This window comes from Muntiacus reevesi, chromosome 11 (genome assembly GCF_963930625.1).
Source record: "Muntiacus reevesi chromosome 11, mMunRee1.1, whole genome shotgun sequence".
Lineage (NCBI taxonomy): Eukaryota > Metazoa > Chordata > Mammalia > Artiodactyla > Cervidae > Muntiacus > Muntiacus reevesi.
Genome location: NC_089259.1, coordinates 15,537,765 through 15,681,943, shown reverse-complemented (window position 1 = coordinate 15,681,943; position 144,179 = coordinate 15,537,765). Strand labels below are relative to the sequence as shown.

At 40.1% G+C, this 144,179-nt stretch overlaps 1 protein-coding gene across 2 annotated transcripts; it reads left to right on the top strand.

The window, feature by feature from the left end:
* Positions 1-73,148: 73,148 nt before the first annotated feature.
* HTR2A (5-hydroxytryptamine receptor 2A) lies at positions 73,149-135,887 on the top strand. Of its 2 annotated transcripts, XM_065901884.1 has the most exons (4): positions 73,149-73,325; positions 73,782-74,524; positions 77,590-77,790; positions 132,571-135,887. In XM_065901884.1, the coding sequence occupies exons 2-4, from the start codon at positions 74,113-74,115 to the stop codon at positions 133,368-133,370; spliced, it is 1,413 nt and encodes a 470-aa protein (XP_065757956.1). In that variant the 5' UTR covers positions 73,149-73,325; positions 73,782-74,112; the 3' UTR covers positions 133,371-135,887. The 2 variants fall into 2 exon arrangements, with proteins under 2 accessions (XP_065757956.1, XP_065757955.1); XM_065901883.1 differs by having other exon boundaries at positions 73,149-74,524.
* Positions 135,888-144,179: the final 8,292 nt, after the last annotated feature.

Genomic DNA, 144,179 nt, shown 5'->3' with positions numbered 1-144,179 from the left:
ATAATCTCATAAGAGTCTAGGAAAATCCTGTGATAGTTTGTTATCATTGACATGGCCATTTTACAGATGAGGAAATAGAAAAGTTAAGTGGCTTACCCCAGACATAAGTCAGTATGTGGCTGAGTCGGGATTCACACACTAGTGACCTTACTGAAGAGCTTGGTTTTACCTGATAATTTCTCTGTCCTCTAGAAAAGGGCAGATATAAGAACTAGAATAGATTATCTCAGCCTCACTACCAATTCTAATCTAAAATATCAAAAAATACTTACTTAATACTCTCTAAACAGTAAAGAAGGAAGTATTATTTTGGCTAAAATGTTCATTCAGATTTTTCTGTAACATCTTATGGAAAACCCAAATGAACTTTTTGGCCAACCCAATATATAAAGTATTTTCAAAAAACTTTCTGTCAATACCAGATACAAAGTAAATATTTCCAGACCAAAAGGTAGAACCCTCACTTAACTGGGGGACAAAAGCCACTAATCCAAGATGCTTAATTATTAAGGAAGACTAAGAAATAAAGAAAGAAGACAATTTGGGGGCACAAGATGACTGCCTAACAGCCCCATAAGGGAGGAGTAGACACCTCAAAACACAGTAAAATTCTGTGTAAGGATTTTCTAAACCTAGACATTTAGCAAAGGATAAAGACCATGATTCCCTGAGTTTATCACAATGTAAGAACTAGAGTGAGTAGGAGCAGACAGAGAGGCTAGATGGAAGCCCAGAGAAGTGGAGCAAACCATAATAGAATCTCCTCATAGCAAGTCAAGCTATTCCTAGAATGCAGAACTCAGTCCAGGCACTGGCTGGTACTTTCATGGCAGCTTTCTCTGTCTCAGAGGAGCAATGAGACTGAGGCTGATTATGGAAGTGCCTTAGGACAAGGAGTGGGCTTCCCTCATGCTCAGCAGTAAATAATCCACCTGCCAGTGGAGGAAACTTGGGTTCGATCCCTGGGTCGGGAAGTTCCCCTGGAGAAGGGAATCTTCACTTCAGTATTTTTGCCTGGGAAATCCCATGGACAGAGGAGCCTGGCAGGCTACAGTCCACGAGGTCTGTCAAAGAGTCAGTTGTGACAACAACAATAACCAGGAGGAAGAGGAAGTACATCTGGTTCCCACCAACAACTCTCAGACCAATTAGCACAGCAAAGTGGAGCCGAGGGGCTATACATCTTTGCCTTCATGGCCTTGGTGGCCCTCAAAGTAGGTGATCTCAAGCAGAAAAAAAGTGCAATAATCCAGATCAACATTTAGCCTGGTTGAATACATGTGAAAGCAGCCGCAGCAATGCAGTGAAATCGAAGCTGTCCCTTTAAACCAGGCAGGGGAAAAACCATGATAAGCTGTAAAAATTGTGAGGAAGATGACCTTCTCCTGCCTTATGCCTGGAATTAATTTGAAGACTGTAAGACTATAAATCAATTTTAAATAGGTTATGAATAGTCAGATTGGAGGGGGGGGGAAATGAAATGTTCTTGTATAAAAGTTTACTCTATTTCAGATCAAAGGGCAGACACTAAGAATATGGTGGGATGAGAAACCCTGGAGAAAAAAAAATTCATTTGCCAAAGCCACTGGTTTGGGAAAGAAGAGATGGGGAAGAAGAGATATTGTCTTACTGTCAGGCAATGTTCTCCACTATACTTTGCAATATCTTCTGCCTCTGATGCCTTAATCCCCAGTTGCTGGTAAAGTGAAAGTGTCAGTCGTTCAGTTGTGTCTGGCTCTTTGGAACCCCATGGACTGTAGCCCGCCAGGCTTCTCTGTTCATGAGATTCTCCAGGCAAGAATACTAGAGTGGGTAGCCATTCCCCTCTCCAGGGGCTCTTCCCAACCCAGAGATTGAACCCAGGTCTCAAGCATTGCAGACAGATTCTTTACCATCTGAGCCACCATTCTGGTTAATCTGCTATTAATAAGAGCAACATTTAGTCATCAGTGGAAGAGCTTTAAGTACTCTTTTCCTTTCGATGTCTGTGCTAATCTACATTGAAATCAGCTTTCCATCAGTCTGGATTCCGGAACAAGAAGAGCAGAGAGCACAGCCTGGGATGGATATGAGGCACAAGAGAAGATAGGCCATTACCATCTGAGCTTTCAGAGCTGTTGGTTACAGCAGCATAACCTACCCTGAATGAAAGCAGAAACTGGTACCAGGAATATGGAGACCCACATTGTAGAGGGATAACATTTGACAAAATGATCATCTATGATAGTTTGGAAAGCTAACATATTAATACTTAGTGAACATGTTGAGCTTCCCTAGTGGCTCAGATGGTGAAGAATCTGCCTGCAATGCAGGAGACCTGAGTTTGATCCCTGGGTTGGGTCAATCCCCTGGAGAAAGGAATAGCTACCTACTCCAGCTGGGAAAACAGCTGTGAAAACACTTAGTGACTATAGAAAGCAACATAATAATAAATGCTAAGTATTATCTTATTCTGTTCTTATTCTTGCCTGGAGAATCCCATGGACAGAGGAGCCTGGCGGGCCACAGGCCATGCAGTCACAAAGAGTCGAACTCAAGTGAGCTGCTAACACTGAGAACAGTGAACGTGTATCTCCAGAAGTGGTCAGTTATCAGAACAGTGTAGCTTGTTCTTAGCATCCTTAGCTTCATCTATGGGGCGTATTTGCTATCACAAACTGGGTAGCTTTTACAATAGAAAGGTATGCCTCAGTTCTGGAGTTTAGAAGTTCAGGATCAAGGTGTTGACAGGGCTGGTTCCTCCTGAGCATCTAGAGCGACAATCTGTTTCATGTCTCTGTGCTATTTTCTATTGCCTTGATGACAATTTTTGGCATTCCTTGACTTGTATGTGCATTGCTGTGAGATCGGCCTTCATCTTCTTATCGTCTCAGTGTCTAAATTTTCTGTCTTTATAAGGACGTATGTTGTAGTGTGCATCCAATGACTTCAACTTGATTACCTCTACAAAGATGCAATTGCCAAATAAGGTACATTCGGGGTCAGGGAGGTCCGTGGTGTTAGAACTTCAATGTGTCCTTTGTGGAGAATACAATTCAACTCACTACATAGGTATGACAAGAGTTGAAATCAGGCAAGAATAACCACATTACATTCCTAAAGATGCTTAATGAACACAGTGTTCCTTTCCCAATTAATCTTAGGCATATGTGATAACCAGCGTCACAAGTGTGAGCCCTTTCTAGGGCCCTTTGCTCCCTAGACCCCTTGAGCTGTAGCAAGAGGCGTGCCTACCATGGAATCAATGGACTCAGAGCAGAGCTTCCTAACAGAATGAAGTTCAAGCAAAAAGAGCTTAGAAATGAATCCCCATTTTTCCTAATGCAAACTTGTGCTAATCCTGAGTCTGAATTCTCCTCCTGCTGCGCACATTTCTCATGGGGGATAAATGGTATAACTTGAGGTAATGAGCCTTTGCAGTTAGGAAACTGATGGGAAATCTAACAAATTGCAAGATCTTCAAGTGGTTCTTTTGGGAGAATCCAGCATCATAGTGAAGGCAAACAGAAACAAATTCACATAAAGCAAGAGGAACAATTCATGTGTTTTTCCCTAAGGATGAAAGAATGTATTGTTCTGTGTTTCTTCCAGCAACCATTTTATCCCACAGTTGTACGTGTCTCTGGCTTATAAAATGAGTGAATCAATCAAAGGTGATTAGGCACAAGCACATTCTGTTATCTGGAGTGTGTAAGCAACCCCTATCATTCTTACAAATCTAGGATTCCCGAGCTAGGATAACAGTTCTATGGTCTGAACCTAGGGAAGTTCAAGTAACACATGTTTTACAAAGCTGACCTGAGGAAGCAGTAGGCTGATTCTCATCTAATGGGATTTATTCGACCTCTACTGACCTTTCTCTGCTCTATGATATTTAGATTCTTATTCATTATCACTTAATCATTCTCTAGCAGTTCCATATTTTAGTTTTTCTCTACCAAATTATTCAGTGTAAGCTTTTTGAAAACAGAAAGCATATCTAACAGAGGTTATAGCTGTGAAAACGCTTAGTAACTATAAAAAGCAACATAATAATAAATGCTATTATCATTTGTACCTTATTCTAAAACAGCATGGAAAATACCATCATTCAAGCTCTGTTTAACAAATGATTACATTTCTCTCAAGTCTACCAGAGACTAAAATTAATTTCATACTAATTAACTCCAATCCACAAACTAAATCTCAGTTTTCAGCTTTAATCTTGGCTTTACATTTACGATCACCAAGAAAAAAAGGCCACGGGTTACAGAAATATCATGATTTCACAGTTTCCAAAGGGGAAAATTAAGATATGATATGATGATAAACTCATTGAGAGATTTCGAAAGTTAGCTCTTTGATGTCATTGTTATTTTTTCAGGAGAGAGGAGACTTTCAAGCTTTTTAAGATATGAATGCATATTTAATCTGAAATGATATCACAGTGACAATGAACTCGGTGCCTGAGAACATACTCAGTAAACACTTTCCAGCTGATTAATAGGTGTGAGGTAACAACATGCCATACGCTTCAGCAGGACTTTTCTGACACAGAAGGCACGACCCACAACAGACAGTTCCTATTACTACCCTCGAAGAATTCTCAAGCCTAAGGACCTTCCTGGGGGTAAATGTGCTTGTGCATCAAACCAGCAAATAAAACTGAGAATACAGAAAAGTCCACGGAGGCAGAAGTGAAGCAGAGGCGCTGTGAGGAGGTAGCTATGAGTCAGAATCTGGAAAATGAAAACAAGGCAGACAAGACATAGATCAGGACATTGGAATGTAAGGCAAAAAACCTACAGCAGAAAAGAGAACGGAACATATATCCAAAATAAGGAGTGAATATAAGCAACGGCATCTTGCACAAAGCCTAGTTCACAGTATGCACTTGGTAAGTGTTTGGGGTTTTTTAATGATGATGTCATAGTTCATGGGCTCAGATGCACTACATTTCTGCCAGACTCCACACAGGGTCCTTTTGTCCTTGCCCATCGCTGTAAGACACATTCTGACATACAATGGTGTGATAACCTGACAACAACCAACAACGGATGCTAACAAATTACATCATGGGGAATATTTGGCTGAAGAGAGCAGTTAAATGGCAGAATCTTCTCTCCTAAGGATTCATCTGGGATGCTCTGCAAAAGACTGTTCTGTCACCAGCACTCACCCAGTGTCTCCCACAGACACAGCCGGACACCCAAGTGGAGGGATGCTGCTGACAGCAGCTCATCAAAGCTCAGTTCCCTTCTTCCTCCTGGCCAAATCTGTTATCTCAGACACCGCAACCAGAGGAAAGAGTCTCCTGAGTTTTACAGAACTGACAAAAGATCAGAAGTTCAGTCTGGGGACAGACCCAAGTCTGGCCACCATTGGTACTAAGTCAAAATCAGGGTGTATCCGAGGAAACCAGATCTGAAAGAGACACGTGCACCCCAATGTTCATCACAGCACTGTTTATAATAGCCAGGACATGGAAGCAACCTAGATGCCCATCAGCAGATGAATGGATAAGGAAGCTGTGGTACATATACACCATGGAATATTACTCAGCCATTAAAAAGAATTCATTTGAATCAGTTCTAGTGAGATGGATGAAACTGGAGCCCATCATATAGAGTGAAGTAAGCCAGAAAGATAAAGACCAATACAGTATACTAACACATATATATGGAATTTAGAATGATGGTAGTGATAACCCTATATGCAAAACAGGAAAAGAGACACAGATGTACAGAACAGAATTTTGGACTCTATGGGAGAAGGCGAGGATGGGATGTTTTGAGAGAACAGCATCGAAACATGTATATTATCTAGGGTGAAACAGATCACCAGCCCAGGTTGGATGCATGAGACAAGTGCTTGGGCCTGGTGCACTGGGAAGACCCAGAGGGATCGGGTAGAGAAGGGTGGGAGGGGGGATCGGGATGGGGAATACATGTAAATCCACGGCTGATTCATGTCAATGTATGACAAAAACCACTACAATATTGTAAAGTAATTAGCCTCCAACTAATAAAAATAAATGGAAAAAAAATCAGGGTGTAGTCTGAAAAGGAAGAAATATATTGGAAACTGGCACAGCGATGAAAAGACAAGGAAATCAATCTAGAAGTCAGACAGATTGATTTCCTCATTTTACTGATGAGGAATCCAGGTTTGGGAACTGCTCCCAGGTGCCTCAGCTGGCTGGTAGCAGAGCATGGGACTAAAGACACATTTCCCAGTACCCAGAGGCAACATCTGTCCTGCCACGCTGCGGCTCCTCAGGACAAGGGGTGGTGAACACACCTGGCTAGGAATGCTGAGGGACCAGGCGTGTTCTGGTGATGCGTCTCCTAAAGCTCCCCTTCCCATCTCAAAGCAAATCACCCTTCCTCCATCCCCAAAGTGAGGAAGAAGAGCACTTCTTCTTTTATTTATTTTTTTAATTTCCAATGGCACTATTATTATACCCATTTTAATGCCTTAAATTTTACTTTTTTCTTTTTAAATTAATTTTTATTGGAGTATAGGTGCTTCACAATGCTGTTATAGATGATCTTATTGCAGTCAAGCATGACCAAAGCGACTTAGCATGTATGCCAAGTATACACTGCTATATATACTAGGTTGGCCAAAAAGTTTGTCCAGATTTTTCTGTTACATCTTATAGAAAAACCCAGATGAACTTTTTGGTTAACCCAAGATGTATAATGCTCTATATTGTATTTCCATATATTAGTGTAATATTATATTTTAAAATTCTACATATTTTAAAGAGCAAAATTATTTGCCTTAGAACTGAAATCACTAACAATGTGAACACTAGTATCACAAGTTATTAAATTCATCACATGTTTTCCTAAACCAGGGACACCAAGAAATCTGGTCATACCCAAGATTTCAATCTTCAGGCCCCAAATTGAACATGTTTTCAATTTCGTTCCTTTGATTTCCTTGGTTTTCCTAGAAATCTGGTAACAGAGAGAATAGGAAGAGTGACAAAGATGATAGATCTTTGATACTGTGTTCTCACTCTATTTAACTGTGGTAAAAACACAACCTGAAATCTACCCTCTTAAATTTGCAACTGTGCAGGGTAGTCTTGTTACTTACATGCACATTACTGTACTAAAGATCTCTAGAACTTTCTCTTCTTGTGTGGCTGAAACCTACGTCCACTGAACTCCACCGCCCCTCAGACTCAACATCATCTCCAGTTGCTGACATCCACCATTCTACTTTATGTTTCTAGTTTGACCACTTTAGATACTTCATTAAAGTTGAATCACGTAGTATTTGTCCTTCTGTAACAGGCTTCTTTCACTTAGTATGGTGTCCTCAAGGCTCATCCACGTTGTATCATGTGATAGGATTTCTTTTGTTTTTAAAGTTGAATAATATTCCATTGTGTATATAGGCCTTTTTTTTTTTTACTCATTCATCTTCTGCTAGACATTTAGGTTGCTTGTACCTCTTGGCTACTGTGAACAACGCTAAAATAAACATGGGTGTAAATATCTATTCAAGATCCTATTTTCAATTATTTTGGATAAATACCCAGAAGGGAATTGGAAGATCATATGGTAGCTCTAATTTTAATTCTTTTTTTAACCTTCATGTTGTTTTCCACAGCACATGCACCACTTTTCACCTCCAGTAACAGTGTACAAGGGTTCCCTTTTCTCTACATCCTCTCCACCTGCTTTTCAAAACTATACTATAGCCATCCTAACACATGTAAAGTGGTGTCTTTTGGTTTCATTTGCGTTCCTCTAATGATTAGTGATACTGAACACCTTTCCACATGCCTATTGGCCATCCACATGTCTTCTTTGAAGAAATATCTGTTCAGTTTCTATTTAAAATATCTGTTCAGTTCAATTTAAAACCCATTTTTATTTTTTTTTCATTTATTTTTATTAGTTGGAGGCTAATTACTTTACAGTATTGTAGTGGGTTTTGTGGTGGGAATGCAAACTAGTAAAACTCATTTTTAAATTGGGTTTTGGGGAGTGTTTTGCTGTTGAGTTATATGAGTTCCCTATTTTGTACATTAATCCCACTTCCCTGATGGCTCAGTGGTAAAGAATTCGCCTGCCAATGCAAGAGATGTGGGTTTGATCCCTGAGTCAGGAAGATCCCTTGGAGAAGGAAATGGCAACTCATTCCAGTATTCTTGCCTGGAAAGTCCCATGGGCAGAGGAGACTGGCAGACTACAATCTATGGGGTTGCAAAGAGTTGGACACGACTTAGCAACTCAACAAACAAACAAAACAGATGATTTGCAAATATTCTTCACTCTTTTGAATGTTTCCTTTGCTGTGCAGAAGTTTTTTTAGTTTGATATACTCCCACTTGTCTATTTTTGCTTATGTTCCCTGTGCTTTTGGTGTTATTTCTAAGAAATCTTTGCAAAGATGATGTTATCAAGATTTTATAGTTTTCTTGTAGGAGTATCATAGTTTCAGGACTTATGTCTAAGTTGTGTAATTTTTATCCTTCCTTCTCTTTATGTGGTATATCATGCTGATTTTTTTTTTTTTTTAACATTGAACCATTCTTATATCCCAGGGATAAATCCCACTGCTCACATTGTACAATCCATTTAATGTACTGTTGAATTTGGCTTGCTAGTATCTTGTTGAGAATTTTTACGTCTATATTCACCAGGGATATCACCTTGTGCGTGTGCACTCAGTCGCTAAGTCATGTCCAACTCTTTGTGACCCCACAAACTGTAGCCCACCAGGCTTCTGTGTTCACAGAATTGTCTCAGAAAGAATACTGGAGTGGGTTGCCATGTCCTCCTCCAAGGAATTGTCCTGTAGTAGTATATTTTTTGTAGTGTCTTTGTCTGACTTTGGTATCAGGGTTATGCCAACCTCAAAAAGTTAGTCTGGAAGTCTTTCTTCCTCTTCAACTTTTTGGAAGACTTTGAAAAGGATTGGCTTTCATTATCCTTTAAATTTTTGGAAGAATTCTCCAAACTTCCTGCTGGCTAAGCCATTAGGTTATAGCCCTTTCTCACTGGAAGATTTTTGTTTACTGATTCAATCTCCTTACTAGTTACAGGTATGTTGAGATTTTTCATTTCTTTACAATTCAGTCTTGGTAGGTTGTTTCCAGGAATTTATCCATTTCTTTTAGGTTATCCCATCTGTCGTGGTATAATTGTTTATAGCAGTCTCACAATCCATTTTATTTCCATGACATCCTTATATCTCCTCTTTCATCTCTGATTTGGAGTCTTTTTTTCTTGGTTAGTCTAGCTAAAAGTTTGTCAATTTGCCTATCTCTTTAATAAACCAACTCAGTACTCTTTTTTTTTTTTTGCTTGTTTTTCTACTCTTTATTTCTGCTCCGATCTTTATCATTTCTATCTTCCTGCTAAATTTGGGCTTAGCTTGTTCTTTTTCTAGTTCCCTGAGGTGTAAACTTAGGATGCGTGCAATTTTTTCAAATGTCCTTCATCTATATATATATATTTTTTTTAATAAGGAACATTTGTAATGTCTTTATTGAACTTGTTACATTATTTCTGCTTTACACTTTGGTTTTCTGGCCACAAGGCATGTGGGACCTTAGCTCTCTGACCAAGGACTGAACATGTACCCTCTGCATTGGAAGGTGAAGTCAACCACTGGACTGCCAGGGAAGTCTTGTCTTTTTAATGTAGGCATTTGTCATTATAAAAGGAATCCAACTTCTACTGTTTTTGCCACTTTCATATGGTTTGCTTCATTGTATTTTTGTTTTCCTTTGTCTGAAGATATTTTCTAATTTGCCTGTCCATTTTTTACTTGACCCACTGGTTGTCCAAGAACATGCTGTTTTATTTTCACTTATCTGTGAATTTCCCCCTTTTTCTTCTGTTATTGATTGGTAGTTACATCTCACTATGGTAGGAAAATATACTTGGTATGATTTCAACCTTCTTAAATTTCTTAAGACTGGTTTGTGACCTAATCTACGATCTATCCTAGAGAATATTCTGTGTGTTCTTAAGAATGTGTCATCTGTTGCCTTTGGGTGAATATTACACAAAGGTCAAAAACCAGTCTTAAGAAATTTAAGATTAAAATCATACCAAGTATATCTGCCTGGTCCATATGGTTTATAACATTGCTCAAGTCCTCTGTTTTCTCATCTTCTGTCTGGATGTTCTATTCTTTCTTGAAAGTGAGATTTTGAATATTTTTTACTATTATGTCACTGTCTCTTTCTCCCTTTAGTCTTGCTAATGTTTGCTTCTTGTATTTGGGTGCTCTAAGGTTGAGTGCTTACATATTTATTATACATGTTATAGTTTCCCTGGTAGATTGACTATTACTATGTAAAGTGCTTATTTGTCTCTTGTGACAGTTTTGACTTAAAGTCTATTTCATCAGATATAATTACAACTACTTCTGCTCACTTTTCGTTTCCATTTGCATGGAATTATTTTCTCATCCTTTTACTTCCTGCTTATGTGTGTCCTTAAATCTAAAGTGATTTAACCATGTACCCCAATATTCCTAGTAGTATGATTTGCAATGTCCAAAACATGGAAACAACCCAAACACCAATCAAAGATTACTGGCTTAAGAAGATGTGGTGTATATGTACACATGGAATATTACAAAGTCATAAAAAAGAATAAAATATTGCCATTTGCAACAACACGAATGGACCTAGAGAATATCCTAGTGAAGAGAGTCAAAGACAAATACTATCACTTATATGTGGAATCTAAAAAATACTACTAATGAATCTATATACAAGACAAAAACAGACAGACACAGAAAATAAATTTATGATTATCAAAGGGGAAGGTAGGGGAAAATTAGGAGTATGGGATTAACAGACATAAATACTACATATAAAATAGATAACCAACAGGGATTTACTATACAGCACAGACAGAGGAGCCTGGCAGGCTATCATCCATGGGGTCCCAAAAGACTTGGACACAACTGTATATGCATGCACTAGCAGGGAATTATATCTTATAAAAACCTATAATGGAATGTAATCTAAAAAAATAACTGAATCATCTTGTTGTACATCTAAAACCAGCATAATATTGTAAATCAATTATACCTCAATTAAAATAATTTAAAAATTAAAAAAACAAAGTGATTTAGCATGTAGGTATTTTTTTAAATTCATTCAGTCACTCTATATTTTGATTAGGGAGTTTAATTCATTTACATTTAAAGTAATTACTGATAGGGAGGTATATTATTGTCATTTTGATAATCGTTTTCTGTCTTGTATTTCTCGTGTTCCTCGTTGTCTCTCTTGCTGTATTTCCTGGTTCTTCATGGCTATTTTGTAGTGTCATGCTTTGATCCATTCTTATTTTCTTTTTTGAATCTTCCATAAATATTTTCTGTGGTTACATTAGGACTTACATAAAACATAGCTATCACAATCTATTTTGTTGATAATAAATTATCAATCACATGCAAAATCATTTTTATTCTTCCCACACACTTTATGATATTGATGTCACAATATCCAATAAGTCTCTACTCATCAGAATTAAGTTTGCCTCCCATTTTAAACTTAATTATGATAAGTAGAGACTTAAATCTGCCTCCCATTTTAAAGGGCTTTCTTGGTGGGTTAGTGGTAAAGATTCCGTCTGCAGTGAGGTAGTGCCAGAGGCACAGGTTCAATCCCTGGGTCAGGAAGATCCCCTGGATAAGAGTCTGGGAACCCACTCCAGTATTCTTGCTGGGACAATCCCATGGACAGAGGAGCCTGGCGGGCTACAGTCCATAAGGTCACAAAGAGTTGGAGACATGACTGAAGCAATTTCAAACTACTGCACAAGTGCACTCATCTCACTCACTAGTAAAGTAATGCTCAAAATTCTCCAAGCCAGGCTTCAGCAATACATGAACTGTGAACTTCCAGATGTCCAAGCTGGTTTTAGAAAAGGCCGAGGAACCAGAGATCAAATTGCCAATATCCGCTGGATCATCAAAAAAGCAAGAGAGTTCCAGAAAAACATCTATTTCTGCTTTATTGACTATGCCAAAGCCTTTCACTGTGTGGATCACAATAAACTGTGGAAAATTCTGAAAGAGATGGGAATACCAGACCACCTGACCTGCCTCTTGAGAAACCTGTATGCAGGTCAGGAAGCAACAGTTAGAACTGGACATGGAACAACAGACTGGTTCCAAATAGGAAAAGGAATATGTCAAGGCTGTATATTGTCACCCTGCTTATTTAACTTATATGCAGAGTATATCATGAGAAACGCTGGGCTAGAAGAAGCACAAGCTGGAATCAAGATTGCCAGGAGAAATATCAATAATATCAGATACGCAGATGACACCACCCTTATGGCAGAGAGTGAAGAAGAACTAAAGAGCCTCTTGATGAAAGTGAAAGAAGAGAGTGGGAAAGTTGGCTTAAAGCTCAACATTCAGAAACCTAAGATCATGGCATCCAGTCCCATCACTTCATGGGAAATATATGGGGAAACAGTGTCAGACTTTATTTTTCTGGGCTCCAAAATCACTGCGGATGGTGACTGCAGCCATGAAATTAAAAGACGCTTGCCCCTTGGAAGGAAAGTTATGACCAACCTAGACAGCATATTAAGAAGCAGAGACATTACTTTGCCAACAAAAGTCCATCTAGTCAAGGCTATTATTTTTCCAGTAGTCATGAATGGATGTGAGAGTTGAACTATAAACAAAACTCAGTGCCAAAGAATTGATGCTTTTGAACTGTGGTGTTGGAGAAGACTCTTGAGAGTCCCTTGGACTACAAGGAGATCCAACCAGTCCATCCTAAAGGAGATCAGTCCTGGGTGTCCATTGGAAGGACTGATGTTGAAGCTGAAACTCCAATACTTTGGCCACCTAATGTGGAGAGCTGACTCATTTGAAAAGACCCTGATGATGGGAAAGATTGAGGGCAGGAGGAGAAGGGGACGACAGAGGATGAGATGGTTGGATGGCATCACTGACACAATGGATATGGGTTTGGGTGGACTCTGGGAGTTGGTGATGGACAGAGAGGCCTGGCATGCTGTGGTTCATGGGGTCGCAAAGAGTCGGACCCAACTGAGCAACTGAACTGAACTGAAGCAATTTAGCATGCACACACGTTCATTTTAAAGGTCATTTTCAACTTTTACAAACAAATTTAAATGTCTATTTTGTACTTCAAAACATTAAGGAAAAATGACTTCTCATAAAATTATTCTCATCTGGAATTTAGTATGATTAGTTAAAACAAAGTAACAACTACAATGCTGATTAGCATGATCAAAGCAACAATGATACACATATTTAAACTGAAAATATACAATCACAGATGCAAATTTATAAATGTATCCACTATCTTTGCTCCAGTTTCTACCATGCTCACCATTCTAGCAGCTTCTCAGACAGGAGAGCATGCATCTCAAGCTTTCTCTACTGGAAGCTTAGCAATAAGAAAATTCAGGCAGCCACATACATTTCCTTCCTCTTTTGTCTCTACTATTATACACACAATTTGACCTCTTTTTAAATGGCTTAAAGTCCTGCAGTAAACAAATGCTTATTGACAAATGCAACCATAATACTCAAAGAACAATTTGCCTATCTTCCAACTGTTCTTAAAATGAGAAGCCACAGAAGAAAGGTATCAGAAAAAAAAAAAAAAAAAAACAGATCAAGCCAATGAGGAGCAAGTTTTCATGCTATCTCCAATTTCTTCCTGTTAAAAGATGTTTCATAACATTTGCACAGTGTAAAGAGTCCTGCATAATAAATACCTACATGATGCATGTGTGCTAAGTTGCTTCAGTCATGTCCAACTCTTTGCAACCCTTCCAGGCTCCTCTGTTCATGGGATTCTCCAGGCAAGAATACTGGTGTGGGTTGCCATGCCCTCCTCCAGGGAATCTTCCCCAACCCAGGGTCAAACCTGCATCTCCTGCATTGGCAGGCAGGTTCCTTACCACTAGCGCCACCTGGGAAGCCCTTACATACCTACAAGTTTTAACACATGTAGAAATATCAACTAACTTGTCTAAGACCTGAATGATAAGGAGGAGTCTGGGGCTGAAGTTTCTGCAGGAAAGGTTTTCAGACAGAAAGAATAAACTGGGCACATGCCTAGAAGTTGGATGAGTTTGATGTACTTTAGGGAAGAAACCAGAGCAAGTGGCTGAAGGGGTTTCACATGTGATGGGAGAACAGCAAAAAAGAGCTTAGAGATGCAGACAAGGGCCAAGACAGGTAGGAGACACAGACCTTGGCAGGAATCTGAATTTTATTCTAAGAGATGTAGAGAGCCATTTGACAATTTTAAGCTGGAGCATAAGAGATCTGGTGGATATGCCAGAAGGCTCACCGGTGACTAGCTGGTATGTGGAAAACAGCTTGAGGGCTCTCTAGATGGCATGGGAATGGAAGCTGGTAGACTATCATAAGCATCAAGACAGGAGGTGGGAACAGTTTAGAATAGAATGGTATAGTGGAAGCTGGGAGAGAGGGCAGATTCAAGATAGATTTTGAAGATGCTGCTGATAAAGACATAATCAGGGGATAAAGGCAAGAGAGCTAACAAGAGTGACTCCTGGGCTTTGGGCTCTGGTGGCAGAATACCTATGCTAATAGAATATGGACAGTCTGAACAGTGGGCTTAAACATGCAAGACAAACTTTCATAAAGATCAACCTAAAATTCTGTCCCTAAATTATTATTTTTTAACCCATTGCAAAAGTTTGAAAAGATTTGGTTTAACACAAGTGTATGTGAAAAAGGTTTTGGAGTTTCCATTGAGTTCATGCTTAATAGAACCCCAGACAGCAAGCAACAGAAAATATGGTTGCTACTGTACCCATATGCATGTTTTAAATACATATGTGCAACACAAAAACAGTGTTATAACTCAACATTGTATTATAGAATTGTTTACTATTGTAAACCTTTCACAATGATCATTTTATAAACTGCATAATATTCTATTGATTAAGTACACCAAAACTTAAATATCCCTCTATGGAATATACAGGTTATTCCCAGTTGCTCTACGATCTATGAGTTCTCACAGTGACTATCATGATGCACGTAGTATTTTCAACATTTGGGCTCATTTCCTCTGAGAAAAATCCTAGAGTTGGAATTTTTGAGTTGGGACCCATTATTTTCCAACTGGTACATATTAGTACCGCCATACTGATTGATGCTCACATTTAGTCATACTGAAATATGTCCCTGTAAGTTAGGCTATAACCACTGCCCAACACCTCCTGAGTTCCCACTGTTCCCATCATTAGCCCCTCCTTTGGAAGCATTTTGACATCTCCATGATCCCAAAAGGAAAGTGCCAACACCTGGCTGCACAAAGTGGCCCCAGCATTGTGACCAGGGTCCTGACGGATCATATGCTATGCATTATTGTTGTTAAATATAGTGATATTTTGGGGTCACAGGTATTTAAGATCATCATCGTTATGGTGTAGTGTTCAGTTGTGTCCGACTCTATGTGACCCCAAGGACTATAGCCTGCCAGGCTCCTCTGTCCTTGGGATTTCCCAGGCAAGAATACTGGAGTGGGTTGCCATTTCCTCCTCCAGGGAATCTTCCCAACCCAGGGATTGAATCCACATCTCCTGTGTCTCCTGAATTGCAGGTGAATTTTTTACCATTGAGCCACCTGGGAAGCATTTAGGTTATAACATTTGTATAAATTAGTCCAGCTTTAACAAGTGAACTGTAACTTTTATTGATAAATTGGTGCTATAACATTCAAGGAGGAATGACTATTTTATCCAATTCATTCTGATTCTTCTAGCCTCTTCTGGGGCTAAGACGACCTCATTAAGTTGCCCTGGGTATTTCCCAGCTCCCACCCCGTTCTCTGTGTACCACATAGGGGCCTTTCTTCCTCCCCAAGACATTACAAAATAGTAGTCTATTTCTTTTTTTGCCATTCCTCTCCTCACCTCCACTTCAGTACATTTTGGCCTCTACAGACAGGTTTTCTTTCCTCTCTCCTGTGTAGGAAGAGGTCTATAAATATTTTTATTTGTTGATGGTGTATGGTCTATATTTTTACATTTTTGATTTGTTGGTGGTATACAGTCTATATTTTTTAGTGTTGTCCTAAAGACATTAGAGCTTTGAAAGATCACAAAAGCAGTATTTTCAGAGTTGGTAAGGGACCAGACAACTCTGAACTCAATAAGTTATTTTTCTCTCTTTGAAACAAGTATTTGAGGATACCTGATCTTGACAAAATAATCATTGTCTTTATTTAGTAAAAAAAAAAAAAAAAAAAATGCATATAAGTGATTTATGCTGAACATGTTTTTCTAAAAATGTTGAGCCAAAGCAATCAATCAGACGTGGATTATTGCATGGTATGATAGTCACTACTCAGGTAGTTATTGCAACATACACTCTAAATTTAGTGTACTCCAAGTAACTTTTGGAAAATTTCCCACAGCTCATCTCCTTTCCTTTTAGCAGTTAGCTTTGAGAGTCACTCCTAAAACAACATGGTAAGTATTGATGTAACATCATTCAATTAGAATAATAATAGAAGAGGTGGACCCAGTTCTGAATGAGTGGTGATTTAATCCAAGGGTGCCCATCCTTTTTGGCACCAGGGAGAAGTTTCATGGAAGACAATTTTTTTTCTACAGACCAGGATAGGAGAATGGTTTGAGGATGATTCAAGTGTATTACATCTATTGTGCACTTTATTTCTATTATTATTACATCAGCTCCACCTCAGATCATTAGCCATTAGGTCCTAGAAGCTGGGGTACCCCTGATTTAATCCACACAGAAAATATATAATGGAAATCTGAGATGCTATGAGGCTATCTTAGGAAGAATCATCATGTTGAAATCTACTAAGAAAAGTGTCCCCAAAAAAGTGAGGGTAGGAAAGATGATGCTCTTAGAAGAAAGATGGCAGCACTGGACCAGCTCACACTCAACCCTATGCTTCCAATTACGCATTAAATTTAGTTGAGACAGAATTATGCTCCAGAAAAGGCTTCCTACTTTGGATTTCTATTTTAATGACTATACTATGGCCTGCCCAGGAAGACTTCTCCTTGACAAGTTGAAATAGAAAGCAAATAAAGGAAAGTAAGCATAATCCCAGTCCCTGAAATGAGGTATATAAACGTACATACTTGAAGCAGAAAAAGAATGGCAATGGCAATCCAAGTTGACTAATAAATTTTAGAAAAAAGTGATAGAAATCCATAAGTAAGTGTAATCACAACAAAAATAGTGATGAAATTGATGCTTAAATAGAGTTCTTGGTGAATGTTCTGAGTTTAATCTCATAAAACATCAGTTTACTATGAAGATACCATGTGGATTAATGCAATTTAAGAACCAGAACAATTTTTAACTATTGGATCAAATATCATTCAATTTACAAGAAAGCAAAATAGATGGAAAAACAATAGGTCCATGTCTTCTGTATAGTAAAAATCCAAGAGTTTGAACAGCAGTGATGCTATATATTTAACAACCAGTTTTACAGAAAAGAAACTGATCTACAGTGCTTGCCTATTTCCATGGTGTAAATATCACTGCCATGGCAGATTTCAGCCTGCTGACCCAAGTCACCGATTAGATTTGGAAACAGATGAGCACAGTTGGCGCCTGCAAACTGGTACAAGCTATCTCTGGCACACCACTGAAATAGAGGGCCATGGACAATACATCATGTGAGTTCCAGTCATAAAAATAGCTTTATTAAGTATTTATAGTCTGTGGAAACAGTACAGCTTAGTGGCAAAAAGCTACACTTTGATGGTTATATATTTGGGTGATAAACCCTCCCCATTTACTATCGCGTGGTCATACGCACACAGTAAAAGTTACAGTGGTCCCCCTGAGCCGCAGCTTCATTTTTCTAACTTTCCCAGTTACCCAGGGTCAACCACAATGGGAAAATATTAAATGGAAAATTTCAGAAATAAGTAATTCATAAGATTTAAATTGTGCACCACTCAGAGTAGCGAGATGAAACCCTGCACTGTCCTGTTCTGTCCCAGCCAGTGTGAATCATCCATTCGTCCTGCTTATCCCACCCATCAGTCACTCAGTAGCCATCTGGTTCTCAGACAGACTCTCTAGGTACTGCAGCTCTCATGTTCAAGTACCAATTATTTTACTTAATGATGGCCCCAAAGTCCAAGAATAATGATGCTGAGACTTCAAACATGCCAAAGAGAAGCTATATAAGTGCTTCCTATCAGTGAAGAGGTGAAAGTTCTAGACTTAAAAAGGAAAGAAAAGAATCCTGTACTGAGATTGCTAAGATCTATGGTAAGAAAGAAGCTTCTGTGAAACTGTGAAAAAGGAAAAAAAAAATTCAAGCTGGTTTTGCTGGCACACCTCAAACTGCAAAGTTACACCTGTGGTGTGTGACAAGTGCCTAGTTAAGATGGAAAATGCTTTAAATTTGTACAAGAAGTTATTTTGACAGAGACAAATACCACATTCATATAACTTTACTATATCATATTGCTGTAATTGTTCTATTTGTAATTACTGTTGTTAATCTCTTACTGTGCCTAATTTAGAAATTAAACTTTATCACAAGTATGTACACATAGGAATAAGCAAGTGTATATACATATATGCCCATGGAATTCTCCAGGCAAGAATTCTGGAGTGGGTTGCCATTCCATTCTCCAGGGCATCTGCTCGACCCAGGGACTGAAACAAGGTCTCCTGCATTGCAGGCGGATTCTTGACCAGCTGAAACATCAGGGAAGCCCTAAAACTACTTAAACTAATTTTTATAATTGTTCTATTTTATAATTAGTGTTGTTAATCTCTCAATGTGCCTAATTCAGAAATTAAACTTTATCACAGGTATGTACATATAGGAAAAAAACAAGTGTATATAAATATATACATGTGTGTGTGTATATATATATACTTATACACACACACACACATGCCATATGTGCTGTCACTTCAGCCAAGTCCAACTCTTTGTGACCCTATGGACTATAGCCCACAAGGCTCCTATGTCCATAGGATTCTCCGGGCAAGAACACTGGAATGGGTTGCCTGCCCTCCTCCATAAATATTCGCTTATCTGTGGTTTCAGGCATCCCCTGGGGGGTTTCTTGGAATGTATCCCCTGTGGATGGAGGGAACTATTGTATTTCAATGTACCTAGATTTACTTTTCTATACATACAATGTGCATAAGAATAGTATTCGCTCTATATAATGTAAGAATATAACAAGGCATGTAATCACTTGGCACAGGGCCTAGTACACGTGTGCTGTGTGTGCTTAGTCACCCAGTCGTGTCTGACTCTTTGTGACCCCATGGACTGTAGCCCCCCAGGTTCCTCTGTCCATGGGATTCGCCAGGCAGGAATACTGGAATGGGCTGCCATGCCCTCCTCCAGGGGATCTTCCCGACCCAGGGATTGAACCCAGGTCTCCCACATTGCAGGCAGATTCTCTGCTGTCTGAGTCAGCAGGGAAGCCCAAGTACATAGTATAAAGGAAGAACTTACATGTTCATCTATGCATAGAATACACCCAAACTCCTTAATATAATCAACATGTTCCTTTCCTAGCTACCTGGAAAACCACAGCCCTCACTTTCTTCTCTCACACCCCCTTATAGCCAATGACCAACTATAGTTCCCTGAACAGGCTCAGCAAGTCCAGTTTGGTTTCCACTTCCCTCCTGAGTAAATACTTATTCTTTCTTTAAGTTCCTGCAAAAATCTTTGGCTCCTCTGCCAATCTTCCCTTGACCACTTAGTTCCTCAATCTTTATTTTATTTTTTTTATTATTGGAGTATAATTGTTTTACAAAATGTGTTCATTTCTGCTGTACAATGAAATAAATCAGCTATGTGTGTACATATCCCCCCCCTCCTGAGCCCCCCTCCCACTCCCCATCCCACCCCTCCAGGTCATCACAGAGCAGAGTTGAGCTATACAGCCACTTCCCACTAGCTGTTTATTTTACACATGGTCATGTATATCTGTTGATACTAGTTTCCCAGTTTGTCCCACCACCCCCTTCCCATCTAGTGTCCACATGTCCATTCCTCCTGTAAAACTGATCACTCCTTCCTCCATGCTTCTTCATTCCTTGTTCACATCTTTAACACTTATCACATTGTATCTTAATCATTTGTTTACCTATCTGTCCACCCAATACCTTGTATATCATAACTATTTTGTAAATGATAGTCTAGTATCTCGACAGTAGGTTAGCATACTCCTCTTTATATCCCAAGTCCCTGATATAGTGCTTGGCCTACTGCCTCACATATTTTTTGATGATTTATTGAATAGAGTCCAAACAATAACTGAAGAGCTGGAACAAGAGAAGGAACCCAAATTGAGTTCCCTTAAGCAAAACTAGTACTTATTAGAGAGTAATAAATTCAGACAGCTTGTCATATTCATTGGGGTCTAATTAGAAGACAAAAAGACATACCAGTAATTTGAACAAGGACAATATTAATACCAAGAATTGTAAGCTGGGTAGTAGGTAAATTACTGAAAGATGTAAAAGAAAATGTTAAGGTATAAAAGGGTAGCAACTTCAGAAAGTTGTTGCCACTGATAAGCTCAAAGTGAACAGGGAGCTTAGAAACTTAAAGGAGGGGTCTTCTCCCTGCAAGAGAGAGATTCTGACATTTGAGAAGGAATTGGTGGCTGCAGAAACACATAGCCACTAACCAAGGTGGAGAAACAGGTTCCAGTTTACTCGCCAGAACCATAGGCAAGAGACCCACTGAGCACTGATCTGCTTGATGTCACAGGAGAAAGAGGCAACAGAAGGAAAAAGGTCCTTCTCATATTGTCTTGCTGTCCTTTCCACAGCACCATCTATTGGCAGAGGTTAACATCAAGCCTGTTGGTAAAAGATAAATGCAGCCGTATAGCCAAAGCTATGGTTTTTCCAGTCTGCATGTATGGATGTAAGAATTGGACCATAAAGAAGGCTGAGTGCCAAAAAAATTGATGCCTTTAAATTGTAGTACTGGAGAAGACTCTTGAGAGTTCCTTGGACCACAAAGTGATCAAACCAGTCCATCCTAAAGGAAATCAACCCTGAATATTCATTGGAAGGACTGACGCTGAAGCTCCAATACTTTGGCCACTTGATGCAAAGAGGCGACTCACTGGAAAAGACCCTGATACTGGGAAAGACTGAAGGCCAAAGGAGAAGAGGGACGCAGAGGATGAGATGGTTAGATAGTATCACCGACTCAATGGACCTGAATCTGAGCAAACTCTAGGAAAGAGTGAAGGACAGGGAAGACTGGTGTGCTGGAGTCCATAGGGTCACAAAGAGTTGGACACGACTTAGTGACTGAACAACAAATGCAGTCAACAAAGCCTATATCCATTACCAAACATTAGGACAAGCAAATAGTAGGTTTAGAGCTGAGAAGTAACTGATAGCCAGCACATTCCTGCAACTGGAATAAGTGCAACAAAGCCTAGGACCGCTGCTCAGATCTCAGGTGCTAGGAGCAGAGACTCAAACCATCAGCATCTTGCTTCTCTAGTCCCATCTTGCTCTTCTTTAGCAAAATCCTCATTCTACCTTTCAACCATGGATGGGCTGTTTCATGAGTCAGAGATCATGAACACTATCACCAGCCAGGACCATCCTTTCCAAATCAAGACCAAAGTGGAGGCTGAGGGTTAGAAAGGATCCTGAAGAATCTCTGCCACATTATAAACAAACTCTGAAGGAATTCTGAATCATGGTCCCGACCCCTGCTGCCTTCTTTAATGAGTTTCTGTGCCCAAGAGAGTGTACAACTCCAGCGTGTCTTAAATGACACGTGCTCAATTCTATAGGGAGGAGATAATGGGCTATTAACTGTAGAAGCACACGGGGAGGATAGACAAAAAGGAAGAGCTCCCCCAAAAGAAGGGGCCAAAGACGAAATAGCAACATCTGCTTCAAATACTTCAACAGTACCATCCTGTGCCTCATTTATCTCTCCTTCAGGCTATTATTTAAGATCCTGCTACAAAGCTCAGTCTTCAGATCTACTACTCAGCAAGTCAATTCTGCCTCTACACAACCTGCTTGTTCACTGTGTTTGATCTCCTCTGCTTCCATTTCAGCAATGACAGAAATAGATGGCCAAGGGCTGGTGGTGGACACCATGATCAATCACCGTGGAGTGAGTCATAACACTGGCCTCGCTTCATTGCTGCAGCTTCTTAATGCGGGGTGAAAAGAATTTGAAAGGCAAGTTAAAGTTTCATAGACAAGAAAAGATATGTTTAAAATTAAAAACCTCCTTTATAGAGAACCAATCATGATTATGACCAAGGGCGTTTTTATTTAAGGAGAGGAATACCCACTTAGATAGTACCTCAATTAATGAGTCCAATTTATTCATCTATGATTTTAAAAACTTTTGAAATTGTTTTACTGAGCACCTGGACATCAGTTAGAATTATGATTAATTAAATTCCCTTAAACTATAATTATAGATTTAATATGGTTTATTCCTTTGAAGGTATTAAAGTATATAAAATAGCAAATAACTGAAGTTCAGTGATTCCAAAATTTATAATACCTTAACATTAAAGCTAGTTATCAAACTGCTGAAAAAAAATACTTAACTTCATTTCTTCTTGCCCCATACTCTGACACATTGCTAGTGCTATTTTCAGATGCTCTTAAGAGTTTTGTTAATCTAACCAGACACAAAAGAAAAAGATCATAGTCACACAAATCAAGGTTGCAGATTCTAGTTGTTGGCTAGGAAACTCTGCCTTGGGACCTTGATCTGACTGTAATGACCACAGTGATTCAAAGAAGTGACACTGAGTATCATAAGCTAAGTCTTTCTATGTAGTAAATGTTTTAAGTTTCATTTATTTTAAGCTGGTGCCTTTTCTGAAAATGATGTGTTCTTCAACTTTTGGATTTCTTGGTCCCTAATCCCTTGGCCTGTCTCTATGATATATGAATCTAGTCTATTTGCATTATTATTAAAAGTATATATTTTTTCTAGAATCTTTAAAATTTTAATTACTAGAGCCATCTAGGGTTCAATCTCTATGAATATCTCACTTCTTGAGCTGTTAGACTCAAGAGATTAGGCTATTAGAGATTAGGCTACTTTAGTAGAAATGAATGTTTGAAATTTCCATCTTCTTGATCAACAAGTCTGTTTAACTTTTATATTAATTTGCTGGTCATTTCATATGACCACAGTGCTGATCACTACTTCCTTTTCTTGGTAGAGCTCCTACTTTAGACTGGATTCCTTTCCTCTTTACACAGAAACAAGTGTGTGTGTGTGTGTATGTGTGTGTGCACATGTGTACATGCATGCACACACACATTTAATTAAAAAATACCACACATAGTAATATTTTCCACTGCAAAAAATAAAAACTTTAAAACTATCCAAATATATCTGTGCTCCTTTTATATGATAACTATTCTTTGCACACTTAACATCCACTGTTTTTACTCAGGGTGTTAGAAATTAGCATCTGTAAAAAGCCATGAATTTACAACTATTACTATTATTTGATGCAAATTTCTATGGGTTACTGTTCCTGAGTCCTCTTAAGTAGATCCCCTCACTCTTTTACTGACCCTTACATCTCCGAAAGCATTTTTGCTTTCTGACAACAGAATATTCCACACATAGATTGATTTCTTTCCTGGCTTGAGGAGGAAATCAAACACCTCCACGAGATCTGGTCCCTTCTACGCAGAGGACAAAATTGGAGATCAAACAAAATCTGGACACTAGGATTACAGTATAGAAATGATGATGGGCAAAAGACAAACACTATTGGACTTTTTGTTTGAAGTGTCTGAGCAGGAACATGTATTTATCTTAAAAGTATGACTTCAAGTTAATTTTTCCAATTTAATGTATTGTATTTTCATTGCCACCTTTCCTTATAATATGCTATTTCATCAACCACTAGGATTTGTTTCTACACTGACTTAAGATCTCAATAGTTTAAAAAAAAAAAAAAAAAAAAAAAACCTCGGAAAGGATAAAAGTTTAAGACTCTGCATTGCTTATACATCCAGAGAATATTTACATATAACAAACTAAAAGCAGAGTCATATGAGTAATTTTTTAAACAAAGTATAACTCAGAAGTAAAGAGAATTAGGAAATAAAGTATGGTTCATGATTTTGTAAAGCAGGATTATAATATAATAGTGGGAAATCCATGTCTGTGGTTCTAGACAAAGAATTATCATTCTTAATCTTTCTTCTTTGAAAAAATGTAGAGCGGATGAGGTTGGAGGAAAAGAGAAAAACATGAAACATGTTCACAAAATAACTCAAGTCAATTTCATGAGTCCATGGACAATGATGGTAGATAAATCATTCCCACTCAAAGGAAAATTTTGTGGACTTCTATCACAAAAATATTTATTTCAAAATCATCTATTTGTTGAAAGTAATGCCATGGATGATGTACTACTTCATTTTGTATTCATGAAGGTAATAAAATTTGATTCAGGGAAGATGGTGGCAATGGCAGATTAGTTTTTCTTAAATTCTTCTTAAGAAGAATAATTCTACCATTTAGAAGACTGAGATCATGTCATATGGTCCCATAACTTCATGGTGGATAGATGAGGAAACAATGGAAACAGTGAGAGACTTTATTTTGGAGGGCTCCAAAATCACTGCAGATGGTGACTGCAGCCATAAACTTAAAAGGTGCTTGATCCTTGGAAGAAAGGCAATCTAGACAATCTAGACAACATATTAAAGAACAGAGACATTGCTTTGCCAACAAGGGTCTGTCAAGTCAAGGCTGTGGTTTTTCCAGTGGTCATGTATGGATGTGAGAGTTGGACTATGGAGAGGGATGAGTGTCAAAGAGTTGATGCTTTAGAACTGTGGCATTGGAGAGGACTCTCAACGGTCCCTTGGACTACAAGGAGATCAAACCTAAAGGAGAGTCAATCCTAAAGGAAATCAGTCCTGAATATTCACTGGAGGGACTGATGTTGAAGCTGAAACTCCAATGCTTTGGCCACCTGATGCAAAGAATTGACTCACTGGAAAAGACTCTGCTGCTGAGGAAGATTGAGGGCAGGAGAAGGGGACGACAGAGGATGAAATGGTTGGATGGCATCACCAACTGGATGGACATGAGTTTGAGTAAGCTCCGGGAGTTGGTGATGGACAGGGAAGTCTAGTGTGCTGCAGTCCACAGGGTTGCAAAGAGTCGGACATGACTGAGCAACTGAACTAACTAAATTCTACTATATAAAGCAGGCAAGTAGCCAGAAAACAAAGAGAGGATCAACATCTCCAACAAACTTAGGTGACAAAATATCTTCATGCACCCCATAGTATGGGCTGGTATAAACAAACTTTTAGTAGCTATGAGATACTTAGAGCATCTGCATCATAGAAAGCATAAGAAAGAACTGGGTATCCTCCACAGTCTAAGACTACAGTCCTAAAATAGCCAGCAGAAACTCACTGGAAATTCCAGGTCAATGTGAGAACAGCAGCCGGCACTGGGTGAATTTTGCATGGTCTAGTGGTGGGTGAGGGTGTGGGCCCTGTGGAAAGTTTTGAAGAGACTGGAGCAATCTGTATCCCTCGAACTCAAAGTCAACTGCCTAAACTCCCTTACAGGACGAAGTCCAACACTGAGCATGAAGTGCTAGAAACAAAGTCCAATTGAAAGACACAAGGTCAGTGGAGAAAAACGAAGGAAGTGCTCACATAGAAGCTGGACATGAGAACAGAACCAGGAGATCAAGGAGACCCACGATACTTTGTGTGGGTGCAGTCAGTCGTGTCCAACTCTTTGTAACCTCAGGGACTCTAGCCCACCAGGCTCCTTTGTCCATGGTGTTCTCCAGGAAAGACTACTGGAGTGGGTTGCTATTACACTCTCCAGAGGATCTTTCTGACCCAGGGATCGAACCCATATCTCTTGCATTGGCAGGTGGATTCTCTACCACTAGTACCACCTGGGACTTTGTAACCCTACATAAAAGAGTGAGATGGGTTAGCTGTGGAGCATAAAGTTAGAGAAGTTATCTTGAACAAATGGCTTTCTAAAAGTTTAACAAAACTGATTGTATATAAAAATAAGCAACAGAAGGAGAGGTCAATCTCATAGCAAGTTAATTAATACACATATTAAGTTAATATAAGAAAAAAAAAGTAAAATGTGCCCCTGTTACAGTAAGAGATCCGGATGTTGGAAAGCAAACAGGATATCTATGGAAAGATAAAGATATCAAACCAACTTTGATTTTACACAGATCTAAAGGGTTTATGGTGTTTTTCTCCAGAGAAGTGGAAAAGTCCACAGGACAGACATCAGAAGCAGAGCAGCCGGTCCAAGCAATGCAGATACAATCAGCCCAAGAATGAACAGTATCCCTCAATCAGCCCAAGAATGAACAGAATCTTTCAAAGCAGCTGCACATGGTGTAATTTTTATTTCTGAAATGAAGATAGCTTTATGCTTGGCACAGAGATCAGATTAACTTTGATTACAAGGAAGCTAACCTCTATAGATGGGCTTCCCAGGTGGCTCAGTGGTAAAGAATCCACCTGTCAATGCAGGAGATGCAAGTTTGATCCTTTGGTCAGAAATCTCCTGGAGAAGGAAATGGCAACCCACTTCAGTATTCTTGCCCGGGAAATCCAACGGACAGAGGAGCCTGGTGGGCTACAGTTCATGGGGTCGCAAATAGTTGGACACAACTGAGCGAGCAAACACACACAATCTCTACAGAGGTTTCCTTAGAGAAATCTCTAACAGATTTCTTTCCAAGGAGACAGTACCTATGAGAGTTGAACTTGAGCACGTTTATAGTTATTTTAAAAGATCTGTGTATCTTACATGTTACCAAGCAAATGCTTATAGGCTCAAAGAAGATGTCATCCACACAAAATGCTCTGACTGTTCAAATATAAGTAGTTGATTTTATATTTAATAAAATTCAAATTATTTCAAAAATTATTGAACTCAGCTTTCTCTAACATTTAAGAGACTTTCATGTATGTTCAAATAAATAAGCAGATCTTCCCCTACTTTTTATTTTGAAAAATTTCAAAGCTACACAGCCGCTGGAAGCATAGCACATGAACAGCCATCTGCCCTTCATGTAGATTCACCCAATTGTAACATTACTGGCAATACAGTCCCATTCTCTCTCTCTCTCTTGGGTGCTCATCTATGAATTTTTCTTTCATTTTCCTGATATATTTGTAAGTGAATTTCAGGCTTCACTTCTTCACCTCTAAATACTTTAATGTCTCTTAAGATTAAAATTAAGTAGGTATCAATTCTACACAACCACAATATGACTCTCATACCTATTGAAGAGAAGGAGGCAGGAAGGGAGGGGAAGAGAGACACTGAATTTAAATTTTACCAATTCCTAAAAACATTTTAAAAGTTTGGGCTTTTCCTCTGACCTGGGATATAAACAAGATTCAGAAAATGAATGATTGTTTTTCTTTCAGTATCCTTTAATACGGAAGTGTACCCTTTTTCTTATGACATTGAGCTTTTGCCAGAGGCCAGGCCAATGGTCTTGTAATAGAATATGTCATGTAATTAACTTGTCTGATTGATGAATCCACTGACTAAAAGATTCAGCTAATATATTATATATTTTTGCAAAAAAATGTTACGGGGTGCTATCGTATACTTATTTCACTAAATCAGGACACATAATAGTCATTGTCTCACAATAAGGAACATTCATTTGATCATTTGGTTAAGTGAATCACAGGCATATGTTCTCCAACGCAAAGAAAGATTCACTTCTGCCTCTGTAAATCATGTTATCTAATTCTCAACAAGGTATTAGCAAACTGAATGCAGCAGAACATTAAAAAGAATCATTCATTATTATCAACCATGATTTATCTCAAGATAGCTCAACATACACAAATCAATACATGTAATACACCACATTAACAGACCAAAGGTAAGAATCATATGATCATCTCAACTGATACAGAAAAAATATTTGGCAAAATTGAACATCCTTTCATGACAAAAAACAATAAGTTGGGTAAGAAGGAAGTCGAGTGTAGAAGGAACATTACTTAGCATAATCAAGGCCATATACAACAATGCCACAGTTAACATTGTGCTCAGTGGTGAAAAGTTAAAATCCTTTCCTCTAAGATCAGGTACAAGGCATAGAATCCCACTTTTTGCCATTTCTATTCAATAGAGTACTGGAAATCCTACCCAGGGTAATTAGACAAGAGAAATAAAAGGCATTCACATCAGAAAGGAAAAAGTAAAATTGCCTGTTTGTAGCTGATATGATTTTATATAGAGAAAACTCTAAAGACTTCATTTAAAAAAAAAAACTGTTAGAATAAATCAATTCAGCAAAGTTGCAGGGTACAAAATCAACATGCAAACATCAGTTGCATTTCTATACAGTAAGAGTGAACTACCCGAATGAGAAATTAAGGAAGCAATCCCAGTTATAACAGCATTAAAAATCAATGAAACACTTGGAAATATGTTTAACCAAGGAGGTGAAACATGTGTACAACAAAAACTGTAAGACATTGATGAAAAGATTGAAGAAGATACAAATAAATGGAAATAGATCCCATGTTCTTGGATTGGAAGAATTGATATTACAAACATGCATACTACCCAAAGTGAACTACATATTTAATGCAATCCTACTCAAAATCCCCACAGCATTCTTTACAGAAATAGAAAAAGATTACTCTAAAATTTGAAATCACAGAAGACCTTGTATTAATATATTCAAAGCAATCCTGAAAAAGTACAAAGCTGAGCCCATCACATTTCTAGATTTTAAGCCTTATTACAAAGTGATCAAAAAAGTATGGTACTGGTATATAAGTAGGCACAGAAGGCAGGGGAGTAGAAGAGAGAACCTAGACATAAACAACACATATGGTGAACTCCCGGCAATCTTGATTCCAGCTTGTGCTTCATCCAGCCCAGCATTTCTCATGATGTACTCTGCATATAAGTTAAATAAGCAGGGTGACAATATACAGCCTTGACGTACTCCTTTCCCAATTTGGAACCAGTCTGTTGTTCCATGTCCAGTTCTAATTGTTGCTTCACACAGACTTCTCAGGAGGCAGGCAGGTGGTCTGGTATTCCCTTCTCTTTAAGAATTTCCCACAGTTTGTTGTGATCCACACAGTCAAACGCTTTGGCATAGTCACTAAGAAGAAGTAGATGTTTTTCTGGAACTCTCTTGCTTTTTCAGTGATCCAATGGATGTTGGCAATTTAATCTCTGGTTCCTCTGCCTTTTCTAAAACCAGCTTGAACATCTGGAAGTTCATAGTTCCTGTAACGCTGAAGCCTGGCTTGGAGAATTTTGAGCATTACTTTGCTAGTGTATGAGATGAGTGCAATTGTGCAATAGTTTGAACATTCTTTCACATTGACCTTCTTTGGGACTGGAATGAAACCTGACTTTTTCCAGTCCTGTGGACACTGCTGAGTTTTCAAAATTTCTGGCATATTGAGTGCAGCACTTTCACAGCATCATCTTTTAGGATTTGAAATAGCTCAACTGGAATTCCATCACCTCTACTAGCTTTGTTAGTAGTGATGTTTCCTAAGGTCCACTTGACTTTGCATTCCAGGATGCAAGGAGATCTAACCAGTCTACCCTAAAGGAAATCAATCCTGAATATTCATTGGAAGGACTGATGCTGAAGCTGAAGCTCGAACATTTTGGCCACCTGATGCAAGAACTGACTCATTTGAAAAGACTCTGATGCTGGGAAAGATTGAAGGCAGGAGGAGAAGGGTACAACAGAGGATGAGATGGTTGGATGGCATCACTGACTCAATGGACATGAGTTTGAGTAAACTCCGGGACCTGGTGATGGACAGGGAGGCCTGGCATGCTGCAGTCCATGGGGTCACAAAGAGTTAGACATGACTGAGTGACTAAATGGAACAGAATAATGTTCTGAATTGGAACTGAATAAGGAACTGAATAACTAATTTTTAACAAGGGTTCCAAGACCACACAATGAAGGAAAAGGACAGTTTCTTCAATAAATAATCCTGGGAAAACAGGATCAGTTCAGTTCAGTTCAGTCGCTCAGTCGTGTCTGACTCTTTGAGACCCCATGAATCGCAGCACGCTAGGCCTCCCTATCCATCACAAACTCCTGGAGTTTACTCAAACTCATGCCCATCGAGTCGGTGATGCCATCCAGTCATCTCATCCTCTGTCGCCCCCTTCTCCTCCTGCCCCCAATCCCTCCCAGCATCAGGGTGTTTTCCAATGAGTCAACTCTTCGCATGAGGTGGCCAAAGTACTGGAGTTTCAGCTTCAGCATCAGTCCTTCCAATGAACACCCAGGACTGATCTCCTTTAGGATGGACTGGTTCAATCTCCTCGCTGTCCAAGGGACTCAAGAGTCTTCTCCAACACCACAGTTCAAAAGCATCAATTTTTCGGTGCTCAGCTTTCTTCACAGTCCAACTGTCACATCCATACATGACCACTGGAAAAACCATAGCCTTGACCAGACGGACCTTTGTTGGCAATGTAATGTCTCTGCTTTTTAATATGCTATCGAGGTTGGTCATAACTTTCCTTCCAAGGAGTAAGTGTCTCTTAATTTCATGGCTGCAGTCACCATCCGCAGTGATTTTGGAGACAAAAAAAATGAAGTCTGACACTTTCCACTGTCTCCCCATCTATTTCCCATGAGGTGATGGGACCAGATGCCATGATCTTAGTTTTCTGAATGTTAAGCTTTTAGCCAACTCTTTCACTCTCCTCTTTCACTTTCATCAAGAGGCTCTTTAGTTCCTATTCACTCTCTGCCATAAGGGTGGTGTCATCCGCATATCTGAGGTTATTAATATTTCTCCCGGCAATCTTGATTCCAGCTTGTGCTTCTTCCAGACCAGCGTTTCTCATGATATACTCTGCATATAAGTTAAATAAGCAGGGTGACAATATACAGCCTTGATGTACTCCTTTCCCTATTTGGAACCAGTCTGTTGTTCCATGTCCAGTTCTAACTGTTGCTTCCTGACCTGCATACAGGTTTCTCAAGAGGCAGGTCAGGTGGTCTGGTATTCCCATCTCTTTCAGAATTTTCCACAGTTTATTGTGATCCACACAGTCGAAAGCTTTGGCGTAGTCAATAAAGCAGAAATAGATGCTTTTCTGGAACTCTCTTGCTTTTTCAATGATCCAGCGGATATTGGCAATTTGATCTCTGGTTCCTCGGCCTTTTCTAAAACCAGCTTGAACATCTGGAAGTTCTCAGTTCATGTATTGCTGAAGCCTGGCTTGCAGAATTTTGAGCATTACTTTACTAGCGTGTGAGATGAGTGCAATTGCGGTAGTTTGAGCATTCTTTGGGATTGCCTTTCTTAGGGATTGGAATGAAAACTGACCTTTTCCAGTTCTTTGGCCACTGCTGAGTTTTCCAAATTTGCTGGCATGTTGAGTGCAGCACATTCACAGCATCATCTTTCAGGATTTGAAATAGCTCAACTGGAATTGTATCACATCCACTAGCTTTGTTCGTAGTGATGCTTTCTAAGGCCCACTTGACTTCACATTCCAGATACAAAAGAATACTACTGGTCCTCTATCTTACACCACTAACAAAAATTCAAAACATACCATCTAAACATAAAACATAAAATTGTATAACTGCTGGAAAACACAGGGAAAAAGATTGTTGACACTGGCTTTAGCAAGGATTTCTTGGATAAGACACCAAAATCACAAGCAACAAAGACTGCAATAAGTGGGACTAAATTGAAGAGCTTCTGTGTAGCAAAGAAAACAATGAATTGAAAAGGCAACCTACAGAATGGGAGAAAATATTTACAAACTATACATGTGATAAGGGCTTAATATTAAAATAAAGAAATATTAATAACTCATAACTCAGTAACACAAAAAGCAAGTAATCCGATTACAAAAAAGGCAAAAAACCTGAAGACATTTTTCCAAAGATTACATATAAATGTCCAATATGCAAAGATGCTCAGCATCACTAGTCATCAGGGAAATGCATGTCAAAACCAATGAGATATCTCCTCATACCTGGTAAGATGGCTTTTATCAAGAAGATAAGAGGTAAAAAAAATTCCTGGTAAGAATGTAGGAAATAGAGAGCCTTTGTAAACTGTTGATGAGAATGGAAATTGGTTAAGTGACAGTGTAAAACAGTATCAGGTTGCCTCAAAAAATTAAAAATTCAACCATCATGTGATCTGGTGATCCCATGCCTGGAATATACATTCTAAAGAATCGAAACCAGTAGCTGAAAGCGATACCAGCACTCCCATATTCATTGCAGTGTTATTCTCAATAGCCAAGGTACAAACACAAGAGCTTAAGTGTCCATCCACAGATGAATGGATTAAGATTTAATGTATATTTACATATATAATGGAGTATTATTCAGCCCTGAGAAAGAAGGAAATTCTAACTGTGACCATGAGAATGGATTTTGAAGGCATTATGCTAAGTGACAAAAGTCAGGCAAAGAAAGACAAGTACTATATGATCTCACTTATGTAAGGAATCTAAAAAAGGTGAACTCATACACAGTAGAATTGTGGTTATCAGGGACTGGAGGTCTGGGGAAATGTAAGAAATGTTTAAAGGTACAAACTTGAAACCAGAAAGTAAGTTCTGAAGATCTAATACACAATATCATAATACAGGTAGTAACAATCTAGTATTACAAACTTTAGAGCTGTAATACAAACTTTAGATCCAGGAATACAAACTTTATATTTATATAAATATTTATATATTTTTTATTATATAAATATTTATATAAATATAATATAAATATTATATATATATATATATATATATATATCATGGGTGCTTGTGCTTAGCTGCTCCAGTCCTGTCCAGCTCTTTGAGACCACACAGACTGTAGCCTGCCAGGCTCCTCTATGGGATTTCCCCGACAAGAATACTGGAGTGGGTTGCCATGCCCTCCCGACCCAGGGATTGACCTGCATCTCCTGCGTTGCAGGAAGATTCTTTACTGCTGAGCCACTGGGGAAGCCCCCGTAAGTATATAAAATAGACACATTGTATACCTTAAAATTACACAATGCTGTATGTCAATTACATCTCAGTATTTCTAAAGGTCAAAAAAAAAGAAAAGCAAGTTTTCTAAGGGATATTTCAAGACCATGTGAATTTCCTGATCCCAACAACCTTTGACCATCAACTTAAACAACTAATGATGTACTTCTGCTGGAAGTACCAAGACGGTGATTTTCTAACTTTATTATTCTTTATGCATTTATCTGGGCTTCCCTGGTGGCTCAGTGGTAAAGAACATGCTTGCCAATGCAAGAGATGTGGGTTTGATCCCTGGGTTGGGGAAGATCCCCTAGAGAAGGAAATGGCCACCCACTCTGGTATTCTTGCCTGGAATATCTCAGAGGAGTCTGGGGGGCTACAGTTCATACGGTCACAAAAGAATTGGACATGACTTCGCAAGTAAACCACAACAACGACAATGCATTCACTTACTAATGATCAATAGAAATGAAAAAAACTACTGTGATTTGAGAGTACAAGTCTTCGGAGATGTTAGAAGCCACTTTGTCTAGGCAGACATGAGACATTAGGCTCAAGATTATGTAAATGTCCCACTTCCCCCACAAGCTCACCGCACCACTGCACAGGACAAGTATTTTTCCTATTATAAGCCCTGATGATTGACAGCCCTGCTGTCTGAATTATTTGCAAAGATCTAATTATTAGGTTTAAGAGGGATAAACATAATTTTCTTTAAAAAACTAGAACCTCATTATTCCTGACACTTAATATTAGGATTCTAAAAAGCTGTATGAAGTAACTGAAAAAGCCGGCTTAATCTAGACTGTGAAAACACTAAGCAAGTGACTCCACAACCTCTACCTCCATACATGCTGAGAGCAATGAAATTTTAATATCTGCTACCTAATTTATCTTTATTTTAATTTCTAATATATTTAATACAAAGACTACATGAGGCCAAGTTGTTAAACTCTTGTACAAGACTGGTTACTTTGTAATTTGTGATTCCCTGGATTTTTCTTGAAAACCAGCCAGAAATTGCTACAGGTACAGAATTTAGCAGTTTAAAAACTGCATTCAAGGAAAAGAGGGACCAGTTTCACTATGGAGATCCTTCACTAGGCTCTTATAAAAGAGCCTACACATATTCACATATTCAATGCCAAACCACAGTCAGCATCAGTCCTGACCCTGAGAGGCTCACAAAAAAGCTCCAACTAATAAAAATAAATGAAAAAAATAAATAAATAAAAACAATCTTATTTAGACACTCTAAAAAAAAAAAAAAAAAGCATACATTCAAACAGGGGTTTCATTGTTTAGAAATGTCTCCACAAAGGTGTATAACAAGGTTTTTGTTGTTATTGTAAAGATTTCAAGATTTACTATCAAATCTGCCTGCATGATTAATGAGCCACTCTTTTCTAATCAGGAGTCATATTCTCCAAGGGAAATAGATGGTAGATATTTAAAATACAGCAGAAATCCAAGGTCATTATAGTCAATAGTCCATACCTACCTTCTGGATTCTGCTGTGTGATTTTTTATTTTCATTGTTAATCAAATTTGAAGTATAATAATGGAGTAAATACTTGCTGTTGAAAACATTAATTTGTAGGAATTATGAAAATAAAGTAAATAAAAGTAAATAATCCTTGCATGAAATTTAGGAATGGTTGAAATCTGGGGGTGGATCCAGAAGAAGGGCCAGTTTCTTGAGAGAGTCAATTCCTAGGCAGGTTGGTAAGAAGTCTGGGGTTCCCAAGGAGGAGAAAGGGGTCTGGGGCTGTTGAAGCAGAGATAGGGGTCTAGAATTCTCAAGAAGGAGGAAAAGACAAACATTTTTTTTTCTCTCTACATTCCTTAGTCTTAGTCACATAGAATGTTTTCTTCTTTAAGCCCAGAACCGATGATTAACCAACAAACAACTCAGCTTAAACTCTGTACTAAGGATTATATAACAACAATATACCCTGCCTGAGGACAGTTTCTCCTTCCTGAAAACCTTCTGGCTAACCCTGTCATCTTAAAATGTAAATTATGGGGGCGGGTCCAGTAAAATTTCTACAACCTTGAGACATTCTTTTGACTTATTGTAATAACTAACTTAAAAAGTCTATAACTCCCTTGCTAAAGACTAGCAGGGGGGCACTCTCTGTCCCCCTTCTGATGTCTATGTCAGAAAAGTTCTGTCCCTTTTTATACTTGTGCATGAGACAAGTGCTCGGGCCTGGTGCACTGGGAAGACCCAGAGGGAGCGGGTAGAGAGGGAGGTGGGAGGGGGGATCGGGATGGGGAATATATGTAAATCCATGGCTAATTCAAGTCAATGTATGACAAAAACCACTACAATATTGTAAAGTAATTAGTCTCCAACTAATAAAAATAAATGAAAAATAAATAAATAAATAAATAAAACTCTGCTATACAAAAGCTCTTGAGTGTTCAAGCCTGGTCCCTGGGCCCGAAGTTAAGTCTTCTTTGGAGATCATAAATCCTATACCACTCACCGTAAGCTATCATTCTCAAACAGGCAATGCTTTTTCAGAAAAGACTTTTTTTCAGATCAAAACAAACACTCTATCCTAATAGGATCCTAATAAATTTTTAAGTAGATTTCCAAGTATGTTTCAAACAGAATTCTTCTACTTAAAAATCAAACTGTAACTAGTAAGTTCACAAAATACAAAGAAGTTTGCTTGTTAAAAGCAAAATGCATTTGTTCTCGAAATCTATCCTTTGAGTAACTATAAATAAGTCATTCATTTAAGATTCTCCACCTAACAGTCAGCTTGGATTAGCATAGTTCTTACCAGAGTTCTTACTCAGAATCATCTGGTAAGACTTTACACACACACACACACAAATACATGTGATGTACCCCAATGTTCATTGCAGCCTCACATAGCCAGGACATGGAGCCAATCAAGATGTCAACTGAGAGATGAATGAATAAAGAAGTTGTAGTACATAAACAATGGAATATAACCCAACCATAAAAAGGAAGGAAGCTAAGTCAGTTGTAGTGAGGTAGATGGACCTACAGACTGTTATACATAGTGAAATAAGTCAAAAAGAGAAAAACAAATATTGTATATTAAAGCATATAGATGGAATCTAGAAAAATGGTACTGATGAACCTATTTGCAGGACAGGAATAGAGACGCAGACATAGAGAACAGACTCACGGGCACGGATAGAAGGGGAGAGTGGGACAAACTGAGAAAGAAGAATTGACATAAATACACTACCATGCGTAAAATAGCTAGCTAGTGAGAAGCCACCATATAACATAGAGAGATCAGCTTGTTGCTCTGTGACAACATAGAGGGGTGGGATGAAGGGGTGGGAGGGAGGCTCAGGAGGAAGGGGATATATATATACTTAGGGCTGATCCACACTGTTGTACAGCAGAAAGCAACACAACATTGTAAAGCAATTATCCTCCAATTAAAAATAAATTTTAAAAAGTACGGGTGCTGAAACACACACCCAGGCACCCAGATTTACTGGAGACTTACTAGAGTCAGGAAGATACATATTTTAACAACTCCCCCAAATGATTCTGAGATGTACTGCCATTTGGGATGAGTCACTGGAGAGAGTAAACAGAGATAGGTTCAAGCAAATATTGCCTAACTAGTTAGACAATCTTGAGAAAGATACTGAATATCTCTGAACATCCTTTCATTTGTATGTAACTGAGCCACACAGCCATGAAATGTCATCAGATATCATATTTCACTTTTAGAAACCATATTTGTAACTGTTTTAATTCTAAAAATCTGTCCACATATTTAATGTTTCATTTTTACTTTAAAAAGCTATTACTAAAGTCAAAGTGAGTCTTACAGTAAGTAATATCCTAGGATGAGAAAGGAAGATTTAGACCCAGTGAAAATGCCCCAAAGTTGATATTGCTGCTAGCTATTGTCTCTCTCTGCTACGCCTCAGTACCAGTCAAGAAGGACCTTAGAACCTTAAGAAAATTCAGTCTTAAAAGTCAAAGCAGGTCATTGGAGTCCCTGAAAATATGACTCTTTGTAGGAGTGACACCTAAATTGGGATAGTCAGTCTTTTTTTTTCCTTTGGTACCATCTTGGAATGTGACTTTAAAAATATGACCTTAAAAATAAAAGTACCCAGAATTCATCCTAACCAAAATTTCAAGTCTCAAATTTAAGTTCTTATACAAGTTCTACCTCTTTATACCATCTTCAAAAGACCCGTATGCTCTTGCTTCTTTGTCTTAATTGCCTCTCCTAAGATACTTTTCGCAGAAGGCAACGGCACCCCACGCCAGTACTCCTGCCTGGAAAATCCCATGGACGGAGAAGCCTGGTAGGCTGTGGTCCATGGGGTCGCTAACAGTGGGACACGACTGAGCGACTTCACTTTCACTTTTCACTTTCCTGCATTGGAAAAGGAAATGGCAACCCACTCCAGTGTTCTTGCCTGGAGAATCCCAGGGACGAGGGAGCCCGGTGGGCTGCCGTCTATGGGGTTGCACAGAGTCGGACACGACTGAAGCGACTTAGCAGCAAGATACTTTTTGGGTAGGTAGCTAACCTTCATGTGCTTGGGACCATTGCATATTAATACCGCTCATCTCATTCTGTTGAGGAGGAAGAGCTTTCTAACAGTAACACTAGAACACCTGCAGTAGGGGCTTCTCCTCCACAATGTACCACTAGGGGTTGTTGAATTATGACCTCTCTCAGTGTATTAGGTATCTCTAAGTATTTTAAATCCTACCTCTCTTCCATCTCCTTTCTATGAGTAATACTAGTGAAGGATGTTACGTTTTCACGAAGGACAGAGTATTACAAAGTACAGGGTAAGAAGATGATTCCACAGCAGAAATTTCTTTCATCATAGAATTGAATCTCCCTCCTATAAATCTATGAGAGCTTCTGGTATAACAAATTTAAAAAGGGGACAGGGCAAGATGGCATCATAGGAAGCCCCTGAGCTTACCTCCTCCCATAGGCAGATTGAATTTATACCCACACATAGAACAACTCGTCCTGAAGAAGATCTGAGGGCTGAACAGCTACTGCACATCAAAGGACCACGTGTAGAGAAGACAGACATGGTATTCGTGGGAAACCTACTCCAACCTGCGGTAAGGGGGGGATATAGCTGAGGGGCCTGCGCAGCTGGGACATAGCAAAACAAGCAAACAAAAAAAACTCACAGCAGTTTAAAGGGCACCTAGACTATAGCAAAAGATAAATCCATTTACTAACCCTATAGCTTCTGCCAGAAGATCAAGGAACTGCTGGAGCCCTCTCTAGGGTCAAGGGCTCTGAGGAGCATCACCAAGTCCCTTCACGAGTCATCTCAGCCCACACCTTCTACCAAGGGGGTGTGGAGATTAAATGATATGCTTTTATATGAAAGTATTAAACTATTCTTTTTACAAGAAATGCTGGTTTCTCCTATTCTTCTTTCCTTCCTTCATTTCTTCTTTCTATCCTTTCTGTTCTTATTATCAGCTCCTCAAAGAAGAGAGTAAGGCAGAGCTCCTCAAATAAGAGTTGCTGAAAGTAGGGTTAGAAGAGAGGTCTATTGGACAAATCAATGAAAACCCCAGACCACAGCCTCCTATCAACTTCCACTAGATGTGAAATTCTTAGGCAAGAGGAAGTCTCAGAATTTCTACAGATGCCTGCCTTGCACAAGATTGACCAGACTTTAGTCTGAAATATAAAATTCTGCATTTATCCTGACAGATTTCCTCTTGAAATCAAAACAATACATCTCTGCCAATTCTCCTTGTTTCTTGGGATCTCAGAAAACTGTTTCTGTTCTCTTGGTGATAGTAAGTGGGATAATATTCAGGCCTGAGAGGCAACCCAAGTAGACCTTCATATACATTTGCTTTCACACTTGAGCACTAGTTGAGTTTCTTTGGTCAAAATGTACTTCTAATTGAGTCGTGTTGGCCTGGGAACAATTGTGAAAGAGAATGTTTTGATTAACCCGGACTAAGATCAACAAGCTTTGCTATGGTAAATAGCAAAAATACTGTGTTGCTATGTCTACATGAGTTAGTAGAAATGTCAGTCTTGTACTATGAAATAGACATTGAACAAAGACATAGATATTGGCAAGAAGAGCGTAAGACTGCAACTTAGCCTATAACTCAGGCAGTAATTCTTAAGCACTTAAATGCCTAGTGGGGTATGATACAATAGATGGGAACATCACAGTTTTCAAGTGAATCAAAATAAAATAGCTAGTAACTCTTGAGACTTATCATCCACACTAGATTTCAACATCGAAATGATAAAAGAAAACGTTTTATATTTCCTATGGCTGTTCCACATCCCCACTAGATAAACATCCTCCACTCAGTAAGCCTGAATTCATCATCTAAAACAGAGACTGGCAAACCATGGTCCGCAGGCCAGACACCTATTTTAAAATAGAATCTTACTGGAACACAGTCATACCATTCATTTGTGTATTGTTTACGGTTGCTTTTGTAACAGAAGAGTTGATAGGGCAACAGGAATTGTGTGACCAACAAGCCTAAAATATTTACTATCTGGTCCTTTAGGGAAAAACATAGTCAGTCTTTAAATTCTAAGCAAAAGTTTCCGGCTCTGGGTAAGATGGAGTGAACAAACTCCTCTCTGTCTCTTCTATTGAAATCAGTTTTAAAACCTGGACAGAATATACAAGGAAATGATCAGGAGACTAAAAAGTAGTGGCAAGTAGGTTGGTGAAAAAGACTACAACTCAGAATAGTGCCAAACCAATGGTGAGTTTGCCATTGTCTCCCCTATATTTGCAAACCCCATCATTTGTTCCCCTATGTGGATGCAGCAGTGGACATCCATTCCAACCAGGATAACTGAAGCCACAGATTTCTGGCCAAAAGTCTGTAAAGGAGATCCCCAGAAAGCTAAAATGTACTGAAGAAATTGTAGTGGTGAAGCAGCATATGAAAGCGACTTCACGAAGTTTATTAATTCCTAAGAACACCTCTGACCTGTGTACATATAATCAGAAAACAAAATGTTTTGAGAACTGGCCCCAGGCTTGTCACTGGCTGATTCACTCATGGCATACATTCAAATAACACTGCAAAGGCTTTGAAAGCTGAGTTGACGTTAGAACTACAGTGCAATGAAGGCAGTTTTAAACTTTCAAATTAAACCTGATTAGGCATCCAAAAAAAATTTTTTTTCAACATTCACTGTAGGATTTAACAAGATTCATAATCTCACAAGCTAATATTCAAACTGTCAGATTTAATCCCGAATTACTGAGCATATGAAGAACCAAAAAAGTCCCATCTCCACTTCACATGGGAAAGAAAACCTACGGACATCAACATCAAGATGAGATGGATATTAGATCTATCTGACAGACTTTGAGGAGCTGTTATACAAATGCTCCAGCAAGCAAGTCTAAATACTCCTGAAACAAATGAAAAAAATAGAAAGTCTGCAAATAAACAGATAAATAAAATCTGAAATTCTAGAACTTAAAAACACAATAAAAGAAATTTAATGGAAAGGACTAATAGTTAAAACTCTCCTACCAGAGTCACTAGGATATTTTTTTTCCCTTACAACTCATACAGACATCCCTTCACCAAAACAGTATATATAATTAAAAGGTCTGGGTCTTAAATTCTATAAAATTTTTCTAAAGATCCATTTCTACCTTTTGAAAAACCTCTAAAATAAACTTACTAACCATGAAAAAACTTTGTTCTTTTTACTTTATGGTTATATATTAGATTTTCTTGTTTGCTTGCTTACTTTAAACAAAACTGGTATCACCAAGATCTGTTTTTCATTATATGCAACAAAGTTTACTGGCAAATATGTGTCAGATATTTACCACATTTATTGGGATATTTTGTGCCAGTTAGAATGTATCAAAGACACCTGGGTTATATCAAGAAGGTAAGGAGCTAATTAGAAAGTTTCGATAAAGAAATGAGTGCAATTGATTGGAAAACAATGGACTTTTTAAAATTCATGAACTGATAATATTAATGTTAAGATAGGTAAAGGGAAAGACCAAAAAACTTCATTTAACAATTTTGGAAGTAACTGGGCCAATAATTTCTTATTCTGAAAGTTAACAATTAGAAAATAAGAGGAAAGAATTAGTCATTCTACCTTAACTTACATGAACAGGATAACTAAGTAGTCTTAATTGATGATGGAAAGCTGTTTCTTTAATCAAAATACTCTAGCTAAATCATGGAGGAAGGAAAAACAGATTTAGAAAATCACAATTTTATAGTCCCTAAGTAAAATAACTTAGCCAAGCAAACCATCAATGGAAAGAAACCATTAGATGGAGAGTTGATGGAGAGCTTCACAATAGAGGGGTCAGGATTGCAGGATTAAAACAACCAGACATCGCTGTCTTATGTGATGCAACAGGAGCACATAGCATCCTTCCTATGAAGTATTCTTGCCAAAAATGTGGAGCCAGAACCAAATCAAGTGTCTAAAGCTAATGCTAATTTATCAAAGCAGAGCAAAACAAAACAAACAAACAAAAACGAATATAGGGAGTAGCATTAAAACACACATATTACATTGTATGAAAAAGATAGCAAGTAGGAAGCAGCTGCATAGCACGGGGAGCTCAGCTCAGTGCTCTGCGATGACCTGGAGGGGTGGGGTGAGGTAGAGGTGCAGTGGGAGGGAGGCTCAAGGGAGGGAAGATAGGTGCATGCTTATGGCTGACTCATGTTGTTGTATGGCGGAGCATAACCACACACAAAACGATTTTATGTAAGTACACAACACTGTAAAGCACTTATTTTCTAATTAAAAATAAAATATTTAAAAAGCAAGCACAAAAAACAGGAGCTAGACAAACACATTATATGACACAATGAAGAAAACAAAACTATTCTAAACTTAGGAACTTCTAGACGTTTCTGTTGACAACTCATTGACCAGGTGTTGCAACTAATCAAAATATCATGAAAATGAAAAATAAGGATGGGGTCAATATAAAGGAAAAGAGTCTCAAGATACATAACATCCAATGAATAGATCTTCCTTGGATTCTGACTTGAAGGAAAATTGCACAGAGGCTTCTTTGCACCTTTGAAATGATGGTATGGCATAATCTTAAGGAATTAACATTTTATTAAGAGAATGGCACTGTAGTTATATTTAAATATGTCCTTTTTAGAGATGTATAGTGAAGCATGAAGGTATAAAATGACATGATGTCTTATATTTGACTTCTAACACTTCAGAAATAGGAAAAAGAAAAAGCTATAGATAAAGCAATATGGGAAAAGTTCTGATAACATACCTTGATGTTGAATATATGGAAACTCATACTAGTCAGTCTACTTTTCTGCATGTTTAAATTTTTTTCTTAAAAATATTTTCAGTAAAAATTGCTACTGATCAAATCTTAAAGAGACTCCAAAATCTGTCAACTAAGTTCTGAAAGCATCTCTGAAATAACAAACTATTGGGTGCATTTGCACCCTCATTCAAATATGTGGTTGTTCTCCCAAGGTGCATATTTTAAAGGAGCAAAAGACTCTTGAGCTCTACGTTCTAATGTATTTTCTTTAAACTGCAGTCACTTTTATCTGTAATCTTAATGTCTTATTGTTTACCATAGGTAAAATCATCACACCTTTTTAAAAATATCAAAACCCAGATCCTCCATTGATAATGGGAAAGAATATGAGGTGGAAGAGAGAACACTGACTATCTGAACCGCATGACCATCCCGCTCACCCAGAGATTTACCTTCTTATTACTTATAGCTGCTCCAAGGCGGCCTGCCACTCCTATTTGACATTCCTACCTAGGTCACAACATGGGCTTCCCGGGTGGTTCAGTGGTAAAGAACACACCTGCAAATGCAGGAGATGTAGGTTCAATTCCTGGGTCAGGAAGATCCCCTGGAGGAGGAAATGGCAACCCACGCCAGTATTCTCGCATGAAAAACCCCACGGACAGAGAAGCCGGGTGGGCTACAGTCCACGGGATGGCAAGAGAGTCAGACACAACATAGCGACTATGGAAAAACAACAATGTCCTAACATAGGACCCTTTTCTTACACCTTCAAGTAAAACTGAATCAATGCTGAAACATTTACACAAGATTTTAGTTAAAAATTGGGAATAAAATGACACCAGGAGTACCATAAAACTAGATCAGGACTGCTCACAGAGTGGCCAATGAACCAGCAGCATCACTTGGGAGTCTTCTATGAATGCAAATTCATGGAGTCCCACCCCAGACATACTGAGTCAGAATATCTGGGGGTAGAGACCAGGAATCCTTATTTTGAGAATTGTTGATATAATTTTATAAGTACAAGTTCAAGAATCACTGAACTTGATAACCTCTAGAGATTCTGATTCAGTTAGTTTATGATAATCACCCTCAAACTTGGCAGCACATTAGAACCACCTGGGGAGCTTTTAGAATTCCTAACACCCAGGCCTTACAACAAACCAATTAAATCAGAACCCTGGGGTATATTCCAGGCATCGGTAGCTTTTAAAACTCCCCAGAGAATTCCAATGCACAGCCCAACTTCAGAACCATTGGTCTAGAATATGGCATGACCCAGACATCAGTATTTTTTAAAGAGCTCCAAGATCATGCTAAGTGCAGCCTGAGTTGAGAACCAATGAATGATATAGTTTAAATTCAAGGTACATCAGTTTCAACAAGGGGTTTTCTAAGTCATCTCACTGTCTGCTTTCACACATCATGGGTCATTTTTCCCCTACATGCCAGGAATCCCCACAAGCACACCTTGATGCTGAAAAGTCCAAGGAAATAACAGTGAAGATGATCATTCTCTCTTCTACCTTTTTGTATGTGTCTTTCAAGTTCTGATGATTTGCCTTCCACAGATGTATGATGTCAGTGGTATCAACCTGATTTTGAGAGGCCCACTTCTTACTCACAGGAAGGAGAACTTATCCAAAAGACTTCAATAGAAATTGTATCAGAATTCTGCCCCAACACAGTAACTTCAACATTTGAACATGAGACATTAACTTGAAATACTAGATAAAATATTAGATAACAGTTCATGTTACCTATATATACCAAAAATAATGCAAATATTTCAGTGTCCAGAAAAAGAGAAGTAATTAAAGATATACATATACTATACATATATGTAAGCTACTCTGTGGTTTACATTTTAACTGATAATAGAGCCTATGGGAATTAAATACTTTATAAATTTCCAAGTTTTCTGAGAGCTTTAGATCCTAAAGAATAAATCTGTCTCTTACTGATGCCATTCTGAACTACCACCAGGGCGATACCACCATATAATGAGCTGCACTTGAGATTAACGCCGACCTTCATTTGAACTGAACCCTAATCCACCACTTACTATTGAATATTGAATTAGTGATCCTGAATGAGTTATGTCCTCTATTTGAACTTTGGTTTCATGTATAAAATGGAAATAATAATAATAATACCTATTTTGAAGGGCTTTTGGGAGAATCCATATATGTGATACACTAACAATTTGCTTACCATATGATTTGTGATCAACGATGGATATTTATTATTATTTCCAGAATACCCATGTCATTTCATGCCTCCAGGATTTTGCCACACTATTTCCTCTGCCTGGAATGCCTTTCCCTTTTGCTAACTTGGTTCATTCAACTAATATATATATATTAACTTCTCTGGTGGCTCAGACGGTAAAGCATCTGTCTACAATGCAGGAGACCCAGGTTCGATCCCTGGGTCGGGAAGATCCCCTGGAGAAGGAAATGGCAACCCACTCCAGTACTATTGCCTGGAAAATCCCATGGATGGAGGAGACTGGTGGGCTACAGTCCATGGGGTCGCAAAGAGTCGGACACGACTGAGCGACTTCACTTTCACTTTTTAATATTTACTATGTGCTGGACCTTACTAGGCACTGAGGATAATTTAATTCTTCATGTAAAGATGACCCAAATTGACAAATGCTATGAAGGCAAAATATAGGATAAAATTCAAGTGGACCAAGGGGGCTTCTAGTCTGAGGTGTCATCAAACAGTGACAAGGTTAAAAGCATGGACTGTGGAGTCACTTCCAACTCTGCGCTTCACTAGTTGTGTGACCTTGGGCACATTATTTCAACCTCTGTGTTCTGTTTCCATAGTACTTAACATAAAACACTGTTGGGACAATTAAATGCTGGGCAAACAACATAATATCTGGCATATAGCAAGTACTTAAGTCTTAATCTGGTGAAAATCATCTTGCCTTTAAGTGTTATTTTTTTCTATGAAATTTTTTCCTGCCATTAGTGTAGTGCATATAGTAGAAACACAATAAGTGTTAAAAGAATAAATTCCACATGTACTGCAAATAAGTCAGAAGTTTACATCAAGTTATATATAGTATTTCAGTTAAGTATGGAATCATTCATTTGGCCATCTAGCTCAAAGTCTTCCTTTTAACTTCCATGTAATAACTGTTCATATATTCCACTGACTTCCTCTCTATAAGAGTTTCAAAGGGAAGCTAAGTTTTAGAATACAAAACAGATTCTTTGTTTGAGGATAGTCTTCCTAAGTTTATTTATTGTGTATTTATTTATTTAATTTTGTACCATTCATAATATTATCTTTTAACTTATAAAATTATATTTATCAATGCTTAATAAATTTTATTTTCTATGTATGGATATTATTAAAATTTCTATTTTATAAAGGAATAAATTACAGTTCAGAGGCTAAGTAACATGCCCATGTGCATAACTAGTAAGCGGCACAAACTTCCTCAAATATGTTTCCAAATTTCATGACCTTTCACCTTCTTTCATTTCAAAAGACCCTTGTCATACTTAAACCCATCAATTTTAGTAAATGATTACCAACGTCTCCTAAATACTCCAAAACCTGAATCTGTCTTTATATTCATAGATGCTAATATTCCACTACAACCAAGCCCCCATATAATTAGATTATGTCTAGCAAATCAGCTTTGATATAATTATAACAAGAATAAATCTTAACATTTATATTTATTATGTGCCAAGCACAAATCAAAACACTTTACAGGCATCATCTCTCTTAATTCTCTCAACACCTCTGTAAGGTAGCCAGTACCATTACTCTATTTCACAGATGAGTAATTTGTAGCTTAGAAAATTTAATCTAAGTGACACAGTTCAATTTCCACCTTACACTTACATTCAAAGCTCCAATTTTTAGCTGTTTTTTTTTTTTTTTTTTCAGTCTTCTCAGACTATCTCTGTTCTTGACTATGGACATAATAGCATTTTAACATTTCCTATTCCCAGCCTTCCCTATTGCTGGAATTGTAGTTTCCTGCTTCAAGATTATTGTTCTTCTTTATCATAAATTGCCTGTAAAATTTTTCCACTGAAAGGGTACCAGACTGGCTTTGAGAATCTCTCTGTTTAATTGTCAGAACCCATTCCTAAAAATTGTGTCTATCAGGGATCTGGGGGTAGGTGGCTAAGATATAATTCCTAAGCTATGCCTCTTTCTTAGAAGTCCATGAACCAAAAATACATCCCCACTGTGACTCTCAAGCAGATAAATGCAGAATACCCAGAAATTAGCTTGAATCAAGTCATGATGATCCCTGGGCACCACTTACAAGTTGAATAGAAATTGCTGAGCCGTTGTAGCACCATCATCACAACAGTTGGGGAAATGTGCTGTAAGTTATTGAGTGTTCCAGATGGTCCGTCAGACACATGCATCACAGTACCAGTTACCATACCAGCTAGGTCTTGGATCAATTTACAGGTAGGAAACTGTGTGTAACCCAACCTCTACAGGAGCACAGATCCCTAAGAAATGGAGAGTTTAGGGAAGGAGAGATGCAAGGCAGGTATGTCTTGGCTAATTCAAGATCCCCACCCTCTTCCACCTGCTGAGACAGGATTGCTTGAAAACAACTATTGCTGGAGCCAATTAGCAAGCAGACAAAGGATCCACTGGCAAGACCAGGTACCATTAAAAACCTTCTCAGGAAGAACACAGGCAGGAATAAATAAGACCTGAGTTATGTGTGTGCCACTGAATAGTTATGGAGTATTTAATCTTCAAGGTAGCACGAATTTTTGGAAATCACATAATGTTTTGTGGCATTAGGGCATTAGAAGGGGCTTACTGGTGGCTCAGTGGTAAAGAATCTGCCTGCAATGCAGGTGACACAGGAGACAGATTTGATCCCTGGATCAGGAAAATCCCCTGGAGGAGGGTGTGGCAACCGACTCCAGTATTCTTGCTGGAAAATCCCATGGACAGAGGAGTCCGGCGGGCTATAGTCCGTGGGGTCGCAAACAGACAGTCAGACACAGCTGAAGCAACTGAACATGCAGCACACGCAGGACATGAGAAGCTACACGTGCTCTCAGATCCACAAAAGCCTCCATTTCTCTGGCAAGATATCAAGTGGCATTTAAAGGATTAGGTGGTAAAAATGTCAAAAGTATTATTCAAAATAACATGAGAGAAGTATCATGCAGATAAACAAAATTGGATCCCTATCTTACATTGCCCACAAAAATTAACTGGAATAGATTGAAAACTTAAAGACTTGGAACTATAAAATTCCTACAAGAAAACACAGGAGGAAAATCTCCTTAATATTGCTCCTGGCAATGATTTTTTTGGATATAATGCTAAAAAATAAACAAAAAAAACAAAGATCAACAAGAGACTTTGATACAGAGTGAAATAAGTCAGCGAGAGAAAAATAAGTATTGAATAATATTGCTTATATGTGGAATCTAGAAATATGGTACAGATTAACTTATTTGCAAAGCAGAAACAGACACAGATGTAGAGAAACAATGTATGAATACCAAGGAAGGGAGTGGGGAGAGGCGGGATAAATCAGGAGATTTGGATTGACAGATATACACTATTGATGCTATGTATAAACCAGGTAAATAATAAGGACCTACTGTATAGCACATGGGGCTGAGTGCCCTCAGGTTAACTAAATGGGAAGGAAATTCAAAAAGAGGGGATATATGTATTAACATAGCTGATTCACTTTGCTGTCCAGTAAAAACACAAAGTTGTAAAGCAACTATACTCCAATAAAAATTTTAAAAATACCAAAATAAGAAAGAAGCCATTCTGCTTTTCTGCTTAGCACTGCCTAACACTATAACCCAAACTCTGGGGCTTAAACAAACTCTTTGAATCGACCTCATAGTTTTGTGGGTCAGGAATTTGGAGAAAGCCTATCTGGGTAACTCTTCTGCACTGTGATGGCATCACTGTGGATCATTCATTGGTAATCGGCTAGTAGTGGGTAGGGATAAAAGGTCCAATATGTTTGTGTTCACATACCTGGAACCTTAAGGTGAGGGCCCTTCGGCAGGGCAGTCTGACTATGTGTTGGACTGGCCAAAAAGTTCATTTGGGTTTTTCCATATGATTGAATAAGCTTGAACGAACTTTTGACCAACCCAATACATGTGGCCCAGGGGCCTAAAAATGAGCATTTTAAGAGAAATATAGAAACAATGGCCAGGCCCAGAGCTGGTATGGGGTCACTTCCCCAAACTCTATTGGTTGAGACAGCGCAGGCCAGCGCAGATTCAAGGAAAGTGGCCCACCTCCCAATGGAGCCATCCTTCATCTGCTACCATAGAAAACAAGTTTGGTCCAAGGACAATTAGGTGTTTTCCAAGAAGATATTCTGCACATTTATAGAGTGCGCTATGCAGACTGCCCGATCACCCAGCTGTACACACTGATTTTTATGGAGGGGAGCTACCAAACAGAATGAGCATGAAAGAAAGTCCTCAGGGTGTTTGTAGAAAATTGAGGAGACCAACAGCTCTTCTTCAAGAGAAAACACAGCCCGGGTTGAGGAAGAGTGTCTTGTCAATGTCAGACATGGAAGAGACCAGGAGCCACTTGGACCCTCAGCCTCCCTTCTGCATCACAGCCTAAGGTGGGCAGGGTACAGTCACCCCACATGGCCACCCAGTTACCTCACACAGGTAAGGTGTCCGCAGACCTCGAGGAGGGGCTGATTTTGTGGGTGTACAATGGGTCAGAGAATGCACTTCTGCTTACACTGTCATGATCTCCCTTTTTTGTTGAGGAAACACAGGGCCATTGCTTAGAAGCCAGTTACCTTGACCGTCTACTGAGAACACAGAAGCAAAGTTTGCCCCCCGAGTGGGCTTGTACACATTGTGAAAGAAAATGTCAGTCATTTGGTCGTGTCTGACTCTGTGTGACCCCATGGACTACAGCCCACAAGGTTTCCCTGTCCACGGGATTCTCCAGGCAAGAATACTGGAGTGGTGGCCATGCCCTCTCCCCTCCAGGGGATCTTCCTCACCCAGCAATCAGACTCGGGTCTCCTGCATTTCAGGCAGACTCTCTAACATCTAAGCCACCAGGGAAGCAAGGAAGTACACACTATACGAATGGAAATAAGCAATTCCTAGTGAAAAACGGAGTAGGAGACGAGGTTGGCAGAGGATGAGATGGTTAAATAGCATCACTGACTCAGTGGACATGAATTTGAGAAAGACTCCTGGAGATAGTGAACGACAGGGAAGCCTGGTATGCTCTAGTTCATGGGGTCAAAGCATCAAGCACAACTTAGTGACTGATCAACAATATTTAGTGACTGATCAACAAACAATGGATCTCTTCCTCATTTCAGCATTATTGCCAGTCTGTCTATTCAAACACTGCAGTAAAATGTTCTTAAGGATGTAGAGGTAGAGTTTCTTGTTACAACTGGGAGATTTTCCTTTATATTCATGAGAATGTAACATGATAGGTTCCCAGGATGAAAGTGAGTTCATTCACTAAGCAGACACAGTCTGCTCTCATAGTCCTGCAGACTCAATTACTTTACAGGCATCTCAGCACTGTACCAAAACCCATGCACATGGCAGCCAGCATTGACAGTATCATTTGTTTTAGAGGTAAGTGAAAATAATCATCTGAGGGAAGAAACTCAAGGAAAAAAAATACGTAACAGACATATTTCTCAGCTGGTTTCCTCTCTTAGTATATCCACCCCTAACCCAAGCAGAAATGGAACTCCTATATGACAACCAGGACATTGTTTTTTATTACCATTCTGATCGTCTGATACCCTTGGCGTTTTTAAAAATATGTCATCTGTTAACTGTGTGATATAATATGAAACAGTGTTAGGACTCTGGCAGATGCAACTGACAGAAACTCAAAATCAAATGACCTTAAGCCTAAAGAGGGAATTATTGGCTCAGGAAACCAACAACTTTAAGGGAGGATGCTCTCAAACCCAGATAGATCTGGAGGCTTGAGTGATGCTGTTCACACTCTTTTACTTCACCTCTGGGCTCTGCTTGTCTCCATTTCTTTTTATATATTCATCTCATTCTTTCCTATTAGATGCTTATAGGTATTCCTCAAAAGCAAGAGACATTCTGTCTCCTAGGATCAATATTTAAAACCTCACAAGATTCCACTTTAGTCCTCTTGTATCCGATATCCTCTCATCCAGTAATGAGAGACACAGGGGTCCCATGATCAGCCTGGCTGAGTTCTGTGATCACCCCAAGGTCAGCAGGCAGTATACAAGGTCCATCAGAATCCTGGGCTTAAGAGAGAACAGTGAAACACTGAAAGATGGGCAGTGGGCAGTCAAAAACACATGTTCCCATCACATGATCAATCCTGTGTTTGGTTAAACTAGAAAGCATGTGTTAAGAGATGGGGGGACAAAAAAGTTTAAAAAAAAAATCCAAGTTTACAATGCAAATAAAAGATTTTATTCATTTATTCTTTTCTATGCCACTCTAATCTGCTTTTATTTTGTTGTACTTCCATTCTATTCTATCCTATCTTAATCCTCATGTTATCCTACTTTACATAGAATGGATTTAATGTAGCTACAACTATCTCTTCTTTCATAACACTTTCAGTGCCCTTGCTATGGAATCATTCCTATCCTACGAGCACACTGCCAAGTTTCCATCAGAAGTGGGCCCACCTACAGTTTAAGTACCCTGAAATTATCTGGATCCACCCAGATAATCCAGATAACCTCCCTGTCTCAAGGTAACCTGGTTAAAGATCTTAGTTTCATCTGCAGTTTACTTCCCCTTCACCATTTAATATATTCCCAGATTCTAGACTTTGGGATGTGGACATGTCTAGGGGCTATTATTCTGCCAACCACAGACACCAGGGCTGGCTGACACCAGTTGATTTGCTGAGAGGCTCTTGTGATGAGGACTTTTGCTTCTTCTTCCCTCAGTTATCTTGATTTACTTTTTGAATAAAGAAATTTCCTAACAACCTCAAAAAGAGAGAGAGAGAGAGAAACAGCCCCCCGCCTCACCCCCCGCCAATCCCCCCCGCCAATCCCCCCCTGCTCTGCCAACTACTCACAGTTTCTCGGCTCCTCTTTACAGTCCCAAGCTCCTCGCCAGGACCTGCAGAGCCCCATACGATCTGACTGCTGCCTGTTCTCCAACCTCATGTTTCCTCCCCTCACCTCTTACTCTCTTCTCTGTGTCAGTCAGACTTTCATCCCACTCACATCCCAGACCGACCTCTTATCAACAAGGTCATAAGACAGTGCTGATTTTGAGACTCTCAATGCCCAATCCTCTCTTTGGTCATGCCTCCGCAGCATTTGGTGCTGCCTGGTCATTTTGGAAGACCTTCCTCTCGTGGACTTCACAGCACTTTTCTGTCCTGGGTTTCCCTCCATCTCAGTGGCTGCTCCTCCCCCAGCTTCCTTTGCCAGCTAGCCCACTGCCCCCCACTTCTCTTACTGACTTGTCTCTGGAGCACCATGGAGCTCAGGCATTTTCTTTCTCTTCATCTCAATTTACTCCTTAGGCATTTTTCTCCCAATCCTATGACTTCAAAGATCATGTAAATAATGAGGAATCTCAAATTTATACTCCAATTCCAGGCTCATATATTCAACTACTTAATATCTCTATTTGAGTGTCTAAGAAGAAGAACCTTGATTTAACAAATTTAACACTTGCTCTCCATCTCAATATATGTTTCTCCCATAATTTTTCACATATCAGCAGATGGCAACTCCATCTTAGTTACATGGGTCAAAAACTTCAAAGTTATCCTTGACTCCTATTTTTCTCTCATATCTCTCTTTCACACCATCAGCAAGTCCCACTGGGTCTACCTTCATAATATATCCCAAATCCAGTGACATCTTATCACATTCACCAACACCAGTTGGCTCAAGCCTAGATTATTGCAGCCATCTCCACCTAGACTTTCTTCTTCTACTCTTGCTTCCTTCAGTCAATTTTCTATCCAGCTCAAAGCATTCTTGTGTTCTTAGGCTCCACACTTCTTACCAGGACCTGCAGAGCCCTACATAATCTGATAGTTGCCTGTTTCTTCAACTTCATATCCCACCAGTTTTCCCCTCACTCCCTTCACTCTAGCTCCACTGGACTGTCTGTTGTTCCCCAAGTATCCCAAGTCAATCATACATCTAGGATCTTCACATTTGCTTGTCACTCTCCCCTGTTATTTCAGATGGTAAAGACTGCTTGCAATGCAGGAGACCCAGGTTCGATCCCTAGGTTGAGAAGATCCCCTGGAGAAGGAAATCGCTACCCACTCTAGAATTCTTGCCTAGAGAATTCCATGGACAGAGAAGCCTGGCAGGATGCAGTCCATGGGGTCACAAAGAGTTGGACACCACTCAGCCATTAATACTTTCTTTCTGGAAAGCTCTTTTCCCAGTTTCCCAGGATTCTCCTGGTTATTCAGCTCTTAGCTCTAACATAACCTCCTCAGAAAGATCTTTCCAAAGAATACCATCTAAAATACTCCCCACTGCTGTCTATCCTCTAACACTATTCCACTGTTCTCCTGGGCAGTCATCATCACCTGGCCAAACATCTACATATTAGTGTGTCTATGGTGATCTACTTTCCCAAATAGAATGGAAGCTCTATAAGGGAGGACCATAACTGAATCCTGTTCACATAAGTATGGCTCAGCAGGAAAGAATCCACCTGCCAATGCAGGACAAACAGGTTCCATCCCTGGGTCAGGAAGATCCCCTGGAGAAGGAAACAGCAACCCACTCCAGTATTCTTGCCTGGAGAGTCCCATGGACAGAGGAGTCTGGCGGGCTATAGTCCAGAGGGTCACAAAAGAGGTGGACATGAGTTAGTGACTAAACAACAATAATTCACATAAGTATACCCAGCACCAAGAGCACTGTCTGGCTAGTGGGAGGCCATTAATAAATAGTTAACAAATGAGGAAAATGCCGGAGGCTGTTTAAGAGAAACTGGGAGGTGGGAGGGGAGGAGAGAATGAAGAGCTGTCAGGGTAACTGGAACTGGAAAGAGGTTACAGAAAACATCCTTCTTTTCAATTAGAGCATTTTTATCAGACAGATAAAATCTAATTACATTTGCAGGAATCTAACTGATTTTTCAATACTGTTCAAAAGGCACAGCAAACACTGTAGAGAATGTCAAACTCCTGACAGGAAGATGACAGTTGAAATTTGTCAGGAATATGTAATGAACATCTTCTGCCGGAGGAGGCGATGATTAATAGATTGTATTTTAGAACTAATATGTTGAAGCAATGCATATGGAATTTGATAGTTTCAAAGATGTACAAAGATGGTTATATGGTATTTCTTCCTCATTTATTATTAAAGATTATTGATATTCATGATTTATTTATAAAGTTTCTCTATTATAATCAAAAAGAAATATTCAATACCTCATGCCTCTCCCATATTGAATGTGTTCATTTATACACAGTTCTCAGATTGCCCAAATATTGCAGAACTAAATAATTGTCATCTCTTCTCAGGAAGGGAACACATAAGGAATAAGGTAATAGTTCTTAAAAACCTTAAGAGTATATATATATATATATATACACACATATACATAGATAGATAGAGAGAAATCATCTCCCAGAATAGCAGCCTGCTTTCACTATCCCAACTGAGTAGGTAATGAGCCACAGGACTGCTGACCTTCCTAAAGATAAGCAGAACAGATGTGGACAACTGATCCCCAAACAGACCATTCAGATGGTCTCTGCCTATAAATCTGAGATGGTCTTCAAAAATTCCTGCAAGAAAATTTTCACTTCCAAGAACAAAGAGTAGACATATTTTTTCCTATTCCTTCCACTAAGCATAGGTAAAACCCCTAGATGTCATATGTAAAATGAACATAATACTCTGAAAGGTAGAAAGTGGGTAGCAGAATGCCGAGGGCCCATGAGACCTAAGATTGGAACACACAGGTGGTTGAGTTTCTGGGTTTTCTTTTGCTCTCATGTAACCCAAACCAGTGCTGGAGAGAACAGCAAACAACCTGGAAACACCAACAGTAATAAACAAATAAACAAAAAAATGCCTCAACCAGAGCCTCTCTCGAGCCAAAGAATCAGGAAAGCAATAGCCTAGGAAGACAGAAAAGCTTTAAATAATAACCACTCTACTTTGCACACCAAAAAGTAAGCTGTGGTCCCCATTTGGTAAACATAACTGTCATCTTTAGAAATAGGTGATGCAGTGGTAAAGAATTTGCCTGCCAATGCAGGAGATGTAGGAGGTAGATTCCGGTTCGATCCATGGGTCAGATATATCCCTTGAAGTAGGAAATGGCAACCTACTCCAGTATTCTTGCCTGGAGAATCCCATGGACAGAGGAGCCTGGCAGGCTACAGAGTCACAAAGAGTCAAACACAACTTGAGCACGCACACATCCCCCAAGGATCTTGAACTAGAAGGACATGGGAAATACTCTTATGACAGTAAATCCCCTACATACAAACAAGTTCTGCTCCTAGCACATTTTCCTAAGTCCAAACAAGTTAGCCTTGGTACCCGACTAACACAATCAGCTACTTAGCATTATTGATTATAATTGTAACCATGCACTTGCCCAGAGTAATTAACCTATGATATAGGATGAGATGTTTGGATGGCATCACCAACTCAATGGACATGAGTTTGAGCAAATTCTGGGAGATGGTGAAGGACTGGGAAATCTGGCGTGCTGCAGTCCATGGGGTCCCAAAGAGTTGGACACAACTTAGCAACTGAACAATTAACCTATGATATAAGTATATAATGGCACTGAGGTGTTCAATTTCAATGGGAAAATCTATTATTTTTCCAGTAGTTGAACCAAGTTGTTTTGATTCTACCTCACTATTTATCATTAGCTCATCTTCAGTAATTATAAAAACGAGGAGAATATTTAAGGGAAACATGATTGTTTGGAGGACATATTTTTTTCAAGCTGGATAGCATGAAGTGGAAGTCGCTCTGTTGTGTCCAACTCTTTTAGACCCCATGGACTGTAGCCTACCAGGCTCCTCTGTCCATGGAATTCTCCAAGCAAGAACACTGGTGTGGGTTGCCATACCCTTCTCCAGGCTGAATAGCATGAGTGGCCAACAATTTATACTACTGGGCTATATGGAATTGTCCAGTTAGCCTAAGCCTAATTGTTATGCGCTTAGGCTTATGATCATTCTTATGTTCTCAATGTGCCCACAAATAAATGCAAAAGATGATTCTAATCCTGTCTTAAAAATAAAAAAGAGAGAGAAATGATTCAATGTAAGACATAATCCTCTCAGAAGCATTTTTCTCAGGTTTATTTAAAATAGCAATCATCCCTCTCTCTCATGAAATTCAGATTGACAAAAACTAGCTGCCATAACTGTTTCAGAACATGTTAGCTATACACTGCAAGGGGCTCACCCACCCAGGTTTACACTTATTTAACACAGTTCTGTTCCTCACACTCTTACACATTAAGCTTGATCTACTAAATATAACCAATTTTTAAGACTCTCACAGACAATAAGGGGACCACATCTGCAGTGGGTCACTGAACTGACTGTCCATGAGTAAGCATTCTGGGATATGCAAAGGTGAGCAGCAAAAATTACTCTATTCAAAATGATACTGCTAAAAAAAAAAATGAGACTGCTGAGGTTGTATTGATGACTTTGTGTATAAATCTAATCACATTGACCTATCTCATAGCTTGTTTTATGACAGCAAAAAGTAAGCAGGGGCCTGTGTCCTATCATGAACTAGTCCTATTGAGAATAAAAAATTCAAACCAAAAAGCAATACAATATTTTAGAAATTAGAGACCTTGTACTATGACACTAAAAGAAAGTGAAACTGAAGTCGCTCAGTCGTGTCCAACTCTGCGATCCCGTGGGCTGTAGTCTGCCAGGCTCCTCTGTCCATGGGATTTTCCAGACAAGAATACTGGAGAGGGTTACCATCTCCTTCTCCAGGGGATCTTCCCAACCCACAGGTTGAACCCGGGTCTTCCGCACTGCAGGCAGACTCTATCACCTAAGCCACCAGGGAAGCCCCATGACACTGAAAGTGCTTTTTAAATAGGGAGATATGAACCAAAATTGCATTATGGTCACACACACTGTGAATACCAGGATGGAACTTCATCATATACTCGAATCTTAAGAGAAGTCTGGACCCCAGAAATGTTACCTTCAGGCGTGTGACATTTTAACTCAGCAAATTACAAAACCATTACCCCTGACATTTTCTGTGAGTGGGACAAGTTTCCAACTTGCTTCTGCCCCTGTGCAAGTAAGGATTCAAATGAACAGACATTTTAATAAGATGAGCAACGCTATCTGAGTGTATCATACACAGCGCCTTCCTTTCTTACCTCATAAAAGTGCTTTGTCATGGAAGCAGATTAACAGCTATCATAATTCTAATCCTCTCGGTTTCATTTATTGAAGGCCCACCACACACCAGGTACTCTATTTGGTACTCCACAGCTGTCATCACATATAATCCTCACAATAATCCTATGGGGTAGAAGAGGAAATGGAGGCTCAGAAAGATGAACCAGCCTAAGGTCACAAGCCAGAATACAATGCTGCTGCCAAGAAATGTCAAACACCTCCTGAATGCTTAGAAAAAGGGAGGAGAAAGATGGTAGTTGAGGTGGTGGGTGAGCAGGAGAGGTGGTGGGTGAGCAGGAGAGGTGGTGGGTGAACAAGTGGAACTTTTATTCTTATTTTCTATATCTAACTGTGGTTTTTTTTTTAAACTGGGAAAATAGGGTTACTTTTATAATTAAACAGAAACTACTGAATTCCTTGATCTGGTAAGATACTTGTATGGAAACTGCAAATCCCTTGAAAGCAAACACACAGCCTGCTTGAAGTAAATACTAGATAGAACTGAATAGGGTTAAAGTAATTTATTCTTCTTTCAAAACAATGAAAGCTAAAACCAGAGAACAATTATCAAAGTACAAGTAATGTGACTGTATAATATGTATAAAGTACCATTAGGTTATAATGAATGCACAGATACCCTTGTATAAAATATAGAAAAGGTATCTAGGGAGTATTTACCATTGTTCTAACATTAGAGAATGTCAATGATTCTCAGCTTCTGCTGCACAAGTATTTCTATGGAGTTTTTGTTTCTTTTTTCATGAAGAAAATTTGGCCTCATTCCAGATGACCTGAATCTAAATTCCTAAGGTAGAATGCAGGTATAAGAATTTTGAAAAATCTCCATAGATATTTGTTGAACAGACCAGTGACTGAGAATCCCTACTAAAATTGTTCCTTTAAAAAAATAACTCAGGGTCCTCTCCACCTACACACTATAGTACTGCTGATTTTATTGGTATTTGAACTACAAAGAAAGGAACTGAAAACTAGAACTCAAATCTTATTTTGTTCTTTGTATTTTGAAGAAAATTTTTGTTTTGATGATTTTGCTCATGAAAATAGTGTGTTGTTCATTTAAAGTGGAGGCAAGATCATGTGAATTTTTTTTCATGTATGGGTATGAAAATCTTTTTATACCAATATCTCAGTTGATAGAATATTAAATTTTTTGTACATTTCCAAAACATTTTAGTAAATGTTTAGTGAGCATTTATATACCAAAAAATTCTCAGCAATTCTGCCCCTAAACACATGTTCAACAGAAAACACTTATTTACCAAAAAGGCACTGACTAGCTAAATAATAATTCATAGTAGCCCCAAACTAGATACTAACCAAAACCCTAGTAACAACAGAATGAGTAAGTTGTGGTCTTAACCTAGTAACAGCAGGATGAGTAAGTCACACAATGACTGGCATAAATCAGTCAAGAGCTACATGCAACAAGGATGAATCTCACAAAAAAGATGTTGAATAAAAGTTGCCAGCAAAATAGTACATACTGCATAATTCTACCAACATAAAATTTAATAATTGATAAAACTCATTTTGCTGTTAGAAGTGGATAGAGTGACTGAAAGGGAAAATAAAGGGGATTTCTTATATGCTGGAAATTTGCTGTCTCTCAACCTGAGTGCTGGACACCTGGGTATGTTCATTTAAGGAAAAATGCATCAAGCTGCACACTTACAATATGTGAACTTGGCTGTAATATATTATATAGCAATATAATAAAGGCAAAATAAAGCTAAAATGTCCATGGCAAAAGAAACAGCAGGCACGAGAAAGTGTAAAATTTAAGATAAAATATATTTTATTAATAAAATAAATAAAATAAAATCCAAAATATATAGTCAAAGAAAATATGACACAATAGATTAAGAAAAATGGAGACACAGGTTAAGATTCCAACACCAGCACTGGCCTTGGAATTAAACTTGGACAAGATTAAACTTGAACATACCTCTTGACTTCTGAGGGGCATCTGTGTCATAGACTCTTACTTCACCTCTCTTGCAGAGCTGCTGCCAGGACTCTATAACAAATATGTAATGCATAGTACTTATCACATGGCTCTATAAGCATTTATTTCTCTTCCTTGGTTTTAGAATAAGATATGACTGTAAGTTTCAAAGACATCTGCTGGATGAATGGATAAAGAAGCTGTGGTACATATATATACAATGGAATATACTACTCAGCCATAAAAAGGAATGCACTTGAGTCAGTTCTGATGAGGTGGTTGACCCTAGAGCCTATTATACAGAGTGAAGTAAGCCAGAAAGAGAAAAACGAGTATCATATTAACACATACATTTGGAATCTAGAAAGATGGTACTGATAGACCTATTTGCGGGGCGGCAATGGACATGCAGACAGAGAAAGACTTTCAGACAAGAGCCAACAGGAGGAAGGAGAGGGTGAGATAAACGGAGAGAGTAGCATGGAAGCATATACCCCCCAAACATAAAATAGATAGTCAATGGGAATTTTCTGTATGACTTGGGGAACCCAAACTGGGGCTCTGTAACAACCTAGAGGGGTGGGAGATGGTTGGAAGGTTCCAGAGGAAGGGAACCTATGTATACCTATGGCTGACTCATGTTGATGTACGGCAGAAATCAAACCAATATTGTAAAGCAATTATCCTTCAATTAAAAATAAATTTAAAGAAGACATCTGCTGTTATTCTTAAATGTAGGAAGAGTACATAACCAGTAGTCTAACTCAACATCAGTGTGGACAAGTGTACTACAAAGAATGTCTATGCCAAGATAGAATTAGACAATTCCAGAGGATTTCTGAACATTTCCAACATTATATGCTTTTCTAGGGTGGGAAAACAAATGGTAGGCGGTGACTAAGCTACCAGACAGATGTGTATATAATGTGTATATATTGTGTTGCCTGAAAGAATATCGGCTGTGACACAGTTTTTAACAATCAGGAGCTGTGATCCTGATTCAGTTGAGTGTCAATGAACATTGAAGGAAGAAGTGATGCTCAAACTCCAGGATCCAAATTCCAATGCAGCAAGGGAAAAAAGAAGACCTGTATATTAAAAGATTTTGAACTTCATGGCAATTGGCACTAGCATGTTTCCATTTAAATAAGGCAAGTCAGTATCAAATTTGACAAGAGCTAGTGTACCGTTAGGCTTGGTGCATTGACTGGCCTCAGGAAGTACTACTATGAACAAAGCTAGTGGGGATGATGGAATTCCAGGTGAGCTATTTGAAATCCTAAAAGATGATGCCATTAAAGTGCTGCACTCAATATGCCAGCAACTTGGGAAAACTCAGCAGTGGCCAGAGGACTGGAAAAGGTCAGTTTTCATTCCAATCCCAAAGAAGGGCAACGCCAAAGAATGCTCAAACTGAACTGCATTCATTTTACATGCCAGCAAGGTGAAAAGATCAAGCCTGAAAGCAGAAGACAGAAAGGGGAAAGAGCCTCATTAACCTCATATTTCTACACAGTCATACTCAACCCCACAAGACGGGAAGATAGTATGTACAATGCCCTCCTACAGCAGCCAAAAACATGAAAGCAAAGGAAATAAATGTTCACTGATGAATGAATAAGGAAAATGTGAGATTCACATACAATGGAATATTACTCAACTTTTCAAAAGAAGGAAACGCTGCCATTTGTGACAGCATGCATGGCCACTGAGGCTTCCCCAGTGGCTCAGTGGTGAAGAATCCGCCTACAATGCAGAAGGTGCAGGGGGCCTCTTGTTCAACCCCTGGGTCAGGAAGATCCCCTGGAGGAGGGCATGGCAACCCACTCCAGTATTCCTGCCTGGAGAATCCCATGGACAGAGGAGCCTGGTGGGCTATAGTCCACAGGGTCACAAGGAGTCGGATGTGACTGAACGACTGAGCGTGCACACATGCAATGGACCAGAGGACATTGTGTTACATGAAATCAGCCAGATCTAGAAGGACAAACACTAGATGATACCACTTACATAAGGAATCTAAAACAGCCAAACACAGAAGTAGAATGGTATTTGGCAGGAAATGGGGAGGAGAGGATATTGGGGAGGTATTAGCTGAGGGGTAAAAAATTTCAGTTATACAACGTGAATAGGTCCTAGAGATAGGTCCTACTGTACCACACAGTGCCTAGAGTTAACAACTCTGTTGCATACTTAAAAATTTGTAAAGAGGGTAGATCTTAAGCATCCTTATCACCATAAAAAAAGATAAGCGGGCAGGGGGAAATTTTGAATGTGATAGATATGTTCATGTATAGGTTTATCACCATATCTATGTCATAAACACAGATATGGCTGATGGTTTCACAGATGGGTACTGATCACCAGACTTATCAAGTTGTATATATTAAATATGTATGGCTTTTTATATGTCAATCATACCTGAAAATGGTTATGTATCTCATTGATACAAATGCATACATATTCTCACCACATGGGCTCCCATGTGTGGCACTGAGTGGTAAAGAACCTGCCTTCTAATGCAGGACACTTAAGAGACATGGGTTCGATCCCTGGGTCAGGAAGATCCCCTGGAGGAGGCATGGAAATCCACTCCAGCATTCTTGCCTGGAGAATCCAGTGAACAGAGGAGTCTGGCTGGCTACAGTCCATGGGGTTGCAAAAGAGTCAGACATGACTGAAGCAACTTAACACACACATATAAATACACACATCATGTTCTCAAGGAAAGAAAATGTGACAAGAATTTTAGACCAAAGTGTAAAGATAGAGTAATGTTTTTGCACTATTAAACACTTAGGGAATACAGTTCCATGACTTGTTTTTTAAGAATCCACTAGAGAACAATCTTCAATCAACCAAGAGATAACTAGACAGCAATGGCAAAAATAGATGTTAGTAAGCATTCACCCCAGCAAACTGTAGGACTAAGCCTGGAGCAGGTGTAAGGACTATGATCACAAAATGGATTTAATGTTATTGGGCCCCAGAATCATTTAGAAATGATATGTTTAACAAAATTGGAAAAGTCAGAAAGAAGGTAAGAAGTAACATAAGCATGCTGATCTTCTCTTCCCTCATAGATATTATGTAAAGCTGATAAGTAAAGGCACATGTGTGTGCATGCTAAATCACCTCAGTCGTGTCTGAATCAGAGCAACCCTGTGGACTCTAGCCCACCAGACTCTTCTGCTCATGGGATTCTCTAGGCAAGAATACTAGCGTGGGTTGCTATGCCCTCCTTCAGGGGGTCTTCTCAACCCAGGGACTGAGCCCGCACCTCTTACGTCTTCCAGGTACACATACACTTAAAGTAAGGAGAGCGATAAAGGCCTTGTTCACAGGCACGGCTCTGCACAAGGCCTGTGTGGGTTACATTTTCACGGTGCATTCGCACGTGAAGTTATTTTCTCCAAATACATTACAGCCTTTGACTTTTCTTTATGGCAAATTATCTAGAGGAAAGCACTTGATCTTTGTAGAGAAATTATGTGGAACCAAGTTCCTAAAATGCAGTTAAAATGAACATTGATGGAAATGGTAAAAGCAGAGATTCTCCAACTGAGGGATAAAGATACTCCATGGAGAAGTCAGCGTTTTAAGTGGATAAGATTGTGGCTTCCAAAAACTGCTATATTTCTTAGGCCTTGAAAGTTAACACATAAATGAAAAGAAATTTTTCATAAGTAGCAATACTTCATAGACCTTATATTCACAGAGAATATGTGAATATATTCATTAGAATATATTCACTAGAATATATTCACCTTCATTAGAATAATTCTCTTTTATAGTGAGTCGTTTTATTAGAGCCCAATAGTGGTTCATAAAATGTGAAAATGTTCGAGCTGTTATCTAAATAACCCTGTGTTAGATGTGGGGAAAACATTAATAAATTGTTTGTAGAAATATGTTGGTGTATTATTTTAGATAGGTATTTGGTGGTATCTTTGAAATTTAATATTTTCAATACTAAGACATGATTTAGCCTGTTTAACAAGAAAAGACCGGTCAAATGAATCGTAGTGTATCCTTCACTAGAATTCTATTGCCCAAACTTTTTTAAAGTTATACATATAATTAAAGTTTTAATGTATATACATATATATCATCTAGGCTTCCCAAGTGGCTCAGTGGAAGAGAATCTACCTGCCAATGCAGGAGACACGGGAGACGTGGGTTTGGTCCCTGGATGAGGAAAATATCCTGGAGAAGGAAGTGACAACCCACTCCAGTATTCTTGCCTGGGAAATTCCATTGACAGGGAAACCTGGTGGGCTACAGTCCATTGGGTCACAAAGAGTCGGAAATGACTGAAGTTACTTATAGCATGCTTTATCCTGGAAAACAGTCCAGTGTAACTTGAGATGGAAAATAGAACAGAAAGAGTTATTGTATCTCCGTGTGTAGTGTGGCCTTAGGAGAAACTACATTGAGGTAATGTTCTTTTCCATTTCAGGAGTTTATGGGGCCCTAGCAGATATTTTATAAAAGGCCCTGAGGAGTGTAACTGCCTGAATTATCAATACCAGGCAAAGAGAGGGAACAATAATTTGGCTTTAAAAAGTGACCTCATGAAGGTGAAAGCTTGCCTTTTCTGCTATACTGTTATACTTCTGAGGAAGTCAATACTTCATATTGACTGATCTAGGGCTACTGAACCCACTGGAACTGATGAACCCAGTGTACGGTCCACTCATTTAGTCCCATCAAAATTCAAGACTCCCTTTCTACCACATGGCTACTCACAACAAAGAAGGGAGAGCTCCAAACTGGGTCAAGACCAAGGTCACAATTAGGCCATAAGTGCTATTTAATAAAAGATACAGCCTTCATTGAGAGGAACAAAGAGGTTAAACCACCTATTCCAAGCAGTGAGCTCTGATTATTTGCTTTTTAGATCAGTGTATGTCCTCTCACAGGCTGCTTTTCTCATAGCACTAGTTTGGGAAAATTGACCCTAAGGGTTTCTGTTTCCTGGAAAGTACCTTAACCATCCATCTCCCCACTCCCCATGCCTTTTCTAGGATTTGAGTGGAACACAGAAGAACTGTCCAAGAGGCTGTTAGGCATGGCTCTGACCCAACAAATTAACCCTCACAACCCGTGGGTGGTTTAGTCTGGCTCACTGCGTTCCCTAGTAATGAATAAGAAGTAAATTTGCCTGGAATATTCCTTCGGCACATAGCACAGACATCTAACTGGGTGTCTATGCCCACAGATGAGACAAAATTTGGAATCCTGCTCAAACATCTTTGAGATTCAACCAACAGACATATGTAAAATTGTATGAAGGCAATTCTTTGGGACTACCAAAAACACTGCCTCGCAATAGCTTTCCTGTCTTTTTTTAAGAAAGAGGTTATCCTTTTGCTCTATAGTGAGCACCTAAGTAATAATATATTCATTCTTCCCAACTCTTGGATATGCCCGGTAGTAAAGTAGATATATCAGGAAGCAAACTTACACTTTTCGGACACTGAATGACTGGAGTACTGTTTGTCTCTCCAATGAGAATGCACTAAGTGGCCTCCTTGTGATCTGAAATACGTGCAATGCCTCTTAAAGTACCTAAGTATGACTTGGGCACCAGAGCCAATCTGATGAAATAAAAACACATAGCAAAAAAAAAAAAAAAAAAAAAATGGATAAGCCAAGTATTACCTTCCACTAACAGTGGATAGTCATTGTTTTACTAGTCTGGGCAAGAAATCTTTATTTGACAAAGGGGTCCATTCCATACAGTCCCCATGAAACAGTCAATCACTTTCCCTTCATCTCTCCCCACAGGTATGGGCAGGTACAGGTCCCAGACTGGCCACCAATTCAAGGGCTCCATTCCCCCAACCAAAAGAATCTGTCTGCAATGCAGAAGACCTGGGTTCAATCTGTTGGTTGGGAAGAGCCCCTAGAGAAGGGAACAGCTACCCACTCCAGTATTCTGGCCTGGAGAATTCCATGGACTGCATAGTCCATGGGGTCGCAAAGAGTTGGACATGACTGAGTGACTCTCACTTTTCATTCCCGTAGCCACCATGACTGGTTCAGAGATGGGCATGTGACCCATGCAGGTCCAATCAGGGTCCTTCCTGCAGGTAACATAGGAATGTCACAAAGTTAAATCACAAATTATGTAAATTCAGAACTGCCAACAACCATCTTTCCCAGTCGCATGAAGGAAGTTAGGTGTAGCTGAAGAGAATCAGGTCAATTAAGAGGAAAACAGATTTCAGAGACAGAAATAGTCTGCATCTTTTCAGACCCTGGATCCAGCCATGCCTGAAGCATCAGTTCCATTCCTGGACTTTTCAGTTACATAAAAATCTCCTTTGAGCTTCTTTGTCTTGGATTTCTCCCATTTACCAATAATAATCTTGAATAATACAATTGCCATGCTTAAAAGAGAAGCTATTTTTCTTTAACATCTCACCTTGAAGCCAATGTATCTCAGTCATGTTCAGAACATAAGATCATTCCTGGTTCTCTTCTTATGACCTTTAATTAGTTTAAATATTTTTAAACCATTTTGTTTATAAACCTAACACATACACGCTTCAGAGAATTTATAAAATCCAAAGTAAACATAAACAAGAAAAAAATGACTCTAACTCTTGACCTAGATGATTATTATGAATGCTTTCATGCATTTCCTTTCAGTCTAGGATCATGCATATGTGTTTTTTAAAGCTGAGATCACACTCTATGGAATTTTTATCCTGCTCTTATTTGACACATGACTAACTTCCCACATAATGAAATGCTCTTCAACTATATGACTACTCTTAAAGCTAAATGCTCTTTCCTTTGCCTTCTCTCCTTCCTGAAATATCTCCTTCCCTTGGCTCCTATGACTAAGGGAAGAGAATATTTCTGTTTTTCCTCCTTCCTCACCATGCCTACACCCTAACCTCCCTGAGTGGTTCTCACTCACTTCTAAACATTGAAGTATCCCTAGATTCAACTGTCCAAATGCTTCTTTGTCTGCTCAGATGTTTGGAAAATCTCACCCTATCTCATGCCTTTCACCATCATCTATACACTGACAATTTTCTAATTTACATTGCAGCCTCACCTCATCTATCTAGACCCTTGTATACTTGTTGGTCACAAGACATCTTAAGTTTAACACATCCAAAACTGATCTGATATTCACCCAAAACTTGCTCGCCCTTGAAGCACTTCAATGAAGGGCAATTCCATCCTTCCAGCTGCCCAGATCTAAAAACCTAGCCACCTCTCTTTCTCATATGCCACATCCTGTCTATCCATCAGCAAGTACTCTTGACGCTGTCATCAAAATATACACAGAATCTGACCATTTAGCACAAACCCATTACCACTCCCCTAGTGCAAGCCACCATCCTCCTCTCACATGAAACAGACATCCTGCTTCCCTGCTACCCACTACCTAGCCCTCATCTCATTCTGTTCCCAAAGCAGCCAGACTGATCAATTCAAATGTATCTCAGAGCGTGGCATACTCCCACCCACATCAAGCAACCTCCCACGTCACTCAAGGATGAGGCAAACCCTTTCTCTGGCCTGTGTAAGGCTCTCCACAGACCTCCCAGCCCACTCACGCTACTCTAACCACGCCGGCCTCCTTGTTTTTTCTCACCTATCCCAGGCTCGCCCCACCACCGCAAGGTCTTCGCTTGGAAGAAAAACTTGCTGAACAATCTTCACCCACGCCCCACATGTCTGCCCGAATCATTCTATTTCAAGTCATCAATCAAATACAAACTTCCCATAAAGCCTTCTCTGGCCACCTACTATTACAAATCTACTCCAGTCCCTATCCCAGGCTTCATTTTCTTCTAATACCTATCACTTGTAGACATTCTATAACTTACTATTTATATCCTTCCACCTCACACTCTCAGGACCAAATCTGCTCACCATCACCACATCACTCTTGCATATTTTAACATTTTCAGTGAAACTGTTCTTACTTCTTATTAAGATCACCAACCAACCTGTGTTGCCAATTCAATGGATTCTTCAATGCCTTCATCTAAACAGGCATCTCAAGATAGTAGACTTCTCAGTTGGCCTCTTTTGTTTTTTTAATTTTTATTTTATATCGGAGTATAGTTAAGAGTTGGCCTTTTTCTTTTTCTTGAGACACTTTCTTCTGTTGGATTCTATGATGTGGGAATCTCCTGCTTGTCTCACCACTTCTCAAAGGGATTTTTTTCTTTCTTTTTTTGCTGAATCCTTCAAACCCTTAAGATTTAGAGTATAAATGTTGGCATGCTTGGTTCAAGGCTTCTATTCGTCTCTGTCACAACCTTTGCTCTTTAAAGGACCGTGATGTGGGTTGAGTAATGACCCCCAAAGATGCCTGTGCCTCAATTCTCCAAACCTGTAACTATGGTACCTTAAAATGGTAAGCACAACCTCACAGATGTGCTTAAGGCTAAGGGCCTGAGATGGGGAGAGTAGTGTGCATTTTTCTAGGTGAGCCCAATCTAATCATACAAGTCCTTAAAAGTGGAGACTCTGTCTCAGCTTCAGAGAGCCAGGGAGGTGAGAGCATGAGAAGAAATAAACTTCTAGTCTCTAGCTTTAAAGATGGAAGAAGGGGCTACATAAGCCAAGGAACACAGGTGTCCTCTAGAAACTGGAAAATAGGATTAGATCTAAGCTCCCCTGGACTCTCCAACAAAGATGCAGCCCTCTTGACTGTCCCTCTACACCTCCCCCACTGGAGTAATCCAGGGCTCAGTCCTCAGACGTCTCCGCTTTCATAATCCCATTCACTCTCTGGCCGATCTCACCTAGCCTCAGACCTCAAGTACCATCAACATACCACGGACAGCCAAGTATACCTGTGCTTATGCTTACCACCACCAAAAACTCCTTATGTGAACGAATTAAGGCAGAAATACTGTCCATCTTCACAGTATTAGCTCCTCAAGCTGTCTGACACAGCACTTAGTTTTTATCTGTGAAATTAATGAGTATTATTAAAATTAGACACCACTGTTGGCAAACTGGAAAGACAGACGACAGGGTCATTAGCTAATTTCAAGTAGTTGTTTCTTTTCACACATGCCAATGGCATAGCAGAAGGCAATGCAGGACACTGCTTCCCAAGTGTGCGGTGGTCAGGGCGCCCGGCTTGTTCCAAACCTCAAAACTGGAACATCCAAAGGAAATGATGGATTACATACCACTTGGGAAATCTGTGAATTTTTTTTTTCTCATTCTTAGACCGTTAGTAAGATTTGAGTAATAGAAATCTCAGGGGCATATTGTGAAGAAAGAACATGGAATAAACAAATTCTATGCTGCCAATTCAGAACAAAATCAGATACAACTAAGTGGAGGTTAAAGTGAGCCACTGTCTTTAAAAATAAAGCATAAAAGGACAGACAAAAGAAGCAGCTAGTTAGTCCAATGATTCTTTGAATAAAAGCAAGTGACTGATACCCCAGACATCCAGGCCATTTAAGTTTCTCAAATTGCAATCTACTAAAAAAAAAAAAAAAAAAAAAATGAGTATACTCACACAGCAATATGAATGACTCTTAGAGTCATACTGTTAAGCAAAATAAGACAGACACCAAATGAGCACGTACTACATGCTTCCATTTAAATGAAGGTCCAAAAAGGGCCTAAGGGAACTTACATCATGATGGAAATGGTAGAGATTTTGATTTGAGTAGCGGTTACATGAATGTATATATTTATCAAAATGCATTAAACCATTTAAGATCTTAACAATTTAATGAATGCAAAATATAATGCAACTTAAACACATAGAAGTTTCCTGCAATGAGTACTCTGGGAGCTTGAAGGGGAGTGGTAAAAAATAGAAAACAAATGCCTTCACAGCAGGATCACTCAGAGCCTTTAACATGCTTCTGTGCACTGCTCAGTGGTAAAGAATCTGCCTGCAATGTGGGAGACCCAGGTTCAATTCCTGGGTCAGCAAGATTCCCTGGAGGAGAAAATGGCAACCCACTCCAGTATTCTTGCCTGGAGAATCCCATGGACAGAGGAGCCTGGTGGGCTACAGTCCATGTACTTGCAAAGAGTCAGAGCCATCCGAAGTGACTTAGCGCATGCACTGTAAATTCCTAAGATGAGGCTACAGGGTACTGGATGTTCCAGACTCAATTGCTCAAAGAACTTTATTTTTTCTTACATATATTAACATTAATAAGGCACTAATATTTCAGAACCCAGTAACTTTAGCCTGGAAAAATCCAAACAAGGGCTATGAATACAATGTCAGTCACTGAAAACATAAACTCAACATTTTTTAGTGAATCCCCCAGAATAAACTAGTTGCAAAATGCACACTTAGAGAAAGTCCAATTAAGTACTGGAGTAATTCTGCCCAAAGTAATAAATTTCATTTTTGTATTAGTGACCTCCAATTCCTTCTGGCAATAATTAGAGTGTAAACCCTATCTTTACTACCTAAAAATAGTATCTATTGAAGAATTCCAAGTTAGTAGCAAGAAAGCATCCACCGATATAGATAACACTTATCTTTCTGTCTCTGTAAAACATGCAAGTCATTCTGAAGTGGCATAAAGGCACTGAAACACAAGTTTAAAAACGGAAGTCTTGGGTGGAGAGGGAGGTGGGATGGGGGACCGGGATGGGGAATACATGTAACTCTATGGCTGATTCATATCAATGTATGACAAAACCCACTGAAAAATTAAAAAAATAAAATAAAAATTAATTTTAAAAAATTTAAAAAATTAAAAAAAAAAAAAACGGAAGTCTTCGGTTGGGCTTCTCAGGAACCCTTGTGTGTAGCTTCACTAGGGAAAGCCCCAGACCAACAGCTGTAGGGAAGCAGGGCCAGACAGGGGGAGGGCTCGAACTGTGAAGAAGCCACAACAAAGGTGGGGCACTCTGGAACAGGGAGGCCATTAAGGGCTGTCCAGCCTTGAGGCAAGAGGGTCAGACTTTTGTACCCTCACAACAGACCAAGCAGTTTGCTGGCGGCCCCAGGAGAGGGGCACAGCTATGGACGAGGTGGCCTCCTTGAGAGTAATTTTCACAGGGGAGGGATCAGCTGAGAGCTGACAGCTACCAACACTTCCGGCAGCACATAGAGAGCTTTAGTCCTGGAGGGAGAAATGAGTCACACATCAGTGTTCACAACAGCAGCCAGGGCACACCCTTCTCACCAGGCCCAAGGGGAGTCTGATCTGCAAGAAGCCATCCTGACAAAGTCTAATTCTCATGCTATTAATGAACAACCTCTGTTTAAGTACCAGGAGCCAAGGATTGAGATTTCTGCCCACATTGTTTTGTCCTTGACAAGAATTCATGAACCCGCAATAGAAACTACAAATTATCTCAGATGGTTACCAACAGAATTCCCTCATAGTATAAACTATATATCAAGAAACTTACATGACTACCTTTACCATGACTGGAAGCCTAACTTTTTTCAGGTTAGAATAATGGTCTGATAACATCAGCTTTCTTCAAGACTGGTAACACAGCACTCAGTATAACAAGATTTAGCATCAAAAAGCTTTACAGTCACTTTCCAACACTAAAGTGTGTTTTTTTTTTAATATATCATATTCTCCTTTGCCTTTCTTTTCATTTGTGACTTTCAAAGTGATTCAATTTTATACTTTAATTTTTAAATTGATGTATAATTGATTTACAATGTTGTGTTAGTTTCTGATGTACAGCAAAGTGATTCAGTTATATATATACACATATGCATACATATACATATATACATATATATAATACATACATATATATGTATGTAAATATATATTCTCTTTCATATTATTTTCCATCATGGTTTATTATATGATATTAAATATAGTTCCTTATGCTACACAGTAGTACCTTATTGCTTTCTTTGCCTTTTATAAATAAAATTAATTTAGTATCCTGTTGGACAAAACAATGAGAAAGGAGTTAGAATTTTCTCCCTGAATCAGTTCATTTATTCCTTAATAATGCATCTACCAAAGACATCCCATTAGGGGACATTATGTTTGGTACTGAAGGTACAGAGATGAATAAGATGTTCACCATCTAATAAAGACGACAGACATGTAAACAAGTGACTATAAATCATTCATTCGTTCCACAAACACATCTAAGCACCAACTTTTTATACCATGAATAACAAAAACATAGTCTTTGCCCTTCCAGCACTTGCATGCAATGTGAGACATGTTCAAATAGAAGGTGCTATTGTCTCTGCCTTCATGGGGAAAGAATACCATGGAAAGCTTTGTAACAGTAAGCTAAACAACAATAGTAACAATAGCAACTAACCTTTACTGAGGGTGTAAAATGTTCCAGGCAATTACATAAATCTCAACCCTCACATCAATCCTGGGAGGTAGGTTCACAGAGGACAGAACATTGGAACTGAACCTTGAAAGCTGAGTAGCAGTTTGCAAAATGGACACAAAAGTGGTGGGGGGAGTATTCCAGCACAGTGAACTAGAGTAAAAATGCTTAAAAATGATCAGAAATTGACAAACATCTGCATGTAGGCTGCTGGTGGGAGGCGAACAAGAGTCCCAGCCCGAAAAGTGGGAGCAGGGGGCATGGGCACAGACAGGAGCCACGTGCCCTATGGAGACTGAAGGAATGTTGGCACAAAGTGCCATGCTTAGTAATATCACTGAGAATATTAATAAGAATTAAAGTGGCTAACATTCTTCCAGAGCAGCCAGACATAGGCTAAATATTTCTACTCCTTATCACATTTTAGTTTTATTACAATCAAATGAAGCAACTTGACTGTCTGGGGTTCTACTCCTTGTGAGTAACAGCTGTGGTTCAAGCCTGGGGAACTCTGATTCAAAAGCCCATGCTCTCTCCGCAGCTGGCTCTACAACACCCACCCCACCCCACCCCTACAAGGGAAGCAGAGGAGTCCGGGAAGACAGGGAGGGCAGGGAGGGGTGGATTCCTGCTCCAGCCCAGGAGACAATGAGAAAGTGAAAGTGTTCATCACTCAGTCTTGTCTGACTGTTTGAGACCCCATGGACTGTGGCCCACCAGGCTCCACTGTCCATGGGATTCTCCAGGCAAGAATACAGGAGGGGGTTGCCATTTCCTTCTCCAGGGACTCTTCCTCACCCAAATATTGAACCCCAGTCTCCCACATTGCAGGCAGATTCTTTACTGTCTGAGCTACCAGGGCAGCCCAGGAGAACATGATACAGCCTTTAATCAAAGAAGTGAGGTTTGTAGGCTGGAGAAGAGATTTGAGAAATATGTACACAGAGGTGGCCCTGGAGACTTCTTAAGATCAGGCAGTGAAAAGGAGGGAAGAGATGTGGAAAATAGCCAGTTGTCTGAGAGATGGTGATTCTTTAACCAAGTGGAAGGATGGAAATATGCACGAAGAGGTGGGAGCAGAATGGGAGGGGGGAAGTGAAGATGCTCAGGTCAACATCTCCCAGGCTAGAGATAAAAGGACCTGCTGAGCAACTAAATATCTGAGGCAAATCCACCGTGACGGTACCGATTTGGCCAAAAACATGTTGAAGGAATGAGAGAGGAGGTGTATTTGACTAAGGAAAATGTAAAGAATAAAAAGATGAACAGAAACCTAGAAAACTTCAACTGCTCAGGAAAGAATTCATTTTCCCATCTGTAAAAATAACATACATACACAGATTCCTGACATATCTACCTCCTTTAAAAATCTGAGAAGGGGCTTTCTTACAAGTAAAGGTGACGGCCGGCCGTTGGTGTTATCTCTGGAAAAACTTATTCCCTTCCCCATGTGAGGTATTGGATATCTTCTAGGGGGTATATTTCTGATGAAGAAAATAAGCCAGGTGAATGGTGTGTTTAAATTTTTGAAGAAAAAAAAAACAGTACTAATAGCTTCTCAGCATTATTACCAAAAATCCGCTAGCCATTCTGAGCCCAAATCGCGGATGTCAGTAATTCCACTTCAGGAATAAGCTCTCTGCCACGAAGCACCAGCGCTCCCAGGAAATACCATTCTCAGGCTTTATTTACATTCTCTCTTCACCCTTCACCCTAAACAATATCACAGTGGGGCTTACCTGCCTTAGGAATCTGTACCAAAGGCGATTTCTCCTGTTTCTCTCATTTAAAAAAAAAAAAAAGGAAAAGTTCCCACTGTTAATATGTAGCAAATAAAAAAAAAAACCCAAAAAACCAGCCCTCCTGGTCCGCCCTCCCTGACTGTTGCTACCTTGCAGTTTCTGACACATAGATGGAGGGAGGGCCGCCGGAGTGAGCCGGGTGGCGGTGGGCGCAAGTCCCTCGCCCGGGAAGCAGGCGCCCCTGGGGCGGGCGGCTCTGCCCACGGGTACCGCGCGATGCGGTCCGCGCGGCTCTGAGCGGCCCGGGGACCGTGTCTCCGCGCGCCCGGCCCCGCGAGCGCCGCCGGAGGGAGGGAGCACCCAGCCGGGCGGGGGCAGAGGGAGCCGCCGCGGACCTGGCAACGCTGGCACTGGCTCGACTCTCCCAGACAGTTTTGAAGTCAGCAAAACAGAAATCGAATTACTATGATGCTGGCAGTGGCCGCTTGGGGAAAAGGGGCTCTCTCTGCCGGCTTGATCATCACCAGGAGAGATGCAGCGAGTCACAGATGAACCGAGCGTGTCTCCCGGGCGGACCCTGAGGACCCGTGTGAGTTGCCCTGCGAGAGCTTGCTGTATTTTACGGTTGTGTCATTTTCTTTCTGACTTGAAAGGCTGCTTGGCCGCCATGGAATTGTTTCGATGAGAATTCCCAGTGTGGAAAGTTGTCTGCTGATCCTTAAGACTTTTTTTTTTTCTTTTCTTTGATTAACTAAGCCACAGAATACAAGCTGAAATTCCTGACCGGCAGCCGGGGCAATGCAGCCCAGGACTGACAACTCTGACCCAAAGTACCACTGTACTTACTACGGAATTAGCCCTGGATGTGTTTTTAATAGCCTACCGTACTGTAGGTTGCCTACAGCCCCACTGTTTGGGATCGAATGCTATTTTAACGCTGCTGTGGCTAAACTAGTATGATCAGTGTAACCAACGGAGTGAGAGAGAGCTAAATGACAGTCCTGGTAGTTAACAAAACTTTTCCTTTTTTTTTTTTTTTGGCCAGGATTACATTTTTCTCCCTGACTCCTCAAAACTCAGCAACCTCTCTCTTAAAAGTCCATGCTGCTTTTTTGATCTTGCTTTGGAGAGAAAAAAAGAAAAGAAGCTAGACAGAGGACTCTACTGAAATTGTGAAGAAAAGCACTATAAAGAAGCCGCCGCAATTCTTTAGCTACTATTGTAATAATGGGAGAAGAAACGCTAACCGATGGAGCCCAGCACAGACGCCAGCCTCGCGGTGACAGAGCTTGGGGACATAATGCTGAATGGTGACCAGAGCCTGTAACCGGTGAGGTTTTTCTTACACTTCATCTGCTACAAGTTCCGGCTTAGAAATGGATATTCTCTGTGAAGAAAACACTTCTTTGAGCTCAACTACAAACTCCTTAATGCAATTACATGCTGACACAAGACTCTACAATACTGACTTTAACTCCGGAGAAGGTAACACTTCGGATGCATTTAACTGGACCGTGGACTCAGAAAATCGAACCAATCTTTCCTGTGAGGGCTGTCTCTCACCACCCTGCTTCTCCTTACTTCATCTCCAGGAAAAGAACTGGTCTGCTCTGTTGACAGCGGTAGTGATTATACTAACCATTGCCGGAAACATACTCGTCATCATGGCAGTGTCCCTAGAGAAAAAACTGCAGAATGCCACCAACTATTTCCTGATGTCACTCGCCATAGCTGATATGCTGCTGGGTTTCCTGGTCATGCCCGTGTCCATGTTAACCATCCTCTATGGTGAGTGGCATTAGCTTCCTAGCTGTACCCACACGGGTAACAAAATGCATGCATGTCATTAGCAGATGAGTCCGGGCTCAGGGGACCAACTAAGCATAAGGCTTTGTTAATGGAGGAGGGGCTACCACGTTACACTACTTAAATTTTAAAATGAGATCACATTTTAAAAGATCAGACAACCTGTACTCTGTGATCATTGAAGAGTTTTGTGCTTTGAAACATATACAGTTTACGTAGGGAGATAAAGTGTTGTGCTTAAAAGCACGTACATTTTATGTAGAATTATAAAGGTCCCAAGACAGTCCTAAAGCAATAGCATCTGTCACATCTGAATCCACTTGGTTTTCAAGCCTTTATATTCCCAACCAAATATCCCAGCGTTCAAGACAGGCCAGTTTGATCTTGGTCACACTGTTTTCAGCACTACTAATGGAGTGGTAAAACCTTCTCAGTTCCCTTGGAACATTTACAGAGAGAACATTAGTGGTGCACTGGGTTTAATGTTAAAATATGCAGCGTCTCCATTAGAATAAATGACTTACACTAGTTTTAATTGTTCCCTGCCTGAAGAAGCATTAATTTGGAGGTGCGCCTTTGAATTCTACCCCTCAGCTCTTTAAAAATGCATGTGCATAAACTCCTCCCGAATTGTTTGGAGGAGGGTGGGAAACACATGGGAAGAGATTCATCTTGCTTGCTTCTCAGTGGAGTTTGAAAGAGTCAAACCTCTCAGCAAGTCAGCAAACACTGGGACGGCTTCAGCGGGAAGCAGAATATGATATTCTTTCCAAATTATGAGTAATACAGCCAGATTTCTCCCTTTAAAAGTGGAAGAGGAGGGGAGTCTATTGAGATTGCCGAAACAGCGCGCCAGCCCGTCACCCAGAGCTAGAAACAAGTTATGGGTATTTTCAAAAGGGATTTTTCTGGCTATGTCTTAAGAGCTAAAATATGTGTATCAATCCATCCCCAAGGAGTGTGGAGGAGGAAGGAGGTGAGCAACGGAGCGTGGGCGTCGGGTTTGTACAGGGTCCACAGCGCTCCTTGGAAGGCCAGCCCCCGCTTGACGACTCAAAATGTCACACAAGGATGATCTGATTAAATTCGCTTGTCATTTCCCAGACATCCGGGAGAGGTTCCCGCTTCCTAAAACCCTGCCACGTGGAAGGCAAACTCCAGGAGTGGGAGATGACTCCCAGAGGGCCCACCCGGGAACCCAAGCCCGGGTGGGAGGCGGGGACGAGGGGTACCCTAGAGCGGCAAGTGGGGCTGGCAGCCGGCAGCCAGGTTAGTAAGTCGAGTCCAGCCGGGCGCCGCCGGCTCGGGGTGCAATGGCGCCCCCTGGTGGCCGCGGCTCTGTGCAGTTGATTCCCGTCGAGAGATGCGCCTCTCCCTTGGCTGGTCCCCAGGACTCCGCAGAAATGCCCCCTCCTTATCCTCGCCACGGAAACCTAGACTACGGTCCGCCGCTGCCTCCTTGCAGAGACAACTCCTCCCATGGTCAGCATCAGTTCCGACCAGGCAGAGGGTGGCTTCCTCCCAGGCACTGGGCTCTCCTTGGAGCTCAAGCTCTCTGCATGAAGCATGAAAGGCACCAAGTCAGACTTGTCTCCTGCGCTTTTACTTTCCTAAACATCTGTGGTGGCATCTTGGTAGAGATGGTTTGTGAACAGAGAGTTTGTTCAGCTTTGTGGGTCCAGAGCGTGGGGAAAGATGGTCTTCATGATTTTCCTTCTTAACATGTGTGCAGATCTAACACCATGGCTTAGATTGTCATCAAAACTAATTAAGGTTTATATAGCCATTTGATCTCCCTCTAAAATAGATACAGGAGACTGTGTTCCTCAGGCATACTCTATCTTTTTAATATAGCAGGTGATCTCACAGTGGATCCTATGGGTAGCTTTAAGTCAATTTAAATTTGAGGTCCAACTTCCACCCACCCTCCTGAGTATCAGGACCCCCAGAAAAGCTGTTCAGCTGATTCTAATGTGCACCCCCCGGGGTGAGAACCACTGCCCCAGGCTGTGGTTGCCCAAGTGTGGTTCCTGGACAGGTAGCATCAGTACCAGCTGGGAAATTGTTAGAAATGCAATTCTTTCTGCCCCACTGCAGATGCATAGAATTAGAACACCTGGAGGTGGGCTCCAGTGGCTCATTTTAAGAAACCACCTCAGAGATTCTGAGGCTCCTTCAAGTTTAAGCATCACTTCCCTGAAACAGTTCTTAGAATACTATGCTTTTCTTCAGTGTTGTCTTCATCCTCCTGCCCTGTCTCACGTTCCCCCAGTTTGAGTTTAATCCCCAAAGCATTGTTAGGGAAGCTTCATTTTCATGAAGGCATATACCAGTCTGTGGAGAAGGGCATGGCAACCCACTCCAGTGTTCTTGCCTGGAGAATCCCCTGGAGAGAGGGGCCTGGCAGGCTATAGTCCATGGGGTCTCACAGAGCCAGACACGACTGAAGAAATTTACCATGCACATATGCCCAGTCTGAATTTTTAATCATTTCTTCATTCACACCAATAGCAGTTTTGGCAGACTACTAAATGCCATCACTGTGCAAGAAGCAGCAATTGTAATAATAGCTAAGAGATGGTCTAACCTCAGGAAACCTACAGTCTGAAAAAAAGTAAGTCAATAAATAAGTAGCTAATAGGATTCTTTGACCAGGCTGCCCTGTCCATGGTATTCCCCAGGGTTCTTTGATAGAGGAACCCAAAGTACATCATAACTCCCAACCTAAGTCATTAAAAACAAAAAGAAAAGTAGATATTGTTAGGTAGAGGAGACAGAAGGAGAGAACCCTGAAGAGACACAGCCTGAGTTTACAACACACCAGCGTGATTCCAGCCATAAGTTTTCAAATCATGAGTTCAACCAGTGCAGTCTTGCTCTGCTTAAGTACAGTTGACATCAGGCTGCTTTGAAGTACTGAAAATACTCGTGTTGCCCTTTGCTGTTAACCGTGCCTTTTCCCGGGATGAAAACCATTCAAGCCGAGTAAATTTCATACGCTAGGGAAGTTCAAGGTCACTCACGAATGATAACCTTCTGCATCCCAGGGTACCGGTGGCCTCTGCCCAGCAAGCTCTGCGCTGTTTGGATTTACCTGGATGTGCTCTTCTCCACGGCCTCCATCATGCATCTCTGTGCCATATCCCTGGACCGCTATGTTGCCATTCAGAACCCCATCCATCACAGCCGGTTCAACTCCAGAACCAAGGCGTTCCTGAAAATAATTGCTGTTTGGACTATATCAGTGGGTAAGTGGAACAGTATTTCATACTCTCATTTCAAATGACAGCTCATGCCTTCTAAGTAGACTTCTGTTGTGGTTTTTTTGTTTGTTTTTGCGCTGAACCCTGACATTCGCAATCAATTGTTCTATTTGCTGCAAGATATGTTATAGCATAGTGATTCTCAGCTTTGCTTTAGAAAAGAAAAATCTGTTAATGTCACTGGCTGACAATATAAATTTGTATTGTTTTGCACAAGTAAGAATATACATATACACTGACAGACTCAAAACTGAGAATAACTGTGCTATGTGTGTGTTCAGCACCAAGTCGTGTCCAACTCTTTTGCAACCCCATGGACTATAGTCTGCCAGGCTCTTCTGTCCATGGGATTTCCCAGACAAGAATAATGGAGTGAGTTGCTACTTTCTTCTCCAAGGAGATCTTCCCAACCCAGGTATTGAACCTACGTCTCTTGCATCGCAGGTGGATTCTTTACCACTGAGTCACCAGGGAAGCAACTGTGCTATAGCTGTCTTCAAAAACTTTTTCCCATCTTACACTTTCAAATTCACAAAATTCAGGTGTCTGAATTTCTAAATCTTGAGTTTCCCAGAGACCTCAATGTTTATAATCACTGGACTTGTGGTCAGTGTAAGAAAACAGAGCCCAATACTGGAGAATGCACAGTTTCTGGGGGTAAAAAAGGTACCAGGTACCATAACTCAGAGGGAGAGGTAAGGGTGACAGATGGTGGCCGGACTCAGTCAAAGAGAACCCAGCACCTCTGTAACCCTCCCTCATCCTATTATGATACAGCATGCCAAAGGATTTCAACCCACTTCACTTAGGTTGATTACAGACCTTCACCTGTTGCCAGCATTGATTTTCTGCCAGATATGAAAGCCCAGGTAGTGGAAGCCAGAGACAGTTCCCAGGCAGCAAAGTGCCTTGCACCTGTCCCCTCAGCTGGCTTGGTTCCTAACCAAAGACTCCCTGGGATTTTAACGTTTTAAAGTTGCCACGTGGAAACCACAATCCCACCAGGGCCACGTGGCTGCCAGTGTCTACTCACATGAGAAACTATGGGGTTTGTTGGCAGGCTTGACATCAAGGACTTGTGTGAGTCCACTCACAGTTTTGTAATGATAAAACATGCAAAGGAATTATTGTTGAGTCACTCAGTCATGTCCAACTCTTTGCGGTCCCATTCCTATAGCCTGCCAGGCTCAAGACATTTCCCAGGCAAGAATACTGGAGTGGTTGTCATTTCCTTCTCCAGGCGATCATCCCAACCCAGGGATCAAATCCGAGTCTCCTGTGTCTCCTACATTGGCAGGCGGATTCTTTACCACAGGGATAGCAAGCGCAATAATAGGATAGCTTGTGTTTTTCAGGTCCTATGGTTTGCCTTGCTGTTAAATACATCATCTGCAGAGTAGGTAACTCCGTTCTATGGATGAGGAAATAGGTTCAAAAAGTAAAATGGCCAAAGCTAGTGAATAGCAAAGACTGCGCTTGATTATGATGGGAACTTATTTAACTGACTTAAGGGATCACCCCTGGTGGCTCAGACAGTAAAGAATCTGCCTGCAGTGAAGGAGACTCAGGAGACCCGGGTTCAATCCCTGGGTTGGGCAGATCCTCTGGAGGAGGGTGTGGCAACCGATTTCAGTGTTCTTGCCTGGGAAATCCCATGGACGGAGGAGCCTGGCAGACTACAGTCCGTGGAGTCACAGCAAGTCGGACATGACTGAGCGACTAACATGATGGGAACACTAACAAACTACACTGGTGTGATTTCAGCATTTTTAGAAATCCTAGCTATTTTGCATTTTAAATGTCACAATACAGTCTGAAGCAGAGTGGGAGGTCTTATTTTGTGTTTATTTGAAGGACTGAGGAAACAGGGCAGAGGAAGGTGTGTGGCTTAGTGGGTCGCCTCTACAGCTAGTGTCAGGGCTAGGACTCTAAGCTTCCGGCCCCAAACCCTGCCATCACTGATGAACTTGATAAATTCTTTCCTGAGAAAACAGATGTTGCTCCCAAAATATGCTTGCAGTTTCTGGGCCTGTGCAATCTTGAACTCATCCTACTGGGATCAGGAGAATGAAGGATTGGTGGTGCTCAATCTCAGCTGCATGTGAAAGCCCTGGGGAGCCAATGATTTCACTGGTCCGCGGCAGGGCCAGATGACTCCAAGGTACAGCCAGGGTTGAGGCCTGAGACAGACAGGCGCAGAGGGAGCTGCAATTAGCCAAAGAGGGGAAAGAATTTAGTGAAATATTATAAAGGCCTGGGCTAAATATTGCATGGTATTTTGCACCACTACTAAAGAAACTGGACATTTGTCTTCATGTTCTGCACAATTAGCATGTACATTAGTAATTATAATGGCTTTCAAACTGTCATTAACTAATGTTTCAAGGTACAGGATCTACTTATAGCAAGGTTCAACTTTGAACCTTTTGAAAGTGAAAGTTGTTCAGTCGTGTCCAACTCTTTGTGACCCCATGGACTATACAGTTCATGGAATTCTCCAGGCCAGAAGACTGGAGTGCGTAGCCTTTCCCTTCTCCAGGGGACTTCCCAATGCAGGGACCAAACCCAGGTCCCCTGCATTGCAGGCAGATTCTTTACCAATTGAGCCACAAGGGAAGCCCAGATGGTGGATATAAATGTATATTTCACTGAATCCCCTTGATAATTTGAATTATTTGGGGAAAATTGTTGTTAGGTTAAACTGCAATGCTTTTACCCCTTAATAAAGCTAACAACTTACTTGGGATTTAAAAAAAAAAAAAAAAGAGGGGCAAGAATAACAAATGAAACAAGCCAAGTTATTTTCAAATTGACTCTAGCTCTATGCTTGGACCCTGTTCCAATGGTGAGAGACATGTTGAGAACATCACCCAGTCTTTTACCCTCAGCCACACTGCCTCCCCTGACCACGTCTCAGCCAAGCTTAATAATAGTCTGTGTGTGTGTGTGTGTGTGAGTGTACTCCGTCACTCAATCGTGTCCAACTCTTTGCGACCCTATGGGCTTATGGCCCATCAGGCTCCTCTGCTATGGGGTTTCCCAGGCAAGAATACTGAAGCAGGTTGCCATTTCCAACTCCAGGGGATCTTCCTGAACCAGGGATCAAACCCACGTCTCTTGCATCTCCTGCGTTGGCAGGCGGATTCTTTGCCATGTGCCACCTGGGAAGCCCTAGTAGGAAGGGCTATTTCTGCACAGCGACCAGAGACACAGTAGTGTTCGAAGCACCTTTCAGGGGATAAACTGCAGAGAAATAAGTTGCACAGGATGACATAGCTCATAACTGGGAGTCACCCCAGGGCAATTCTGTTTGAAAGCCAACACTCTTACTACTGCCCAAAACACAATCTGCTTCCTGCTCCTTCCAGCCATCGCCCCAGGAGTCAGGCGGGCTGGAATGGGTTTTGAAGGAGACAGTCAGGAGCCGTCATTCATCCATTTGGCCAAACTTTTATTGCACAGCTACTATGTCCTTGGATGCACGTCTTGTGGTCCCTGAACATGTGGTCAGAGAAGGCAGATAAGAAAATACAAGAAACCCTGAGGTTACCTAGACTCTGTACCAGAAATCTGTGAGAGGTATGGCTGAGGAGTTGGTAAAGGTTTAAAAAAAAAAAAAAGTCAGTCCTAGTGAAGGTGTGCACACACTCAATTGTGTCTGACTTTGCAACCCCATGGACTGTAGCCCACCGAGCTCCACTGTGCATGGAATTTCAATGTAGCATAAATATTCAATGTTTCCATTTCTATTGATTTTTGTTGTTGCACATTTAAATCCTTTGGCAGGAAATTTTGTGCATGGTCTAACGTGCTTTCTTCTGCCAGGTAGTAAAGTCTTTTCAGCATCTACCGATATCAGTTTTTCCTCTTCAATTTATTGATGTATTTAGTTTTCTTTCAGATTTGAATATCAAACTGCTCTTGCTTGCCTGGAATATATTCATAAATGAAGTTGGATTTGTATGATTTGATTAGTTGTTATTTTGTTATTCTTATAAGATTTCTTTTGGTGGCTTTATTAAATTTGGGAGATTTCTTTTTTTTCCCCTTAAGATCTTGAAATATTTAAGTAGGAATGTGCTTTAAAGGTTATATAGAATTTAATTCTAAATCTTTCTCATCCTGGTGGCTGTTAAAATGGTATCTTTAACTATATCACAAAACTCTTTAAATATTTTATCTACATTTTCTACCTTGTTTTGGGTTATTAGCTGCATGCAAAGTTTGTCTTTTGTATTGATTCATTATCACTAAATGCAATGCTTCTTGCTTTAAAGTCTGCTTCATCTGAAATTAGTATAACTATGCCAGCTTTTATTCTAGGGTCTTATTTTCTAGATATATTCTATTCTATCCTGTTACTGCCAAACTCCTTTTTGACTTCATATAAATATTAAGTACATTGCTTGTAAGAAGCATATAAAGTTTTGCTTTTATTCAGTCTTTTAATTGGACTACTTATTTGTATTTAATGTAACCCACATATATTTGGATTTAAATTTACCACCTTGATTTTCTTTTTATTTCCCATTTTTCCTATGTTCCAGATGCTTTCCATTTTTGCCTCCTTTTGCACTAATTAAGAATTGTCAATTCATTATTACCCTTTATAGAACTGTTATCTCAGTCTTCTAAATGCTTTTAGTGATTATAACATTCATTTTTCCCTTAAAAGAGGCTAATACAATTACTTTATCACTTCCTAAATGATTCAAAAACCTTAGCATATTTAAGTCAGTTTACCCCATCATTTGTATTGTTTTTCCTATTTTCTATTTATCTTTCTAAAACCTGTAAGTCATCATAAATGTTCTGTTCACTCAGAATTTGTTTTTCACATATTGACACTTTCTGTTGCTATTTATTGCTTCTGTCACTTCTGTGATTCTACCTGGGTTTATAGTCCTAATTCCTGAAGCATTTCTTTCAGAATATCACATAGGTTTATTTCTGCTTTGTTGTTTTCATAACAAACATTTTTATTTCACCTTCATTTGAAGCATATTTTTGTTCAGTATAGAATTCAAATTTGAGAGTTATATTTTTTCAGCAAGTTATGGATGATGTTCTAAAGTTCTAGTTTATATTGTTTCTTAGTAAGAACTTTTGCTGTCAGACTTGTTTATAATCTACCACCTCTGACCACCCTTTGCAGCTATAGGATTTTTTTATCTTTGTATTTTAACAATTTAACTATGATGTCCCTCAGTGTGAGTTAGTTTTGCTCTTATCCTATGTGGTGTTTATACTGATTCTTAAATTTGTAGCTCAATGCCTTTCGTCAGATTGGGAGAAATCTTGGTCAAATTATCTTTTCAAATATTGCTTCTGGTCCATTCTCTCTCCCATCCTCCACTAACTTCTCAGATTCCAATTTCTCGTATGATAGAACTTTTACTCATGTTTATGACTCTTAAGGGGCTTTCCCGGTGGCTCAGTGGTAAACAGTCCTGCGATACAGGAGACGCAAGACACATGGGTTAGATCTCTGAGTTGGGAAGATCCCCCGGAGGAGGAAATGGCAACCCACTCCAGTATTCTTACCTGGAAAATTCCCTGGGCAGAAGAGCCTGGCGGGCGACAGTCCATGGGGCCGCAAGGAGCTGTACACAGCTGAGCACACACACATGACTCTTAAACGCTTTTCTGCATTTTTCACTTTTCAATTCTCACTTTAGTCTGGATCATTTTACTGACTTTTCTTCTCCTAGGTTGTTAATCCCCTCACCAGCTATTTCTAATTGACTGTTCAGCCTATGTTTGTATTCTTAGTTTGGTACTAGCATGTTTAGTTTTTAGAATTCCCACTTGGTTCTTTTTTGTAGCTTCTAGTATGTAGGTGGTGCCAGTGGTTAAAAAAAAAAAAAAAAAAACAAAAAATCCTGCCTGCCAATGCAGGAGACTCTAGAGATGTGGGTTCAATCCCTGGGTCGGGAAGATCCCCCAGAGAAGGAAATGGCAACCCACTCCAGGATTCTTGCCTGGAGAATCCCATGGACAGAGGAGCCTGGTGGGCCACAGTCCACGGGGTCACAAGGAGTCGGACATGACAGCACACACACACCAAGTACTCTGGAATAACTCAGTGTTTTCTTAAATATTCATCACAGGTATCTGGGTATGAGTTACCTGGGAATTTCTATTTTCTAGAGTCTTTTTCTGTTAGGTTCTATCAGCTGCTAAGCCTGGTAATTTTATTAAATAGCGACACTGAAAAAAAAATGTGGATACTGTGTTGATGTTGTCATTCTTCAGAGAGGGGTCCATACCTTTAGCAGTTAGGTCTCCTAAATCCAGCCAGGTTTAGGATGAGTTTTTGTGAGCACTGGTCTATTTTCATTTTACCCTTATACCTAGGATATATTCCTTCACGACCTCAGATGAACATGACTTCAGTCTCCATTTTCAAGAGCTCTCAACTCTAGTTTTTGTCTCCTTGGCACCATGAGGCTGCTGCTAACCCTTTTGTTTTTTTATTGGAGTATTATTGATTTACAATATCGTGTTACTTCCTGCGGTACAGCAAAGTGAAATGACTGTACATACATCCACTCTTTGAGATTCTTTCCCCATATCGGCCATTACAGAGAATGAGCAGAGTTCCATGTGCTATACAATAGGTCTTCATTGGTTGCCTGTTTTATATCGAGTAGTGTGTATATGTCTTTACCGCTCAATCTATCCTTCTAACAAGTTGGAAAATGCCTTAAAGGGAAAGAAGGCTCATACCATCACATTCCTTTTTTCCTCTTCCTTTCACTCCAGATCATAACCCCTGAAATCCTACTTTGACAGCCCTAACTCCCAATTTTTGATCTCCCAAGACAAGGATTGAGGCCTTGAATTTTGCTTTATTTGACACTAGTATACCATACCTCCTCCTCCTCGTTTGAATCTTTCCAATGTATCTTTTCTCACCCCTTCATTTTTAATCTTTGTTCTTTTAACATATTTTCACAGATAACTTACAGATGGACTTTTTAAATAAAATCTGATTCTCTGCTTTTTGATAATGAAATTCAGTCTGCCTACATTTACTGACATAATTGGTTTTATTCCTCCCATTTTACACTCATCATGTACCTTTCTTTGTAATAGTTAATTTTCTTCCTCATTTCATATGTTTGCTGACTTGCACAATGTTTTGTTTCTTTCACCCCATCCCAGTTAGTTTGAATTTCTTCTTGGCTCTTCCATTCCTTTTTTGATTATAAAAGCTGAGTAGTGTCCAACTCTTTGCGGCCCCATGGACAGTAGCCCACCAGGCTCTTCTGCCTGTGGAATTTTCCAGGCAAGAATGCTGGAGTGGGTTGCCATTTCCTCTTCCAGGAGATCTTCCCAACCCAGGGATCGAACCTGCATTTCTTGCATCTGTCTCCTGCATTGGCAGGCAGATTCTTTACCACTAGTACCACCTGTAATCTTATTCCAAACAATCATTATACTGACATTTCTACTACTATTAATATATGTAAAATAAATAGTAACCCCACTAAATTGTTTTATTTCCTCATACGCCCTGAGTCCCAATCATAGATTTTTCCATTATTTTATTTATTTATTTAAATTGGAGGCTAATTACCTTACAATATTGTGGTGGTTTTTGCCATACATTGACACAAAGCTAATGGCAGAATAGATCCTTTTTAAGCAAGTCAAAAAAATGCATAAACCATAAAGATTGATATAGACATAGCTTAATACATGAGAAATAGTACATTTTATATGGCTAAAATCAATATCAACAAAGTCAAACAAACTTTCAATGTCTAGCTAACAGACCAAAGAGCACCCACATTTTGAAAAAAAATGAAAAGACAAGCAACTCAACAGGGAAAAAATAAACTGTATTAACAGGCAATTCACAGAAACCTAAGTTAAAATGGACAAAACTCATGAAAAACACTCAGCCTTTTTAACAGTCATGGAAACATAGTTTAAAACAATAATGCAATATCACTTTTTACCCATTTGATTGATTGGCAAAATTAAAATGAGTGAAAACACCCACTGCAGTTTTGGATATGGTGCCCTGTGTATACAGTTTGTGTGAATATGAGTTGTTTGTTCTTGAACAATCTAGCAAAAGTTATTAAAATTTGGCCTACCAGCCTCACTTGAGAGGATCTGTTCTACAGAAAAACAAAAGTACATGTAAGAATCTATGACAATTTGAGGAAATAGCAGAAAAGTTAAGTCATGGTTGAATATATTATTTTAAATTATGGAATATTCTGCAGCTCTTAAAAATCTTGAGTTGGGGTTATTGGAGATTCAACTGGAGGAATGTCTGTGAAGTTAAGTGCAGAAAGCAGGTGGCATGCATGGTCTGGACCCATTCTGGTAAGATAATAGTAATAATACATGGAGATGTTTACACATCATTAACAGCACTGAGAAACTATTAAAAGACTTCACACTTGCCAAGAAGGTAAAATTAGGAAGAATGGCAGAATTGTTATATTTTCCCTCACATATTTCTGTACAATTTTTCACACAAATATGATGACAAAGTGTTTTAGATCAGGGGCCCCCAACCTCCAGGATCTAATGCCTGATGTTCTGAGGTGGAGCCAATGTAATAATAATAGAAATAAAGTACACAGTAAATGTGATGTGCTTGAATTATCCCCAAACCATCCCTCCCCCAAGTTCGTGGAAAAACTGTCTTTCACAAAACTGATCCCTGGTGCCAAAAGGGTTGGGAACCACTGATCTATGGGTTCACGAATGAAACAGTTACACCTGCGTCACAGGAGAGAGGGCTCCGTGAGAGGTGGTGGTGGTCTTTAGTTGCTAAGTCATGTCCAACTGTTTGCAACCCCATGGATTGTAGCCTGCCAGGCTCCTCTGTCCACAGGATTTCCTAGGCAAGAATACCGGAGTGGGTTGCCATTCCTTTCCTTTCTTCCTTTCCCAGACAAGAACACTGGAATAGGTTGCCATTTCCTATGCTGACCCTCAAAGTTTGCAAGGACCTAACAGATGGCAAGCTTGGTAACCACATCAGAGCTGACTCCGGTTTTCCTGCTCTAGGTATCTCTGAGATTGGCTGCTTCTCCCCTGCTCCTTACAGTGACCAGCTTGGTCAGTTTACTTCTGCCAAGGCCTCCATCTAACTCTGAGGAACAATGAACGTAATTACAAATTGATTGCATTTTCTATTTGTGAGTTTCTCTGAGTAAAGAAGTGATGACAGTCAAGATTGAAGCATTAGATTAAGAATGATCCTGAGCTTCTCTGAATTTCATTTTGCCTTTATAAACCCAATTCCCCTGATCAGAGGGAACCGTGACTTCAACTACAATATATAAAATGAGCAAACCTCTTCCTCATGATGATTGCCTTGCTAATGCTGCAAGAGAAAAGAAAATAGATGTTTATTCGCTGACTGTCTTTAGCAGGTGAAAGTCTGTATCGGATAGAAAACGTGAAAATGATTATTTTCACGTTGTCCTATCCTGACAACCAAGCAAAGACACCAACTTAATTTTTTTTTTCTTGTGCTTATTTCATTTTAGAATTGTATTTTCAGCTCATGAGTAATTTTGAAGTATCATGAGTGTAAATAAGATTTTTTTTTTTCTCCCTCAAGGCTAAGCATGACCTTGTATTTTATACACTATTACTTTCATAATAGAAGAGACAAGCTGTGTTAATTTATTCAGTCCTTCACCTTCACAAACTGGGACACCACACATAGAATCCTAGACTAAATGTTTGGGTCATTGGATCCAACCTCATGCCTTCAGGCAGGCCAAAACTTTGATCTGTTGACCAGTGTGTTCATTCACTTACATTCCTAGACAACATAGATGAATGAATCAGCTTTGAGGGACAATGAAAATGCTACATCTCACTACAGTTTTAATTTGTATTTATCTGATTATGTTGTATTTGAGCATCTTTTTATGTTTTGAGCAAATTTATATTAAGTTTGCTGTGGTTGGCTGCCTGTAGTTTTGGCTGTAGAACTTGGTGGTTATGAGCAAAAAGTCTGGAGCCAACTCTCTGATTGTGTCTCCTATAAGCCGTGTAACCTCGGGCAAGTTACTCAAAATCTCTGCATCTTCTGTTTCTTGTGAGCAAATCACAATAACAGTACCTACATTGTGAGGTTGCTTTAATAATTGAATAAATACAGCATTTGTCTCATGTTAAAAGCTTCCAACATCCTTTGAACTCTTTCTGTAAGGTTCTTGAACTTTTCCTAACATAAGAGAATAAGCTATTTGTCCATGTTTTCACAATTTATCTATATATTCCCAATAGGTTGTCACTTGCCATTACTTACAATGGTTTTTTCACTCACATACTTATATATAGGATTTTATTTATAGCTGTTCTTTTCTCCCTTATGGCTTCTGAGTTTTGAATTGTTACTAAAATTGCTTTTCCCACTACAAAGTTATAAGAGGAATTATTCCATATTTTCTCCCGTTATTTTTATGGCTTTTTTTTTTTTTAATACATTTAAGTCTTTGATCCATTAGGAATTTAACCTGTGGCTTAATTTTATTATTTCTACACTGCTTTTTATACCAGTTACTTATTATACCACTTACTTGCCCATTTATTTGATATGTCACCTTTATCATATACTCGGTTCTTATATATGTATATTTGGGTTTATTTCTGAACTTTATGTTCTGTTGACCAGTCTGTTCATTCACTTACAGCATACTTTTAATTGTTGACATGAAACATGGACTTTTATTATCTCTTAAAACTAATATTCCCTCATTGCCCTTTTTCAGACTTTTCCTGACTAAAATTTTCCCTTGCTTTTTTGAGTCTGAGTTTTTGTTAGAAATCAACTTCTATCTAGTCCCAGAAAAGAAAATTTTATTAGAGCTGCATACAATTTTGTAAATCAGTTTTCTAGACCTTTTTGCTGGCATATCTGTATACTTCTGGTCTTATTTAGCGTGTGTTTGTAAACAGCCTCAAATTCCATTTGGAATTAGGTGAAAGTACGCACAGGTAACTACCAAAAATTTTAGCACTTAGGTTTTAAAAAATTACATGCATGTTTAGGTCCAAGAGGAATGATAGTGAAATGTGTATGTTGAGTTTTCCTATCATACCATATCTTCTGGGGGTGGGGAAAGGCTTGGAAAAATACAAAATAAATCAGCAGAATAAAATAGGCTCAAAACCAGAAGGTGTTCTGTTGCCCGTCTTAGTGGGGTACACTCCTAGCTCTACTGTCAGAAACAGAGGTACCTGGGGACCCCACTTGGGGTTCTCTCCTCTGAGACGTTACAGGTTTATGCCCAAGCCCCTTTCTGCCAGGAGTCAGCCTAGGAACTGGCTCTCTCCCCCACTGCGTAGAGATCACATTGTAGGTAAGCATCTACCAAGACACTAGGCTGGCCAAGAAGTTCATTCGAGATTTTCCGTATGATGTTAACCCGAATGAACTTTTGGTCAACCCAATACAAAAGGAAACTGTTGAAGAATTCATCTAACTCGCCTTTCCCTCAGTTTTCTCTATCTTCTGATTTCTCTCCCGGGTGCAGTAAGATCGCCTCCCCTCTTTTCACCCCCGCTGCAATGCATTAACACATCAGAGATCCACAAGGAAGCTCTGGGTGCTGCCCCAGCCTGCAGGTGAGTAGGTCAGCGTCCAGGAGCAGCGATGCTCACAGCCCAGAGGGGCTGCCGTCCTTCCTTAGGGTGCTACAGCACCAGAGAGCTGCCAAGGAGCCCGCCACACTGTCTCTGCCCTGAAACAAAGCCTCTACAGGGCCACCACACTGTCCACCTCCTTGTCTTGACCCCCGAGAGAAGCACTCTTTTCCCTTTCCAGACACAGGTGCGAGTATTCAATGACATCTCCCCCAGCAGACAGCCTCATCTCGTACTTCTCATATACTTCCTCCAAATCGATCCTTCCCTTTGGGGTGAACAGGTAGGAATCTTCACTAAGTCAGGAACAATAGCAGATCACCCGGTCAATTTATTGGAATGTCACATCACAAAAAGACTGGGCTCTTAGAAGACATGTCCTTGGTTGTCCTTCAGCACACTGCCCTCCATGGATAAGAGGAGGTTTAATGGCCCGAGTAGTTTAGAGCCTGCCAGAGGGACAGCCGACTTCTATATGCATGGCAGATTCTGGCCATAGCCATGGGACTATGCACTGAATAAAACAGCATTTGGTAGCATGCATTCTCCGCAGCCACTGGAAACTGGTTGGGAAAATTAAGAAATGATCTAATGAAAAAGAAACACTTTTAGCCTTTATGGACTGGACCTTCATCGTAGACTGAGTTTCTTGGCTTTTTGCTCATCATTCTTCTAAGGTGGAAGAGTTAGAGGAGGTGGGCACAGAATTGGGACTTTTACAGCTTCTGGCCACTTACAGCAGAGAACTAGTATCCACAGATTGCCCCCTCCTGCCCTTGGGCTAGATCAGGAATTTGCAAGCTATGGAGGCATCTGCTTCCTCCAAATCTATCATTTCCTTTTGGGCCAGCAGGTAGGAGATCTTTACTAAGTCAGGAAGGGTAACAGATCATCTGATCAATTTGTTATCACTTTCACCCTTTGTGCCCTGGTACTTCTTCCTTCAGTGACCTGACAAAACCCCAGCCCTGGACTCCCAACCTTTACTGTTGCTGGAAAATTACACTCTGTGAATCGGGCACCACCCACCCGCGGTCTCCATGCTTGCCTGGACTCTCATTGTTTTTAGTCCTTTGGTTTATCTTCAGTGGATGTATTCAAATCTTTCTCCTATTCAAGTCTTATAAACCCTGGGTACCATGCTCTGAGCAAACGATCTTATTCCCTTTCAACCTAAGAAGGGGCCATCAAGCACAATTCCTCTTCTACTCCCACTTTCTAATTCACTTAGCTTTCAGTTTCCAAACGGGCGTCCCCAGAATAGCCAAGTTCTTCCACACTTTGTCTCTGCATCCTATCCCTCCCACCAGAACCAACCTCTGACTTCTCCCCATCTCCCTCTCTCTGAATCAATTTCCTCTAAAGGTTCTGCTCACTTGCTCCATTTTGTCACCTCTCATTCACACCCCCACGCAACATCCGGCTTTGACCTCCCTCCTTTGTACTGTTCTTCAAGGTCACCTAATTCGCAATCCAATCCAAAAGTCTGTTTCTATTTTAATATCATACTCAAGTAACACATGAATGCATCCTCAATGTGAGAGAGTCCAACAGCTCTGACTATAGAATGAAGTTGTCCTTCACCCCTCCCTGCCTCTCTAGACCAGCATCCACAGGCACTGCGCTGACCTTGAACCTCACTGTGATTGCTCGGTGCAGAGCATAAGCAGGAGAGGGAGTACCACCTGGCCAAACCCCCCAAGTCCCCTCCCACTGGTATATCCTCCGACTCCGCTTGCATTTCCGGCTATACCCTCCAGACCCTGTTGACCTCTGCTGCAGTTTCTTTGTTTCGGCCCTTTCTTCAGCTGCTTCTTCTCTCTAAACCTAGCCCCACCCACTGTCTGTCTTCCAGAGATGCCTCCATCATTTGTGAAATACTAAGGTGATATTTTCGTGGGTCATTATAGTTTATTCTGATCAATGTGCTTTATCTTTTTTTAATCATTAAATGGAATTTTAGGAGGGAAAATAGACACATGGACATGTGAGCTTGGGTAATACCTTGATACAAGTTCTATTTATATATAGATAGACCATTCTTTATCTACAACCCTTTCATGCGTTTAACTCTGTATTGACATCTTTTCAAAACTGTCTCCGTCTTCAGAATCTTCCCCTCCCTCTCTGATCTGTTGCTTGTATAGTCTCCTCTTTCTCTTATTCCTTATCTGGTAGGTGTTCTCTATAGATCTATTCTCCACCTTCTCATTTTTTTTATTCTCCTTGTTTTGCTGGGTCCCTTCCTTTTCCATAGATTCACCTATTAGCAGAATACTGAGGGACTAACAAATCTATATTCTAGCCCAAAGTGCTCCCCAGAACTTCAGACCCCGGCATCCAACTATGTGATGAGGGCTTCAAGCCAGAAAATCCCACGGGGGTCTCAGTCTTACCAGATCAAAAGCTGTGCTCACTGCCTGCCATTCCTCCTCCTGAAACCTCTAGTTCAGAATATGGCATTAACATCTACTCGATTACTAGAAACCTAAAATTGCTCCACATCTAAGCAATTGGCTCTCCCCTTGGCTTTGACTTGCTAGTCATTTCATACGTCAGTTTCTTCTCCTTTCATTCAGCCCTGCCACCTGTCCTGTGATACCGCACCCATCTCCCTGTTCACAGGGTTTTGAGTTTGTCTGTTTTGTGTGGTTTTGGGGGAGGCTGTCATTCTCCACCTTGTCACCAAAGTCACCCTGTGAAATAATTTTGACCAAATCACTCTTCTGTTGGAAACCCTTTGGCTTGCTTGCTCCCAAAGGAATGGCTTTGCTGACTGTAGATTACAGATCCTTACATAAGAGACACAAAGGCCCATAAGTCTGGTCCCTCCCACACCTCTATTCCACCTCCTACCATACTTGGCCTCACATTTTATCCTCCAGCCACAATAAATTGCCCATAATTCCCCTGTCATTTCACCTTCTTCAAACACCTTCTCTCCTCCTCACTCAGCTAATTTCTGCTTCTCTGTTGGTCCCACCTCCTCTGGGAAGCCTTTTTCATTTCTCCCTTCTCTCCAAGGGTTAGATATTTGCTCTGCTTTGATTCTTCCACAGCCTTTATATGTAGTATCTTTTCACAAAGTTTAATCACCTGTTTATTCCCTTGCTAGATGATGAGTTACCAAAGAAGAGATGAAAATATATATATTTAATCTTCAGCCCAAGTTACATAATAGATAATGCCTTTCCACATTTGCACTCAAAAATTAATTTATAGAGTCAGACTGAGGGTACCTTTAAGAAATTTATTGTATGCTTTATTTCAAAAACCTATTTTCAACCTATTTTTAGATTGCTTTCCCCATACTTTATGAAAGCCTAACATTAATATCCAAATAAACTGCTTTTATTTTTCTACTTAATACCTACCATGCGGTGGTTATTATAAAGGCCTAATTAATAGAGTCTGTAAGAAAGTTGTTGAATCTTTTCCCCCACCAGTTGATGAACTTTGGTTTGAGATTTTGTGGCCAGTTTGGAAAGTGTGGGACAATCCTCCTCCTTCGAAGTCAGGTTCTCTCTTGCCAGAATCAACATAGAACCTCAGTATAGTTTTTCATTGGCTGCTTTTTTAAAATAGTAACAAGAAGATAAGTAACATATCTCTTGGAGGCCTCAAGGATCTCTCAGGCAGAATCTCATCACTGCAGCTGAACATCACTGGGGTCTCCACATTCTGCAGTCCAAACATCACCTTTGCAAGTTCATATTTTCTCTTTCTTTACCCCAGAATTAGGCCACTCTGGGGAAGCTGACTAACATGAGTCCAATTCAAATAAACTGACTTCTTTGATACATCAGTAATATATACCCATCTTCCTGGACCCATTCACCTGCTTGGGATTCTCCTTCCTGGCTGGGCAAGCCTCTCAGATGGCCATACAAAATAGCAATGTGAAGTAAGGGAGGGTCCACAGTGGGCCAGAGACAGGATATGCGAGGAAGGGACATAGTGAGGCCTGAACAAACCTACAAGCACCTAACAAAGGGTCTGATGCATACAATTTCAAGCTTGTTTGTTTGTTGTGAATCAAAATATAAGCATACGAAGGGTTTTTAGTCTAATGGAGCAAGAACTGTAACAGAAAACAGAACTGCCATTATAATAAAAATGCAAAGAACTCAGCAGCATTTGAGGACGAGAGAATGTTGTATAAAAATAGAAATTTGAGTTGAGCTTTGAAGAAGAGAGGAAAGTTGGGAAAATGGAGAATGAGACAGAACTCTCCAGAAAGAGAATAACACAGGAGAAAGACATGATATCGCTTGACAAACAAAAGGGTTGAGATCTATGAGTGCAGACAACCTTTAAAGGATAGTTTTATAATGAACACTGATGAATTACCCTTTTCCACTCTAGGGATTCTTGTTATTCTCTAGTCTCTAAGTCATATCCGACTCTTTTGTGACCCTGGGGACTGTAGCTTGCCAGGCGCCTCTGTCCATGGGATTTTCCAGGCAAGAATACTGGAGTGGGTTGCCATTTCCTTCTCCAGGGATCTTCCAGATCCGGGGATCAAACCCATGTCTCCTGCATTAGCAGGCGGATTCTTTACCACTGACCGCTAGAGAAGCCCCCCACCTCCAGAGTTGTCAGTCTTCAAATAAGCCAGACCAGTCATCTTGAATCAGAGCAGCTTTCCCCTGGGCAGCACTGAAAGAAGGCTGAAGGTTTCTTAGCTCTCAGCCTCTTTCAATATTTCATCTCAGTCATCCAAATAGTTCATTATACATTAATGTTGAGCTCTAAGATTAGCACTTGCAGGCCTTAGTCATGTTACAGGTGCTGGCTAAGAGAGGTACCTTGGACTCTCAGATAGACAGGGAGATATGTTTTTATTGGAAACATTTTCAAGCCTTTCTTCTAGAGAGTTGCTTATGGGAAGACTTCTGCAGATGAAGAGTTTCATCATTTTATTATAATCCTTCTTGGTTTTCATTCTAGAAGGTGGCACTTTCTGATATTCCCCTGCATTTCACTCTCTTGCTTAATGAAGGGGAATGCCTTTGTTTTGGCCACAGAATCAGGAAGCATGAAGAATGCTGGCACTTTACAATGTCTCCCTAAACTTAGTTTCTAATCTATCCTCATATTTCTCATTTTTTTAGTGAAGGCTGATTTCAAGAGTTAGGACTGCTTGCTACAGTGGGGTATAGAGGTATATAGAAACTTCTTGCTCAATTTCTATTAGAGTGTGCCCATAAGAACCTTTATGATAAGTTATTGTCTTAGTTTTTTAAAACATTTTCCAAAACAAATTACTTTCTCTCCTACATCTCCCTATTTTCTATGGAATGGCTTCTTTCTCATATTCCTATTCCTTTTTAACTCCCAGATGAACCGTTGTAAAGGTTTGATGGGAGACTGTGTTTACAGGCTGTCCTCGAATGGTTAAAACATGACCAAGTTAAGGCCCACTGTATGTTATATTCAAAGAAACTATCCTGTTTCTACATTTGACACAGAAGCTTTGGCAACCACCCAGTTGATAGAGAAACCAAAATCTGTCTATTCGGGGGTGTTCTTTTTTTTTCTCTAATACAGCAATTAGCCTACCTGTTGGGTAAGGGCTGTTGCTCATTAAATTTTTGCTTCATTCCTTGAAAGCTATTCAAGCCTGTCTGGAGGAAATCTGATCTCCATTTACGGTCTCTGTTTGGCACACTGCTTATTTTGTCTAGGCACTGGCTTCTGAGCCCCTGGGAGATGCCCATGGTGTACCACAAACATGTGCCTGCGTTGTGTCTACTTAAAGAGAAAGGAGAGATGCTTATTATGTTTCCCAGCTGCCAACTCTCCAACACCTTCTTATACAGGACTCTGCCAGCGTTCCGTTGTGGCTCCATGCTTTTCAGACATCATTGTTCGTAGATGCAAATTGAGCCATCAAGCTTTGGATGGTTGGTATGCAAAAATCCCAACCCTGCCCATCTGCCAGTGTGTATAACAGATATTCTCCCCAGGTACTTAAAGGCGAGGTTGTATTCCTGTTGGTTTTGTCTTGAAAAGCCATCCATCTGACCCATAGAAGATGGGGGAAAAAAAGTCCTTGGATTTAACCTCATATAGGAGCTCATTTATACTTGTTGATTGAATAAATAAAATGAATGAATGAGCAAAGAAAGGAGAGAAAGAGGAGAAAGGAGAGAGAGGAAGAGAAACAGGGTTGTCTAGAAGCCTTTGTAGTTTTCCTGATCACAAGTCATCTTTAACATGTTCACCCAAGCCTGTTTTGCATATGGGGCCTCACCTGGCAAAGGATGACACATGAAAATTTACAAGAACATCTCCATAGCAGCTTCTCTAGTATTTTCGCTGATTTAATGTCCGTTTCCATAGAAACAGATTTGGCAAGGCTAGCCATAGAAGCTAAGAATGAAGCACACATACCAAGAGAATTTCATGTTCTAACTTCAAGCAAAAGCTGAAAGTCACACTTTTGTCTTTTCTATAACTTGGTGCTTTAAACTCAGGAGAGAGCCTTATTAATTTAAGAAATAGCTTCATTGCATTAATGATGTTTTAATTTTTGACGGTTTATGTATCTCATAAAAGTGAAAGTCATTATAGGAGGAGTGTTCCTAGGGGATGTCCTCCGGGGAGTGGAGAACTTTGGATTCCAGATATGGCATTCAGAATGAACACCCCACCAACCACCCTTTTTTCAATGAATGGTCTTAACCAGAACTTGCTCATCTGCCTGTTTTCTTCACATTTGGCTAAACCATTCATAAGAGTGTTAGAGAAAAACAAGTGAAAGACTCAAAGATGGAAACTAAACAGTGAAATGGTTCTCTAAGCATCCATCATAACCATGTTATGTTTGTGAAACAAGATGAAAGACACAAAAATAATGACCCATAACACAAAAATAATGAACCATTTCATCCTTGGATGAGAACACATTTCTGTAAAGGATGACTTTTCTATAAGGAAACAATGGAATTGAGTTAGAGTCCTAGGACAGTGCATATTCTCAGGGTCACTCCCAGATAATCTGGTTTAGTAGATAGTAAGAAGCAGCCCAAGGATTGGTGTACACTAAGAGGCACCTTAGTGCCTTACTCCTTGGAAGATAAGTTATAACCAACCTAGACAGCATATTAAAAAACAGAAACCTTACTTTGCCAAGAAAGGTCCGTCTAATCAAGGCTATGGTTTTTCCAGTAGTCATGTATGGTGAGAGTTGGACTATAAAGAAAGCTGAGTGCCAAAGAATTGATGCTTTTGAACTGTGGTGTTGGAGAAGACTCTTGAGAGTCCCTTGGACTGCAAGGAGATCCAACCAGTCCATCCTAAAGGAGATTAGTCCTGGGTGTTCATTGGAAGGACTGATGCTGAAGCTGAAACTCCAGTACTTTGGCCACCTCATGCGAAGAGTTGACTAATGTGAAAAGACCCTGATGCTGGGAAAGATTGAAGGCAGGATGAAAAGGGGACAACAGAGGATGAGATAGTTGGATGGCATCACCAACTCAATGGGCATGAGTTTTGAGTAAACTCCGGGAGTTGATGATGAACAGTGAGGCCTGGTGTGCTGCAGTCCATGGGGTCACAAAGAGTCGGACATGACTGAGCGACTGAGCTGAAGAGGGACCCCCTGAACTACCAGTTTAGAACTGGGATAAATTTTTTAATGTATATTCTCATGGAGTGCTTGACATATGCACTTTAAGATTTCAGACACATACATTTTATGTACATTTGTTTCCAAGGAACCAATGGTACAATAGTGGGACACAGAGCCGTTGACCCATGCAGTAGGTCATGCTGGGTTTTGACCTTGCACACACATGGTCCTTGCTGTCTTTGATTCACTCATCGCTAGCATAGGAGGCACTTGATACATGCTGGCAAAGCTGACCATTAACGAGCCCATTCTGATTTCTTCAAGCCAGGTGTGCTGGCCTTGGTTCTTCATAATCTCTTACATTATCTTGGATTTAAAAGTCTAAATTTAAGAGTAGTTTTCATTCCAAGTTGGTCAAAGTCACAGGAACTGTCTCACATCTCAAAGAGCACCATGATACTTTAAAGCAATCATTGTACATCATGAACTTTACCGGAATTGAAGAGGAAACAATTGAAGATACAACTGAAATAATTTCCCTGGAGTTCTTTTGAAATCATAAGACTTATGTGGGATCTGTCTAGAATTAAATTACATTTTGATAATCCTTTCTGGCTCTATAATTCCATTTTCTACAGTTAGATCTCAATACCTAAAATTGTCAGCAAGCCACTGAACAAAGAGGCTTTTGTTCTGGTTCCAAGGGATTCTACGCAACCTTCAGAATTATGCTCACAACAAGTTGGGTGTCAAGATACAGAGAAAGACACTGAAACCTCTGACTGCCCTCACCAAGACAGGTGGTGTTATCTGCAACTCTTGTCCATTTGCCTACCTGGAAAGTCTGTTAACACTCTATTTTGAAGTAGAGTTGGATTTTGGTGAATAATCTAAATCACAGGCTATATCAACAGAGTAATGCTAAAATGTCTATTTTCGGAATGATTTGCTTGTTTTTCTTTTTCCATAATGGTTGAATGCAGAGTAGACAATGGATTATTTAGCAACCCAGTAAGCAACTCAGCAGCCTGAATAAGGCCTGGGGGGGGACTGATGGACCAGAAGAGGTTCTCTTTTAATCTACCATCAAGTAGAACTGAGTAAATAGTAGGCATGAAAGCAGATAGGGTTTTGTGATTGATTTCCTTTTTGTTTTTCAGGTCAAAATGGACCTGTCTAGTTTATGGGATTTTAACCGATTTCTCACAAGATATGAAATATGAATCAGGTTGCATTTATAGTTTTTTAGGAAGCTTTTTCTACATTAAGCTTCTAGCATGCAGAAAAGTCCAATTACTGGTAAGCTGAAATAATTCTCACAATGTAAAATATACTGAAAGTTGGAGGAGAGAAAGGATGATGTGCGTTTGGTTAGCGTAATATTAATAGCAGTAATCTAACAACTTTTTAATGGGCTTCCCTGGTGGCTCAGTGGTAAAGAACCTACCTGCAAATGCAGGAGATGTGGATTCGATCCCTGGGTCAGGAAGATCCCCTGGAGAAGGAAATGGGAACCCACTCCGGTATTCTTGCCTGGAGAATCCCATGGACAGAGGAGCCTGGAGAGCTACAGTCCATGGGGTCGCAAGAGAGTCAGACATGACTCAGTGACAAAACAACATTTTGAAGATACATCTTCCAGCACGGAGCTCCTCTGGTTATAATACAGTGTCACGCACAGTTCAGCATAAGATATGAAAAGAGTATGAAGACTCAGACAACCTGGGCTACTGTCCAACTTTGACTTTTGTCAGAATACGGGCAGTGTATATTTCCTCACTTGTAAAATGAGTTTTGACTACTGAATTCCTAACTATATAGTCATGTCAAAGGATCCCTGAAGTCTTGGCATTAAATGAAAGTATTCAGTGAGATCCCAAGCAATGTTTAATTGGAATTTAACTTACATCACCTTTAAACCACTGGTTTAACTCTGGTCATTAATTTTAGCCCAATTTACATTTAAGTCTTCAGATTAAAATTGAATATAATTGATACAGCTCCAGGATAAGGTGATCTAGTTCAAACCACCATTACTTTGCACAATATCTAATTACTAGAGATGCAAACTATTGAGCCCACCAATATATTTCATTTTCCCTTTTTTCAACAAAAAAAAGCAACAGCATTAGAAATATTTTATTCCTAGAACTTTGTTTTGATTCCCACATAAAATGTATTTTAGCAAAGATAATATTATACATACTATATAACTATATTCTGACATTTCACATAATGTTGTATTAATGTACTTTTAATTTTTCCATATAGGCTTCAAAATTAAGATTTTAGTGGCTACAACTTATTCCCTCATGTTGTGGTTTTAAAATCTATCAGCCATTTCCCCAATTCTGTTTCTAGTTTTGACTGATAAAATAGTGTATTCAAAACAGTGGTTTGGCATATAGTATATCTTATTCCATCCTTATAGTAGTCTGTCTGTCCTTTTACTTTCACTTGCCTGTAAATTACCTCAGATATACTTCCTTTGGTCCCAAAAAATTTACTTTTTCAGTTTAAACAAACCTTTGACCCATTTAGAACTTAAATTTAAAAGTCACAAATAAAAGGCATGTACATTTAAACAAATGATAGTTAACGAATTTGCCATTTTAAGAATATAATTTAGGAGTGTTATAGTCATAATCTCATGCAACCATTACTATTATTTATTTCTAGACTAATCCCCACAGACAGAGTTCACCATTCCCTCCTGCTCCAGCCTCTGATTTGTCTATGATTTATCCATTCTAGATATTTCATATAAGTGAAATTTTATTTATTCTTTTTTGTCTGGCTTATTTCACTTAGCATCTTTTCAAGTTTCGTCTATATTGTAGCACATATTGGAACTTGATTCTTTTTTATAGCTGAACAGTCATTACATACACATTTTGTTTGATTTATGTGTTAGACAGTTGGGTTGTTTCTTTCAGGTTTTGTGAATAATGCTGTAATGAACATTGGCATACAGAGATCTGTTTGAGTACCATTTTCTGCAGAGTGTAATTGCTGGGTCATATGACAATTTTATGTTTAGCTTTTTGAGGGACTGCCAAACGGTTTTCCACAGTAACTGCACCATTTTACATTTCTATCAGTAATGTACAAGGATTCCAGTTTCTCTGCATCATTACCAAAGCTTATTTTTTGTTTATAATAGCCTTCCAAATAGTTGTAAAATTTTATCTCATTGTGGCTTTGATCTGCATTTCCTTAATGACAAGTGTTATTTCACATACCTATTGACCTATGCATATCTTCTTTGAAGAAATGTCTGTTTAAGTCTTTTGTCCATTTTAATTAGAATGTTTGAGTTTTAGGAGTTCTTTATATATTCTGGTTATTAAACCTTTGTCAAATACAGTTTGCAAACATTTTTTCCCATTCTATGGGTTGTCTCTTTACTTTCTTGATAGTGTTCTTTGATGCATGGAATTTTGATGAAGTCCAATTTTTTTCTTCAGTTGCTTGTGCTTGTGGTATCATCACTATCGTCTTAGTCTTGTCTCCATTTTTACTCCTTCACATTCCTTTAGGTGACTTTATCACCACAAGTACTACTGTCAAATAGTAACCCAATAGTTATCTGAGAGTAAAAATAAAGACTTGTAAAAAGTTACTTTCTTGTAATTTCTTATGATATTTTAAAACAAGTATTGAAACTTCTGTGTAGCAATATAAATAGCTGACAATTTTTCCACCTTTTAAATGGCAATCTTCCAGTTGTTAGTGAATATAGATGTGGTTTATAAGTCCTTTTGGATACTTCAATGATAAATAGCCACCTTAGACTTCCTTGGGGAAGTGCTTGAAGATAAATACTGAAAATTCTGTGTAATGGATAAAATAGAAATCCAGCCAAATATAAGGACTTTAAGGTATTCTCTCTGTGAGCAGATTCTTTCAAAGAACTAAGTATAGTAACTACACATCTTTAAAGATGTGATTTCCTCGTTTAAAGGGAAAAAAATTCCAATGATGATATTTTAGGGAAATGCTAGTCTGCAATTGGAGTAGAACTGTCCTTTCAGTCATATGGTCAATTCCTTCAAATACATCTTCTGAACAGCATTGTTCATAGCAATGCCTTCACCCTCAAAGACTTTGTACAAATGTTAAATCTCAATACCAAGCTGTCTGAGTTTTGCCTTCCATTTCATCTTCAGACTCCTTTTCCAGCTGCGCAGACCCTTCAGTAATTCCATTCAGCATGCCTCTCTGACCCAGCTCTGGCAGCTTTGCACATTCAAGAATGCTGAACTTTCAGATAATTCAAGTATTATGTGCTCCCTGAAGTCTGACCTCCTTAGGGAAAAAACATCCCCATAACTTTACAGAGATGGAAAGAAAAGATATTTGAATGTGGAAGCAGAATGTCCACTGATGACATTAAATTGTGAATTTAACAGACCAACTAGGTTCCCAGCTGCCTAAGGAAACCAACTACTTAAGAACTGACCATCTCTTTGCAGCAGTGCCAAGACAATTGATGAACTATCTTTTTTATTTCTTACTTTTTCTGGATATTTTTTACTTCAGTCAGGACAAAGTTAAAATTTAGACTTCAGGAAATTCAATTTGTGTATAAGCTTTATCATCAATTCTTACATTTCCTTAACTATTCCATTGTTCTACCAAGATCTCTAATTCATTCAGAAATTACATGTGATGCCTAACAGGTGCATCTTAAGATTTTACTTTACTTGCAAGGTTATCAGTCACAGGTTTACCTGCCACAGTTTCACAGATGCTGGCAGATGACATGAGACTTTAGGACCAGCGGTTCCGGGCAATAATAGGCAGAGTATCATCATTTTCTTGAACTGGTTGCCTGAGCCTTGTTTCACACAGGGCAATGGAATCACTAACAACCACACACAGTACACTACATTATGAGTAAGGAACCTACATTCAGCAAACCCAAATCCTTTACGATAAGCTGTAAGCAGCCTTCCCTTTGCTTCAAATGGATACACTATCTCTGTCATCCAAGGCTGTTCACTATTCAAACATCCTTGATAAGATATTACTGAGGAAGAGCAGCTCAAAGTTCCATGGAGAATTGCCTTGCACAATTTTATAATACACTGTATACACATTTGTATCCCATTATGTCATGTTGATATAAATTTATAAGTGGTAGATTGCAGAATAAGACACATTCAAATTGAAAATGGCCCCTTCCCTGAGAATGGCAATTTGTTAAGATTTGATGGTTAGCCTTCACGTTCCAGAATGAAGGTCACCTGTAACCAGCTTGTAGTTATCTGCTAGCTAACTTTGTCTCCTACATGCCTAGCACAGAGTAAGCATTTAAAGAATAGCTGTTGTCATTGTTATTAGTTCCAGGCAATGGTGAAGAACTAGTTTTTAGTTTCCTGTTTTCCTGTGTATAGACTCAATTTATATTGAGTCATGTTCTATTGCCTCTTAAGCCTTTGCTCAAATGCTTGTTTCTTGCAAGACCTACCCTGATCCCCCCAGAGAGGTTATCCCGTTCTTTCTTATCTATTCTCCATCCATTTTACCCAGCTTTCTCTCCCCACCACCTTATTTTATTGCCTTTTTAATGTATTTACTTACGTTTTATCTTCACCTAGAATGTATGCCCCATGAGGGTAGGAGTTTGTAGTTTAGTTCACTGTTGAATCTCCAACCCCACACACTATACCTAGCCCATAGGTGGTGTTCAGTTGTTCGATCGCTCAGTCATGTCTAATTCTTTGCAACCCCAAGGACTGCAGCACCCTAAGCTTCCCTGTCCTTCACTATCTCCCAGGGTTTGCTCAGACTCATGTCCATTGAGTCAGTGATGCCATCCAACCATCTCATCCTTTGTGGCCCCCTTCTCCTCCTGCCCTCAATCTTTCGCAGCAACAGGGTCTTTTCCAATGAGCCGGTTCTTCACATCAGATGGCCTAAGTATTGGAGCTTTGGCATCAGTCCTTCCAATGAACATTCAGAGTTGATTTCCTTTAGGATTGACTGGTTTGATCTCCTTGCTGTCCAAGGGACTCTGAAGAGTCTTCTCCAGCTCAGAGACCAAGTACCTAGTCTGGGTTTCTGTGCTGTGCTGTGCTCAGTCGCTCAGTCGTGTCCGACTCTGTGTGACCCCATGGACTGTAGCCCGCCAGGCTCCTCTGTCCATGGAATTGTCCAGGCAAGAATACTGGAGTGGGCTGCCATGCCCTCCTCACTAACAAGGCAGGACTGGTCAAATGCAGGTCTTCTGATCTGATGTTCATGACTACTCCCACTGTGCAACACTTTCTCTCCTCAGCCTCATCCTATGCTAAGACCTCTAGGCAGGTCCAGGATAGCTTTAAGAGCTGAGAGACCTCAGAAAAAGGAGGGAGGCAGAGAAGGAGAACTGTGAGGCCAGGCTAAGGCTGAAGGACGGGGTCAGCTTCACAGGTAAGCAGATCAGGAAGTGGATCACCTGATCCCACTGTATCTACAGGAGCCGGCCTCCTGGGTAAAGAACACAGATGCTGAACCCTGGAAATGGGAGCTGTCAGAAGTCTAATCTCTCCAAGTCAGGACTGCCTGTAGTAATCAACACTTTATAGAGAATTTTAATCTACAAAGCAATTTATAAAACTCTCACAAATGAATCCTCTTAGGAGTTCCAGCATGTGGGGCAAGATAAAGATAGCAGAACTTAATAATGAAGTGCAGACAGCGTAAAGGTCTCATGAGATGGCTAGAGGAAGCCTGGGAAAGCTTACCTCCTTCTGAGCTTCTACATGTTCCCTTTGCTGCTAACACCTTTTAGGTGTGCTTCAACTGAGCTCTGCCTCCTCCAGTCAGTGAGAAATGCTGATCAGCATTCCATATTGTAGATTTATCCCCTGCCCCTCCTGAATCAGTATAGGTACGTGTGTATATAAATAAACTCTAAGTAAATGACCCCAAAATACTGGGTTCACCAAAAAGTTCATTCAGGTTTTTCACTATGTTTTACAGTAAAACCTGAACCAGCTTTTTGGCCAACCCCAAAAAATTTTGCCTGGAATCCAGTAATCCTGAGTTGTCTACAAAATAGCCACTAGACTAATCTATTGCCATTTTAAGGCCTTATATCCCTTGATGGCATTTCAAAGGGTTGGCTCCCTAGTCCTTAAAGACATTCCTAGTTGTAAGACTTGCAAGAGGCTTTGTAAAAGATTTAAAGCTCAGAGCCAGAGAAAGAATTTACAACTGTACAAAAGAAAATGCTTTAAGGGAAGGAAAGGGAATGTCTTTCGCCTTATTTTTAATAAGGAGAATTTATCCTTTTGATTTTAATTTGTATTTGCCCTTAAAGTCTATACAAGTAATATACTGACTCAAAGTTGTATAGCCATTCATAATGTGACCTTACTTGACTGTTGGGGAAATAAGTCATAATTAAAGAAATTACAGAGTTTTTTAAAAAAATGTTTACTCTCAAATGTACATGGTAAAACAGGGTTATACCAAAGAGTATCAGTACAGGGATCCTTAATATTTTATTTGAGGAATAAATTGAAAAAGTTGTATAAATTAGAGATTTAAGTCATTTACACAGAGATTACCAAGTGCTTAGAAGCATTCTAAACATTAATATTTCCACCAGTAACTTGTTTTCTCTGTGGATCAAATGTCATTTTATAAGTAGTAACAGTATTTTTCTACATAGTCCAACATAGGGCTTTCAAATACAGAAAGTAATATAATGAGCCAAGCAAAGAACTTAATTTTCCTTGACAGTGTTACCCTACTATAGGTCTTTGCCTCCTTTGTTGTGGTATTGAAGAAGTTACATGTAACAATCATATGCTCTCAGCAACTTCTGCTATAACTTAGGAAAACTAACACCCTCTACTGCTTTATTAAAACACTGGTTTCAATACTTGGTAAGATGCATCCTCAAGAAAGGGTCACACTGTCATTTACTTGAAGGAAATTTCCAGCTGTTATTCATGTACTCTGCAGTTCATTCTCATAAAGTGCCTTCATGTTAATCAAGTGGCCAGAAAAGTGTCAAAATTTTTACATACTCATTATTCTGTGCACCTATTAGCCCAGTTAATTTGTAGGTGAACACTTGAATGCTCAAACCACCACAAGTTTGATGCCTTATTCAACAAAATTCTGATAGGAGTTATGTAAATAAAGATCTTTGATAACTTTTCAATGGCTTCCCATCACCCTTTGGATGACTTTGAAATATTTTCTCTAGGTTTAAATGCTTAAATGTGCCCTTCTGCCCTCGGGGACCTGCCCATTTCTCCACCCTCACTGCACCCCACTTGTTTTGTGTCTCCCTTAGGACCTGCCTGCTCTTTCCCCAGTTAACAGACTCTCTGACTTCAGGGCTGAAATACCAGCCATCCTTCACTTCAATTCCTACTCTTTCTGTCAGTCTTGGCTCCAAATTTTGTAAAGCAGTGTACTTTGCCACTGAAGTTCTCACCAATTAGAGGAAGCTCTTAGAGTTATCTGACCCAACAGATGTTTTGTTTTAGAAGGCTTCGTTTGCTAGAAGTCACTAACAACAGTGACAGACTATTTGCCGGGGGGGGGGGGGGGGGGGCGCTCCAAAATCACTGCAGTTGGTCACTGCAGCCATGAAATTTAAAGATGCCTGCTCCTTGGAAGAAAAGTTATGACCAACCTAGATAGCATATTAAAAAGCAGAGATACTAGTTTGCCAACAAAGGTGTGTCTAGTCAAAGCTACGGTTTTTCCAGTAGTCATGTATGGATGTGCGAGTTGGACCATAAAGAAAGCTGAGCACTGAAGAATTGTTGCTTTTGAACTGTTGTGTTGGAGAAGACTCTTGAGAGTACCTTGGACTGCAAGGAGATCAAACCAGTCAATCCTAAAGAAAATCAGTCCTGAATATTCATTGAAAGGACAGATGCTAAAGCTGAAGCTCAAATACTTTGGCCACCTGATGCAAAAAACTGACTCATTGGAAAAGACCCTGATGCTGGGAAAGACTGAGGGCAAGATCAGAAGGGGGCTACAGAGGATGGCATCACCAACTCAATGGACATGAGTCTGAGCAAACTCCAGGAAATAGTGAATGACAGGGAAGCCTGGCGTGCTGCAAGCCATGGGGTCACAAAAATTCAGATAAGACTGAGCGACTAAACAACAACCGCAAGACAATATTTTTTCCTTCTAAAAGAAGTTGCCCCTACACATATCCAGTATTCTTTATCTTGGGCTCTTTGGCACTGTGCAAAGGCACAAGACAAACTGACTTCCATTAGGTCATTAGTGATCCAGGAAGTTTTGGAAACACAGATTAAACCAGAGAAGGAGGCTTCTACTCAGAATTGGTGGAGGGCACTAACAGGCTTCTCCACTGCTGAAAAGTAGCTCTTGAAGAAGGGAAAACAGTAATCTCCCCAAAATCATTCATTCCACCTGCTTCAGCATCCATAGGACTTCTATTTGGGATAAAGTTTTAGTTGATGAGAGCTAATAGGTTCTCAGTTATCAGCCCTTCCAGAAATCGGTGCATTTTAAGTAGAGAGTGCCAGAAAGATCGAGATGCTCAACAAAGAAATGAATCTGTGATGGGAAAATCTAGCGAAAGTAGGAGAGACTTTGAGACCTTCCTTCCCAATGTGTCCCAAACTGTTATCACAAGAGCAAGTTTACTCCTTGGCCCAAAGCTGACAGGGGAGCCCCAAGGATTGGTGGAAGGAGCTGTGTGGATATTTGTTGCTGTGTCCTGTGTCTGGAGGTAAAGAAAATTTAATAATGGTTTTGGGGACAAGGGAAGGACATTTATCACAGTCTAGAAGTATGTCAAGTGAGAAGGAAGCTGCTTAGAAGAAAAAAATAAAATCCTATCCTTTGAGAGCCCAAGCTCCAAGTTTCAAAAATGCTAACACTCCATCAGATTTCATCTTATTCTCTTTTTCTTGCTTCTAAGCCTTTTTCCACCATTTCACTTTGAACCTGGTTGCTTTCTTCATTTGTCATCTCGGTTCAGTTACCTACCAGCTGTTAGGAAATAACTAGGACCTTTTAAAAGGATAAATTCTTTTTCCCCCTGCTTAGTTTCCCACTTCTGCCTACCACAAAAACATCTGGTGAGTCTAATTTTAAGTAATCAACCTTTCAACATGGTGATTAAAAGATATATATCTGAATTTGCATTCACTTGTAGAAATGCTTCCTGGGAGCCATTCATTTTTCATCAAGCTCCCTGTGTTTTCACTACTTCCTGCCATCCCCCCAGTAGTCAACCTGCCTGAGTAAGCAGCTCTATTTCACTCCCATCTCTTGCTCAGCAAATGTGAAACCATTAGCAAATGTTAATAATAGTAACCCATCAGACTTCATTATTTCAGTAATGGAATCTGTCAAGGTCAGCCACTGATAGCTGTTAATGACCACTTTGTTGACAAATAGGGGGTAACTGCAACAATATTCATTTTAAGCAAATAAAATATGTTCTGATTAAGAATTCATTCTCCTCAGTTGGAATCCAATTAAGCCAGCTTCTGCTGGAGAAAGGCTCACTCAGATCTCTCCACTTAAGAATATGGTCCCAGAAACAACATAGTTTTAAGTGGGACTTCTTTCAATAAGTCTTTTCCTCTTTAGAAGCAAAGAGCTTTCCTTCATCCAAAAGAAAAACAAAAGGAGATTATTTGGCAATCCTTCCTTGTCCCATTTCAGGCCCTAACACACAAATACACACCCACAGATCTTCCTGCCACTTTTCCATAATTGACCCCATGTGCTTATGTGCTAATTCGCTTCAGTCCTACCCTACTTTTTGTGACCCTATGGACCATAGCCCACCAGGCTGCTCTGTTCCTAGGATTCTCTAGGCCAGGATACTGGAGTGGGTTGCCGTGCCCTCCTCCAGGGGATCCTCCCGACCCAAGGATAGAACCCGAGTCTCCTACATCTCCTGCACTGGCAGATGGAGTCTTTACCACCTGCACCACCTGGGAAGCCCAGTTAACACCATGGTCTTGCTTTCATTTGTTCATGTTACCATTGAGGATCTCTCTTTCGTGTGGGGTGGGGCTACATTGTGTAGCATATGGGATCTTAGTTCACCAACCAGGGATCAAACCCTTAGCCCTTCACTGGAAGTGCAGAGTGTTAACCACTGAACCACCAGGCAAGTCTTGGGGAATCTCTTAATTAGTATGGAGGTTTCCATGTATTACAGAGCAACATCTAAGGAGACTTAGACCTCCAATTAGAAATCCAATCAGGGGAACAGTCAAAATCCTTACTACTTTATATGACACAGATACCAACCAAGAACCCTATGGTACAGTGAAAGACAAATATGTAAACAAAATATAATCTGAAGAAGATAAAAGGGCTATCAATGAACAGGACACAGTATCAACATCACAACAGTAATAATGGTGACCATTTAGAGAAGATGTTCAGGAAAGACTTTCCTGAGTGTTTTTATTTCAACTGAAACTTGGAAAATAAGTAGCCACATAGTAATATCTTGAGGCTTTGGACAAATTATTAAAAAACCTTGTTGCAGAAATTTGTGTGAGATTATTTGGGAGAGAAAAATGCCTGCAAATGCTAAGTTATAGTAATATTTTCTTTTTCCCCATATGTTGAGTACTGCTGTCTCCTTGAAGAAAAGTAGTTTTTCAGAGTGAAATAATTCCTGATCCTTAATATTGATAAAAAAAGGATAATATATCACTGCAAGTTCTTTACTGCAGACAAAAGTTATAACTGTTTCTCGTAGTGAACAAAAATCCCACTCTTTTAATAATTCATGAGTTCAGTAGAATGAAAACCGAAGGGTTAAGGTCCATCTGTCCTGCTTTTCTCGATAGTTACTTTTTCCCATCACCCATCTTGTCTAGCTTATGAAGTGGCCAAGTCAGATGCCTGAACATCATTCTTGCCATTTGCCTTCCCTCCCAGAGCCCAAAGCTAGGTCTTTTGTCACTTTGGTGTTGCCTGATTTCATTCCTTTTTTCCCCATCCCCCCTGCCTTGGCATTCGTTCAGGACCCTAACTTTGACGGGAATAGTGCTATATTGTCTAAAGTGGCCCACCTTATTCCCATTTCCAGTTCATGCTTGTGTTAGTGCCCAGTCTAATTTGTAAAGCACAGATCTACCAGGTCTCTTCCCTGCCTAGACTCTGATTGGCTCCTTTCTGGTTCATCGTGCATCAGGTGTGACATGGAAAGCCCATCAAGAATTACTTCCTGGGACTTGCCTGGTGGTCCAGGAGTTCAGACTTCACCTTCCAATGCAGGGGGTGCGGGTTTAATACCAGATTGGGGAGCTAAGATCCCGTATGTCTCAGGGCCAAGAAAACATAAAAAAAAGCAGCATTGTAACCAATTCAGTGAAGACTTTAAAAATGGTCCACATCCAAAACAAAAAAATCTTAAAAAAAAAAAAAAGAAAAGAATAAGAATTATTTGCTACCTTTCTACTCCATATCAACCCCTCTGTGTTACCTGCAACTCCTCACTGGGTTCTGGTCTCTTTCTCTAAGATGCTCCCCCTGTCTGGGCATCTTCCACCTCTTTATTATGACCACAGCTCTTCATCCTTCAAGTCTCAACTCAGTACTCCCTTCTTGCCAAGATCCTCCCCTGACACCTGAGGCTCTGTTCCTGGAGGAATCCTTAGCACCTTCCTTGTCCAGACTCCTGCCTGTTTACCAAGCAGTTCCTCTTGGTTGTACTCTTGTCTCCAAGTCACTGCATCCAAAACTGACATTACTTTCTCCCTAAAACTTGTTCTTTTCTAGTTCATATTCCGTGAGGGGTAGGTACCACCCCACAGAGCTAAAATCCTTCAGTCTTCATTTTTCTTTCTGTCCTCACATCCACACCTAGTCACTATGATCTACCAATTCTTTTAATGTTTCATTAATCCCCCACTTTCTTTGTCCCCACTGCTCACTTCTCACCTTGTGTTCGACACCAGCCTCTTTACTGGATTTCAGTTCACTTGCTCAGTCCTGTCCAACTCTTTGCGACCCCACGGACTGCAGCATGCCAGGCCTCCCTGTCCATCACCAACTCCCAAAGTTGACTCAAACTCATGTCCATTGAGTCGGTGATGCCATACTAGGCTAGTTCCCTTCTAATCCATTTTCCACACTGCCAAACCTTTCATCCCGTCATTTCCATTCTCTGCCTTAAGTCATTTAATGGCTGTGTGTTGCCCTCAGGATGAAGTTAAAACTTCTCCAAATGGCTCACAAGGCCCTTCCAAATGTGACTCTTGCATACCTCTTCAGGCTCATCTCTCCCTGGAGGATCCTTACCTCATATTGAATTACTTTCACTTCTTATTACATGCAGTGCTTTCCTGTCTCTGGGAAATGTATTCAATTTGTCTGGATAAAGCCTTCTTTCTGAGGTCTCAAGTCTTTGATCACTTTCTGCAGAAAGCTTTCTTGATCTGATCCCCAAATCTAAGTGTCTCTCTGTGCTCCCTGTTGTATCCTAAAACTGCTGCCGCCCTAGAAGTTCTTAGCATTGTTAGTAATTCTTCCTACTGAACTGCAAACTCATAGCAGGGACTGCTTCGGCCAAGGGGGCATCCTTGGGGCTCAGCATCATGCTTGACACTTAGGAGATATTTGAAAAGTGTCTTCTGCATAAATGATAAGTCGTTAAATAATGACAGCCCTTTAACCTAAGTTACAAGCCTTTTCTTAAGAAACCCTGATCCCAGGATGTACGTATTGGGTTGACCAAAAAGTTCGTTTGGGTTTTTCCATGCCGTCTTGTGAAAAACCCAAGCAACTTTTTGACCAACCCAATACTTTGTGAGTGCTTCCATATGAACCACCATATAAGCGCCATTCACCCTAATACTTTGTACTAAGAGTTGAAGAGGTTCTACTAGAGAAAGGCAAGTTGATCTTACCTTTTACCAATTTTAAGTTATTTATAAGACCTATATTCACCCTAAACCTAACCCAAGCCACAAGGGAAGCCCAAAAATATTGGAGTGGGTAGCCTATCCCTTCTCCAGTGGATCTTCCCAACCCAGGAATCAGATTTCTTTACCAACTGAGCTATCAGGGAAGCCCCTGTATTCACATAAAAGATCTATATTCCTAAGGTTGAAGGATAGCCAAGCCCCACATCCATTTAGAAGACTCATTTCTATTCAGAATCCTGCAATTTTTACCTTCAGTTTCACAAGGTTCATAGTGAATGAAGTAACATTTTTACATCTTTACTTCCTATCTGTCTTGATTGGGAAAAAGAGGTTAAGTAATAAGGTTTATTAAGAATTCACTGGACGATAAATGCAAACACTAGGTACAACTTTACTTCAAGTCCTTTCTAAATCACATATTAGGTTGATTAGAAAGCCATGAGGGATTACTGTTTTATTTTAATGAGAGATTCTTATAGAGAAGAACAATTCAAATTGAGTACTTTTACAAGGAGGATAAGAACCATATTGGTAGTACACAAATGCCTGAATCTTGTTCTTAACCCATTACTCAGAACACTATCATTTTTCCAAGAGAAATTTATAACCAGAGTTGAAGCAGGACAAAAGATTGCTTTGTTCTACCCTCTTTTGCCCTAAAGTCCAATCTCTTATCTTGAATGTCAAGAAATATACCAGCAAGGAACAAGTTGTAGGAATAAGACGATGGTGACTAGAGGAAAGACCCTTGTTCCCCAGAGCCCAGGGTTGTTTAAGGCTTTTGGTGACTTATTTTTAGAGACTCCATCCACATAATCTTAAATATGTCAGTTTTGTTCAATGTGGCATATTAATATAGCTAGGTAGCCAACTCAGCACTTATAGTTAGAGGTTACATTGTATAGACACTAGGTGTTTATTTTGAAAAGGTTACATATTTGTATTTTGGATCATTTTTTCCAGGTCTTATAATTTTCATAGGCCTTTCAGAACACTAAAAGGTCTCCAACTTCAGACCTTTTTAGGGAAAGCAAGCTTTGCGGTTCTGTCCCCAGTTATAGTCTGTCTGTCTATATGGAATAGAGAGCAACCAATATCATAAGGAAAAAGCCAAAGAAAAAAGTGGCCAGGATACCCCCAGTAGGGAGCCCCTTCCCATTCCAGACAAGGGAGAGACAACCCTCCATACCACCCTAATGAGGTTTATTTAGGGGTCTCACATACACAAACACAAAAAGAATGTTCTATGTTGGATCATGTGACACTGACCTTTCCAAAGATCAAAGATGGCTAAATAGCAACATTTTCAGGCTTCAACCTAATAATTCAATGAGTGTCCTGAACCTAGTCAATCTATAGCATCACTTCTCCCAGGAGGCAGAGTGAAGGTAAAGGGGTGTATTACTTTTCTAGGCTGCCATACCAAAGTGCCACAAACTGGTGACTTAAATACATTTGTTTCACAGCTCTGGAGGCTAGCAGTCCAAAATAAAGGCCTGGGCAGGACTGACTCCTTTTGAAGGCTGTGGGGGAGAGTCTGTTCCATGCCTCTCTCCCAGCTTCTGGTGGTTTGCTGATAATCCCATTTATTCTTTGTTTTGGTAGATGCCCCACCCAATCTTTACCTTAACCTTCATGTAGCTTCATCCCTGTGTCTGTCTCTGCATCCTAACTTCCCCTTTCCATAAGATCAGACATACAGGATTAGACATAGGGCTTATTCTAATGCCCTTCTTTGAACTTGATCATCAAGGAAATCTATTTTCAAATAAGGTCATGTTCACAAATATTGGGAATTAGGACTTCAACTTATTTCCCAGGAACACTCTTTAACTCATAACCTTATAACAGGGGCAGGTGGCAGCAGGTGGGGGGCGGCGGGGAGGCAGAAGGTCATCTACGATCACTTGACCAGAGGCCCTGATCTATTTTTCCCTAGAGTGTTATCTAATGTTAATTTTATGATCACATACCTGAACCTAGGAGTCTCTGCTGACTTCTCTTATTAGTGATGTATACCATAAAATCCTAGATAGAGGATAAAGCCTAGATAGAGCTATCTGGACAAAGCCTAGATAGAGCTGAAGTAGGGTCAGACCTGGAATAGTGATATTTTATTCTAATAGAGGTTCAAAAAAAGAAAAGAAAAACCACCACTATTGGAAGTCCTGACAATAAAAGTCAACTCTAGCAGCGTCTGCCTCGAGCCAGTACAAGCCTGAAATAAGCTAAATAGCTTATTTCTATTTTATTTCTAAATATTTTTGCAAGTTCTATTACGTGCCTTCTTGTAAGCTAACGAAAAAGTCTAATTAACTAAATTCTAACAAAATCTAATAAGCAATCCTAACAAAAGCGAACACTAAAGGTATGACTCACAGCCACCAAGAAATACCTAAGCCATTTGTACCACCACCTACTCGAGGATTCTCTTATTCTCAGAGCACTGATCCTCCTATAACACATTAGTTAATGTTTCTGTCCTCTTCACAGGAGTTCAAGTTCAGCTGACATCTGTGGCCATCTCCTGAAAGATGACACTGCGGGGGAGGGAGGGTCTTTCCACTTTTTCTCATTAAATCCTCACAACTCTGAGGGATAAACTTGTTAGGTAAGAATCAAATCCCAGGGTTCCCCTGGGGGCTCAGTGGTAAAGAACCCACCTGCCAACGCAGGAGACATGGGTTCGATCCGGCCAGGAAGATCCCACATACTGTAGGGCAACTAAGCCCGTGCACCCCAACTACTGAGGCCCGTGTGCCCTGGAGCCTGAGCTCCGCAACAAGAGAAGCCACTGCAATGAGAAGCCCACACACCGCAACTGGAGAGTAGCCCCCCTCTCACCTTGGCTGCAGCTAGAGAAATGTTCAGGCAGCAATGAAAACTCAGCAGAGCCAAAATAAATCAAAAAGAAAAATGAATCATATCCCAGACTTGGCACTGTATCCAGAGTCCTGAGATACCACCCACCCAGTCTGATGGGAAAATACACGTGGTGCTGATGACCACAGCCCATCTGGCTTAGTCTCTGAGGCTGGCTCCCCTTTGTTCTTCCAGGTGTAAAAGGAAAGAAGAGCCACAAGGTGCTGTTACAAAGGCAGACTCTTTGGAACTGGAGACTCTCTCTTCCCAGCCTAACAGACGAAGGTTATTAATGAATCTGAGGACTAGCATAGAAGCTATGGCAAACCTCTAGCAAAACAGGTTATCAGGTCCACACATGGGAGACACATGACCTAGACAGGAAAGCAGCCAGAGCCACAGACGGGGTAGAGGCCCCCCTTAGGGTCTCCCCACCACCCTTGGCAGGGGCTGCTTCCCTGATGACCAGGCAAAGCAAAGAAACTACAACCTCCGCCAGCGCCTTCTCCAGCCAGTGGGCTTTTTCAGGCCAACCAGGGCTGGGGCTGCAGAGCTTGGCCTCCACAGCACATGAGAATCACCTGTGGGGTTTTAAAATCTTCTGTCCTGGGCCTCACCTGGGGCTTGAAGTCAGACTATAGGCTCAGCCCAGGTGTCAGTGCTTTAAAGCTCTGAGATGTTTTTAACGTGCCCCAAGGTCGAGAGCACGGGGGAAGCAGGGGAGAAGCAGGGGAGAGAGCACGGGGGAAGCAGGCGAGCGGTCAGCTGGTCCCTGAGCTTTCTCTCCTCCTGCTCCTCCCAGCCCGAGGGCCAGCGGAGGGTGAGCAAGGTCAGCAGCCCACGCAGCTGCTGTTAGAGGCACCCAGGCAGGATATAGACAACAGGGGGACTTTGGGCACACATTTTAATACTAAAGATTCTCTGCACTAAAGTCCTTCTTCCTCCCTAACCGAAATCACCAGGAGGCGTATGGGCTAGGCCGTGAGCTGTGTAACCCCTTCTCCTGGTGTCTCCATCAGCTGCAGCAGAAACTCAAACAAAAGATACTTTGGCCTATGAGAAGCAATTCTATAAAGGGACTGCGTCCCCCAAACTTTACTCAGTAATTCAGAAGTAACAAAGCATACCAAAGGAAGAACAGCAACCACGCAGATGGATATGGGGAAAAAAAAAAAAAGGCAGTAACATAAGAATCCTCAAGAACTTTATGAAAAAAATAAAGCCTTACACTATTATGACAAAATAGTAAGACTTAACTAGTTAAATAGATATATAACGTGTTCATATTGGGATAATTTGACATGATTAATCGCACAACTTAAGATACTAGTTTTCCCCTAAATTAAACCCACAGTTTCAATTCAAAGATCAAAAGGATTGGAGGGACTTGACAAGGCTGTTGTCACTCTTTATGGGAGAACAAAATCCATCACACCCATGGCTAGTTTGAGGAAGAGGAAGGACCCAGGACAGAAGGTACAGCTTCCCAACCCCAGCCTCCTGCCTGTTTATTTCACCCCCCATGACCATAGCTGTGAATGGCACTTTAATAGCATAAATAAAGGTGAAAAGCAAGACCGCTCTTCATATTCTGGAATAGTTTTCTTCCTCACAAGAGAGTTTAAAAATTAACACAGGAGCCTAGATGAGCACCAAAACTCATGAAGTTTTGAAGGATTCATCAGTTGAATCCTGCTCCAAACGCACCAAAGCAATGCCATTAAAACACTGAGGGCAGAGTGGGCTGTGCACAAACAAAGGCTGTGTTCATAACACGGAGAGCTCCCCCACCCCCGACCGTCTCCCCGAATGTGCCGACCCACCCAAGTATCCAAGCAGGAACCACTCCAGGCAACGTGTATCCTTTTCTGGGGCAGCAGGAACAATTATCACAACTGAGCAACACTTTGGTCAGATTTTTAAAGAAACACATGAATATATTACTTCCAGTTTCAGGTAAAAGTCTAAAATAGGTCTTACCGGACCGAGTCAAGGCATCAACAGGGCCACATTCCTTCAGGGAGCTCGGGGACAAAGTATCACCACACCCCTTCCAGCTTTCAGAGGCCAACGGAGGCCTTCTTCAAAGACCTGATCGCTCTGATCTGGCCCTCCCCCTCTCTCTTCCACTTTAAAGGCTCCTGTGATTACAGTGAGCCCACCTAAATGAACCAGGACTCTCACCCTGGCTGAAGATCAGCTGACTGGCATCCTTAATGCTCACCTGCAACCTTAACTCCCTTTTGCTGTGAAACAACACATTCAGCTTCCAGGAGTTAGATGTGAACGTTTCAGGGCATCATTATTCTGTCCCCCACAAAATGTTTCACTGCAAATCTTTAGTGGGCTGGAATTAGTTAAACCATGTCTCTACTACTGTCACAAAATTTAGAAAAGCAATGAACATATACTTAAGAAGTTCACAGTTTACTTGGCCGGGTCCACCATTATTCCACATGTCCAAAAGGTTGTTAAAAGGAGGGTCTCTCACCCACTTAGTCTGAAACCATCCTAAGTGGAGAAGTGAAAATGAAAGTCGCTCAGTCTTGTCTGACTCTTTGTGACCCCATGTTCTATACAGTCCGTGGAATTCTCCAGGCCAGAATACTGGAGTGGGTAGCCTTTCCCTTCTCCAGGGGATCTTCCCAACCCAGGGTTTGAATCCAGGTCTCTCACATTGCAGGCAGATTCTTTACCAGCTGAGCCACAAAGGAGGCCCAAGAATACTGGAGTGGGTAGCCTGTCCCTTCTCCAGCAGATCTTCCTGACCCAGGAATTGAACCAGGGTCTCCTGCATCGCAAGCAGATTCTTTACCAACTGAGCTGTCAGGGAAGCCCAAAACTAAGAGAACAACTGAGCAATTTTTCAGAAGTCCCTGTTTCCGTGGTATGGAAGTTATCTATATGAGACTATTCTTCTGGTCTGACTTATTCTAAGAAGAGTTTCAATTTTAACATGTAACTTCTTGAACCATAAAGACAGCTTAGTGTCAAAGAATTGATGCTTTCAAATTATGGTGTGGACTCTTGAGAATCCCTTGGACAGCAAGGAGATTAAACCAGTCAATCCCAAAGGAAATCAACTTGAATATTCACTGGAAGGACTGATGCTGAAGCTGAAGCTCCAATACTTTGGCCACCTGATGCAAAGAGCTGATTCATTGGAAAAAAAACCCTGATGCTGGAAATGATTGAAGGCAGGAGGAGAAGGGAGTGACAGAGGGTGAGATGGTTGGATGGCATCTTTGACACAATAGACATGAGATTGAGCAAACTTGGGGAGATAGTGAAGGACAGGGAAGCCTGGCGTGTTGCAGTCCGTGGGGTTGAAAAGAGTTGGACACAACTTAGCGATTGAACAACATAACTTTGTAGAAGTTAGAATAAATGAAATCTTACTGAGTAGCAATTTTATTATCACTCACTGAAAATACAGCCTGGGAGAAATCAAAACCCGAAGTTCTTCATCTCAGGCTTCCTTAAACCGGATGGGAAGTTTAGAGGTCTTGGCCAACCAGTGCATACCTGCGTGCTCAGTCACTTCAGTCGAGTCTGACTCTTTGTGACGCTGTGGACCATAGCCCACCAGGTTACTCTGTCCTAGGGATTTCCCAGGCAAGAATACTGAAGTGGATTGTCATTTCCTCCTCCAGGGGATCTTCCCTGATGAGTTTTTGATAAAAGAATGGGAAGCTACAAAGCTCTACAAACCTAGCAGTTCAAGGAGAGAGTGGCTAAGACAGGAGGGAGATACCAAGGGTAGCTTAAGTTAGAAAAGGGGGTCACTAGTTGGTGACTTTCTGTGTCCCCCTCCTCCAGGGACACTGTCAGAACAAGAGTTTATCTATCTGTGTGGCTATTGCATTGATCTGTGTCCAAAGGGAGTGTGTCTGCCACCCACACTGAGAAAGACCCTGCTTGATCAGAGGACTTAATAGCCAAATTAAAACATGTTTGAGCCTTCTGGCAGAAACAATGTCAGTTTATCAGTATAGGGACAGTGACCCCAAGAACACGGCAAGATGAGAAACCTATAAGAGATGTGTGTAAAGAAGGATCCACTTAAAAACACGTTAAAACTTTTTTTCCCACCAACAGGAGATGCAGTTTATTTACACCAGCAGCTATGGGGGCAGGGCGAATACACAATGCAAAAAAAAAAAAAAAAACTTTTTAAAGCTCCAAACCTATGCCAAGCTAATTGAATAATTAAAAATTGGTCTGGCGCACAGATGTTTTATTTGGCTTGCACAGTGTGTCTTTTTCTTAGTTGAACCTGATCATCCTTAGACACTGTTCAACTTACCAAGCACCACTCTTCCATCCTCTTATACTCCAACACAGAACTCAGTTATATGACTACACCAGTCCCCTACGCATTCAAGTTCACACCTATTGGTATGTAACTTCCAGATTGATCTAGGTATTAAATATTTGAGCATATGCTGACTGCAGGGATGACAGAGAACGAGGACAATCACAGGAAGGAAGAGGAAAGTAGCAAAAGGCCAGGAATTCCAGCATTGTCATCTTTGAAAAAGGCATTTCCCTGCCCCTAGCCCAGTGACAACAGCTGCAAGTCGCACCATAGCTAGGTCCGGTGAAATGGGTATCTGGCAGAGTCATAGCTGGTCATCTCTTCCAACAAACCTTTCTGTATTTGGAGAAATTCCCAAGAGGCAGAACTCAAATTCCCAGCCTTCCTTGCCAGTCAGACATTGGCTCATGGCCAAGGTTCCTCCAAAGAGCAGCATTTGGCAAAACTGTGATATGGATAAGAGCAAAGTGGAAAAAACAGAATGTCTTTGCCAGCCTGGAGGTAGCTGAGGCGTCAGGTTCCCAGTGGCAGCAGAACTGAGTCCCTGGTAGAGATGTAACATTGACGAAGCAGGAAGCTCTGATGCTCAGTGGACAAGGAAAACAGCAGAAGTTTCCTCATCACACCAGGTCTGCAATGAAACTTTGGTGGTTTCAGCCACGGCAGAGATTTTCAGATAGAATGAAGGGCTCTGCACATTAAGAAAGACTGTTGAACATTTTTCTCTGTTATTTGTCTGCTAGAGAGAATAAGACTTAACAAGTTAAGACCTAATATTTACTACCAACAGTAGAGCAATTCTCATTTATAGTCCTCATGAGAATTCTTTAATGGGGATACTATTAAATAATCCCCCGTTTTATGGGAGAAAAAGCTCAGATGGATTAAGTGGTTTGCTTAAGGCCACAGGGGATCCAAACTTGAGTTTTCTGAGTCGAAGTTGGTGGCTTTTTCTTCTCTATCAGTGGTTTTCAGTGTGGGTTCCAGGGATCTCTGGGACACTTTCAGGAAGTCTAGCAAGCTAATACTATTATGATCACCAACATCATCATCATCATCAACATTGTTATCTTCATATCCAAAGAAAATGAGATCACTGTCTTGAAGAAATGTCTATACCCCCATGTTGTTTGCAGCATTATTCACAATTGCCAAGATATGGAAATACCTAAGGGTCCACTGATGAATGGATAAAGAAAATGCGGTGTGTATAGATACAGAGGGAATATTGCTCAGCCATAAAAAAGATGAAATCCTGCCTTCTATGACAACATGGATGGACCTTGAAGGCATTATACTAAGTGGATGTCTGGCAGAGAAAGACAAATAGTGTATGATCTCACTTACATGTAGGATCTAAAATCACTGAACTTTTACAAACAGATCAGAATGATCATTACCAGGGGCTGAGGGTTGGGGGAAATGAGAGTACAAACTTCCAGTTATAAGATGAATAAGTTCTGGGGATCTAAGGTATAGCATGGTGACTGTAGTTAACAATACCACATTGTATATTTGAAAGTTAGTAAGAGCACAAAGCTTTACTGTTCTCACTGTACCAACAACAACAACAAAAAATGATAGTTTTATGAGATAAAGTATGTGTTAACCAACCTTATTGTGGTAAACATTTGGCAAAGTGCATGTGTATCAAATCATCACATTATAGACCTTACACTTACACAGTGGTATATGTCATATATCTTGATAAAGTTGGGGAAAATAAGGTGTCATTTTCTCTTTTCCCTTTCATTGTTTTATGAGGGTGCAGTGGAATTTTCCAGAGGATACATGCCATGTGATGTAACAGGCTGAAGCAGAAGCATATGTGAGAATCCAGCTGTCTTTCATTAAGTCAGACATAAAAGAAATTTCCAAAACTGCAAAACAGTGCCATTCTTCTCACTGTTTTGTTCTGGAAAACATAATTATTTTTCATAAAAATGTTATTTATGTTAATATGTAATGAGTTATTAGTTTTGTTTTAAAATGGATTGGTAAATTATTATTTTAAGTGTTCTCAGCTTTCTTTTCTAACACAGCAAGTATTTATAGATATAACCCACAGAAACAAAACCTCTTTGGAGTCCCTAATAATTTTTCAACATGTGAAAGTGTCTTGAGACCAGAATATTTGCCAACTGCCATCCTGCATTGTTGTTGTTGTTGTTAACTTGCAAAGTGGCATCTGACTCTTTTGTGCTCCTCTGTCCATGGGATTTTCCAGGCAAGAATATTGGAGGGGGTTGTCATTTCCTTCTTCATGGAATCTTCCCAACCCAGGGATCAAACCTGCATCTCCTGCATTGGCAGGCGGATTCTTTACCACTGATCCACCTGGGAAGCCCACCATCCTGCATTCAGTTCAGTTCAGTTCAGTCATTCAGTCGTGTCCAACTCTTTGTGACCCCATGAATTGCAGCACGCCAGGCCTCCCTGTCAATCACCAACTCCCGGAGTTTACCCAAACTCATGTCCATCGAGTCGGTGATGCCATCCAGCCATCTCATCCTCTGTCGTCCCCTTCTCCTCCTGCCCTCAATCCTTCCCAGCATTAGGGTCTTTTCCAATGAGTCAACTCTTTGCATGAGGTGGCCAGAGTACTGGAGTTTCAGCTTCAGCATCAGTCCTTCCAATGAACACCCAGGACTGATCTCCTTTAGGATGGACTGGTTGGATCTCCTTGCAGTCCAAGGAACTCTCAAGAGTCTTCTCCAACACCACACTTCAAAAACATCAATTCTTCGGTGCTCAGCTTTCTTCACAGTCCAACTCTCACATCCATACATGACCACTGGAAAAACTATAGCCTTGACTAGGTGGACCTTTGCTGGCAAAGTAATGTCTCTGCTTTTTAATATGCTATGAAGGTTAGTCATAACTTTCCTTCCAAGGAGTAAGCGTCTTTTAATTTCATGGCTGCAATCACCATCTGCAGTGATTTTGGAGCCCAAAAAAATAAAATCTGACGCTTTCCACTGTTTCCCCATCTATTTCCTATGAGGTGATGGAACCAGATGCCATGATCTTAGTTTTCTGAATGTTGAGCTTTAAGCCAACTTTTTCACTCTCCTCTTTCACTTTCATCAAGAGGCTTTTTAGTTCCTCTTCACTTTCTGCCATAAGGGTGGTGTCATCTGCATATATGAGGCTATTGATATTTCTCCCAGCAATCTTGGCTCCAACTGTGCTTCTTCCAGCCCAGCATTTCTCATGATGTACTCTGCATATAAGTTAAATAAGCAGGGTGACAATATACAGCCTTGACGTACTCCTTTTCCTATTTGGAACCATCCTGCATTATACCTGCCTTAAAAATATATCAAGATTTACCTTGTCTGCATTTTAACAATTTGATGCCAGGGCTAAACCTAGATTTTCTGCTTATGCCTCTGTATGTTCTTCCTCCCTAGTCTTGATTTGGATTGATGGGTTCATGAATGACAGGCAGAAACCTTGAATTGCAGTGATTATAGACTTAAGCACCTTCTTCCTGTCAGTTCCTAAACTACCTAGTTCTCCGTATGTTCAATTAATCTTTGATCACTGGATGAATGACTAAAATAGGCTGCTATCACAGAGAAAGGAGCTTCTTCTCGTCACTGATAAAAACGTGCCCTTGCTCCCGAGTTCACAGCTGCATGCCAAGCACAGCGGAACTCAGCGCTGGCAAGTGCACCCTGGCAGGTGGACGACAGCCCTGCCTGGTCAGCAATAGTATACCTTTTGCTGAAGTATACCTTCAGCAATAGTATACCTGCCCCTCTACCTTCGGACTTGACCCCTGTCCAGAGTCTGTTCACCCACGAAACCCAGCTTAACCACACAGTCTCCTACACAACTCTTTCCCAGAGACGCTAACCCACAATGACCATCACATTCTGACATCGTGTAGGAGTGTTTGTTCACATCACCTATTTCTCGTCTTGGTCTCATTCTATCCTACACTGTTATCTTCTTGTTTATTTATTTAATTTTATTTTTTTAACTTTTTATTTTAATTGGAGTATAGCCAAAAAACCTCAAGTATTCTTGCCTGGAAAATTCCATGGACAGAGGAGCCTGGCAGGCTAGCTGGTTCATGGGGTTGCAGAGTCGGCCATGACTGAGTGCATACACAGTCAAGTAATCATACAGATACATGTATCCATTCTCACTCAAACTCCCCTCCCATCCAGGCTGCCACATAATATTGAGTAGAGTTCCCTGTGCTCTACAGTAGGACTTTGTGGGTTACCCATTTTAAATATTGCACTGCTGTCTTTCTAAATCACCTGTATCTATTTCGTTTTCCCTGCAAGATCTTAGGCTTCACAAAGGTTCTCAAAGTTCTTCTGTGGTACTCACAGAGTCAAGCATAGTGCCAAGGACATTATAATAACTGCCATCTTAAAAGTTTACAAGATAATTCAGACACATTACCTTGTTATTTTCTCACCAAGACCCTATAGGTAAGTTAGGGAAGTCTTTTTATTATCTCCACCTTACAGAGGGAGGCTTTACAATTAAGCAGTCTAAGGTCACCCAGCTAGTGACTGACAGAGTCAGGATGCAAACCTGTGTCTTGTGATGCCTTATTCTGTGTTTTCCTCACTGTCTCCAATTTCCTAGTATGTACCTGTGTAATTTGCCTGACGGAGAACTTTGAGAAAAACAACAACCCTAGATCTAGGTTATGAATCAGAACAGACAGGAATAAACCCAGGTCTCCTGATTCTTCCTCAGACACTGCATTTCACAGCATCTTTTCCCTGTGATTTTAGCTGTTCAGATGGTCAGCTCAGGTGCAGGTTAATCCTCTATGTAGTTTTCTCAGAAAGTATACAAGTTAAGGATCCCATAATTATCTGATTTCCCTCTCTCTGCCCTAGGTGGCTAACTGGTAAGCTCGTTTATTGTGTTTTTCTGGCAAAAATGAAGGATAACATTATGAAATAACCCAGTAAATTCCAGTTATGTCTATAAGAACTATTATTATAATTTACCTTTGTAATTCCTCATCTTTTTTCCTCTTTACATTCACTTACTCAATCAATCCCACAAGCATTTGCCCAGACCCAAGTATGAGCAGAGCTGCATTAGCTACTGGAGGAACCTGCAATAAGTAAAAGAATTGATGTCACATAATCGATTATCATAATGAGATGATTATTTCATGGTTGAAATGGCAGTTCTAGAGAAAAATGCTAAGGCATTAGAAGGGTGGGTGAGCTCAATATAAATGATTTATGGAGGTGATGAAGGTCTATAGCAATGCTGGAGATGCAGAGACCTGGGTCCGATCCCTGAGTCAGGAAGATCCCTGGAGAAGGGCATGGCAATCCATTCCAGTATTCTTGACTGGAGAATCAAATGGACAGAGGAGCCTGGCAGGCTACAGTCCAAGGGGTCGCAAAGAGTTGGACACAGCTGAAGCAACTAAGCACGCACACATAAATGTCTATAGAGTAAAGGAAACAGGTTCTTATCTTAGAGAAAAATAATTAGAGGAAGGTTTTATACCAAGGGTGTCTTGAAAGGATGGTGTCATGAGATATCTCTTAAAAGAAATGTAGACTATGGTCTGGGAACATGATCTCCATCTACAGTCTCCAAATCACCCCCAACTCATCATACAGTCAATGTAGCCACAAGACAAGTTGCCTTGTCAACTGCCATCCCAGGTCCTATCTACAGAGAAATTCTAGAATCCCCAGGAGCTGGCAGAGCATTTCAGGGGAGGGAGTGGCATTGGAACTGATTGGAACTGATCTGGGGCAAAATGGAGAAGTGAGACCGTACCTCCTAGATTCTGCGTACAGAGCATCTTCCTTCCCCCAAGGTGCTCAAGGCTTTTGGGAACAACCCAATGTGCTATAGATACCACATTTCTCTCTGCTCTGCATCCCCAGATATTCTCAGTATTTCTCTCCTACAATGCACTTCTTTCCAAGGCCTGTGCCCTCAGGAGTCTCTCCTGCTATGCACTTCTGTATTTCCACAAGGTGAGCTTGGATTAAGAGGTAACCCTCCGGAGTACTGCGGGTACACAGAATGGGACCGCTTGCTCCAGCAGCGGGACACCGCCATGCCCCAAGTATGCCACTGGAAGGAAAGGCAGGAGGGAGCAGGCAGACCTACTAGCTGAAGAGTCAAGCCGCATGTAATACCCTCCTGAACAGTTCAAGATATGACATAAAGAGGACAGAGAACCACATGGCTGTGTCAGAATCAAGAAAGGTGAATAATGACATTAAGACCAGAGCACAGAGATCTCACAGAGTAGGCTCAAGCATTAGGGACACTGTTTCTGCACACGCCTTCTAAGCCCAGAGGCCCTGAAATGAGTTGTCACATGTGAGATTCATTTTTCAAGCTTTCAGGAGGAATCACTCCAAAATCTATCCTTTTTTAAACACATGGAAGAAAAGATATAGTTCTTCAAAGATGCATGTTGGGCAGAGATGAAATTTTGTATATAAACCTTTGCTCTTGAGCACATGGCTAAATATACAGTCTCGAAAATGACACTTTTCCATTGATGGCTAGTGTGATGTCCACTTATTATTATAAATACAGATGACAAGTTGAATGAAAGAATTTGAAAAGTTTCTCTGTTGTGATTTTTTTCACCAGAAAAATGGGACTCTGATCATTTTTTTCAAATTCCATCATATCATTCAGATTCTATCTGGGCTTCATGACATATGGTCAGGTGAAGAAAGTGGTAGATAGACAATGATCTGCCTGGGATGAGGTACCTGGATGGACTTCTAGGTATCCTATCCACAGCTGAAAATACACCTTCAACAAGTCAGAATGCAGTCTCTTGATCTTTCAGTGCAAGATGGTCACATTAAAAGCACAACTTCATTGGGGGTAAGGGTGGGGGGTAAATCAAGAGTTTGGGATTAACATATATACACTACTATATATACACTATTATATAGAACAGATAATCAATAAGGATCTACTGTATAGCACGGGGACTGCTACTCAGTATTCTGTAATAACCTACACAGGAAAAGAATCTGAAAAGGAATGGACATATGTATATGTGTAACTAAAGCACTTTATCTGTATACTTAGTTACTATGTGGTGGTTGCTTAGTTGCCCAGTTGCGTCTGACTCTTTGAACCAGATGAACTATAGCCCACCAGGCTCCTCTGTCCATGGGATTTCTTCACAGGCAAGGATACTGGAGTGGGTTGCCATTTCCAGCTCCAGGGGATCTTCCCGACCCAGGGATCGAACCCACGTCTCTTGCATTGGCAGGCAGATACTTCACCACTGAACCACCTGGGAAGCCCTAAATCAACTGTACACCAACATAAAATAAAAACTAAATTTAAAAAAGCACAACTTCTGGGCTATAAACACAATGGAAAAGGAGTGAGGGTCAGAAGATCAAGAGGTCACCTTTCTAGGAAGCAAGGACAGGGAACCAAGGCCACCAGCTTGGGCGGTGAGTGCAAAACTGCATGTACCACAAGCAGACTTGGAGCATTTGTTGCAAGAATTGTATATGGACTGGGGCAGAATGCAAGCTTGAAAGGCTTTTTGGACATTTAGTCATAATAGTTAAAGAATCGCGACAAAGACTTGGGGTTTAACATAATAACCTCACTCAACACTTTTCTCCCCCAATTAACTACTACTCAAGATGGAGGGATAAAGGGCAGGTTTCTTTTCCTCTCCATCAATTCTCCACATTGCCTTGCTGTTTGCTGCAGGAAGTTGGCCTGAGTCTGCTGGAAAATTAATAGATTTATTTAATGAAGGCCAAGGGCAGAATTGTTAAATTTTACTTGATTTGGTTTTATTTCACGATCATCACTTTTTACTGCACTTTTAATCCTATACATCTTGGGTTCTTGACACCGGTTGTAGATTAAGATCAGCTAGGTGTTCTTTTGTTTTAATAATAATGTCCCAGCAGGACCTGAGCATTAGTATTGTTCAAAGTACTAACGTCAGAACTTCTGGGAATGGAGCCCAGGCAAAGAAATTTTCAAAAGCTCCCCAGGTAATTCTAATATGCACATGAGCTTGAGAATAACTGCAATATAAAAAAGAAACTAGGTGTTGATTATAAGGATTTCAGTTTTTAAAATATCTGTCTGGCCTCAAAGATAATGTCACACTAGAGAAAGTTTCGACTTTGAGATTAAAGAATGAAAAAGAAAGCATCAAGGTACAGAGGACCATTGGGGATTGTGTGAGTATTCTATAGAATTATAGATATAATTCAGGGGTTATTAACAGCCTTGGGAGCAGAAACTTTTCTGATAATCTGATGAAGGCTCTATCTTCTCTAAAACAATCTACATATATACACATTTTGCAAATTTTAGGCTATCACTGTGTTCCTACAACCAATGTTAAGGACCTCTGATACAGTCATAGACTCTTATAACTACCATAAAAGGAACAAATAAGCAGGTTAAAAAAATCAACCATAAGAACTGAAAAACCTAAGACTGGGTCTTGATTTTGCCCCTAAATTGCTGTGTGATTCTAAACAAATTACCTAAGCTTGCTAAACCTCAGTTTTTCTATAAATCAAAATGTTTATCTGCCTATAGGGCAGTGTGGATGACATTTTTACGATTTTGTAAAAATAAAATCAATTTTGAGTAAATGAATAACTGTAAAACTACTTTGAAAAGCTAGTCTTATTATTAGAGATATGAAGGGGGCTTCCCTGGTGGCTCAGTGGTAAGGAATCTGCCTGCCGACGCAGGAGACATGGGTTCGATCCCTGACCTGTGAGGATCCCACATGCCCCAACTGTTGAACCTGTGCTCCAGAGCCCGGGAACCACAATTGCTGAGTCCACATGCTGCAACTCCTGAAGCCCAGGAGCCTTGGAGCCTGTGCTCCACCGACCGCAAGAGAAGCCACCGCAATGTACTCATGTATGGCAGCTAGAGAGAAGCCCCTGTGCGCTGCAACTAGGGAAAAGCCCAAGCAGCAATTAAGACCAAGCACAGCCAAAAATAAATAAATAAATAAGGTTATCTAGGGGCAAAAAAAGAGAAATTCAGAATTTATCTTAGAAGAAACATACAATTTCCTGGGTAACTGATACGCATATCTGGCTTTCACTGTTATGTACACCTGCCTTGTCAGCAGATCATCAATTTATAAGGAATTCAGCAACTCTTGAGCAGACTCAGAGCTATATTAGAAGCTCTGTACCAGAAGGATGGTAAGTCCCAGCCCCGGATGGCCTATATATTCAACCTCTCTCTCCGTACAGTATGATGAGTAGCCTGCAGTTTTCATTTGTGGTGCTTTATGTCAAACTGCTAGTAAATCCATTCCTGTTACTTAAAAAAAAAAAAAAAAAAAAAAAAAAAAAAAAAAAAAACCTCATCATGTGTTAAAATGCAAAAGAAGAGTAGTATCAGGAGAAAGAAACCTATGAACTAAAATTTGGTCTTTGAGGCCCTGGGCATTCCCACTGGCTCCCTATCAGAGAATCTCTGCTCCTTATTTCACAAGGAAACACTGTCTCAGAAATACCTTCAGTCCCAAGATATTAAAGTATAAAAATCTAGGACTGAGAATAAAGCTTGCTTTTCACAGTCAGTGCTGCAGGGTTAAGGCCATTCACCCTGACTGTGGTAAGATGTTAACCAGAGGGGCAAACTTAACATGCAGATTCTAAACAGGGTTACCCTAAAAGAAAGATCACCAACCAAAGCCTTCATGTTCATGGGTGTCTAAGGTTCCTATTCACTTCATTGTCTTAGTCTTAATAAAAAGAAATAAGCAATGCTTAAGGAGGATCTGATACTGATACTGAATTTCATTTGCTGTTTTCCACTCCTCAGAAAAATATATTAAAATGCAGAGTAGCTCAAACTACTGTCTGTTTGTTCATAAAGGAAAATGCGTTATGTGCAGAAATTTCAAGTGAGAGGAGATCTCAGGTCTTTAAAAGCAGCTATTATCAAACAAAGCAACCAGAAAATTAAAGCACTGTAGATGGCTCTGACCACAGTCTTGGCTGTCTGCCAGCATCTTCCTCTCTCTCGGTAGGAGCGATTTTGAATTGCTTATTGTATCCACAAAGTCTCTCTGAGTGTTCTGCTTCTTTGACGTAAAATTCCTCCCCCTCTTTTACAGACTATTACTTTAACTGTATAGTTAGTCTCTCCCTAAACCCTTGTTTACCATCTACTATGAGTGAGGCCCTGAAAAGAATGGTACATGAGAACATTCAAGGTGTTTTTGTTACATGTAAAGAGGAATGGCCATTTAAAGACCTAAGCAGCTTCATTCTGTCCCTCCTAACCAAGGTCCCCCGAGTCGATGACTTACATGTGCCTCTTACCCCACCCACTTTACAGTAGCTCGTCACCCCAGACAGCTAATGGAGGAATCTCAGCTTCTGTGATCATTCCTCTCCCCCCCTGACCACAGAAGTTGGGTCATTCTGGAAGGGTGTGTGTATGAGAGAGAGAGAGAGAGAGAGAAAATGTCTTCTCCCCAAACAAGGACACACGTCTGAATTCCAAATGATTGAAGAATTGGGTCTCAAGCAATCCTATTTTCTGGTTAATTGAGAACTGCCACTTATATAAATCACCAGGTCACAAACAAATAGGGCAAGAGGCTCTCAAGATGGTGACTTCCTCTGTATTAATCAGGAAAATGCACAGCTAAGAGCTGAATAACAAAACCATACACTTTTTTTGGATGGTTGGTATTTTGTTTGTGTATTATGACAAATCATAATGGCTGTAATTCATCACATCAGAGAAGCAATCAACAGTTCTAGCTGGACAAAATTAAAATTGATTGAGACCCTTTGTCACCCTGGCAGAAGATAATAATTACATCATTATTTATTAACTATAGAGCCAATAGCCGAAAAGTCTTTTTAACTTCTTTAGATTTAAGATCTATTATACATTAAAGTGGGCTTCCTTGATAGCTCAGTTGGTAAAGAATCCGCCTGCAATGCAGAAGACCCTGGTTCAATTCCTGAGTCGGGAAGATCTGCTGAAGAAGTAGTCTTGGGGTTCCCTGGTAGCTCAGCTGGTAAAGAATCCACCTGCAATGCAGGAGACCTAGGTTCAACCCCTGGGTTGGGGAGATCCCCTGGAGAAGGGAAAGGCTACCCACTCCAGTATTCTAGCCTGGAGAATTCCATGGACTGTATAGTCCAAGAGGTCACAAAGGATCGGATACTACTGAGCAGCTTTCACTTTTTCATACACTGAAGTTCAGAGTATACAAACAAAGCAAAATATGACAAAATTAGAGAAAAATCAAGTGAATGTATTTAATCTGCATAATCCTGGGGAAAGCCTGCTGTTGTGTTTACATCCCATTGGTAGGACATCTACTTTGCACTGAACACTGTCCTGGGCACTCTGCATCTTTGGTTCGTGTTATCCTCACCACATCCATGGAAGCATGTTGGTTGCATCCATTCTAAGTAGTGAACAACTACACTAACAAAGATCATGTAGATTAATACAGGAAACACCTTCTATAGATAGTGCAGACACCTAGAAAAACAAAACACTCTTCTTAGAAACTGCATCTCAACTTGCAGGGGAGCAATGGAAACACAGACATAGAGAACAGACTTGTGGACACAGTGAGGGCAAGAGGGTCAGACGAATTGAGAGAGTAGCACGGAAACACATACATTACCAAGTGTAAAATAGATCGCCATGGGAATTTGCTGCATGGCACAGAGCGCTCAAACCCGATGCTCTGTGACAATCTAGAGGGGCAGGATGGGGTGGGAGGTGGGAGGGAGGTTCAGGAGGGAGGGGGCATATGTATGCCCATGGCTGATTCACGTTGATGTATGAGAGAGAGCAACACAATATTGTAAAGCCACTATCCTCCAATTAAAAATAAGTATTTTTTTCTAAAAAAGAGTTTTTTGAAGGATAAGCAAAACTGGTAGGTATCCAAAATCTCAGAGGATGTTCCTGTTGGAGCCACATTTCTTCCATCTCTTCTTGGCCTACAGCATGTTCCCAGAAACAGGCCAGGGACAGAGAGGAATGAAGGAAATGAAGAGTCATCAAGCACATCGAGTGTCCTTAAGAATAGTTCTGATGTCATTTATCTCCACCTTCCAAGAATCCTGGGATGGCCTTGCACAGACAAGTGGCAGGTACTGTCAGTTCAGCCTGTGACCATAAGGGCCAATGTCACTGAGGAAGATTTGCGTCCAGCATTACAATAACTCAAGCTGATGTACCCTCCTTGCAAGGATGGCCAGTGTGAGGTGACGTGAGGTTAGGACAGTCCGATCCCTGGTTGGATGGAGATGAACTCAACGGAAGTTTTTCATGGATAGTGAGAGAATAAAACTGTTGTTGGCTGGTTTGTGACTGCTTTTTAGACTCTAAATGATGGTCAGAAGCAAGGACCAGGGCACCCCCTGTTATACAGTTCTGAAGGAGCCAAAAACATGGGCAGGAGATAGAAACTTTTTGCTTACTTTCTCCGGGGTGCTGCTGTGGTTTCTACCCTTCACGAAGGAAGTAACCTTAAACTAAGTTATAAAGAGCATTTGAGGGCTTCCCTGGTGGCGCAGTGGATGGAAATCCAACTGCCAAAGCCAGGAACATGGGCTCCATCCCTGTTCCGGGAAGATTCCACATATGCAGAGCAACTAAGCCCGTGCACAACTACTGAGCTGGTGCTCTAGGGTCCATGAGCCACAACTACCGAATCTGTGTGCCCCAACTGCTGAAGCCCACTCACCTAGAGCCTGCGCTCCACAGCAAGGGAGGCCCCGAAATGAGAAGCCTGTGCACCGCAACAAAGAGTAGCCCCCGCCCACTGCAACTAGAGAAAGCCCATACAAAGCAATGAAGGCCCGGCATAGCCAAAAATAAAACAACTGAAAAAAAAAGAATATTCTTTCTGCATCATCCTGATTCTTCCTTTATGACAAACATGATTTCCGGGCCTGACCATTGCCAGACCAGTAAAGGAAGACATTCCCACTTCCCCAAAATTGTACAGTGATGGTGGTGGCCATCTAGTCGTATCATCATGGGAGAGAAACTAGCGTGATTAGAGGCCAACTGTTGCATTTATCCCCTCTGCTCCTCCTCTGCCTGAGCCTAACAACTCTAAAAGTTCCTCAAGCTTGAGTGACAAGGCAACTTGACCATGGACTCAAATTCCCATATATTTGGCTCATTCTGTCCCAAAATCTTATATTTGTCAATAAGAAAAGCCCGTGGCTGCTAATTTATTTGTAATCCACCCTTCTGAATGCTTTACTTATAAAATTATTATAAAAAATATATAACTTTTATGGGACATTATGAATGTGGATACCCACTCTGTATTTAATACTATTAGAGAAATATTAAATTTCTATGTAGGAATGGGAATGGTATCATGATAATATCAGGATTTTTAAGAGTGCATGGCTTTTATAAACACACACTAAAATATTTACATATTGAAAGATATGATGTCTGGGAATGTTTCAAAATAACATGGGAGGGTTGCAGCAGGTGGGGATATGGGATATGGCCTCCAGCTGATCATTGTTGAAGCTGGGTGATAGGCTCATTGTGCAGGATTTTGTATTGTGGTGTTTGTATATATCAGGAGTTTACCATAATAAAAAGCTTAAAAAAAAAAAAAGAATCAAAACAGGTTAAAGTTACTTTAAATTCACATTAGAAAATCGTATTTTTCAAAAATGCTTAAAAATAGATGCAGTTTTATGATTTAACATTAAAGGAGATTTAAAGCTATACATAAAATATTGCCTGCATATATATATATATATATATTTACATATGCATGTAAATGGAAAACTAAAACTATGGAAAAAACAAATTATGGGTGCCCCAACTGGCAAGAATACATGTTATTATTCGTAACTTGTTACTTTTTTTTTCATTTTCCTAATTTTCTAGAAAGAAATACATTAAGTTTTTAATTTTATGAAGTTATTTGTATAAATCATGCTCGTGATGCATAAGGTCAAAAACAGTTATAGAATTGTACATGAAATAGAATCTGAATTTGTTTTTAAATGTGTGTGCATGGTGTGTGTATGTGTATCTAAAATAAACATCATTAAATTGTTAATGATGATTATCTCTGAGTGATGGCATCATTGGTCATTTTTTTTTGTCTTAGTCTGTTTCTTCTTCAGTTAATATCTCAGTCTCAGCCTGTTTCTTCTTCAATCAATAAGTATAATGTTATAATCGGAAAAACATAGCATAAGAAAAGTTAACTTATTGCTATTTCTTTAGAAGTAAAGGATTGTCTATGTAGGACAATATAAATGTAAGGAACTATGTAATGTATACTTAATGAAACAGACAAGCAAGTCCAAGGGAATTTTAATTCTCTTTGAAAGTATATGTTAAGCTTTTAAACAACGCTGATATAGAATTGTTCTAACAGCCACCACTAGGCAGTAATGCTCTTGCCTTCATATACTCACTTCCTTAGTAATCGTGGCTCATTTTCCGTCCATCTCCAGGTATATCCATGCCAATACCAGTCTTTGGGCTCCAGGACGATTCCAAAGTCTTTAAGGAGGGGAGTTGCTTACTCGCGGATGAGAACTTTGTCCTCATTGGCTCTTTCGTGGCCTTTTTCATTCCCTTAACCATCATGGTGATCACCTACTTTCTCACCATCAAGTCGCTCCAGAAAGAAGCCACTTTGTGTGTGAGTGATCCTGGAACACGGACCAAATTAGCTTCTTTCAGCTTCCTGCCTCAGAGCTCCCTATCTTCGGAAAAGCTCTTCCAGCGGTCCATCCACAGGGAGCCAGGCTCCTACGGCAGGAGGACTATGCAGTCCATCAGCAACGAGCAGAAGGCTTGCAAGGTGCTGGGCATCGTCTTCTTCCTGTTTGTGGTGATGTGGTGCCCCTTCTTCATCACCAACATAATGGCTGTCATCTGCAAAGAGTCCTGCAACAGGGATGTCATCGAAGGCCTGCTCAACGTGTTCGTTTGGATCGGTTACCTCTCCTCAGCAGTCAACCCGCTGGTGTATACACTGTTCAATAAGACCTATAGGTCGGCCTTTTCCAGGTATATTCAGTGTCAGTACAAGGAAAACAAAAAACCACTGCAGTTAATTTTAGTGAACACTATTCCGGCCTTGGCCTACAAGTCCAGTCAACTCCAAATGGGACCAAAAAAGAATTCGAAGAAAGATGACAAGACGACAGATAATGACTGCACTATGGTTGCTCTAGGAAAAGAGCATTCAGAAGATGCTCCTGCAGACGGTAGCAACACAGTGAATGAAAAGGTTAGCTGTGTCTGATGGACTGGTTGCCATAGCAACCGTGGAGGGCAACACGGAGTCCGCTTTCCCTCTCTGGGAGGGGAAAAAACTGGGAGACTGGAGAAAATTAGGCCAGTCTAGTGGAACCAACAATAATATCTATATGCCTCATTTTATTCTGTCAATGAAAAGCAGGGTTCAATGCCACAAAACGTGCACTTCAAAAATATTCTGACAGCATTTCAGCTGTGAGCTTTACGATATTATTTTTAACATTGTAAATGATGTGTCTTTAAAATAATTAGCTTTTATTGTATATTTACAATGAGGCCATAAATAAATCTAAATTATCTTCTATTTTCAAGTGGAAACCTCACTGCTATGTTGTTAATTGATGGCATGAGTTGGGTACCTTTTGCTGTAAATAAAAATAGCTCTAAATAGTGAAATATTGGTTACATATAATGGCCTCTTACATAAAGAAAAATCCTCTTTAAAACTTACCATGATACATATTTTGAATGACAACAACAAAAAGACACTAAGGACAGTGTTGTGAAATCTGTATTGCTATGATACTTAAAAGAAATACTTGACAACTTTTTCATTCCTGCTTTTCCATAGATGCCATTTTCAAATATTCACAGAGCTGCTGGCATTTGCTGCACTTCAAGTTAATTCTCAGAAGTGAACAAGATTTTAAATGTTATTTAGTAACTATTGCTGCTTTCTCTTCTACTACTTGTGCTTTATTCTGAATTTCCAGTGTGGTCTTGTCTGGTGTTTGCTCTACTAGGTAAACCTATCAAAAGGATAATCAGACATTACCAGATACGTTTCTAGAACTCGCTTCTCCTAAGCAGCACCGTAGAAGTGTTTGGTATCTTGCCCTTTAATGACTGCATTGTGCATGCGCTCCTCTGAGCAGTAAAGCAGTATTGATGTAACTGTCAGGATTGAGGAACAAACTCAGGTTTTTTGGCTACTGACAGCCATAGAGTCTTAGGTTGGTTTGTTCAGTTGCCCAGTCTTGTCCGCCTCTTTGTGACTCCGTGGACTGCAGCATGCCAGTCCGTGGGGTCTTAGGACAACTCTGTAAAACGCAGTGACCCTCCTGTTGGTATCCATTAGGTAAATCAATGCTTTCAGATCAATGTATGTTATTTACTAAAACTGCTCAGTTTTGGATTCACAACTGGTGATTGAGTGTACACTACGTGTGACAAAATGCCCTAAGTATAAAGTTATAAAAATAATTAAAACAAGATCTTTGCCTTTAAAGAAAAATAACCTAACTACAATGGTCCTTATCAAAGATAGTAATTAACAGACATTTAGAGACAGTTCAATTAATTTCCTTCTCATCTGGCTCAGAAACAGGTTTGTTTCTACTCTGAGGATCGTCTTCTCAGTTAGTTTCCTGACTGGCTGCCCATGAATACCCACCAAATGAAGGAGGGGGTAAAATACCACTGAAGGTCAAAATCTGCAAATTAATTTAGGAATACGCACGTCAACCTTGACCCCAACTCTGACTACCAAATACTGAGCGAAATTTTTGCTCCACTTTCCTAAAAACAAGCTCATTACTCACTGACGCTGCACTCCCTACCCCTAAAAAAGTGGTAATGTAATATTTTGTAGGAAAGTTTGCTAAAGAGACAGAGATGAACAGCAGTTAATTCACCTTGATATTACATTACTCTAAGTTAAACTGCACTTTCTTATTGGAACAGATGTTAGATATGTTAGTACAATACTGAAGCCTCCCTGTGAATCAAAAATAGTTTTCTGCTCTACGACATTTGGGAGAAAAACTCTATTTGAAAATAAAGAATGTGGGAAATACCATTGTGTAGTTTGGAAATGCATTTGGGGCTATCCTATTAATGATTATGTCCTTTTAAGTACATTGAAAGGTGTCTTTTTCAAAGCTAGAATTTATGGCAAGCTGCTAATACCTAGGCTCCATTTGAACTGAACTATTTTAATGATTATACCGTACTAACTGATACAAAGGTTTAAAAGTCTCTGCTCTAATGTATTTCGCCTTAGTTTATAACTCTGCACATCTCATTATATAGTAAAGACTACAGATTCTACGCCCATATACTCAATCTTGGTCAGAATGAACATAAATACTGCCTGATATGTCTTTTGACTACATATATATTACAAATGTGTATGTTTTTCTCTCCATAATTATTTCTTCAAGTGTATATAGACAAACATGTATCTGTATACTTGTACAGACATGTTCCCATGCACTTTATTCAATATTTATATATTTATATGGAGGAAAGCAAGAGTCATTACTGAAAACATTAGTATATACACATGTGCATGTTTGTGTCATGTCAATTTAAATGTGAATTTCATGTTCTAACGTTTCTATGATCTTCCATTGCTGTCAAAGCAGATTAAAATGTAACAGAGGTGTCAGCTCTTTAAATAAACTGGAAGTTTACCTAATTTTGTGGGAAGACTAACACAATTCTATGAGGGTGATGAAAGCAATGTTCCTTTTACATATGTGATTGACCCTAAATAAAATGGTAATTTTGGGCTCTTTGTTAAGTCTGGGGATTTTCGGACTACTAAGTTTTTTGGGTGGGTTTTTTTTTTTTTTTTTTTTTTCGCCCCATCACACAGCTTGCAGGATCTTAGCTCCCTGAACAGGGATTGGACCCACACCCTTGGCAGCAAAAGCACGGGAATCCTAACCATTGGACCACCAGGCAATTCCCACTAAGGCTTTTTAACATACCTCTTACTCCAGTGAAACAGTCCTTGACTTATTTATGGATCTGTGATTAAAAGACTCATTCCTAGTCAATATTAAAGTAGAGTGACCAATCTTATTTTACTTTAAGTCGAATGGTAGATTCTTCCACATTTGAAGAAAAGAATCAAGTGTCATAGAGAAACCTGTTTAAAACATGCTTAATCTACTTGGGCACAGCACCATCTCATGGTCATTTTTTGAAGTGTTACCATAGAAAAATTCAACTAAGTCACTGTAACTGCTTTTGCAAAGGGTGCTTTCTCCACTTGTGCATCAATGAAACATATTTATAAAGTGTTCAATTATTCCGTGCCATATGGAACACATAGAGTGAAGATTATTTTATGTTATGATCTTAATCAAGGCTAAATCGATTTTGAGAAAGAATAAATAATTGTAAATAAACTATACTCAAAAATAAAGGCAGTTTTGTGAGTCTATAGCTGTATCTGCTAAAGAGAGTTGCCTGAAACCTCCCAAGTGATCAGGCTTGGAGCTCTAGGTACCATCCAGGCATTCTGAGAGTACAAAGCCTACGCTTCCGGAGCTCAGTCACAAGAGCTAGCACCCTCCCGCTTGAGTTAGATTTATGGTGACGGCCCAGTTTCTAGTTATCTGTAGCAGACAAATGCTCCATGTTCCATCACCGTATCTGGTCCCATCTGTGGGTACACATATACAGGTGTACCCAAAGACATTCATAGGTACATACACACACACACATTTTCACACAAGCTAGTTTCAAGAATTATTTAAAGTAGAGATGCTGTATCATTGAATAGACAGGAAAGTTGCTCTGATTCATCATTTCACCTCTAAATGTAGGGAAAGGGAAGTAGGGATAGCAAGGATCTTTTCCAGGTATTTCCAGCTCCATGTACTGAGAACCTATCTCACTGCCAGGCAGTAAGTTGTTTGCTTCGCTTGCTTCACCTGATGGAAACATCACAAGCCTACAGGTATGTATTATTACTCCCTCTTTTTCACAGATGGAGAAACTTGAGATTCAGAGAGGTTAGTGACGTGCCTCAAGGTCACAGAGCTGGCAACAAAAGTGATGAGTACCAGCCTGGGTCATCTGACCCTGAAGCAGAAACTCTGTCCCCTGCTCAGTTTGGTGTAGGAGAAAGAACACTGGACTTAGAACCAAAAGATGCGAGTCCCCATCTTAGTCCTCTGTGCACTGATTATTTGAACGTGGACAAGTCATTCCCTGAGCCTCAATTTCCTTGTTTCTAAAGTGGAACTACTAGTACTTGTCTTGGCTAACTAACCACATTGCTTAAATGAGATCATGGCTATAACTGTGCGTGATAACCTATGAAATACTTATAAATGTTGTAGATGTGTTGATATCAAAAAGAAAAAAGCCTCTATACGTTATTAGCCATCAGAGCAAATTCTAGACAAAACTGAGGGCTAAGCAACATTATTATTCAACAGCTTCTACTGTCCTTTTTTTGAATGCTTCTCATTTTTGACAACTATTTGTTTCTGTTTTGTTCTTACCATAGTGGAGAATTCCCTTCACTGGTTTTTTTCTATTTACATCAATACTTATTTACATTATGCGCCATTCCCTCTAGTTTCTCCTCTTTTCTGGAGCTCTAGTAAATAATTCTAACAAGGAATTCAGGCTTCCCAGGTGGCTCAATGATAAGGAATCCACCTGCCAATGCAAGAGATATGGGGTCGATCCCTGGGTTGGGAAGATTCCCTGGAGGAGAAAATGGCAACCCACTCCAGTTTTCTTGCCTGGGAAATCCCATCGCAGAGGAGCCTGGTGGGCTACCATCCATGGGGTTGCAAAGAGTCAGACATGACCGAGCAACTACAACAAATAAGTAACTCAAGCTGATAACTCATTGTCTCTCACAGATCCCTTCAGCTGCCCACCATGAGGATAAACCAAAGGCAAAAATTTTAAACACAAGAGAGACAATGCGGGAAGAAATCTGAGGGCAAGAAACATCCTCCCGGTATTGTTCAAATGATCCACAGAAAAACAGGTGCCTTCAGACACTTCATAATTTATATAAACTTTTATAACTTAATGCTGAGCTTTAATCCACAGTAACAACGACGGTTTTGAAAGAAACATCTGTGACTTTAACTGTGTCGTTCTAAACTGAGAACAGTATAATATGACTAAGCTTTCTCTTAATGGATATTTTCCCCAGTTGTTGAAAACAATTTGCACAACGTGAGAGTTGCAGGTTAAGTTTCACTTGGGGCAGAATGAGGACTGCAGCCCAGGGTACTGCATTTCAGATAGCCACAAGAAACTGCTCCAAGGAGATGAGGGGAAGAGTTAGGATGTATAGGAGTTTTGCAACAAAGGGCAGGTAACCAGGAACATCAAAAAATTACTGCCAAAGAAAGCAGATATGTCAGGTTAAGGAATTTAGCACTTTTCTATGTATTGGAGGATGCAAGAGTCTGGGCTCACTGAAATCATTCCTTTGGTACACACCTCAGCTATCTGGGGCCAGTATCCTGTGTTTTCACATCTGAAATTTCCTCAGGGCTCAACATAGGGAGTAGCTGCAGTCTGATGGCTGCTAGATGGCTTGTATTCTTTCCTTCCTGAGTTTCCTCAGGGCTCACCAGCTTACGGTGGAAGGCTGCAATCACTGATGACATCCTTGTTTATTGACATGACAGGAAATACTCCTTTTCTCACAGTAAATATGCAATAGAACAGAACTTCTTTGTTAATTTTTATCATTTTTTAAATGCTAAATTTTATCATTTTGTAGTCAGTTTGCAAAAACAAATAGCTTTCCCATTTTCCCTTAGTGGTATTCCCATCAGTCTTGGTTCTATTATTTGTTTTTGATATTTAACACCAGATGTCCACCTGAGCCAACAATGTTACAGGGAGTTTTCACATCCAGTTGGAAACTCAGGACTTGCTGTGATTCCACTGGAGCAGAAGACTGAGACAGAAAACCTACATCTGCTGCTAATATCTGTCCTTGGTCTTAGTTGAAGCCTCTTTTCCCTCAAGGGTATAATGAACACTTAGAGTCAATGATCTTTGCAGAGTCTAAGGCTATGCTTCTCTGAGTGCTAGGGAATCCAGTCAAGGCTTTGATGAATCAAGGCATAATTTCCTGTGCAAGGAATATTCTGGAACCCACAATTCACACAGTTTCTTAAATTCTTTAGATGAATTTCAAATAAAAGCTTTAACTCTTATATGGGGATCTTATGAGAAAAATCAAGTTAATGATTTCAGGAGTTTCTAAGATATGAGACCAAGAGTCTGATATCAATAGGAAGGATTTCTGCTGTGGCCTTTTTTCTCAAAGTCGGCCCCTCTTTTGTAGTTTCTAGCTGTTTCAAGATATCAAGTTGCTCTTTTAAACAGCCCCTAGGCTCCCTGAAAAACAAATGTTCCCACTATTCAAGTCCTTGAAGGGTTAAAATTTCAAAGGCCAAACAGATGTAGAATGCATAATGCAGAGAAAGCTCTCTTTTTTAAAAGCTAGATTTTTGCTGAAAATGAGCCAAGGTCATTTAAGTTTTTATTTATAATTAAGATTATGAGGTCTTAAAAGAGTGTTTATTCTGGCTTCTAGAGAAGAGTACGATTTGTACTTCCTATCTTACATAGATTTCAGATATTGAAAGGTAATAATATGCTACTATTCAGATGATCTTGTCTTAGTTGAGGTGACCCCAAGTGCAGAGCTGAGACAAGGACTGGGATGCAGGCTGTTAATGTGGGAAATGATGCCAGGAAGCAGAAAGAAATAAGGAAGATATAAAAGTCTAATTAAGGGTATGGTATCAAGGATACTCTAGACAATTAGGACCCAATTTCACCAGCAGTAGAAGACAACTCGGAACTCTGCAATGCAGGTAACTGAAATCAAAAGTGAACCAAAGACACCTGATCAAGGGTTTTATTCAGTTGGTAATTAATCATGGTTAGCTTCCCTGGTGGCTCAGTTGGTAAAGAATCCACCTATAATGAGGGAGACCCAGGTTTGAGCCCTGGATTGGGAAGATCCCCTGGAGAAGGGAAAGGCTACCCACTCTAGTGTTCTGGCCTGGAGTATTCCTTGGACTGTATAGTTCATGGGGTCACAAAGAGTCAGACATGACTGAGTGACTTTCACTTTCAAAAATCATTATGCTTCCTCAGTAGAAAATGGTATCGTTATAGTCAGTAACAATTTTAAAATAAAGATATCTTCATACTACATGATCACATCTAAATATATTTCTGAGACCCTCCAACCAGAATGCATGTTTCATACAGAATCAATCTCAGAAGCACGCTGCAGATAATTCTTTTCAACTCTGCCAAGACAGTTATGGACAGTCATTATCATTCCTGCAGGAGCTGTAGAAGACCTTAAAAAAAAAAAAAAAGCATTCTACAGTCTGGATATGTAAAAGAGAAATTCTTTGTATAAGTTCCATTTGTTTAGCCCAATTTTTTGTATGAGTTCTATTTATTTAGCCTAAGTGGTCAATCAAAAGTATTGAAATGGAAAGAACAGAAAGAAACATAGTCAATATATTTAAGAGCTAGAGGAGCCTAGACACCATGCAGTTTAGGCTCTTTATTAGTGGAAGTGGTGATGAAGAGTCAGAAAATTTAAATAAATTATCTAAGGTCACCTGACCAAGTAGCATCCAAATCAGCTATGGGATTCAGGCCTCCCAATCTCTACTTTTCTCCTTATATGAACAATGGATCTAAGAAGGGTCCATTGGTTTACGGACTATGTGCCTTATTTGGTTATACCACTAAATAAATATTTAAATCAAGTTCAGATACCAGTGTTGCAAACTCAACAGGCTTATTAGCGAGGTCTACTATGTGCGAGTTATATCTAAGACATCACTAAGTATGATAAGACTAGGAATGGAAATACTTTTTAAAAAAAAATAATAGAAATAAGACGTTTCAAGAAGAATTATCCTGCCTTTTTTATAAAATTTATGTTGATTTTGTGGAACTTACTAACTTTGTCAAAAATTGGCCTAAATAACATGTGGATAACTTGACACTGCTACCCAGGGATGCCTCTCGTGAGACTGCATCTGACAGAGGTCCCCTGAAGCAATGCCACCACCATTGGCAAAAGTGTTAAACAGCATTTGGAAATTAGCTTTAAAGGGGAAAAAATTAAAATTAGATAAAATGTTCTATATCACTATCTGCAGTTTCTACTACTAAAATCTACATTAGAAGACTCATGGTTCACAATAGAGTGTATAAAAAAAGAATATCCGAAAGATGGGAATCAAGTCAACTTAGAAAAGCAAATGAAGAATTTGTTTTTAAAGAAAATGAAAAAAATTTAAAACAATGATAAAAATTAAAACTAATTTGCTCAGCATGTGCACATTTAATAATTTGAATTTGCCTCTCTGACCTCTAAAATGAGACATATCTGCAAGTATTTAATTTCTAAAAATGAGATGATGGTTTTTTCCTAAATTAGCAGGAAAACAGAAAATAGTTATTCATGAATGATTTGAGTATGACACATTTAGGAAAACTAAACATTTTCAAGACTGAAGAGAAAGAAGAGTGATTTGCATGAAAATGTATGTTATACTTAGCCTTCAAATATAATCACCAGAGGACTCAGCTATGGTTAATTCATCCCTGAAATTGTCTGAAGTAGAAGATAGAAGCTATTACTCACAGTTGGTCCACTACCCATTCACCAGATAGATCAGACCGAGTCCAGAAACCCATTAAGACCACTCAAAAGGAGTACAAATCATAATCATGATGCAAATAGCAAGTTATCTCAATTTATATTAAGTATATAAGTAAAATATTGGAGCTATGGGTGTACTTATCTAATGTTCTTTAAGAAATTTGTTTTAATGACTTTGAAAGACAAACTATTTTCCCCTTGGAGAAGAATACTTTTTATTTAAATTTAGTAACAGCTTCTGTTGCTCATGGCTTTGAGCAGTCCTTCTTGGTTCTAAGAATTCAAATAAAGTACAACTAACCACTTATAGGTAGATAGGTAGGTGTGTCTATAAATGATAAATTAGCAATGTTTTGACATTTTTGGGGAAAACAATGAAATTAAACCCAGAACCTTCAGCCTACCTTCCTTACTATAGGAGAGAAAAGCAGAAAGAAGATACAGATGCAAATATTTATTTACATTCCGACAACCATCTATTTATCTCATCATAACCAATGAGGAAACTGAGCCGAGAGGGAAATTAACTCAATTTCACCAAACCAAGGAGCAGAATTCAAGAGCAAATCTGTATGACTTAAGTTTGTACTGTTTTCTGTTTCTACTATGCCGAAGATCAGAAAACATTTTCAGTAAAGAGTCAAATAGTATATATTTTAGGTTTTGTAGGCCATATAAACTGTCATAGCCATTCAATTCTGCTGTTGTAACGTGAAAGCAGCCACAGACAATAAGCAAACGAGAGGATGAGGCCGGATGAGGCCGTCTTCCAGAAAGACTGTATTTACAGAAACAGGGTGTGGTCCAGACAAATCTCATTGACCATGGTTAACCAATCTCTGAATTACACCATTCAAGAACAATAAAAATAATTACATCTAATACTATGGGCTTTCTTGCTGGCTCAGTGATAAAGAATCCGCCTGCCTAGGCAGGAGATGTGGGTTCGATCCCTGAGTCAGGAGGATCCCCTGGAGAAGAAAATGGCAACTCACTCCAGATTCTTGCCTGGGAAATCCCGTGGACAGAGGAGCCTGACTATAGTTCATGGGGTTGCAAGAGTTCGACATGACTTAGCGACTGAACAACAATACAGACTACAAACTTCGTAACTATGTATTTGAGCCCTAATTGAAAGCCAAGTATTGTGTTAGGTCTTTAATATATCATTTTATTTAATTCTCATAAGGTCAAAACTATATGCTTAATACTACCATTATCTGCATTTTGTGTATAAGGAAACTGGAGATTAAGTGACATGCCCCAGCTCATACATAGTAACTAACTGAGTCAGACTTTGAATCAATATGCATATTCTCAGTTATTTGCTCTATTTCGTCCCTAATTCAAAAATGCAAGAGTGGGAATTCCCTGGCTGTCCAGTGGCTAGGGCTCTGTGCTTTCACTGCAGGGAGCAAGGGTTCAGTCCCTGGTTGAGGAACTAAGATCTCACATGCCACACAGTGCAGCCAAAAAAATAAAGTAAAATAAAAACTTAAAAAAAAAAAAAACAGGAGCACATCACCATCAGGCCTGAGTCTGCCTGGCCTAAGTTAAACTGAAAAATGAAGCTTAACAGAACTCTAACCTTGAGACTTTAAGCAAGTTCCGGGAGTTGGTGACGGACAGGGAAGCCTGGCATGCTGCAGTCCCTGGGGTTGCAGAGAGTCAGACACAACTGAGGAACTGAACTGAACTGAACTGAACCTTGCAAAGGCACAGCTTTTCCCAAAGTACCTAACTTACAATACAGGTTAAATTAGACTTTGCTGAATAAACATAATTTTAACCCATAAGGACAGTTCACCATCAACAAGATTAGTTCTCTCTATAAATGATGGTTCTTGATCTTACATGATACAATCATGATAGGTGGATTGTTGTTTGTTCTCTTGGTTCACTTTCATGCCTGCAGAATATAACATTAAGTTCCTCTTAAAGGGGAAAACAAATAAACCCTATGCCTTTCATTCAGTAAAATTACGCCCCAAAATAACTTTCTTATCTATCCATTCTATTTCTTGCACTAACAAATAAAACCTGAAGGGGGAAGATATTATTTAAAATGAGTGTTAGACCTGATAATTTGTTGAAAAATCTCCATCAAGTTCCTCCATCAGTAAAGGAATTTATGGTCAGGATACACACAGGAACGCACAAGCAGGAATCACTGATGTCAAAGAGGCCCCTCAGAAGCCCAGAAAGAAAAACACAGTCAGCTCTGTGCCAAACCTAGGGCTGCCTGAGGTTACACAGGGCCGAGTTCCCCCACATCTCCATGGGATTCATCTGCTCTCTCCCCGGCTGTTCCTCTCTGTGCCCCTCTTTCTTCTCCAGCTCCGACTTCCTTCATTTTCTCCTTCCTTTTCACAT

What these genes read in the sequence shown, in the direction of transcription:
- HTR2A (XM_065901884.1), top strand. Translation starts at nt 74,113, where the DNA reads ATGGATATTCTCTGTGAAGAAAACACTTCTTTGAGCTCAACTACAAAC. An exon ending in CATGTTAACCATCCTCTATG is followed by an intron (nt 74,525 to 77,589) that starts GTGAGTGGCATT and finishes TCTGCATCCCAG; the next exon opens with GGTACCGGTGGCCTCTGCCC. An exon ending in TGTTTGGACTATATCAGTGG is followed by an intron (nt 77,791 to 132,570) that starts GTAAGTGGAACA and finishes GTCCATCTCCAG; the next exon opens with GTATATCCATGCCAATACCA.